Source organism: Microchirus variegatus (genome assembly GCF_963457635.1).
Source record: "Microchirus variegatus genome assembly, chromosome: 19".
Taxonomy (NCBI): domain Eukaryota; kingdom Metazoa; phylum Chordata; class Actinopteri; order Pleuronectiformes; family Soleidae; genus Microchirus; species Microchirus variegatus.
The window spans coordinates 12,116,988-12,261,166 of record NC_139820.1 but is presented as its reverse complement, the minus strand read 5'-3'; the positions used below and the strand labels follow the sequence as shown (position 1 = coordinate 12,261,166).

The window sequence follows — 144,179 nt, the reverse complement described above, 5'->3', positions numbered from 1 at the left end:
ACTGCTGGGACAAGTGCAACAGAAGATTGGAAATGTTGAGGTACATACCAGAACAGTCCACAGGTGGTCTGGTTGATTGGAAACAGGTGTGTCATGACTGTGTTGAAAAAAAAGGACCATCCCTGATTAGCTCAGTTCTCAATACTTCAAGCAAGAAGGAGAAAGAGTTTCAAAAAATTCAACACAGAAAGCTTTATTCCTCAATTCCAAACATTCATTGAATGTTAAAGGAAAAGGTAATGCAAGGCAGTGACCATGTCTAAGCTTTGTTGGAACATGTAGCAGAAAAAATTAGTTAATATTTACAAAAAAACCCACACAATTTGGTTTATATAATAGGTCAATTAATTGGATGTAACTTAAAGAGGATTTTTTTTGTAGTTTATTGTTTCAATGTGTCAAAATGTATCTCAAGTTGCCATTACTTATCTGTAATGGCAGTGTTTTATTCTGTTTTTATTTATGTACTTTTTTCTGGTTGAAAAGGTGTTTTGGTGTATTTTTGATGTGAATAAATAAGCTCTTTATATTGGCATCATTTTTAAAACAATGATTGTGCAGTAGCTGTGTCATTTTTTGGAAAGTGTTTGTAATGTACATTGCAACAATTGTTTTTTTATCATTAAAAAAAAATCTCTCAGGATAATGCCGCGTAGAAAAGGCTACAAACGTTCCCTGGCTGCCAAAGGGAGGATGACTGAGCGAAAGCTGGATTTGCCTCAGCAGATGGCAGTGGCAGTCGTCACCCCAGTGTGTACGTAGTTTTTTTTTAGTATATATATATAAAAACGGTCAGTGTTGTCAATAACAGTGATGACATCATACCATAAATATAAACCCATTGTTGTATCTGTAGTTGATTTTTGAAATATTAATTCAGATTTTATATTTTCACCAATTAGGTCGTGGTACAGGGCGTCGCCAAGTGAAGAATTGGCCTACTTCAAAGGTGACTGGCAAGTGCCATAAAGTGGTCATTCCTCCTGAGTGTCCAGGGAAAAAGGTGTATATATAATGCTTTAATGTAACATGACCTATACTGTAATTTGTTTGAATCATTTGTTGACGGCAATGTATCACTTAAAATGTTTATTATATTTTTGTGTTTATGTTTAATTTTTTTTTTAAGTTTGTACTGGTCATCGGTGACTCCCACCTCAGATCCATCGTAGATGGAATGGTGAAGATGCTTGAGGGGGAGCTTACCTTTGGCTACATTGCAACACCAGGGGCCAGTGCTAAAGATCTGCAGCTGGAGGTGGAACATGTGAATGTTCCACGGACCCCTGATGTTGTTTGTCTGATCGCTCCAAGCAACAACCTGACAGCAAGCAGGACCATTGGTGAAGCAGGGGAGGAATTTGGCAACCTGCTTGCTTTAGTCTGTTGTCGCTGGAGAAATGTAAGTAAATGCGTTTATATAGGCTTGATATGTTAGTGTTTTATTGGTCACACATTCAGTGTACATTTTTTGGTCTTCATAGGTTTTTGTTTTGGACTTTCCTCCACAGCTGAATGTCGATGTGTCCTTGCAAGAATTCCTTCGGCAAGAGTTTCATCGTGTGGCTGTGCAATTTGGTGTGTTTTAGCAATGATATTGGCAATAGTTTTGTTATTTAGGCAATTGTACATATTTGAAAGGTTTGGTTTAATCATGATCAAGTGTGTTAAACTAACTTTAGTATTCTATTTCGTTACATTACTGTAACATTTGGCATTGAATTAAATGAAAACCTTTTTTGTAGGTGTAAGGTATTGCTCCATTGGTCATATATTTTCAAAAAATGAACCTCATCTTTGGGCGCTGGATGGGGTAAGTGGTATTGCTTTATTTTGGTAATAGATGTTGATTTCACATTTAAATTCCTGGATTTGTAATTTTTCCTTTTTTCATTCGTTGTGGTAGACCCACTTAAGTGATCCTCATCCTAAGATGAATAATGAATACGGCATGGACATTTTTCGGCGTGCTTTGTGGAACAAATCCTACAAACAATTGAACATCGTTCCGGCAGCTACCACAGTGGCTGTTCCCAGGACATCTCCTCCTGTGCAACGTCACACCCCAAAGCTGGTCCTTAAGGGCAAAGAGTATGTGTAATTATTTTTATAGAGCTTTGTGTTAAAAACATGTTTTCAGTGATAATCTGAAGTGAAGTGTAACATGTACTTATGTTTATCGTTATATAGAGGAGATTATCAGAAGTTGATGAGTTTGCTGACGAAATTGAACTTCACGAGTCAAGCAGTAGGTCTGTGGAAGACAACTGGCAAGAGGTACACTGTGTGTTGATATAATATACAGAAGCCCATGCATTTATTGCTTTGTATAGCAGATCTATACTGTAAAATTGTTTAACAATTGTTTTACATGTAATCACGGGTGACGCTGAAGGAATGTTTCATTCCATTGACACCAATCAGGTTCAGTCCAGCCATGTTGGAAGCAATGAATCAGATTGTTCCTGCTGATCTTGATACTCCTGTGACCGCTTGTTTATCTGCGGAGCACAGCAAGGTAGCGTTATGCAAAGTGTACTTCATGGGCACTTTTTTCAATAAGAATATATAATGTTAATAATTACAACCAACTGTATTTTATGATTTGTGTTTTTTTGTCATTTCTTAAAATTAGAAGTCAGCAAAGAAACATTATAAACATGCTGTCTGTAAGAGGAGCAGGAGATCACAGCAGGTTTGTACGGTTTGATTGGACTGTGCTTTAGCAGTTTGATTCTTTTTGTACGTGGATGTGGCTATTTGTAATAAAACGAAATAATTGAATGTGGTTTGCATTTTGTTTAGTGTGATTTATTCTATTCTATTCCCTTAGAATGAGGTACCAGTGGTGCAACTGTCTGCTGCAGATGTTCCTCTTGTAGTAAACAAAGGCATGGAGGAGTCATCAAGTGCTGCTACTGTGGAGGTAGTTATTGTTGGGGAAAAAAAGTATGGAAGAAAATGTGTCTCATGTTCCAAATTAAAATGTATTAACAGAAATGCTCTTATCATTTTCAAAATGAAGCTGCATTTTTTGACTCCTAAATAAAAATGAATAATCAATATTCCAAAGTGCATTTTCATTTTCTTATTCAGGACTGCTCATTCTGTGACTTTATCAAGAATTATCAAGAAAATTACATTTAAGATTTAATTTTCAAAACATCCTCCAGCAAAAAGGTACCAAATTCCAATTTGAAATGTCAAATTTCAAAATGAAAATGCATTAACAGAAATGCTTTTTCATTTTTGTCTAAAAAGTGCATTGTCAAATGAAAATGACTTCACTGTTTTGACTAAGAAAAAAATACTCACAACACAATATTACGAAATGGAAGAGTTTATAACAGAAGGAACAAAACTGAACTTGAGCGTGAATAAGAAAAAACCCTAATTGAATAATAAACATTCAATTACTCCCTGAATGACTCATTACTATGGATTTGAAGATGTATATTATTTATATATATTATATATTTATATAGTTTTGCCCTGGGACGACAATACAAGACTTCCATTTATGTGCATTTGAGAGAGGGAAGTTTGATTTGTATTCCAGATGACGTGGCATGAGCCACTTTACATAATATAGATCCATTTCTCAGTGTATTTGTATTCCAAATCATACAGGATTATAGGCTATAAGACAATACATAATACATCCCTGGGTGGATGCGGGCGCCACCTTGTGGCTAAACATCGACACTGAAGTCATCAAAACTTAATCACAAGTTTTAAATTTCAAATGATTATTAACACTTTTATATTGGAATTTGAAGCCGTGTCAGTCTTGACTGTGGGTGATGGCGACCTCTGCTGGTGACATTGGATGCTCGTTATTATTTGCTTTGTCTTAAGTCACAGAATAAGCAGTCTTGAAGTTGAAAATGCAGTTTAGAATATTGATTAAAAATACAGCTACATTTTGAAAATGAAAAAGCATTCCTGTTAATGCATTTTAATCTGGAATATGAGACACATTTGCTTCCATAGAAAATAAAACAAAAGTACTAATCCAGTTCTGTGTGTTTTTATATACAAGCTAATTTTTTTTTTTTTTTTTTTAAAGAAAAAAAATACTACTAAATTCCTTTAAGTTGAAAGAAACGTGTTGAAAGGTACTGCATGCATGAATGTGAATGCAGCATTCTGTTTATGCTGGTCTTGTTAGTGTTGGTTTATGATTTTTATTTTTCTGTTTCCCAGGAAGAAGCAACTACATGTGTAAAGCAGCTTCCTGCAGACGTTCCTGTGGTGGAAGAGAACCATATCCTTTGTGATAATCATGGATCCAATGAATCTACTGGTTCTCTTTTCATGGGTGGTGAACGAAATACAATTTTGCATTGTGTTCAAGGGTCTTTTCATCAGGGGCATGAGTGTTTTGGTGACAATGCAGGGAGTCAGTGTGTTGCGATGGCTTTGAGTGCCATGGCAATGCATGAACACCAACATGTTTTGACATGGACTTCAGACCACCCTGATGATGTTTTGTTGGAAGGGGACAGATTCTATACTTACCTGAACCAACAAAATATGATAACCGATCAAACTAATGCCAGATATCTCCTCATAAATGATTTGCCACAACACTGCCCAATTGGAGGTTCTGACTACCAGTTAAAATGTAGTGATCCAGTATTTGGTAATGTCCTGGTAAATGATCAAGAGTTTGTGAGTGCAGGTTTAGCGTATGACTTACATGGTGGTCTGGAGCACATTTTTACATCGTATGATCAATGCTTCTTCACCTTTGATGGTCGAACCTCTGCTATTTTAAAAACTGATGAGGAGTACATACTGTTTGACTCGCATTCACGTGGCACTGATGGCATGACCTGCATTGCAGGCACAAGTGTTGTGTTGTGGTTTGAATCTGTTGCTGGCTTATGTGAGCTCATCTACAGGTGGGCAGATCGCAAACAAAAAGAACGCTTAATGTTTGAGATTACAGGAGTTGATCTTAATCGAATACGTGATCCCGCTGATGCAAACGTTATTCATGCAAGTAATGAAGCCTTGTCTGACGTTTGTGTTACAATACCAACTGATACTTGTGATGACGTGTTTGAAGTGTCATGTACCACTGAACAGCTTCAGTTTAATGTTTTGTCCAGAGACAATTGTCAAAAGATTTGCACTCAGCTAAATATAGAGCTACAGGGACAAAATGACACAATTTCAGGGTCATTTGGAGCGTTAGGTGAGCCATGTATCTCACATGATATTGCTCCTGATGGGAACTGTTTTTTTAGGGCAATATCATCTGTTGTGTGTGGCAGCCATAAATCCCATGTAAGGTTCAGGAAAGCTGTAGTCAAACACATGCAAAACAATGAGAATGTGTATGCCAGCTTACTAAGGCCAGAGTATCTTTCCTTGGGTCATTACTTGGAAAGTAGTCGCATGTTTTTTGTTGGAATTTGGGCCACTGAGGTGGAGATACAGGCTACAGCAAACTTTCTTGGCATTGACATTTATACGTACAGTCTTGGTAGGTGGATAAAGTATACTTGTACAGACAAAAGACTATCAGATCAAGGTGTTTAGTTACTGCACCATAATGAAAATCATTATAAAGTTGTTATTTGTGTTAAGAATGCCAATAGCTCGAGGTGCTATAACGTATGTCAAGATGTTGCGCGCAGTAAAAGGCAAATACTAACCAGGAATACTTCAAGGGATTGCGGTGATTCTGTATGTCACGATCAAGTCTCACCGGTCTCGAAGACGGAAGAGAAAAGTAGAAAAAAGGTGGAGACGACTTATGTTACTGCAAAGGCAAAAATGGCTAAGAAAATGCTATACAAAACCGATGCAACTATCAGGAAAAATAAAAAAGTAAAATATAGTAATAATAGTAACCCACGAGTGACTGCGAGTAAGCAAAAGTATGCTCAAGATGAACAGCACAGACTAGCTGTACGCGATGCTAGCAAACGCAGGTACGCTGTGGATGAGGACCATAGGCAGGCTGTACGCGATGCCAGCCGAAAAAAATATGCTTCAGATGAACAACTCAGGTTGTCTTTGAAACATCCAAATAAACAGAGGTCAGTAGAGGCTAAACATAATCGTCAGTATTTTAACTATGTATTGACAGAATATAGGGAAGAGGTGAAGAACGGTCCAGATTTTGCGTGTGCTGTTTGTCACAAGTTACATTTTAGACATCAAGTAATGATTTGTGATGAAAAGAAATATTTGCAGTCAAAAAAGAGTAGTGAGGTAGCAAGACGGTGTATTACAAAAGACTGTTTGCACAAATGTGTAGACTGTGAGGCACCTTGTAAGTGGTTAGAGTCTTCAAGGAATCTATTGTGGATATGCAAATGTTGTCATTCTTACTTGCGAAAGGGAGAACTGCCACCTGAGAGCATTGTGAGTAACTTGCATCTGCCTCCTGTACCCTTAGAGTTAAGTCGTCTCAATAGTTTAGAAATGCATTTGATTTCATTGCATATTCCGTTCATGAAAGTGCTTGCATTGCCAAAGGGTGCACAGAACGCAGTTCACGGCCCAGTCACATGCGTTCCATCAAATATATGTGATACGACACACATTTTACCCCGGGCTGATGTGAATGGCTCCCTTTTGCGTGTGAAATTAAAACGTAAATTGACTTACAAAGGGCATTACGAGTATAAATATGTCAATACAGACAACATTAAAGAAGCATTAAACTATTTGAAAAACACTAACCCATATTACGCAGATGTGGAGTTCAACCAGGACTGGTTAAATCATTTTGAAAAGCAGATGCGTGAGGACGATGTTGTTGAAACAGAATCAGATGCAGGTGCTGAACAGGAATCGCTGCATGATCGTCAAACGCATGGTATGTTCATGGACACTTGTCTACAGCCTATCGATGTAGGTCAGGAGATTTTAGATCAATATGATAGCGTTGTAAATCTTGCACCTGCTGAGGGTAACAGTCCAGTGCAACTACTAAACGATAAAACAAATGAAGCCAAGAGCTTTCCTGTTGAATTCCCAACTGGTGGCCCTACGTTTCATGATTATAGAAATAGAAGATTAACATTGTGTCGGTACTTTAATAATCGAATTTTGAATGCAGATGGCCGATTTGCACAAAATGTTGAATATATATTCTATGCTCAGTACATGAGTGAGGTAGAGCAGGTGATATCAAACATCTCCATTGCTCTTCGAAAAGGACAAATCGGAAACACTGCACAGAAGCTATCACTTGATATGTTGATTGATAGCCAGTCTTTGAAAAGACTCATTCAGTGTGATGATGGATATAGATTTTTGAAGCCTATTCGAGGCACCCCTGTATTTTGGTCTGGAGTCCAGAAAGATTTATTTGCCATGATTAGACAGATAGGTATACCTACTTTTTTCTGTTCCTTTTCTGCTGCAGATATGAGGTGGGGCAATTTATTGAGTAGCATGTTGCAACAAGATGGTAGGCTTGAGAATGTTGAGGATCTGGATTGGACCCAAAAATGTGATTTGTTGCGACGTAACCCTGTCACTGCAGCTCGCATGTTTCATCATAGGTGGCAAACTTTTTTGAAAAAAGTTATTTTGTCACCCAGTCAACCGATAGGAAAGGTGGTAGATTTCTTTTATCGTGTTGAATTTCAGCAAAGGGGCAGTCCTCATATACATGCAATTTTCTGGGTAGAGAATGCCCCACAAATAGGTAGCGAGAGTGATGAGGAAGTTGTTAGCTTTGTCGACAAATATATTTTATGCAGTGTTTCAGCGGAGGACAATGAACTTGTGGAGATAGTGTCAAATGTTCAAACCCATACTAAGAAGCATTCAAAGTCATGTAAAAAAAAGAACAATGTGTGTCGTTTCAATTTTCCTCGGCCACCTAGTGAATGTACATTTATTAGCAGGCCCAAAGATGATGACGGTTTTGATAATAGTTGTGATGCAACTGATAAGGCTTCTAAAGAAAATGCAAGTCGGATATTATCCAATCTGAAGTTAGCTGTTTCTGATGTATCTGCCAACTCTAATACTGTTTCTGACTTATTTGAAAGCCTTGGGATAAACCAAGGGACATTTCAGGCAGCCTTTGATCATGTTGGGAAGAAGACGCAAGTAGTGATGAAACGGCAGCCTGGTGATGTGTGGATAAATCCTTTCAACAAAAATTAAGGGCTTGGAATGCTAATATGGACATTCAATTTGTAGCAGATGCGTATGCTTGCATTGTGTATGTGATATCCTATATTTCAAAAGCAGAAAGGCAAATGGGATTATTACTCAGCAATGCTCATTATGAGGCCACAAAACAGGGTAATACAGAAGTTAAGAGTACATTAAAAAAGTTGGGGAGTGTATATCTGCACATCGCGACGTGAGTGCACAAGAAGCGGTGTATAGATTAACTGGTATGCCTTTAAAAAAATGTTCGAGAAAAGTTATCTTCATTCCTACAGGTGATAATTGCATACGGTTGACCCTGCCGTTAAAGGTTTTACAGCATAAAGCACGAGTAGGAGGTCTTCACGAGAACAACATATACATGACTAACCATACCGACAGGTACAGGGCAAGGCCAAAGAATAGCACTTTTGATGAGATGTGTCTAGCTTCATTTGTGTCTGAGTATAGAGTACTTTATAAATCAGAGTTAAAGACTGCAAATGATAAAGTGCAATTGGGGAATGATTTGGGATATGTTCGAAAAAGAACCAGGACACAAGCCACAATTGTTCGGTATGCTCGCTTCTCTGAGGATTCTCATGCTGAAAAGTACTATCGGAGCATATTGGAGTTGTTCCTGCCTCATCGCAGTGCTGATTTAAAACCTGAAGGCTATGAAACTTTTGAGTGTTTCTACAAGGAAGGCAAGTGCAATATAGATGGCAGTGAGAGGATGGTGAAACATATTGTTGATTCCAATCGAGTAAAGTTTGAAAAGATGGGTGAGGAAATAACCAATGCTGAAAAAACTGTTAATGATTTAGGTATAGTGGAAAGAGGGTGGGCTGAGATGTGCCCTGAACAACAGCTGGAGCAGTTGGAATGTGAGGAGGAAATTGCACAGCAACGCCAGGTTAATGAAGGACATGTGGACATGATTCCAGATTTGGCTGTGGGTATCACTGAATCTAATAGGTTTGAAACTCGGGTAAATGTGATGTGCAGAACAAATGCCCTGCATTTACTTCGATCACTTAATGAAAAACAAAGAGAGATTTTTTACACAGTCAGACAGTGGTGCTTAAACAAAATTAGAGGCCAAAATCCAAAACTATTCCATCTATTTATTACAGGTGGTGCTGGGACAGGCAAGTCACATTTAATAAAGGCTATTCAGTACGAAGCAAGTAGATTATTATCACAAGAAGCAAGTGCGCCAGACAAGCTTACAGTAATGATAGTAGCTTCTACTGGAATATCTGCCTTTAATTTAAAAACAACAACAATTCATAGTACATTTTCCATTGGAATACATGTGCAACTCCCATATACACCTTTAGGGGAACAAAAGCTGAACACAATGCGTGCAAGTTTTAGTGATTTACAGATCTTAATCATAGATGAGATATCCATGGTGGATCATAATCTGTTAGCATTTATACATGGGCGGCTCAGACAGATAAAACAAACTGGTGATCATTCTCCCTTTGGTAATGTATGTGTCATTGCTGTGGGGGATTTTTTCCAACTAAGTCCAGTACAAGGAAAACCACTGTATTTGGAAAATACCCCTGTAGATCTGTGGAACAGTAATTTTTGAATTGCTGAGCTTACAGATATAGTTAGACAAAAGGATAGTGTGTTTGCTGAAGTTTTAAACCGGCTGCGTACACGGACAAAGGGCACACTACTATGTGGTAGTGATGTGGACTTTCTAAAACGTCGGGAAACAGGGGAACGCTCCTCTGCACTGCACATTTTCCCAACAAATGCACAAGTACAGGAGCACAACATGGTCCAGTTAAATGCCTGTTGTCCAGACTGTATTTGTATAGAGGCTCGTGACTATGAAAAGATTAAACAAACAGGACGTATGGAACTTAAAAGGGGACACTTTCCAAAAGTGTGTAAGGCATTCTTACCTGAAAGACTGATGTTGGGGAAAGGTGCACGAGTTATGTTAGTCAAAAACATTGATGTGTTAGACGGTCTAGTAAATGGGGTATGTGGAGTTGTTGTTGACTTTACCCACAATGATGGTAACAAAGCAGTGAACACAGTGTACGTGCAATTTGATGATGAGCAGGTAGGCAGAAACAGAAGGAGGAGATTACCACATTGTGCCAACAGTTTAGCCACTCCAATTTGCATGGATGAGGAGAGGGTCAGCAGCAAGGGAGGCTTGCGCAAACAGTTTCCCTTGAAATTAGCATGGGCTTGTACTGTTCACAAAGTACAGGGTCTGACCGTTGATGAAGCTGTAGTTTGCCTGAAGAAGATCTTTGCAGCAGGTCAGGCATATGTAGCTTTGAGCAGGGTTCGAATTGTAAATGGATTGATAATTCAGGACTTTGTAGACAAAGCCATTTACTGTAAGGCTAATATTTCTGACTGCCTTAAACACATGGCATCATTTGTACCACATGCATAAATAGCTCCAGTAAACAGTCAGGCATTTACAGTGTTTTTAATGAATGTGCAAAGTTTACATTGTCATCTCACTGATTTGACCGTTTCTATTCGGCCATTTGAATGTTTGTGCATCGCTGTAACTGAAACCTGGCTTCGTGCCAATACTGCAGAGCAAAATACAAATGTTCCAGGCTACAACTTTCATAGTATGCCACGCTGCTCTGCCTACAGCCACAGCACTGCACTGGAATCATTGAGCAATCAGTATAATGGCGGTGTTGGCATGCACTGCCAAGAACATTTGCAGTACCAAATTTTAGACATACCAAATAGTGAGTTGGAATGTATTTGCTGCCATTTCATTACACCCGATATCACTGTAGCTGTAATCTACCGTCCACAAACATACCCCCTGTCGCTGTTTAAAAACAATGTCAAACGGATAAATGACATCCTGTGTAGTAAATCAAACAACATTGCCATCATGGGAGACTTCAACCACGATGAACTTAGTTCTTCATCTATGTCTACCTTCATGGAAACACTAGGTTACAAGCAGATTGTCTCAGAACCCACCACAGAAAAGGGAACATTGATTGATCATGTTTACATTAAAAACACAACTTACTGTCAAGCAGATGCCAAGGTTGTGCCCATGTACTTTAGCATTCATGAGGCTATTTATTGTACATTTACACCTGTCGAATAAGAGTTGCCAATGATGAAGTGATGTAAGTAATTTCACACTGACTTTCTCTTCTCTTTCTCAGTCTCCCACCTCTCCTCTGTCCCCCTTTTTTCCTCTCACCCAACCGGTCAAGACAGATGGCTGCACCTTTGAGTCTGGGTCTGTCAGAGATTTCTTCCTGTTAAAAGGGAGTTTTTTCTCTCCACTGTTGCCACGTGCTTGCTCATTGTGTGAATTGTTGGGTTTGCTTATTTCTGTAATATTGCCTAATTGTGATTTGGAACCATACAAATAAAATTTAATTAAATCCTGTTTTGAGTGTCCAATATGTATTTGACATCTATCCAAAAGATTATTTCACCATAGTTTCTGTCTCTTCAATGTACTTTTTGAAAACGACCTACTTCCAAAATAAATTAAAAAAAAAGTTTGTGTAAAATGTCTTGAAGTATGACTTTTTTCTTCTCTTTGTAAATGTCATCAGTTTATAAACTGCTAAACTTGGTTCTGTACATGTCCGTCCAGGGAGAGGGATTCCTCCTGTGGTTCTTTATTAGGTTTCAACCATGTTTCCCCTGTTTAAGAGTTTTTGTGGACTTTTTCCTCAATCAATGTGAGGGGAAATTGTCTTTGATATTGGGCTATATAAAAAAATAAATTTTAAATGTTCTCTTACTTACAAATATTTGTGAGAAATACATGTCAAGCTCAGTGGTCACCTACACGTGAATTTATCTTGTAATTTATATAATCTTGGTAACCACTCAAAGCTGCTTTTCACTAAAGTTTTGCCATTCACTCTTACTGTCTTACGCATCTACGTGCAGCCCATTTTTCACAAATTTTTCATACTCATTCACACAAGAATTTAATGAATGCAACTTCAACAACATTGGGGGCACTAGGACTCAAACCCTGGAATTCTGCTTCAAAGGCAAGGGTCAGAACCACTACGCCAAGTGCTTGGCTCCTTATGTAGACATACTAGCATTTCAAGAGTTAAAACACATTTGATATATGTATTTTAGGATGAAGTCATTTTAAAAGATTGGTTCATTTGTTTGCAGTTACAGGGATATTTGTCACAGCCTGGATGAGAACTGCTGGGACAAGTGCAACAGAAGATTGGAAATGTTGAGGTACATACCAGAACAGTCCACAGGTGGTCTGGTTGATTGGAAACAGGTGTGTCATGACTGTGTTGAAAAAAAAGGACCATCCCTGATTAGCTCAGTTCTCAATACTTCAAGCAAGAAGGAGAAAGAGTTTCAAAAAATTCAACACAGAAAGCTTTATTCCTCAATTCCAAACATTCATTGAATGTTAAAGGAAAAGGTAATGCAAGGCAGTGACCATGTCTAAGCTTTGTTGGAACATGTAGCAGAAAAAATTAGTTAATATTTACAAAAAAACCCACACAATTTGGTTTATATAATAGGTCAATTAATTGGATGTAACTTAAAGAGGATTTTTTTTGTAGTTTATTGTTTCAATGTGTCAAAATGTATCTCAAGTTGCCATTACTTATCTGTAATGGCAGTGTTTTATTCTGTTTTTATTTATGTACTTTTTTCTGGTTGAAAAGGTGTTTTGGTGTATTTTTGATGTGAATAAATAAGCTCTTTATATTGGCATCATTTTTAAAACAATGATTGTGCAGTAGCTGTGTCATTTTTTGGAAAGTGTTTGTAATGTACATTGCAACAATTGTTTTTTTATCATTAAAAAAAAATCTCTCAGGATAATGCCGCGTAGAAAAGGCTACAAACGTTCCCTGGCTGCCAAAGGGAGGATGACTGAGCGAAAGCTGGATTTGCCTCAGCAGATGGCAGTGGCAGTCGTCACCCCAGTGTGTACGTAGTTTTTTTTTAGTATATATATATAAAAACGGTCAGTGTTGTCAATAACAGTGATGACATCATACCATAAATATAAACCCATTGTTGTATCTGTAGTTGATTTTTGAAATATTAATTCAGATTTTATATTTTCACCAATTAGGTCGTGGTACAGGGCGTCGCCAAGTGAAGAATTGGCCTACTTCAAAGGTGACTGGCAAGTGCCATAAAGTGGTCATTCCTCCTGAGTGTCCAGGGAAAAAGGTGTATATATAATGCTTTAATGTAACATGACCTATACTGTAATTTGTTTGAATCATTTGTTGACGGCAATGTATCACTTAAAATGTTTATTATATTTTTGTGTTTATGTTTAATTTTTTTTTTAAGTTTGTACTGGTCATCGGTGACTCCCACCTCAGATCCATCGTAGATGGAATGGTGAAGATGCTTGAGGGGGAGCTTACCTTTGGCTACATTGCAACACCAGGGGCCAGTGCTAAAGATCTGCAGCTGGAGGTGGAACATGTGAATGTTCCACGGACCCCTGATGTTGTTTGTCTGATCGCTCCAAGCAACAACCTGACAGCAAGCAGGACCATTGGTGAAGCAGGGGAGGAATTTGGCAACCTGCTTGCTTTAGTCTGTTGTCGCTGGAGAAATGTAAGTAAATGCGTTTATATAGGCTTGATATGTTAGTGTTTTATTGGTCACACATTCAGTGTACATTTTTTGGTCTTCATAGGTTTTTGTTTTGGACTTTCCTCCACAGCTGAATGTCGATGTGTCCTTGCAAGAATTCCTTCGGCAAGAGTTTCATCGTGTGGCTGTGCAATTTGGTGTGTTTTAGCAATGATATTGGCAATAGTTTTGTTATTTAGGCAATTGTACATATTTGAAAGGTTTGGTTTAATCATGATCAAGTGTGTTAAACTAACTTTAGTATTCTATTTCGTTACATTACTGTAACATTTGGCATTGAATTAAATGAAAACCTTTTTTGTAGGTGTAAGGTATTGCTCCATTGGTCATATATTTTCAAAAAATGAACCTCATCTTTGGGCGCTGGATGGGGTAAGTGGTATTGCTTTATTTTGGTAATAGATGTTGATTTCACATTTAAATTCCTGGATTTGTAATTTTTCCTTTTTTCATTCGTTGTGGTAGACCCACTTAAGTGATCCTCATCCTAAGATGAATAATGAATACGGCATGGACATTTTTCGGCGTGCTTTGTGGAACAAATCCTACAAACAATTGAACATCGTTCCGGCAGCTACCACAGTGGCTGTTCCCAGGACATCTCCTCCTGTGCAACGTCACACCCCAAAGCTGGTCCTTAAGGGCAAAGAGTATGTGTAATTATTTTTATAGAGCTTTGTGTTAAAAACATGTTTTCAGTGATAATCTGAAGTGAAGTGTAACATGTACTTATGTTTATCGTTATATAGAGGAGATTATCAGAAGTTGATGAGTTTGCTGACGAAATTGAACTTCACGAGTCAAGCAGTAGGTCTGTGGAAGACAACTGGCAAGAGGTACACTGTGTGTTGATATAATATACAGAAGCCCATGCATTTATTGCTTTGTATAGCAGATCTATACTGTAAAATTGTTTAACAATTGTTTTACATGTAATCACGGGTGACGCTGAAGGAATGTTTCATTCCATTGACACCAATCAGGTTCAGTCCAGCCATGTTGGAAGCAATGAATCAGATTGTTCCTGCTGATCTTGATACTCCTGTGACCGCTTGTTTATCTGCGGAGCACAGCAAGGTAGCGTTATGCAAAGTGTACTTCATGGGCACTTTTTTCAATAAGAATATATAATGTTAATAATTACAACCAACTGTATTTTATGATTTGTGTTTTTTTGTCATTTCTTAAAATTAGAAGTCAGCAAAGAAACATTATAAACATGCTGTCTGTAAGAGGAGCAGGAGATCACAGCAGGTTTGTACGGTTTGATTGGACTGTGCTTTAGCAGTTTGATTCTTTTTGTACGTGGATGTGGCTATTTGTAATAAAACGAAATAATTGAATGTGGTTTGCATTTTGTTTAGTGTGATTTATTCTATTCTATTCCCTTAGAATGAGGTACCAGTGGTGCAACTGTCTGCTGCAGATGTTCCTCTTGTAGTAAACAAAGGCATGGAGGAGTCATCAAGTGCTGCTACTGTGGAGGTAGTTATTGTTGGGGAAAAAAAGTATGGAAGAAAATGTGTCTCATGTTCCAAATTAAAATGTATTAACAGAAATGCTCTTATCATTTTCAAAATGAAGCTGCATTTTTTGACTCCTAAATAAAAATGAATAATCAATATTCCAAAGTGCATTTTCATTTTCTTATTCAGGACTGCTCATTCTGTGACTTTATCAAGAATTATCAAGAAAATTACATTTAAGATTTAATTTTCAAAACATCCTCCAGCAAAAAGGTACCAAATTCCAATTTGAAATGTCAAATTTCAAAATGAAAATGCATTAACAGAAATGCTTTTTCATTTTTGTCTAAAAAGTGCATTGTCAAATGAAAATGACTTCACTGTTTTGACTAAGAAAAAAATACTCACAACACAATATTACGAAATGGAAGAGTTTATAACAGAAGGAACAAAACTGAACTTGAGCGTGAATAAGAAAAAACCCTAATTGAATAATAAACATTCAATTACTCCCTGAATGACTCATTACTATGGATTTGAAGATGTATATTATTTATATATATTATATATTTATATAGTTTTGCCCTGGGACGACAATACAAGACTTCCATTTATGTGCATTTGAGAGAGGGAAGTTTGATTTGTATTCCAGATGACGTGGCATGAGCCACTTTACATAATATAGATCCATTTCTCAGTGTATTTGTATTCCAAATCATACAGGATTATAGGCTATAAGACAATACATAATACATCCCTGGGTGGATGCGGGCGCCACCTTGTGGCTAAACATCGACACTGAAGTCATCAAAACTTAATCACAAGTTTTAAATTTCAAATGATTATTAACACTTTTATATTGGAATTTGAAGCCGTGTCAGTCTTGACTGTGGGTGATGGCGACCTCTGCTGGTGACATTGGATGCTCGTTATTATTTGCTTTGTCTTAAGTCACAGAATAAGCAGTCTTGAAGTTGAAAATGCAGTTTAGAATATTGATTAAAAATACAGCTACATTTTGAAAATGAAAAAGCATTCCTGTTAATGCATTTTAATCTGGAATATGAGACACATTTGCTTCCATAGAAAATAAAACAAAAGTACTAATCCAGTTCTGTGTGTTTTTATATACAAGCTAATTTTTTTTTTTTTTTTTTTAAAGAAAAAAAATACTACTAAATTCCTTTAAGTTGAAAGAAACGTGTTGAAAGGTACTGCATGCATGAATGTGAATGCAGCATTCTGTTTATGCTGGTCTTGTTAGTGTTGGTTTATGATTTTTATTTTTCTGTTTCCCAGGAAGAAGCAACTACATGTGTAAAGCAGCTTCCTGCAGACGTTCCTGTGGTGGAAGAGAACCATATCCTTTGTGATAATCATGGATCCAATGAATCTACTGGTTCTCTTTTCATGGGTGGTGAACGAAATACAATTTTGCATTGTGTTCAAGGGTCTTTTCATCAGGGGCATGAGTGTTTTGGTGACAATGCAGGGAGTCAGTGTGTTGCGATGGCTTTGAGTGCCATGGCAATGCATGAACACCAACATGTTTTGACATGGACTTCAGACCACCCTGATGATGTTTTGTTGGAAGGGGACAGATTCTATACTTACCTGAACCAACAAAATATGATAACCGATCAAACTAATGCCAGATATCTCCTCATAAATGATTTGCCACAACACTGCCCAATTGGAGGTTCTGACTACCAGTTAAAATGTAGTGATCCAGTATTTGGTAATGTCCTGGTAAATGATCAAGAGTTTGTGAGTGCAGGTTTAGCGTATGACTTACATGGTGGTCTGGAGCACATTTTTACATCGTATGATCAATGCTTCTTCACCTTTGATGGTCGAACCTCTGCTATTTTAAAAACTGATGAGGAGTACATACTGTTTGACTCGCATTCACGTGGCACTGATGGCATGACCTGCATTGCAGGCACAAGTGTTGTGTTGTGGTTTGAATCTGTTGCTGGCTTATGTGAGCTCATCTACAGGTGGGCAGATCGCAAACAAAAAGAACGCTTAATGTTTGAGATTACAGGAGTTGATCTTAATCGAATACGTGATCCCGCTGATGCAAACGTTATTCATGCAAGTAATGAAGCCTTGTCTGACGTTTGTGTTACAATACCAACTGATACTTGTGATGACGTGTTTGAAGTGTCATGTACCACTGAACAGCTTCAGTTTAATGTTTTGTCCAGAGACAATTGTCAAAAGATTTGCACTCAGCTAAATATAGAGCTACAGGGACAAAATGACACAATTTCAGGGTCATTTGGAGCGTTAGGTGAGCCATGTATCTCACATGATATTGCTCCTGATGGGAACTGTTTTTTTAGGGCAATATCATCTGTTGTGTGTGGCAGCCATAAATCCCATGTAAGGTTCAGGAAAGCTGTAGTCAAACACATGCAAAACAATGAGAATGTGTATGCCAGCTTACTAAGGCCAGAGTATCTTTCCTTGGGTCATTACTTGGAAAGTAGTCGCATGTTTTTTGTTGGAATTTGGGCCACTGAGGTGGAGATACAGGCTACAGCAAACTTTCTTGGCATTGACATTTATACGTACAGTCTTGGTAGGTGGATAAAGTATACTTGTACAGACAAAAGACTATCAGATCAAGGTGTTTAGTTACTGCACCATAATGAAAATCATTATAAAGTTGTTATTTGTGTTAAGAATGCCAATAGCTCGAGGTGCTATAACGTATGTCAAGATGTTGCGCGCAGTAAAAGGCAAATACTAACCAGGAATACTTCAAGGGATTGCGGTGATTCTGTATGTCACGATCAAGTCTCACCGGTCTCGAAGACGGAAGAGAAAAGTAGAAAAAAGGTGGAGACGACTTATGTTACTGCAAAGGCAAAAATGGCTAAGAAAATGCTATACAAAACCGATGCAACTATCAGGAAAAATAAAAAAGTAAAATATAGTAATAATAGTAACCCACGAGTGACTGCGAGTAAGCAAAAGTATGCTCAAGATGAACAGCACAGACTAGCTGTACGCGATGCTAGCAAACGCAGGTACGCTGTGGATGAGGACCATAGGCAGGCTGTACGCGATGCCAGCCGAAAAAAATATGCTTCAGATGAACAACTCAGGTTGTCTTTGAAACATCCAAATAAACAGAGGTCAGTAGAGGCTAAACATAATCGTCAGTATTTTAACTATGTATTGACAGAATATAGGGAAGAGGTGAAGAACGGTCCAGATTTTGCGTGTGCTGTTTGTCACAAGTTACATTTTAGACATCAAGTAATGATTTGTGATGAAAAGAAATATTTGCAGTCAAAAAAGAGTAGTGAGGTAGCAAGACGGTGTATTACAAAAGACTGTTTGCACAAATGTGTAGACTGTGAGGCACCTTGTAAGTGGTTAGAGTCTTCAAGGAATCTATTGTGGATATGCAAATGTTGTCATTCTTACTTGCGAAAGGGAGAACTGCCACCTGAGAGCATTGTGAGTAACTTGCATCTGCCTCCTGTACCCTTAGAGTTAAGTCGTCTCAATAGTTTAGAAATGCATTTGATTTCATTGCATATTCCGTTCATGAAAGTGCTTGCATTGCCAAAGGGTGCACAGAACGCAGTTCACGGCCCAGTCACATGCGTTCCATCAAATATATGTGATACGACACACATTTTACCCCGGGCTGATGTGAATGGCTCCCTTTTGCGTGTGAAATTAAAACGTAAATTGACTTACAAAGGGCATTACGAGTATAAATATGTCAATACAGACAACATTAAAGAAGCATTAAACTATTTGAAAAACACTAACCCATATTACGCAGATGTGGAGTTCAACCAGGACTGGTTAAATCATTTTGAAAAGCAGATGCGTGAGGACGATGTTGTTGAAACAGAATCAGATGCAGGTGCTGAACAGGAATCGCTGCATGATCGTCAAACGCATGGTATGTTCATGGACACTTGTCTACAGCCTATCGATGTAGGTCAGGAGATTTTAGATCAATATGATAGCGTTGTAAATCTTGCACCTGCTGAGGGTAACAGTCCAGTGCAACTACTAAACGATAAAACAAATGAAGCCAAGAGCTTTCCTGTTGAATTCCCAACTGGTGGCCCTACGTTTCATGATTATAGAAATAGAAGATTAACATTGTGTCGGTACTTTAATAATCGAATTTTGAATGCAGATGGCCGATTTGCACAAAATGTTGAATATATATTCTATGCTCAGTACATGAGTGAGGTAGAGCAGGTGATATCAAACATCTCCATTGCTCTTCGAAAAGGACAAATCGGAAACACTGCACAGAAGCTATCACTTGATATGTTGATTGATAGCCAGTCTTTGAAAAGACTCATTCAGTGTGATGATGGATATAGATTTTTGAAGCCTATTCGAGGCACCCCTGTATTTTGGTCTGGAGTCCAGAAAGATTTATTTGCCATGATTAGACAGATAGGTATACCTACTTTTTTCTGTTCCTTTTCTGCTGCAGATATGAGGTGGGGCAATTTATTGAGTAGCATGTTGCAACAAGATGGTAGGCTTGAGAATGTTGAGGATCTGGATTGGACCCAAAAATGTGATTTGTTGCGACGTAACCCTGTCACTGCAGCTCGCATGTTTCATCATAGGTGGCAAACTTTTTTGAAAAAAGTTATTTTGTCACCCAGTCAACCGATAGGAAAGGTGGTAGATTTCTTTTATCGTGTTGAATTTCAGCAAAGGGGCAGTCCTCATATACATGCAATTTTCTGGGTAGAGAATGCCCCACAAATAGGTAGCGAGAGTGATGAGGAAGTTGTTAGCTTTGTCGACAAATATATTTTATGCAGTGTTTCAGCGGAGGACAATGAACTTGTGGAGATAGTGTCAAATGTTCAAACCCATACTAAGAAGCATTCAAAGTCATGTAAAAAAAAGAACAATGTGTGTCGTTTCAATTTTCCTCGGCCACCTAGTGAATGTACATTTATTAGCAGGCCCAAAGATGATGACGGTTTTGATAATAGTTGTGATGCAACTGATAAGGCTTCTAAAGAAAATGCAAGTCGGATATTATCCAATCTGAAGTTAGCTGTTTCTGATGTATCTGCCAACTCTAATACTGTTTCTGACTTATTTGAAAGCCTTGGGATAAACCAAGGGACATTTCAGGCAGCCTTTGATCATGTTGGGAAGAAGACGCAAGTAGTGATGAAACGGCAGCCTGGTGATGTGTGGATAAATCCTTTCAACAAAAATTAAGGGCTTGGAATGCTAATATGGACATTCAATTTGTAGCAGATGCGTATGCTTGCATTGTGTATGTGATATCCTATATTTCAAAAGCAGAAAGGCAAATGGGATTATTACTCAGCAATGCTCATTATGAGGCCACAAAACAGGGTAATACAGAAGTTAAGAGTACATTAAAAAAGTTGGGGAGTGTATATCTGCACATCGCGACGTGAGTGCACAAGAAGCGGTGTATAGATTAACTGGTATGCCTTTAAAAAAATGTTCGAGAAAAGTTATCTTCATTCCTACAGGTGATAATTGCATACGGTTGACCCTGCCGTTAAAGGTTTTACAGCATAAAGCACGAGTAGGAGGTCTTCACGAGAACAACATATACATGACTAACCATACCGACAGGTACAGGGCAAGGCCAAAGAATAGCACTTTTGATGAGATGTGTCTAGCTTCATTTGTGTCTGAGTATAGAGTACTTTATAAATCAGAGTTAAAGACTGCAAATGATAAAGTGCAATTGGGGAATGATTTGGGATATGTTCGAAAAAGAACCAGGACACAAGCCACAATTGTTCGGTATGCTCGCTTCTCTGAGGATTCTCATGCTGAAAAGTACTATCGGAGCATATTGGAGTTGTTCCTGCCTCATCGCAGTGCTGATTTAAAACCTGAAGGCTATGAAACTTTTGAGTGTTTCTACAAGGAAGGCAAGTGCAATATAGATGGCAGTGAGAGGATGGTGAAACATATTGTTGATTCCAATCGAGTAAAGTTTGAAAAGATGGGTGAGGAAATAACCAATGCTGAAAAAACTGTTAATGATTTAGGTATAGTGGAAAGAGGGTGGGCTGAGATGTGCCCTGAACAACAGCTGGAGCAGTTGGAATGTGAGGAGGAAATTGCACAGCAACGCCAGGTTAATGAAGGACATGTGGACATGATTCCAGATTTGGCTGTGGGTATCACTGAATCTAATAGGTTTGAAACTCGGGTAAATGTGATGTGCAGAACAAATGCCCTGCATTTACTTCGATCACTTAATGAAAAACAAAGAGAGATTTTTTACACAGTCAGACAGTGGTGCTTAAACAAAATTAGAGGCCAAAATCCAAAACTATTCCATCTATTTATTACAGGTGGTGCTGGGACAGGCAAGTCACATTTAATAAAGGCTATTCAGTACGAAGCAAGTAGATTATTATCACAAGAAGCAAGTGCGCCAGACAAGCTTACAGTAATGATAGTAGCTTCTACTGGAATATCTGCCTTTAATTTAAAAACAACAACAATTCATAGTACATTTTCCATTGGAATACATGTGCAACTCCCATATACACCTTTAGGGGAACAAAAGCTGAACACAATGCGTGCAAGTTTTAGTGATTTACAGATCTTAATCATAGATGAGATATCCATGGTGGATCATAATCTGTTAGCATTTATACATGGGCGGCTCAGACAGATAAAACAAACTGGTGATCATTCTCCCTTTGGTAATGTATGTGTCATTGCTGTGGGGGATTTTTTCCAACTAAGTCCAGTACAAGGAAAACCACTGTATTTGGAAAATACCCCTGTAGATCTGTGGAACAGTAATTTTTGAATTGCTGAGCTTACAGATATAGTTAGACAAAAGGATAGTGTGTTTGCTGAAGTTTTAAACCGGCTGCGTACACGGACAAAGGGCACACTACTATGTGGTAGTGATGTGGACTTTCTAAAACGTCGGGAAACAGGGGAACGCTCCTCTGCACTGCACATTTTCCCAACAAATGCACAAGTACAGGAGCACAACATGGTCCAGTTAAATGCCTGTTGTCCAGACTGTATTTGTATAGAGGCTCGTGACTATGAAAAGATTAAACAAACAGGACGTATGGAACTTAAAAGGGGACACTTTCCAAAAGTGTGTAAGGCATTCTTACCTGAAAGACTGATGTTGGGGAAAGGTGCACGAGTTATGTTAGTCAAAAACATTGATGTGTTAGACGGTCTAGTAAATGGGGTATGTGGAGTTGTTGTTGACTTTACCCACAATGATGGTAACAAAGCAGTGAACACAGTGTACGTGCAATTTGATGATGAGCAGGTAGGCAGAAACAGAAGGAGGAGATTACCACATTGTGCCAACAGTTTAGCCACTCCAATTTGCATGGATGAGGAGAGGGTCAGCAGCAAGGGAGGCTTGCGCAAACAGTTTCCCTTGAAATTAGCATGGGCTTGTACTGTTCACAAAGTACAGGGTCTGACCGTTGATGAAGCTGTAGTTTGCCTGAAGAAGATCTTTGCAGCAGGTCAGGCATATGTAGCTTTGAGCAGGGTTCGAATTGTAAATGGATTGATAATTCAGGACTTTGTAGACAAAGCCATTTACTGTAAGGCTAATATTTCTGACTGCCTTAAACACATGGCATCATTTGTACCACATGCATAAATAGCTCCAGTAAACAGTCAGGCATTTACAGTGTTTTTAATGAATGTGCAAAGTTTACATTGTCATCTCACTGATTTGACCGTTTCTATTCGGCCATTTGAATGTTTGTGCATCGCTGTAACTGAAACCTGGCTTCGTGCCAATACTGCAGAGCAAAATACAAATGTTCCAGGCTACAACTTTCATAGTATGCCACGCTGCTCTGCCTACAGCCACAGCACTGCACTGGAATCATTGAGCAATCAGTATAATGGCGGTGTTGGCATGCACTGCCAAGAACATTTGCAGTACCAAATTTTAGACATACCAAATAGTGAGTTGGAATGTATTTGCTGCCATTTCATTACACCCGATATCACTGTAGCTGTAATCTACCGTCCACAAACATACCCCCTGTCGCTGTTTAAAAACAATGTCAAACGGATAAATGACATCCTGTGTAGTAAATCAAACAACATTGCCATCATGGGAGACTTCAACCACGATGAACTTAGTTCTTCATCTATGTCTACCTTCATGGAAACACTAGGTTACAAGCAGATTGTCTCAGAACCCACCACAGAAAAGGGAACATTGATTGATCATGTTTACATTAAAAACACAACTTACTGTCAAGCAGATGCCAAGGTTGTGCCCATGTACTTTAGCATTCATGAGGCTATTTATTGTACATTTACACCTGTCGAATAAGAGTTGCCAATGATGAAGTGATGTAAGTAATTTCACACTGACTTTCTCTTCTCTTTCTCAGTCTCCCACCTCTCCTCTGTCCCCCTTTTTTCCTCTCACCCAACCGGTCAAGACAGATGGCTGCACCTTTGAGTCTGGGTCTGTCAGAGATTTCTTCCTGTTAAAAGGGAGTTTTTTCTCTCCACTGTTGCCACGTGCTTGCTCATTGTGTGAATTGTTGGGTTTGCTTATTTCTGTAATATTGCCTAATTGTGATTTGGAACCATACAAATAAAATTTAATTAAATCCTGTTTTGAGTGTCCAATATGTATTTGACATCTATCCAAAAGATTATTTCACCATAGTTTCTGTCTCTTCAATGTACTTTTTGAAAACGACCTACTTCCAAAATAAATTAAAAAAAAAGTTTGTGTAAAATGTCTTGAAGTATGACTTTTTTCTTCTCTTTGTAAATGTCATCAGTTTATAAACTGCTAAACTTGGTTCTGTACATGTCCGTCCAGGGAGAGGGATTCCTCCTGTGGTTCTTTATTAGGTTTCAACCATGTTTCCCCTGTTTAAGAGTTTTTGTGGACTTTTTCCTCAATCAATGTGAGGGGAAATTGTCTTTGATATTGGGCTATATAAAAAAATAAATTTTAAATGTTCTCTTACTTACAAATATTTGTGAGAAATACATGTCAAGCTCAGTGGTCACCTACACGTGAATTTATCTTGTAATTTATATAATCTTGGTAACCACTCAAAGCTGCTTTTCACTAAAGTTTTGCCATTCACTCTTACTGTCTTACGCATCTACGTGCAGCCCATTTTTCACAAATTTTTCATACTCATTCACACAAGAATTTAATGAATGCAACTTCAACAACATTGGGGGCACTGTAGAGCCAATGTGCAACATCTAATCCAAAGTGGGACATCAAAGTGTTGATTTCTGTGGCCACTTTGAAGGCATTTGTATGTAGGTGTCATTTTGTGTAAATTTCCCTTTCCAGTCCACCACAGTGTCACAAAGAGAGTAAAAAACAAGCGTTCAATGTCACACTCACTTTAGAGTGTCCAAAATTAGTTCAAAATGAGCTAATATTCTCCAACAAGCCTTGTGCACAGAGAACTGGGAAAGCTGCTCCCGCCGGCATTTGAACTTGTTTGTGTTTGAGCGCTCAGGCTTGAAGGGCAGGGAGTTACCCCTTAAGCTATGGTGCCCCGCTCAGTCAAAGCACTGGCGTTACCGAGCCACAATGACTCTGTTCTGCATCAAACCAAAGAAAAGATAAAAAACTCAAATAATTAAAAATGAACAATTAAATATCAACTCACTCATCGTATTTCATGAATGTGAGAAATATCATGTAGTTCTGTTCACTTTAAAGATTAAAAAAACATTGGAATTTAAAGTTTAACTTTGTTGGACCACTGAGGCCACGCCTTTTGAGATAGATAAAATCTTTTGATAACTTTTAATCATTAACTTGTCTAGAACAGGTGTGCTAAGTTTGGCGGGGTTAGCTCAAATGTGCTAGGACTAGTTTGTTCAAAAGTAAAAGTTAGTCATTATTTTGTTATACCAGTAATTAGTATAACATTAACAGCATATGATTATTAATCTGAAACAATCACCAAAAATAAACAAATTAAGTTTGACTCAAACATCCTGGGTTTATGACCAGTTTCACTTTAACAGCATTTCAAGTTCTCAAAACACACAATCCCTGAGTAACTTGACATAACATAAAGTATTTCATAATCAATGTCTAGCAGACAAAATAAATCACTGCAGTACCAGACGGCATTTAACAGTGACACAGAGAGACATAAAAAACTTGTATTCAATGTCACGCACGCTACATAGTGTCCGATATTTGTTCAAAATGAGATAAGATTCTTCAACACCCCTGATGCATACCTTGCACAGAGAACTCGGAAAGCTGCTCCCGCCGGGATTCAAACTCGTTTGTGTTTGAGCTCTCGGGCTTGAATCGCAGGGAGTTACCCCTTAAGCTATGGTGCCCAGCTCGGTCAAAGCACTGGCGTTACCGAGCCACAATGACTCTGTTCTGCATCCAACCAAAAAAAAAGAAAAGCTGCTCTCGCCGGGATTCGAACCTGTTTGGTTGAGCTTTCGGCCTTGAGGGGCATTTAAAGGTCAACTTTGTTGGACCACTGAGGCCACCCCTTTTGAGGTAGAGAAAATCTTTTGATAACTTTTAATCAATAACTTGTCTAGAACGCGTGTGCTAAGTTTGGCGGGGCTAGGTCAAACGTGCTAGGAGGAGTTCGTTCAAATGCATAGATAGGTCATTTTTGGTTTTTCCAAAATGGCCGACTTCTGGGTGGGCGGGGCTAATGGAAGTAAATTAGAAATTTGTTTGGAATCACGAGAGCAACACACTGGACCAAGTTTGATTCAAATTGGAACAACTATGTTTGACTAAGACTTAAAAAACTAAAATTTTAGCTGAAATTTAAGGTAAACTTTGTTGGACCACTGAGGCCACACCTTTCGAGGTAGATAAAATCTTTTGATAACTTTTAATCATTAACTTGTCTAGAACACGTGTGCTAAGTTTGGCGGGGCTAGGTCAAACGTGCTAGGAGGAGTTTGTTCAAATGCATAGACTAGTCATTTTCGTTTTTCAAAAATGGCCGACTTCTGGGTGGGCGGAGCTAATGGAAGTAAATTAGAAAATTGTTTGGAATCATAAGAGCTACATCTGTACCAAGTTTGGTTTGAATTGGACCAACTATGTGTGACTTAGACACAAAAAATTAGCATGTTAGCATTTCAAAAATTCCAAAAAATTCCTCAAGAAAATTCGGACTAAGCCTAACACACTCACCAAATTTCGTCCCGATAGGACTACTTTTGTCTCACCTTAACCCGACTTCTGGGGGCGCTGTCCAGCCCTGGGGATAGGCACGGGTTAGAGCTCTATGCTACTATCTTATTCTTTGTCTACCCCACGTTCATGCCAAATTTCAAGAGTTTTTATGCACGTTAACCCACTCAAAAATGAGAACAAAGTTGTATAAAAGTGCAATTTAAAGGTCAAATTTGTTGGACCACTGAGGCCACCCCTTTTGAGTTAGAGAAACTCTTTTGATAACTTTTGATCATCAACTTGTCTAGAAGATGTGTGCTAAGTTTGGTGGGGCTATCACATACGTGCTAGGAGGAGTTCGTTCAAAAGTAAAGACTAGTCATTTTCGTTTTTCCAAAATGGCCGACTTCTGGGTGGGCGGAGCTAATGGAAGTACATTAGAAATTTGTTTGGAATCATAAGAGCAACAAATGTCCCAAGTTTCGTTCAGATTGGAACAACTATATGTGACTTAGACACAAAAGAAAAAATGAAAAAATGTGAATTTTATGCAAATTTGAGCACTTTATCTCGCGTCAAAAAATCCCAAAATATTCCTCAAGAAAATTTGGACTATGCTTAACACACTCACCAAATTTCGTCCAAATCGGGCTACTTTTGTGTCATCCTAACCCGACTTCTGGGGGCGCTGTCGAGCCCTGGGGCTAGGCACGGGTTAGGGCCCTATGCCACTTTCGCATTTTTTGCATACCCGACCTCCATGCCAAATTTCAAGAGAATTCATGCCGGTTACCCCCTCAAAATTGACCGCAACGTCGGAGAAAATAATGAAAATCAACAGGAACAATAGGTTCCTCGCACTTCGTGCCAGGAGCCGTTGGCCCTGGCACAGTCGTGCTTGGGCCCTAATAAAAGGTCCTATGGACCCGGGGAACAAGGATGTATGCCTCGATCCCAGTTATCAGCTCATCGCAGAACGTCAGCTGTGCTTTCGGTTCAGTGGCTTCAAATTTCATTCTGCGCTTCCGTTGAGTCTGCTCTTTCTCCATGTTGACCACCCTTGACTCGCGCAAAATCCTCATTTAAATAGGGCGGTCTTAACCACTTCTGCGCCTGTAGTCAATTGCGGCTGCAATCTTAGTAGTTCACCTGCAAAACGTAATCCAGTAGCGGGCGCAGTCTTTCTGCTCGCGCAAGCAATTTAGCGCTCGCTATTTGGAATCTTAGTAAATCAGGCCCATAGAGTTTTAAGATAAAATCATTTTTTTCTAGTTTTACATTGGTTGTACCGCACTGACATGGAAAATGTACCAACCGACATATAGTTGAAAGTAGTTATTTTTATCAGTATTTGACAGAGATCTACAAACATTTTTTTGCTTAGTCCCAGGTTCTCTGGAGTTCCTCTGGCTAATGCAACATTTAGTTTACAGCTAATGTCTCTTGACTTCAAAATAAAGTCAAATCTTTATGGTTGCACCAACCTGATATTTAGGAAATGTAAATCTTTGGACAAAAGTTTTGCAGTTATTTTAGCAGCTTTAAAACTATTGATATTAGGGAAAAAACATTATTCAAAAGACTTCAAACATAAAATTATGCCCGAGTATTTTATTTTGAGTTTATCATTATTAAAATAAATTTTTTAATGGTTTTCTTAGTCTGCTCGCTTGCTCGGACAGCTGCATCACCTGATATCTTAGGGGTTTGCGAAGCCAAAACATAAAATAATATAATTATTTGAATTTACTGAAAAATGTATGAAAATTAATAGGTTTTATAGAATAAAGTGATAGATGTCATGAAAAGATTAAATTTTGTTTTTTTTAGATAATGGACTTGGACACAAAAATATGCACGTCATGTCATTGACCCATCTATAAACGAAGCAACGCCCCCTTCCCACACCAATGTTCATACCCCTAGAGGGAATGGCAGAGGTGGAGGGGTCGCAGCCATATTTGACTGTATACTTTCGCTCACCGCTCGACCCACGGGTACTTATGAATCATTTGAGCACCTTACTCTAAGTCTGTTAGACTCAAGTATTAAACAGAATAACAAACTCCAGTTTATTGTTGTATACCGACCACCGAACTCCTACTCTGACCTTTGAAGTGATTTTGCAAATTTTTTATCTGATTTAGTTCTCTGTTCAGATAAAATCATCATAGTAGGTGATTTTAATATTCATGTAGATGTAGCCAATAATAGTCTTGGCTCATCGCTGTTTATCTGACAGTTCAGTTGAAAAATTCACTGAACAGCTCTCGTCTGCCCTAAAGCCATGTTTCATCACAGAGGAAGACTATAGAAACATCTCTCCCACGGAACTTAATGGAATAGTGGACAACACAAATTTAACCTTGAAAACAGTTCTAAAAACTGTTGCTCCTCTTAAGAAAAAGGTTATAACCCGGGACAAGTCTGCCCCGTGGTACACAGCCCAAACTCGAGCGTTAAAGCTCAGTACACGGAAGTTAGAAAGAACGTGGCTGTCACGATCTACATTCATGGCTTCCTACATTTTGTTGTTGTTTGTTGTTCCTGCTCCGTGTTGTCTCTCTCTCTCTGTCACCTGCAGGAGGCGTGGTTGACCCAGTTCCTGAATGACGCCAGAGATGATTTCCACCTGCGCAGCTCCTGCCCAGCTGCTCCTGATCAGTTATCACGCGGACTTATAAGGCGGAGCTTCGCACATCTCTGGTGTCAGTTCCATGTTTTCGCTCGCCTGGTAAACGTCTCACGTACTTCGCTGCTAGAATTCCTGACATACCCGTACTTACCTCACTTCCGTGTTTAGGTCACCACATCTCCTGCCGAGAGAGGATCACGGAGTTTCCTGTGGATTCCAACTACCCCCGGAATCGCTTCCTCCTGCTCCTCTCCACTCCCGTTGTCATCTCCACTCCAGCGTCGCTTCGCCGCTCCTCTTCGATCTTCGTGGCTTCCCGACTCCGATCATCACCATCACGAGTTAGTCCAATCCCTGGAGGAACATTTACGAACTGTGTCGCCACGGAGGAGTCACTGAGGACGCTGACGCTGCTGTCGCTGGACATTCACTCTGTCTCTGTCTCTGTCGCTGTCACGTTAGCTTCCATTAGCACGTGTGTGTTTCGTGTTATCTATACATATATATTTATATCAATATATATATCTATACTTGTTATTATTTGTTATTGTGTGTGTATATATATATATATATATATATATATATATATATATATATATATATATATATATATATATATATTTATTATTATAGTAAAACTCGTTTTATTATACCTGCCTGTGTCCTACTCTGCATTCGGGTCCTCACCTAGTTCTTGGCTTTCCCTTTAACAGTGGCGTTCCACACATAATGACAGTCACTATGTCTTGTGGAGGAACAGTTTTGATATATATAAAAAAGCTTTTAGACATGCAAGAACTTCTTATTACTCAGAGTTAATAGAGAAAACTAAGAGCAACCCCAGGTTCCTTTTCAGCACTGTAGCCAGGCTGACGTAGAGCCACGATGCAACGAATCCATCGATCCCTCGAATGCTGAGTAGTAATGACTTTAACGATAAGATAGAAATAGAAATATTTTACTAGATCAAGTAAATATGTCTTTACTGAGCGGCTGCGTCCCAAAGGCCTTTAAGATGGCAGTAATTAAGCCATTACTTAAAAAGCCTTCTCTCGACACTAGCATTTTGAGTAACTATAGACCGATCTCAAACCTCCCTTTTATTTCAAAGATTTTAGAAAAAGCTGTAGCCACCCAGTTGTGTGATCACCTATGTAGCAATAATGTATTTGAAAAGTTCTAGTCTGGGTTTAGAACCCACCATAGTACAGAGACTGCACTACTTAGAGTAAAAGATGATATTCTTATGGCCTCTGAAAAAGGACTGGCTTCTATACTAGTCCTGCTGGATCTCAGTGCAGCATTTGATACGATAGATCATGAGATCTTGCTACATAGACTAGAACAAGATGTTGGGATTAGAGGATCGGCACTTCTCTGGTTCAATTCCTATTTATCGGACATATTTCAGTTTGTTAGTGTAAACGAGGAATCCTCTATATTCACTAAGGTTAACTACGGAGTTCCTCAGGGTTCCGTGCTCGGACCTATTCTTTTTACCCTGTACATGCTGCCATTAGGCAACATTATCAGGAAACACAACATAGATTTTCATTGTTATGCAGACAACACCCAGGTATATGTATCTGTACGACCGGACGACCCAAACCCATCTATTAAACTCCAGGATTGTCTCATAGACATACAGACGTGGATGACGCTTTCTGATGCTTAACACAGAAAAAACTGAGGTCATGGTCCTCGGTCCAAAAGATATAAGAGCACCACTTTTAAGTGGAGCTCTAGACCTAGGCAGTAACACTTCAGTCCCTAGCACTACATTAAGGAACCTAGGAGTCCTGTTTGACCAGAATTTATCACTGGATGAATACATTAAGCATATATGTAGAACAGCCTTCTTCCACCTTCGCAACATCAAGACAATTAGAAATATTATATCACGACAAGACTCTGAGAAGCTTATCCACGCCTTTATAACCTCTAGGCTGAATTACTGTAACTCCTTTCTGTCTGGATGTCCTAGTTAGTCCTTGAGAAGCCTTCAACTTGTCCAGAATGCAGCATTACGGATACTGACTGGAACCAGACGACGTGATCATATAACTCCTGTCTTGGCTTTTCTTCACTGGCTCCCAGTGAAAAGTAGAATCGATTTTAAAATACTTCTACTTACATACAAGGCCCTGACTAATCAGGCACCTTCTTACATTTGTGACAAAGGGCCAATTCCAATTCCTATCTTAATCCTCAATCTTAACCCTCAAGCTCAACCCTTATCTTAACTGGCCCTCAAAACCAAGTGTTGAGGGTTATTTTGTCACTTAGAAATGGGACACCCCTTAAATGCAGATACGTCTTCAGACTGTGGGGGGCAGAATTAAGCGAAAGCTGCGTCCAGTCTGTCAACTCCAAAAAAGAAGAAGAACACATTTACGTCACGATTATTTATTTATTATTTTATTTCAGTCAAGTTATAAGATGATACTCATACAAATACCACAACCACGGACATATTCAGCTGACAGTTACCACACACCACGGCTTATTGAACGGTAAACGATAGCAAACGATCGCTTGTGCGCACCGGCCGGCTATTGACAAAAGATCGTAAAATAAAAATAAATGTTACGTAACAATGACGTCAGTAATCCATAATATGGGCCTAAACTAAGATAATACAATGGTTTTCATAATTTTTATATCTCTATTAACAAAGAAAATACTTAATTTGTATCACACTCGCTTCGCTGCTTTCGACGCCATCTTTCTTATCTGAAAACACGCAATGCATTCTGGGTAGCCCTTGCTCCCAAGGGTGGCCTCAGAAATCTCAATATTGAGGGCGATACAGCCCTTAAACTTGCCCCTCAACTTAATTTTTCTGAGCATCGGGACAGCACTTGCACTAGAGGGAGTGCACATTTTTGAGATTGAGGGTTAAGATTGAGGGTTAAGCAAGGAATTGGAATTCACCCTTAATCACTTTATATCAACTGAATAGACCGCTGCGCTCCCTGAACTCAGGTCTACTGGTTATTCCTAAAATAACTAGAAGTAGAATCGGTTTTTACATTTAGCTACCAGGCTTCTCTCCTGTAGAATCAACTTCCGCTTTAAGTCAGACAGTCTGACTCGGTCTCTGCCTTTAAGGTGAGACTGAAAACCTACCTCTTTAACATAGCCTATAGTCGAAGCTAGATCAGGTATGTCCTGATTAAAATATTCTATCTTATGCTGCCATAGGCATAGACTGCCCGGGGAATTTCCCATCATGCAGTTAGAATGAGCACACAGACTTTGCACGAGCCGCACTCTCTACCCCGTCCTCGATTTCTCAACCCTCACCACTTACCCAAGGTACACCCATGAGATGTAGCACATAAATCTACATGTAGCACATCTCTAACTGATTTTAATCTCTTTTAGTTACGACATGAGGTCAGGACAGGAAAGAGGACTCCATCATCCCCATTTCTCTGACCACAACAGCCATCGCTACAGGCTTTGACAAACCCAGTGATCCAGATGGATCCTGGGATTTAAAGACTTTTCACTTTTTATTCTTTGTAATTGTGTATTGTATGTTTTGGGTAACATCTTCTGCACGCCAGGGAGTGGATCCCTCACCTGTGGTTCTCCCTAAGGTTTCTACCCTATTCCCTGTTACAAGGGTTTTTTCCCTGGTAGTTTTTCTTACCCTGGTCGAAGGTCTAAGGACAGAGGATGTTGCAAACCCTGTGAAGTCCCGTGAGACAAACTATGTTTTGTAAAATGTGGGCTATACAAATAAAGATTGATTGATTGATTGATTGACCTTATGGCTTTGTTTGTTTACTTCCTGTTTCCCACGCTGTCACCAGCTGCCAAAGTGACAAGCCCCCTTTTCCTTTACACACACAAACGCACATATTTCTGTACTCATATCCATGCCTCCTTTTTATGCACATTCAATGGTTTTATCAGTAGTTACTTTAGATTAAGGGTTGATGTTTGTTTTGTTGTTATTGATCAATTTAATACTTCAATCAATGTTAAACCTTTATCTTAAAAGTACTGTTTCTGTCTTTTGTGCTTGCTTGTTTGTGACAAGGGTAATTGAAAGAAGCCAGTGTACGACCTCACACCTTCCCTTCTTAAATTTGAGCCTAATTAATATTAATATACTTATTATTAATTAGTGATATCTGACAGTCAAGAGACACTTTAAGGTCGTTAAGTGACAGTCCTTTTGTCATTCTCCTCGCCTTGAGAGTACAGGTGCCCCGTTTTTGACAGTCTTAAGAAAATTGATAGCATAATTCATTATTAAAAATAATTAATCATCCATACTCATATTTTCTCACCAATTACAAAGTTGAATCACAACACAAGTAAACTAACTAACGTAAAGTGAAACTTACTGGTAGGATACAGCTACAGCCAGTGGTTAAGGAAGCCGTTCGTGCCAGCTCTTGTAGGTTGAAATCAAGACGAACACATTATTAATTAATTCGTCTGTTAACCTTTCCTGCTTTATCTCCTGATGGCACACACGACAGGCCGTTTTTGCTGAAGAGAATTCGGCTTTATTAGCCGATTGCACAGTAACATTTAACACTCTCACTATCTGCTCCGGTCGCCGTCAGTATTCATTCACCGGCACACATAATATATAAAAGTTAAAATAAATAAAACATTCATACTATACAGACTTTCAAACTGTCAGGTCAAAATGTTTACAATAGAAAAGAAAGTAACGCGTCAACAACAAATCTATAGACTTCCGCTACAAGTAAAGAGACACTTGATTTGTTCTCTCGCGTTTGTCTATACAGGCTCCGGTAGAAACATGGCGTCGTGGCAATGCAACAGCAGCCCACGACCATGTTATTTTACATGACTTTTTGAAACACTACGAAAATGAAACAAATAATATTATACAGCTACTAGACAATTAAGGAGCACATAATATGTATACAAAAGTGGATTTTGGGTCATATAAACCCATAAATAATACACAGTGTCCCTTTAATACACAAACCACATTTCTGAATTCCAAATTACTAATTTCTCGCCTCAAATGATATTAAAACCGCGTTTAGGGACACAGAAAAATATTTATTTCAGGTTTGTATTTGTTTTCTCTTCTGCTGTGTTCTGGCAAAAAACCAAAGTGATTATCCTATATCTGCGCTTGATTGCTCTTCCTTCATACTTGAACTACCCCGATGTCTGTCACAGTAATTTGAATCTGAATTTTGAGAACTGAATTTGAATTGTGAGAACTGAATGCAAAGGTATATGAAGTGTTGAATTTGAAAAAATCTATTTTAAATTTTACTATTCAGATTCAGTTTTTCAATGCAATAATTCAAATTAAACAATACAAATTAAAATTATGTGATTCAAATTCAGTTTTTAATGCAATAATTCAAGTTTAGCAATTCAAATTCAAATATAAATGATACAAATTCAGTTTCTGGTGGCACATATTTCAGCCCATAGTCGAGCTTCACACCGAGGTTGGTGACTGTGGTTGAGAGGGGGATGTCTTGACCGGAGAAGGAGATGGTGGTTATAGGTGATGACTGGACCTGATGAGGGGTGCCAATCTGTATCAGTCTTTGAGCTGTTTAGCTGGAGGAAGTTGTGACACATCCACGCCCTAATCTCCTCCAGGCAGTTGGAGAGGGCTAGAGATGGAGGTGAAGAGGAAGCGGATGATGATGAAGAGGCTGGGATAGAGCATAGGTTGGGGTCGGTACGAAAGTATAATTGAGTGTCATCGGCATAGCAGTGAAAAGAAATGCCGTGTCGGTTGATGACACGATCCAATGGCAGCATTTAAAGGATGAAGAGCAGGGGTCCTAGGATAGATACTTAGGGGACACCACCGATGATGGGGGATGCTTGGCAAATCCCAGACTGACGTACTTTGTCCTGTAAGCAAGGCATGAGGTGAACCAGTCCAGTGTGGAATGACGGAGACCAATGTCGGTATGGAGGCGGCTGAGGAGGATATGACTTAACTTAAAGCCTCTGTAAACCCAAATCCAGAAAAGTATTCTAACTATATAATTTAGGGTCTTATGTACATAATATTTAACATGTTAAAATATGTTTTACATTTCAATTTTTAACTGTTGAAATGTGGGTTTCAATGGGCGGAGTTATCTCTCCGGATTATGATGTGGGAAATCATACCAATTCCACTTCAGTGACGGTTAACAAAACCGTTCAACTCCTGCTCTATCTGCTTCTTTGAGTCTGAGTTAACTGACACGCCCACACTGTCCTGAGCACTGGTCTGATCCAGTCTAAACAGCAAAATGAGCTGTATTCGAACCAGTTTTTTTAATAGTTATGAATAGTTATTTTCACTTAGACTTTTGTGGATGCTTAATGAGACACTCGAGTTTGATATTATATACCCATTTTGGTAACGTTTTCTTTTACAGTCCCCTAAATTCATGATAACTCAAAAGTGTTACTAGGTAATTAGTAATGGTAATAAGAAAGTAAATACAATGAAACTGTTGCCAAAATACTTGGCATTTACCTGGTAACTATATAGTAAATTATAGTGTGTTACTGGGTAATTACTGCTGTTAATAAGAAGGTATGTACAGCGAAACTATGGCCTAAATGTTGGGTATTCACCTTGTATCTAAGGTAAAATTTTGTGTATTATTGGGTTATAAGCCGGTAATAAGCAGTTACCTACAGTCCCCTAATTACTAGCTATTTACCCAGTAAATATATGGTAACAAACATGTGTTACTAGGTATTAGCCTGTAATGAGAAGGTAAGTTCAATGAAACGATGGCCAAAATACTGGGTATTTACCCAGTAAATTATAAAGCGTGAAAATAACTGTTGATAATAAGTGGGTAAATACAGCGAATCTACAGTGGGAATACTATAGATATTTATCTGGTAAATGATATTTTGGTTTGGGTAATTCACACTGTAAAAACTAGGTAAGTAAAGATAAAGTATACCTGAAATATTAGGTATTCATCTGGTAAATTATATTGTTTTATCAGAAAAAAAATGACCACTGGTAATAAGCAGGTTAAGCAATATGGTTAAGAGATACCTTCCCTTTGCTGTTGAATAAGCACAAACTTGTACCATGTAGGTTCTGATAATTACTATGTAATACACGGTAATGTACTCAGTAAGTAAAGTAAAACTGTACTGTAATAGAAAGCCAAGCTTGTTTCCATGTAATTACCATGTTCTTACACACAGTTTGTAAAAGATAACTCACCTCACTGGTAAAGAAGCACAAACGTGTACCATGTAGGTTCTGATATATTACTCTGCAATATATGGTAATTCACTCAGTAAGTAAAGTAAAACTGGAGTGTAAAAGAAAGCCGAGCTTGTTTCCATGCTATTACCATGTTCTTACTAAATCATTTGTAATCGAACATTCCATTGTCTATGCAGTTAAATGAATTTGTATCCACAACATGACTAAGTAAAACATGTCAAATCACCTAGTTAGTAAGATGCAACTGTACCACACAAAAAGGAATCTTTAATCCCAATACATCCAATCCAATTAACATGAACAATTATTGAGTAATATAAACTGCAGATGTGGGGTTGAAAGACAAGACTTAAACCAAAAACAAAATCAGAACTCTTCAAAATGTTCAAAATCTGAATGCTGCCGTACACAAGCAGACTGTAAAATAGGCAGACAAACTCAGGGAAAACAAACAAACAAAAAAAAATACCATGAGGAAAAACAACATTATGGTACAGTGGCTACTACTGAGTAGTGCGAACCCTCACTTCCTAAAATTACATGTTATGGGTAGTAGCTCAGATTTTCTTTTCATTTGTTGAATTTTCTTTTGAAGCTGTTCGTTACCCTCCAGGAAGGTCTTGCAGGTTTTGGTGTAGTTTCCTACAGTGTCCTCCTCAGTGAACTCTGGCAGCAGCCCGAAATCTTCTCCCTCTGCACCAATCCACACCTCTGCAATGATTGCCGTTAAGGCGATTGTGTTCCTGTCCACATTCAGCGATTCACAGCTAAGGCTGATGCTCCTTGTACGCCGAAACTCTTTCAATAGAGCTCTGTATCGGTGTATGACGTCCCCTGGACTCTGAACTACAATACAGATTATAAAATATGATCTATTAACATTATATCAAAATCACACAAACATTAATAATCTTGATATTACATAACATGACATTCTAGAGTTTGAATGGTAAATAAACTTATGTGATCTAGTCTCTGCACTCCTGTTCTTCACTCTACTAAAAGTGATTCAATAAATGGTGATTTATGATAGACCCAGCCTATTGTGTGTGTGTGTGTGCAAGCTGGCACTGAAATTCTGCCCAAAGAAAATCATTAAACACATGAGGTTGCTACATTGAAACTAGAGTAGAAACTACCCTTCAGTCAGGATCACTTTGTCAAAAATAATCTTGCACATGTTGTATTTGGCGGTAAGGTTCTGTTCAGCAATGACAATGAGCAGGCAGAAAGCACACAAAAGTGGTTTGAAGTCAGCTAGTGGAAGACGCAGGTAGAGAAACCAGGCAAGAGCAGTTTCAATACTGAGCTTTGAAAGTGATTAGCCAATAGGAGCATTGGGGAAGTCAGCTGAGTGATCAGCTGATGGGGCTAGGCCTGCTTGTTGCTGACAGCTCATATTATAGAGTGTGACGTTTTGGCCTGTCTGAACTAACCCTATGCTTTATGGATATAAAGGATTGGATACCTGAGATGAAAATGCTCCATAGATTAAACTAGGTCAATGTTTGTCACCTGGACCATGTATAGACTCTGAAGGCTTCATGTGAAAAGCCATTAGCCCCACCCACCGTGACCGTCTCCATACTGGAGCACATATCAATACAGCTGGTCCCGGATCAACACAGGAAATTGGAGAAAGGTAAAACAGAAAAAGGCATTTGAAGTCTTTAAAAAAATATATAATTTGCATTCAAAAAGTGTGGGTTTAAAACATTACCAACTTTAGTTTAAAGATCTCTGTGGGTCTTACAAATTCTAAATTCTGTGTAGGACAATATTGTAAATCAGTTTGCATCATAGTTGTTGACGATACCCTGCCCTTGGCAAAACCCTGAACTATGATAACCTACAAGCCTAATATGACTGTATAACATAAGATGATTGTGAGCCATCCTTTTAATAATGATGAAAGTTACCTCTTCTTCCAAATTTTGCAGGTTTCTCCTTGCTCTTATTCTTTCTCTTTGTCTTTTTTCTCTTTTCTGACTCAGAGGAGTCTGACTCAGAGTCAGATGTTGAAGTGTTTGAGGAATCCATGAGCCTCCTTTTGTCGAACCCTTAAACAGAGTAACACAAACTATGAAATCATTATTTTTCTAATAATTATATATTATTATTTTTAATTTATTATATTATTTTTCTGATTTTTGAACTTGAAAAAAATATATATCTTATTGTTGCTTATTTATATTATTTGTGTGATATGGATACAACATAAGCAACTAATTTAGACGATAGAAATAGCCTTCCATGTTGTTATTGGGAAGAACACTGTTTGGATACCTTTTGAAGATGTTGAGGGTCTGGTCTTCACTGGACCTTTTGCCCTAAGGAAAATCCTGCTCCTCTTTCAGAATTCGGTTTTCCTCTTTCAGAAGGCGGTTCTCCTCTTTTAGTAATCTGTAATCCTCCTTGATCTTAGCCATGGTTGGGGCAGTGGTTGGAGCAGGTGGCTGTGTAATCTCTTCCACTAAGAAAGATGCAAAGGGAAATGATTTCATAGTTATATATAGTAGGGCTGTGTGTGTGTGTGTGTGTGTGGGGGGGGGGGGTTCATCAGTAAAACAGAGGGCACTACCCCGTGTGACAGGGCAGCACCAATTACCCCTTTTGAGTCAGGAAAAACCCTTCCTGCAACCAAAAGCTACACATGAAATGCTTTTGTAGTATTTACATCCTTTGCCATTAAAAATTAGGTTACCTTCATTACCAGACTGCAGCACGTCATAATCTGGTGGGTTGCTGGTTTGTTTCGACTTGGTCTTTCTCCGTGTCAGTGGCATCACTAAATGTAAAAGAAAGAAAGACTGACTTAGTCTGTTTTTGCACTTGGACTACTTACTAACAGGTAGTAAAATTACTCACAGTGTACTTAAGTAGAAGTATAGTATAGATCAACTCCTTTACTTAAGTATAAAGAAAAAAGTACAGATTCTGAAATGTACTTCAAAAGTAAAAATGAATTTTACTGTCAATTATATGCAAAATACCCCTGATAACTTGGCAAAAGAAAAAAAAAACTTCTCTGCACACAAAATAGTTTCCCTCCATTATTAACAGCTGCCATAGCGCTCTACTGAGGAAAAACCCAAATCAAAATAGTTAACTTATCCTGCATTATTATCATTATACCTTGACAAAATGCTTCTTCTTGCCACGATAGTAGGATGACATGTTACCACTCCCCGCCGCCGCCTTCTTCTTCTATCGAGCGACCTGCTGGTGCCTTCTTCTACCAAGCAACGTGTTTGATGGCTTGGCTTCTGGAGCGAGCGCACGTGCGTGCGTGCGAGCCAGCGAGAGAAAGAGAGGAGACACGGAGCGTGTACGGGCAAAAACTGAAAGGTGGGGGCAATGAATTGAATAAGCAAATAAATGGAATTATAAAGTTCTTATGAGCAGTTGCGTAATAACAGCGAACGTGTATCATTTACTTATAACATAAAACATTTTAAATTTGTACTTGGTATGACCGCGATCGAATCTTACTGTTCATTGAATGGAACCACTGGCTTGGAAAGGAGCATAGGAAAGGCATTCTTGGAAGCTTATTTAAAGACATAAGAGAATGTTACAAAGTGTAACCTTCCAATACTGCAGTGTGAGAGAAGCTGATAGTTAATGAGGTAGTGACTGATTTTCTCTTGAAGTTTCTTTCACTCTTTGTTTCTCTTGTTTAAAAATCACGTGTGGACAGGAACACAATCGCCTTAATCATATATTACTTAATAATTGTTCATGTTAACTTTGGAATATCTACTTATTTTCTACTAGTTATGTATTGGGATTAAGGATTCCTTTTTGTGCGGTACAGTTGCATCTTCCTAACTGGTTGATTTGACATGTTTTTAGGCCATACAGTTTCATTGTATTTACTTTCTTATTACCATTGGTAATTACCTAGTAACACTTTTGAGTTACCATGAATTTACCAGGTAAATACCTGGTAATTAGGGGACTGTAAAAGAAAGCGTTACCAGCATTTTTAATACGACAAGCCACGTTGCCAGAGACTTTAAAACTGTACTCTCACTTATATGAGTAAAGTTTGAATTAAATCTATTAGATCACTACACCTACTCCACCAACAGGTCACTTTGGTATAAATATTGACACTCAACCACCAGATTTTTCCTAACTTAATCTGTGTTCATGTTTTGCAGACTTCACTAATCTTATCTACTGGTGTGATTGTTCCATTGGACTGCATTTAGTGTTTTTTTTTTGTTTTTGATTTTTTTTAATTAAACTTGTTTTCCTTCTGTGCAGCAGATCTCCTGCAGGATGGAGCCAAAAGATGAATAGAAGACAAAAAATGCCCTTCTCTTGCTCTCTCTCTAAAAAAAAGAACTGCACTGCAAATATACCTACAAAAGAGTTTTAATGAGAACTGACAGACAATAAAACACATAAATATCAATACAGAGTTTCAGAGATGGATAGACTGCCTCGGCTCATCTGTTGGCTATGAAAAACTGTCTGTTGTATTGTATGCTTAATACTTAATTATATGACAAACGGACCAGAGACCAAGATGTGTTGTTGACTATTACTGAGGCACTGTTCAACCAACACTCGCACATGCACGCTCATTACTTATCTATTCAACTCTGAACCCTCGTGCACGCACGCTCGTTACATATCAAAACCTGCTCATTACATCTGTCTGTGCTCATTTGATGACAGTGGAGCTGTCACGGAATCATTCACGGAAATAATCAATAAGAGAGTTACCATCTAGATATTCTCAGAATGTATTAGAATGTTAATCTATAAACATTTTACGAATTTTATATGATTCCCATCTGACAAAAACAAATTACAATTTTGCCAAAACATATTTATATATTTTATTTGGAGTATATATTCTCTAAGACCCTTTTTTTGTCTTTCGGCTGCTCCCTTTATAGATCTCGCCACAGATTTGATTTGGTAGAGATGTTTTCACCAGATGTGCTTCCTGCGGCAATCCTCCCACATTACATATGGTAATTGGATAGCTTTCTCAGGGGTACCCCAATAATATAATATGATAAATATAATTAATATAACCCTCTGTTTACTGAGTAGCTTCACATTTCTATTGTCTAATATAGTCATCAATAACCAGTAAAACAAATATCATTAGGATCCAGCTGCTTCTCACAAATGGGGATGAGTTGCGTAGGTCACAGCTGCACTTCTTCGGTAATCGAGGGTTGGCGGGAGTGGAGGTTGAAGGTGGAGCAGGACACCTGAGCCAGTCTACAGCGATGGATTTAGGAGTTACAATATCTTGGTTCAGACCCCCATTCTTTAAAACCCAGTAGAGATTTTCCTTGAAGAAGTAGGCATCTCCTGAAGAGAGGCAGAAACGGTGTAAGATTTTCTCCCACTATATGTATGGAAGCCGAGCGTGGCCACTATATTTTTTCAGTCTGTTATCTCGAGATCACAGAATAATCAATAACGAGATTGAAATAATTCATTAACCCGTGATAACAAGACTCGTTTTCTCATGATAACAAGATAGCAACATTAAAAAGTTGTTCCCTCTTTACTGATAGTTTCTTTCAGTGACGAGTACCAGCAGCAGCTGGAGTCAGAAGCTGAAAATGTGCAAAATGTCTTGATTCCGAAATGATTAGTTCCTATTAAAATGTAAAATTTGTTTACATGCACTCAAAATTTAAATGATCAGATTGTGGTGTGTGTACACATGCATCAAGCATTCAGTCAGAATGGACTATTTCGATATGTGGAGTATTGTCTAATTCTCCAGAAGTAGAAGCAGAAGAAGCTTCACTTCTGCTTCTGTAGACAAACACTGCACATCTGCTCGTCCTCTCACTGTCCACTATCTGTCTCATGGTTCTTCTCGTCCACGTGATTTTTGTTCTTGTTTTTGAAAAGGAAATACAGCCATAACAAAACAGAAATATGTCACATTTGCGTGGATCAGACACTTGATAGCACCAAACCAGGAAGTCATGACCAGATCGACTGTTTATATCAACACTGATCTGAATGATGATCCTCAGCAGCCCTCTCAGGCTAGCTTTACACGACAACGATCTGAACACAAACAGTGGCGTTGTATTCCCACTTTTTATTTTGCGTTTAGACGAGCGTCTTTGGGTGGAAATCTGCATGCACACAGTGACGCAAAAGTCTGTGAAATTTGATGTAGTATGCATGCCAGGTGGCTAGGTGGCACTGTGAAGAACTGTCATATAACAACACCAGGAGCGTGTGCATGTGCTGAAACGTCCTTCTACGTCTCTCTAGTAGCGCTGAGTAGCCTACAGTCGAAAACCAAAACATTAATTTGGCGTAATTGCTGAAATGACTCCTGGATAGGTATCAGAGCAGCTAGGGCAACTTGAATGTGCGACTGATGGATTATAATCCACGTTTGTTGTTGTTTGGCTGTACTGCACATGGATCTGACGTCAACGCATACAGGACGAAATCCAGCGTGAGCAGCTCAGAGAACACTTTCGCGTTTTCAACCCTTTAGATGGGAACGCGAAGGCGGAGCGTTTTTAAGATTTCCACTCTTGAGGGTGGGTAAATTTTTTTCCGTTTTTAAGCCCCAAAAAACGCCATCACCGTCTAAACCAGTAGTCTCAGACACGCGGCCCGCGATATTTTGTGGCCCCCCCACTTGATATCAAAGTTTAATGTAAGTGTGGCCCGCAGTGACGATGAAGAACGGCGCAAGAGGGAGAGAAAAAAAGCTGCAGACTGTAGCAGCTGCTCATTCAAAACAGCAGTTACACACACGCGCGCACATACACACACACACACACCTATATCACAGCATCTCAGCTGTTGTCAAGTTACTAAAGCAGCCTATGTGATTCTGTTTTCGCTTATACGTGCGTCCACACATCCTCAGCGGCTGTGCTCGCCCGCCACACCCGTAGAGCTGCAGTCTCTCCACCCACAGGTGCCAGAGAGAAGATGTCAGTCAACACTCACTGCAAACAGGTTATAACCGCGGTGTTCAACAGAGTCAATGGCCCGTTAGTGGGAAGTTCGAGGATAAGACGGTGACTGTGGCACTGCTGTAATGTGACGAAGACAGGAGCCAAGCGGCCCAGCCTCATCCGGACTCTAACTCATGCGGCCCCCAGGCAAATTGAGTTTGAGTCCCCTGGTCTAAACGAAAGGCACATCTGATAAAATATTTTGTCGGTTTCACCCGGGAGCGTTGTCGTGTAAAGCCAGGCTCATTTGAGGGCCCGAATGGGCTGTACTGGATCAGAGTGTTCAGATTAGCATGTTTACATTTTTATCACAATCAGGCTTTTTTTCTCAAAAGACTTACATAATTAAAATGTACACCTCCTTAATTATGTGATAGAATATATTCGCCCCTTCCGATTTCCATTGTACATATCTGTAAACCACAGATAGGTGTAACTCTGTGTTTCTGAACCAAAATGAGACTACATTTAAACATACCAATGTGATATTGCTCTAACCACTAGAACTTTCAGTTGAAATGCAGAAAATAGCGTAATGATTCCCATTTTTTATTAGGAATGTGGTTAAGTTAAGGCACAAAAATCACCATGTAAGGTCTGGGAAAAGGTCATGGATTTTCCTCATAGCGTCCTCTAATCTTCTATAACTATCTGCACTAAATCTTCTACATTTAGTCTCCAATATATTTGTTAACCACATCACTTCAGAAATGATATTACACGTATGTAAACAGCTAAAACATTATATTTGACCATTCTCCCCCCCTTTCTGTCCCCCACCTCTCCTCTGTCTCCCGTTTTTCCTTTCACCCCAACCAGTCGAGACAGATGGCTGCACATTATTGTATCTGGTTCTGTTAGAGATTTATTTCTGTTAAAAGGGAGTCGTTCTCTTCACTGATGTCTACTGTTTGCTTATTGTGTGAATTGTTGGGTTAATCTTCTCTATATATGATTGTATTGTATTTCTGCCTTACTGTGTACAGTGCTTTCATAATTTTGCACTATATACAAATAAATTGAATTGAATTAAATTGAATTGAATGTACTAATATAAAGTTTTCCGCAGAAAAGCAAAATAGCATTTTGTTCTGGGAGACCAGGCTGAGTAATTTCCTTAACTCCTTAACTTAAATCTATCAGAGGCCTCAGTTCAGATTTTTTTGACTATGTTTAGCTGTTACTAAGTCACACAGTTGGTTTGTGTGGTTAACTTCATATCTCATCTCCAACTCTTCATTCCTTCTACCAGATTGTAAATAGCTGATGAAAAATTGCATTGTTTTCCCTAAAGCAGTTATGAAATTCATCATACATTAAATCTCTGCAATACCTTCTCCCCAGCTGATGATGTCATCCATGTTGGAGGGCACTCCTGCCCAGAGGCTGTTATCCCGTGGGTAGCCCGCTTCAGGCGTCGTGGTCACCAGTTCATCTTTACGACTCTCATCAAACCTCCAAAACTCGCCTCTGCTAAACAGGTAGGTCTTGCCATTATGAGCCCAGATAAAGGCTGCGTCCACTCTGTCCACCACAGCCCTGCTCTTACTAATCATGCCCCATTCAGACAGAGGCCGAGGGTAACCGGACATGGCCACTGTGTCCTTGAAGACCCAGTACTGAGATCCTGGTTAGAGAGAGAAAGTATGAGGACACTTGTCAAACTGGGTTTATTTATTCATTGTTTACTAGGGCTGAACAAGTTTAAATAAATATCTAATTGCGACTATTTTGACAGGGATTGTGATATGATTGGGTAATGGTATTTTTTACGTCATTGAATCATTATATCATAAATCGTAAAATGATTACTGTGTGGTATTTGTTCAGATCTGTTTCAAATCAGATTAGAGTGGAACATTGCAGAAAGCCATATTGTGATTTTGATAACATTTTGATTAATTGTTCAGCCCTATTGTCTACCACTTCATCCTCCACATGAGGAGCCAATCCCAGCTGAAAGAGCAAAAGGCGGTGTCACACCCTGGACAAGTCGCCAATCCATTGCAGGACAAGCACACAGAAATGAACAGAGATTAACCTCTGTGGGAGAAAACCCATGCATACACAGGGAGAGCATGCAAGCTCGATAATCAATGGCTCTCAGCCAAATCGGGTTTCAAACAGGCGACCTTCTGGATGTGAGGCAACACTGCTAACCAGTACTCTGCTGTGTTTTTGGGCCACTGTTTTTGTTTTTGTTTTGGAGGGCCCGAGCATGAATGTGCCAGGAACCTATTGTTGTCCTTCAGATGATTATGGCCTGAGCACGAAACATGCCAGGACCAACTCAGTTGGTAATTTTTCTCTGATGTTGCGCTCAATTTTGAGGGGGTTAACACTAACCCATAAAAACAGAAATTTGGCATAGAGGTAGGGCATGCAAAAAATGCGATAGTGGCATAGGGCCCTAACCCTATGGACAGACAAAAGAGGTCCAATCAAGTATTTTTTGGGGAATTTTTGACGCACGATAAAGTGGCCAAATTTGCATACAATTTTAAATAAAATGTTAATTGTTTTCTTTTTTATATAAGTCACACATAGTCGTTCCAATTTGAAACAAACTTGGTTCACTTGTTGCTCTCATGATTCCAAATAAATTTCTAATGTACTCCGCCCACCCAGAAGTCAGCCATTTTTTGTTTCGCATTTGAAGTAACTCCTCCTAGCACGTTTGAGCCAGCCTTGGAAACTTAGGGTGAATTCCAATTCCTTGCTTAACCCTCAATCTTAACCCTCAATCTCAAAAATGTGCGCTCCCTCTAGTGCAAGTGCTGTCCCGATTCTCAGAAAAATTAAGTTGAGGGGCAAGTTTAAGGGCTGTATCGCCCTCAATATTGAGATTTTCCGAGACCACCCTTTGGGAGCAAGGGCTACCCAGAATGCATTGCGTGTTTTCACATAAGAAAGATGACGTCGAAAGCAGCGAAGCGAGTGCGATACAAATGAAATATTTTCTTTGTTAATAGAGATATAAAAATTATGAAAACCATTGTATTATCTTAGTTTAGGCCCATATTATAGATTACTGACGTCATTGTTGCGTAACATTTATTGTTATTTTACGATCTTTTGTCAATAGCCGGCCGGTCCGTGGTTTTGGTATTTGTATGAGTATCATCTTATAACTAACTGACAACCTAATAACTTGACTGAAGAACGGATCGTAATAAATAATCGTGTCGTAAATGTGTTCTTCTTCTTCTTTTTTGGAGTTGACTGGACGCAGCTTTCGCGTTATTCTGCCCCCCGCAGTCTGAAGACGTATCTGCATTTAAAGGGTGTCCCATTTCTAAGTGACAAAATAACCCTCAACACTTGGTTTTGAGGGCCAGTTAAGATTGAGGGTTAAGATTGAGGGTTAAGATTGAGGGTTAAGATAGGAATTGTAATTGGCCCTTAGTACATATGTTCTAGACAATTTAAAGATTAATTTTTTTTTAAAAGGTTTCATATAAATCAAAAGGAGTGGCCTCAGTGGTCCAATAAAGTTGACCTTTAAATTATTTTTTCTTTCTTTTTAATCTTTAACAGAACTACATGATATTTCACACAATTATCTTGATATACAAATATTATGAGCCAATTGATATTTAATTGTTTATTGAATTATTTGTTGTTTTTTTTATCTTTTTTTTGGTTTGATGTGGAAAGGAGTCATTGTGGCTCAGTAATGCCATAATTCTGACCGAGCCGGGCACCGGAGCCCTTCGCGGGGCGAGGGCCCTTTCATGACTGCAAGTCCTACGAGCCGTCCTAGTTTCTCCTTGTTTCTCCTGCAGGTCTGGAGAGTGGCAGAGGCGGGGTTGACCTACTTTCCCTGGAGTGCAATGAGGCTCACCTGGCTGCAAGCCACACACCTGACTCTTATCTACTCCTCACCATAAGCCAACTCAGATGCCAGAGAGTAGAATTATTAGTTAGCATCTGCTGTTTTATTCCCTTTTCAATACATTAAAAGATAAAGATATTATATTTATGGATGCACCAAAAATTTGGTATTAAATGCTGGAAAGTCTCTTTTCCACAAAAGCGAAACTTGACTGAGAATATTCTCTCTCTTTGAGCAGTTAAATAAAGAAATCAGCTCATCTGATGCATCTGTTATTCCCATAATATCAGTGCAAAAGCGTCTTCTACACAAAGGGATCAGAGCATGGAGGGAAAACAATGAAAAGTGCGCTCTTAAGAGTCTGTCAATACGTTTCACTAAGATCTACTCGGATCCCCTGCACTTCATCACGACTCTACTCGATCCTCATCATAATGATCATTATTTGGATGTAAAGATAAAGCTGCGCATAGAGGAATGATCCAGTCTGTGTTGGATATGGAGAGCCCGCTTGGAAACGGAGAAGCCACAGCACAGGGGCGGTGCGCAGAAAAAAAGGGCCGTCTGTGTGCACCAGATGAGGGACACACTCTATAATATAATATACTATTATTGCAATGCGTTGACTTAAGTGAGGGAAGTACACACAGTCCCAGCCATAACAACAAGGTGGTTGTTTGTCTGTGTAATCAGCTGAGATTCGCACAGATCCCCCCCCGTGACCATCATGTGGAGGATAAAACGGCAGAAGATGGATGAAAGGATCGTACACTACAGCAAAAAGTCAAAATCTAGAAAAGGACATGGAAAGTGTTGTCTGAAGTATTCATCCATTTGATACCATTGGATTGATGTGAAAACCCTAATGTTGAATGGTAATAACTGACTTACCTGATAATTGAGAAGTCATTACATAAACATTAAAGGGGGAATATTTTGAAAATCAACTTTTTAAACATTTTAATACTTATATTTGGGACTCTGGAGGCCATATGAGTAGGCAAAGTGTGAAAAAAGATGACTTGTTTGTATTTTTGTGGTCCGCCTCAGTCTAAATACAGGAGATATTTGATATTTGTTTGGTATTTGATCAGACAGGCCTTCAGTATACTGACCTATGAAGAAGACAATGCGGCTGTCGCTTTTCCTCTCGTACACTGCATCGATCTTGTCTGTTTCTGATGGAAGCCCAATCCAGAAGTTTTTGATCTGAGCTGGATTGAGTGACAGTAGAGACCCATCGCGCCTAGTTCTCCAAAAATATGCACCTTTGCCAAAAAAAGAATGTGATCAACAACTCTCAATAATTCACTATGTCACCATGTTTAATGAAATTACATATTTCTAAAGTATCCACAGTTATGTATCTTATTTGAGAGCAGTCTGAGGGCAGGAGGAAAGGAATTGGAGGATTGCTGGTTCAAATCCTAGGACAAATAGGACAGATCACAGTCCATCATAGGTACACATATAGAGACAAACAACCCGGGTCTTCTTGCTGCAAACCAATCGTGTAACCCAAGGTCAAATTCACTATCACTATCACTTGGTATATGTGCAAAAATAACACATTCTTATTCTGTCCAATTGGCTATAGTTATATAGCCAGTTATCATGCTTTTAGAGATTCCAGTTTTGTGTAATGGGTGTTTTTTCTACTTACCTTTAAAGAAGAAGACCTCACCCCTGATATTTGCCACTGCGTCAAATCCTCCCTGACAGCGTTTGGGAAAGGAGGGCTCAGATCTGGGCAGAAAATGTGGAGTTAAATCTTGGTGTAATGTAGTGAACTAGTCACAAGAGGGTGCAGCATGATACTTAGTTGTTAAGTAAGGATCATAGGGCTTTTATGTGCATCACTTGTCATAAATGACTTATTAATATTCAGTTGTTCATGAGTAATGTGTGTAAATGGATAATGGTTGTGGTGTGTAGATTAAATTGGCTAACACTTCATAATAACACAATTCATAATTTATTAAGCATTTGTTACCTATTAGATTTATAGCTTTGTTCACCCTTAGTTATTTATTGTTCATACATCATTTATGATTAGTAAAGCATTTGTTCATTTGTAATAAATGTTTTTTTCATAGTAAATAATCATATCTAAAATATGTAAATACATTAATTATACTTAATAAATGATGAAACAACCATTTATAAATGAAATCATGTTCCCATTGTAAACCAGTTGCAAACTATTACTAAATGCTTTATTCATCATTTGTAAAGCATTGCGCCTATGTTAATTCTCATCAATAAAGCTTTTGTACACACACATAAATGGTTTGTTCATCGTAAATAAGGCTGTCCAAAATTATGTCTATAAATAGAAGTTTGACACATAATAAGCATTGCGAAAACCATTTGCAAATACAATAACTTTCCCTTTAAAAACTATTTACAAACTATTGGCAAATTATTTGTTCATCATTTGTAAAGCATTTGTAAATAGTTAGTAAATTGTATGTCCATAGTAAGCAAGCCCATGTAAAGCGTTAATGAGTGTTTTTTTTTTCATCATTCATAAATGATGCATTAACCATTTGTAAATTAAGTCATTTTACCATTATTAACTAGGTACTTAGGAATGTATAAGACCGGTTAAAACCTGGAAGTTAATGACCAACAGGCTATCTAGACCTTGTTCATACCTTAAATTTTGGAATAGGCCTACACTAATAGCCGGGGTGTTAATACATATTTTACAAATACTTACCAATAATGTAATCCATGATTAATTCAGGAGTTACTACTGATTAGTTGACCACATGGTGTGAGCCCATCTAAAGTGAGGATTTGCTATGCTTTACAAGGCATTTATAAAAGAGTGGCGAAAGCTAGCAGATACCAAAGTAAAAAGAAGTATTATTTTAAGAAAAGGGAAAGAAATGTCAAAGTGTTGAAAACATACAAATATTTAGTTGCGATGCCTTCCTTCTACCTTACTAAAACCAAACAATACTCTGACTAAACATTGTGTTGGGAGACCTGCCTGATGCCAATTGTTCCTTGAGGAAATCTCTGTCCTTGGTCAACTCCTCTATTTTCGCTTTCTGCCACTTCATTTTTTGTTTGCACATCTGCAACTCATGTGCTATATTGTTTACTGCCAGCTGTGCTCTGGGGGCTGCTGCCACACCTAAAAGACCTAAATATATATACATTATGAATAATGTATACATACATTATTGAATGAATGCAGAAAATTAAGTTATCCTTACAGAAGACATGCCAGGACATTGTCCAGAAGCAATGGTTTGCTGAAATCAGGATGTCACGATCTCACAAGCACCTTCAGCACTTTGTATTATTTTGTAGCTGTTTTTGTTTTGTTTTGCCGCTGCTGTGTTCTTCTCCCCTCTCTCTCTCTGCAGGGGGCGTGGCTGACCTACTTTCCTTGAGGACGCTGGTGATAGTCTACACCTGCTGCTGATCACCACGTCTCTTCCGCGGGAGCCGTTCATACCTATTGCGGAACGTTTTTCAGGAGACATTGGTAGATGCCTGAGAAGCCGCTCAGTGGGCAACGGCCACTCTTTGTAACGCTACACTCACTTCAATTACCAATGGTTCGTTTACATAACTTCTGCACTTTTCACATTTTTCATTAAAAACCTTAATGATGAACTGAGGGACGAACTGGTAACTCGCGACAAATCTTTAAATCTCTATTCTCTCATTGAGTTAACGATTCGACTCGACAATAGACTCCGCGCGAGAGCGAGTACGTCATGCAGGTTAGCTAGCGCTACACCGTTAGCTTCGGTCACCCTCATGCAGCTGGGTCGGGCCCAGCTCACGTCATCTGAGAGAAACCGGAGACTAAAGACTGGAGCCTGCAACTATTGTGGGGGGCTAAACCACCAAGTGGCCTCCTGTCCGCTCCGGCCAAAAGACTAAGCCCGTCAGCACATGCAGGAGTGCTGGCGGGCGGAGCCGTTTCCTGTTCTTCTCCACGACGAGTCACGCTCCCATGCAAGATCCGGTGGTCGCAGCAATCCCTACCTCTCTCCTGTCTGGTCAATTCGGGGGCGGACGACTGTTTCATCGACCTGCAAGTCACTACCCAGGCCGGAATCCCCACAGTGCCTCTTCCTGTGGCCAAGGAGACACCTTGCCACCATCACTCATTGCACTCAACCCATCACCCTCATCCTCTCCGGCAACCACCATGAACTCATCCAGCTGTTCCTCATTCCCTCCTCGTCGGCTCCTGTCGTGCTTGGTCTCCCCTGTTGGCTCTCCACAACCCGCATTTTGACTGGGCGATAGGACAACTCTCTGGCTGGAGTGTACCCTGAAATTCCCACTGTCTTCAGTCGGCACTTCCCTCCGCCGTCAAGTCTCCCTGTACCTCGCTGAAACCACCGGACCTGTCTTCCATCCCAAAAGACTATCACGACCTCAGCGAGGTCTTTTCTAAAGAACTGGCACTTTCCCTTCCTCCTCATCGACCTTACGACTGCGAAATGGACCTTCTTCCTGGCTCCTCTCTTCCCTCCAGTCCTATGTACAACCTCTCCCGAACTGAACGAAGCAGCATGGAGGAATTTGTGAACCAGTCGTTGGCCGCCGGACTAATCCGTCCTTCTTCTTCACCAAGCTCGACCTTCGAAACGCCTACCACCTGGTCCGCATCAAGGAGGGCGATGAATGGAAGACTGTTGTTCAAGTCTGTGTCCCCATCAGTTAGACAAAGTAACTGTTAATGTTATGATTATATCATTATCTGCGCCAGTAGCGCCACTTACAACTGTGTGTCTTTCTTTCTTTTTACTTCATCCTCTTTTTTTTCTTCCTCTTCTAATTTCCTGATTGATAACTCCTCTTCATTTTCCTCCAGCTTCATTAACAACTTGCAGAACGATAACTTCACACAGGTTAACGTGAGGAGACGTGGGGCCCCTTTAGGGAGGTTTCCTACTGAGATGTCATTGCAAATCAACCATTGTTGTTTAAGGGGGACAGGGATGCGGCTGCTTGCTGATGCATTTAGGCAACAGCCCTCCAACTCCGAGTGTCGGGTGCCTCCTATCGGCTCGGGGCCCCAAGCAGTTGCCTGCCTTGCCTGTTCATGAACTGCACGTCTACTTGTAGCGCAATGAAAGTGAGAAAGTGCGTTAATTCGTTTAAAAAAATAACACGTTAATTTCACAAATTAATCATCCTGCGTTAACGCATTAATTTTGACAGCCCTAGTTAGGATCTGTCGACGAGCTGCACATTGTAGAAAGCCCATACCAACATCTGTGCAGCACAAGTCAATGTTCAGTCATTCGAATGTCTCTCTGAAAAATTGGATGCAATTTATGTACAGGTAGGTAAGCAACACATTTGGTTTTTTAAGAAATCACCTCGCCATTATCTGTCAATATAATTGATCAGGGAGCCATACATTTGATTGGGTGATGTCACTGCTCTTGATGTTTCAAACAAAACAGAGAGCATATTCAGGGGACAGGCAGCTAGTGGATCATGAGGAGATGATTGCTGTATGTGACAAAATAAATGTTCTAACTGCGTAGCAAGACTTAAGCCAGTCAAGCTGAATTAATTCTTGAAGAAACAATACAGTGTATTGTTTTGCTTTTTGCTGTTCTCCTTGATTGTGTTAAATTTACAGTACAATATTGCTTGTGTTTACCTTTGAAGATTTTCACAGGGTATGAGACTTCGTCAATGTCACGATCCCACCTGCACCATCCTCATATTTTTATTGTAATTTGTGTTTGTGTACTGCTGCTGCCTTTCCTTCCTTCCTTCTCACTCTGCAGGGGGCGTGGCTGACCTACATTCCCTCAGATGCCGGTGATTGCCTACACCTGCGCGGCTCCGCCTCACCTGCTCCTGATCTTCAATCAGGAGGACTTATAGCCAGTTCAGCAACTCTGACAAAAATGACCAAAAAAATAAGGGAGGTATGTGTGTTTGAGATGGAGAGGTTGAGAAGACAGACGCACCAGCAGATTGGTGGGTGAAGGCCTTGATGAGAGCCATTTTCAACACAAGCATTAGGTATTTTAGTTTTTAGTTTACTACATTTTTTACTTAATTTTTAACAGTAGTCAATCAAGTTATTTTTTATAGTAATATGGTTGTATAATAGTAAAATATGTAACTGATTATATCTGTTGTTTTTTCCTGCATCAGTATGTAAGAGGAAGAATGGCTGGTGGGTGGAGCCGGCGAAAGTGGGTCTTTGGGATACTTGGTGTAAATGGAGCGTCAAGGAAGCCAGTTCTGCATCTTGTGGAGAAACGGTTCAGGGGGCACCTCGTACCTATAGTAGTTCAACACGTCAGACCTGGGACATCAATACTCAGTGATGAATGGCGTGCCTATCGTGTACTGTCAGCACTTGGGTACAACCACCATTCTCTGAATCACAGTAGGTGGTATGTTGATCCCCGTACTGGGGATCAAGTCTGCTATCTGACCATGTGTCCTCTGACCATTTGTCCCTCATAGAGTGGAACAAGGGGCTGGCGAAAAAGCACCACCATGGTGCATTTGGTTGGCTAACGCACGACATCTCAAAGAAATATCAGTAGTCATAGATTAATTTCAGTTTTTTTCTTTTTCCTGGGGTGTGTGATCTTTGTCACTGTTTAAAAACACATTTTGTGTTGAAAATAATAATAATAATAATTGATTTAGTTTTAAACAAATATTTGTACGTTTTCAGCACATTTCTTTCTCTTTTCTTAAAATAACACTTCTTTTACTTGTCTCTTTGGTATCTGCTAGCTTTCGCCACTCTTTTATAAATGCCTTGTAAAGCAAGTCCTCACTTTAGATGGGCTCACACCATGTGGTCAACTAATCAGTAGCAACTCATGAGTTAATCATGAATTTGAGTGTTGTTAAGTGTTTGTTAAAGATGCATTCACACTAACTATCCGTAGGCATATTTCTGAAGGCATGTCCAAATAGAACAATACGTTTGTGTCCAGGTTATGTTTGCAACTCATTTATAAATGCTTTGTAAAGCATAGAAAGTGCTCACTTTAGATGGGCTCACAAAATATACTTTACTAACCAGCAGTAACTCCTGAATTAATCATGGATTACATTATTGGTAAGTATTTGTAACATATCTATTAACACCCCAGCTATTAGTTTAGGCCTATTCCTAAATCATACCATTTTATTTAAGGCATGAACAAATGTAGGTCTAGACAGCCTAATCATTAACTTCCAGGTTTTAACCGGTCTTATACATTCCTAAGTACCTAGTTAATAATGGTAAAATGACTTAATTTACAAATGGTTAATGCATCATTTATGAATGATGAAAAAAAACCCACTCATAAATGTTTTACATGGGCTTGCTTACTATGTACAATTTACTAACTATTTAAAAATGCTTTACAAACGATGAACAAATAATTTGCCAATAGTTTGTAAATGGTTTACAATGGGAAGTATAATGGTTGTTTCATCATTTTGGAGGTACCATTATACTTAATAAATGGTTGTTTCATCATTTATTAAGTATAATCATGTATTTACAAGCATATTTTAAAGATAGGCTTATTTACTATGAACAAACCATGTATAACGGTGTGAACAAATGCTTTACTAATGATAATTAATTATGTATGAACAATAAACAATGAAGGGTGAACAAACTGTAACAAATGCTTAATAAATGATGAATTGTGTGAAGTTATTATAAAGTGTTACCGCACATGGTTTTTGTATGAAAGGATGAGCAGAAATGGCTGTAACTTACGGCTGTGTTGGTTTAGGGGGCGCAGGACTGGGCAGGACTGGGAGGTCAGGATCCACACCGCCCGGCAGCGCATCGTTTTTCATACCTACAAAATAAAAATGGAAAAATGGTGACAAAAGCCAACACTGAAAAGGTGGACAGACTGAAAGACCTTTTTGGGGTTTTTTTTTTGGGGGGGGGGGTTGACATGGAGGGAAATGGTTTAGTAAAATACCCTATTTGACCTTTGCACCTTTACATCATATGTATTAATATATTCTGTACCACATACATGACGTTATGTTTACTGTGTATTATAATGAATATAAGAGATCCACAACAGGCACTGACCGTAGAGCTGCTGGATGGCCCGCCTGTCATCCAGGTCCAGCTTGAAGTCTTGAATGCTCTCCACAGGACCCTGATAGTAAGGCCTCATGATGGAGGGGTCAGTAGAGGAATGGGACAGACCCAGCGCATGACCAAACTCATGCACTGCAACTGTGAACAAGTCTGTGGTGCTGCTGTCACCTGAGGATATCAAGCAAAAAGCCTTTCTGGATCACAGGCAGCCATGAATTTTGAGGCTTCATCTCTGAATATATAGATGTAGTCTTTTCCATAAATCACCAAGAATCTGGGAACAAGGACTGGTACAGAAAATCCTTACACCCACTGTAATAAACCTGTACAACAACACTACGAGAACATATGAACGAGTGCTGAATGATTTGGGAAAATATATTTTGATTAGTGCTGTCAGTTAAATGCGTTATTAACAGCGTTAACGCAAACCCATTTTAACGGCGTCAATTTTTTTATTGCGAGCAAACTTGGTAGTTCTTTTTACATGCTGTTGCAGCAACTCTTAACGTTAGAACAACTACAACATCACAGCTGCTCTAGCTAGACCGGAAAAAAAACAATAGACACGCTGTGCTCACTCCAGTCAAAGAGTAGTCGGCTAACTTTACATTTTGAGTGGATGGCGAGCGCTGTGTGTTTCTCTGCCTCCAAACGGTCTCTCCGTAGCCAACACAGCCATTTCTCAACGCACTCCCCACATCTAAGTCATGATGTATGCAGTTAAGTAAGGAGATCTCCGAAGACCGCTAGCTCTCCGATTGCTCGGATTAACTTGTTACGGCAACAACACAATAAACCACAGGACTTTGTCTGCGTTGAAGAACGGCTCTTTATTCACAGCACTGCAGGCTGATACACAGCCTCTCTTATTATTGTGCAGCTCTCACAATAAGAGGAATAAAATAAAAATAAAATATGCAGCGTGACATATATTCAACTGCAGCTCGCTAATGTAAACATATGGAACACATTACTTCCTGCTTCACCTATGCACCTCTCTGACGTCACACGCTTTAGAGTCATCACCGTGTCATCAAACTGGAAGTCAACATTTTGGAGGTACCATGGATGTATAATATGAACTGGATAGAGCACCGCCCCCTCTGCTTTGAAGACAATTTTTACATGGTGGCCACTCTAGGTACTGCAACAGAAAATCTCATGGGGCCCAAAAAGCAATTTTCCCATTGACCACAATAGTAAAAGAGACGCCTGTAAAAGTGTCCACAGGACACCTCGAGACATGGACACGGGCTTTTATATTAGCTTTATATTCTATATTTTTAATTCATGGAGTTTCATATTTGAAAAACATTCCTAAATGCCATAAAAAGCCCAGACAAATCTTATTTCCCAGCGTGACGTCACACGCGGTCATGTGGCGTGTCATCTCCTGATTCAATGTGAGCATGACTTCAACCACAATGACATTGACTATAAAATATGGTCAAATTCTGCTATAACACAAATAATTAGGCTGAAAACGACAGACGGTATTAAGTTACTATTTTTTAAAATGTAAGCTTGTCAATTCCATGCATTTTGTAATCATTATATATCATATTTAATGTATAGTGTATTACACAAATGTCTTGAATAAAACTATGATGATTATCAGTACAACAGCCTTTAAAACTAGGAAAAGTCATCATAGATACTTTATCACAATGTGACGATATTCAAAATCTAAGACCATATCTTGTCTCATGTCACTACATAGATATGATATCCATATATTGCCCAGACCTATTACACAGAAACATAAGTATCAAATGGGATGATTTTGTATCTCTCTATTGATTTTCTTAAATGAGCACTTTTCATACACAAACCACTATTACTAAAAATTAATAGTATAATGAAGTAATCATGCATGTAATCACACATTTGTATGTATATACACGTGGCTTATCGTCTGTTGTTTTTTTAATCTAACTTTTAAGGAGAAACAACAAGAATAAATAAGCTGATGGCAGTTTACACGATCAAATTCACACCATAAAAAAACTGGAACATGTGTTAAGCCTCCCACTTCCGTGATTCAGTGCACTTCCTCAAAAGAGAAGACTTTGAAGGAGAAGATTTTTGCACAACTTCATGAGCATCATAATGTTCTGTTAGAGTTTCACTTCTTTCTTTTTCTATCTATCTATCTATCTATCTATCTATCTATCTATCTATCTATCTATCTATCTATCTATCTATCTATCTATCTATCTATCATGAGGTATTTAAATCCAGTATATGACAAAAAAAATTATGTTTTAATGTTTAGAAGCATAAAGCCACAGAAGGACATAGAGCTGATGGAGCAGGAAACCTTTTTCTTTTGAGGTACAGCTTCAGTAGATGGGTGGAGGTAGTAAAAGAGGAAGGGCAGGTTTCAAAATGTGTCTGTTGTTCACCACAGTGTGTGTGTGATATCATCCTGTTGTGTGTAAACTGTCAGTTGTGCACAGCATATGCCCGACCCAGGAATAACGACTCAATAACGACTGGATCATTAAATATGAATGAGGGCGGGGGATGTACCCAATAGTCATTAATGGAAAGATGCTGTATATATATACATATTATGTATATATGTGTGTGTATATATATATATATATACACACAGATATATATACTGTATCCAGTATATACAGCATGACAGCAACATTGGCCAGTGATATATAAAGTGATAGTTCAGGTTTTTTTTTATTGAGGTTGTATGAGACAAATATTTAGTGCTGACGTGGCCTGTGCACTGAGAACCAGAGGTTCACTGTCACTGACAACAAAGGAAAAACTGATGTAAGTCACTCAATAAGCGGCTCACCTCACCTATGCCTGTGTGGAAGTTTGAGAACTGCTCACTTTCGTGCACCAAAGTCCACAGAGAAAATCAGTGTTTTAGCTCCCAAGGACAGAGAAGCTGCTGTCTACTGCTGCCTCCTTTGTTGGTGCTGTGTCACTGAGATTAATCTTACTGATGTGAGAGCAATCTTTTTCTCTGTGGACTTTGGAAAAGCGAGTAAGGTTTAGAAAGCGACATACATTGCATTTTCCAAACAGAGAAGTCTGAATAATGGTGAAATAAGGTGAACCTTTTATTCAATGGCTAAAATATTATTTTGGTGCATCATGACTGCATCACTGATATTCACATAGGTCTGCGAATAATTATTATTTGATCGTGTGGTCCATAAAATGTCAGAAAATATCGGCTCAACCTCAGGAAGGGCCAAAATCTTTGGTGCCCCTGAGCAAGGCACTCTAATGGGCGCAGATATGTGCCACCAATTACTCCTGTGCAATGCTTGTGTGTGTTAACTGCTGGTGTAATAAGAATGGGTTAAAGGAAGAGTTCAAATTCACTATCGGTATGTGTGCAGTTCAAATGAATCACTAAATGTTACCGCTTTATCCTGCACATGCGAGTCGCAGGTTCCAATATCAGCTGACAGAGGGGGAAAGACGGGGTACACCCTGGACAGGTTCGCCAATCCATCAAGGGAAGTCTAATGTGATTGTACTATCATGAGAAATAAGTTATTTAATCTTCAATTTCAATAAAATTTAAATACTTTCAACAAAATCTTACACACTGGAGCTTTAAATAATCTACTAGAACTCTTCAATATGGAGTTGTAAATCTATCAGTCATGCAAATATTAAAGATTTTTTTGGGGAAAAAATAGATAAACATGTGATGTTGTGACAAAGGATGTGCTGTGATTTTTCTGTGTTTTGTGTGTATTGCTGTAGAGGCACGATATACAGTGGTATGCAAAAGTTTGGGCAGCCCTGTAAATTTTCATGATTTTTCTATCAAATCATTGGTTGTTTGGATAAGAATTTTCAGTTAAATATACCATATAGGAGAAAACACAGTGATATTTGAGAAGTGAAATAACATTTATATGATTTACACAAAGTGTGCAAGAATTATTTAAACAAAATTAGGCATGTGCATAAGTTTTGGCACCACAAAAGAAAAATGTTGTGCATCCTTCTTTTGCAGAAAGTGAATGCTCAGAAGAGACCATCCAAGAGATGTGCACACCTGCCTTTGGATGTACAGAAGGACCAAGTTGCACATGAAGACAGGGAGAGGATGCTGCAATAAAGGATACACCAACACGCAATGCAGCAAGTGTAATGTTCGCCTTTGTTTTTCAGAGGACAAGAACTGTTTTTAGGTCTTTCACTACCAATGAAAGTTTGTCATGAAAAGAAAAAAGGAATGAAGAAGTTGCTAGAAAAAGTAATTATATCCGCAAGAAACGCGCGCGGATAATATGGAATCGGTCTTGCGCGTCCGCGTCCGCGTCGTCGTCCGTGTCCGCAGATTTTAGCCGTTAACGCGATAACTGGAAAGGCATTTGAGATTTTTGAGATTAGTTAATTAATTAATTAATTAATTAATTAATTAATGATATAAAAAACATATTTTCGCCTGTATCTTCCAAAGTATTGCAGGTATTGGCTTCAAATTTTGCATGGGCATCATATACCACATGAGAATTATCCCTATCTTTGTAGCTTTATTATTAATTAGCAAATTAATTAATTTATTATGCTAAAGACATATTTTCGGCTTTATCTTCCAGACTGATCGAGATATTGCTTTCAAATGTTGTACAATAATTCATGTAACAACTATCTACAAGTACAATCATTATTACTTTGGCTATGATTGGTAATAGTTACATAATAAGTTAACTGGTTAACTTATTAGTGAACACAGAAAAAAATAGTTAAGGCATTTTTTCTTTATTATTGAGCTCATTTGGACACATTGAGGATATCATGGGTTTATTTAGCACTTATTCATAATATTTATTACATTATAATATAAATGTATTAATCATCATATAAAAAATAGTTAAGCCTCCATTTCTTTATTAATGCATTGAATGGAAAGTTTGAACATATTGTATGCTTTTTCATGAAATTTAATAAACATAGTGTATGCTTTTTCATGACATTTGGACACTTTGAAGATATGGCAGGTGTGGTTAGCATTTTAATATTCATAATATTTAACAAGGTATAATAGGTTAACTAGTTTTATTAAAAACTAGAGAGAAATTTATGAGTTCAGGTATTCTGTGTTCAATATCGAGTTTATATGGATACTTTGAACATGTATAAAGTGTAGTCAGCATTACATCATAATATTTAACAGTTATTTTGTTGAATTTATTAATAATAAATTAAAACAGTTAGTGGCAGGTGCGAGTGCGTACACTTTGGGTATATTGGAAAGTTGAGGATTGGACAAGTGCGCGGATATACCCCTTGCTGTCGGCCCCTGTCACACCAATCAATAATGTGACCTATATCAAATCTTCCCTTACTTTCTAAAATCTTGCTGTGACAATCCATCCATCCAGCCATCCATCCTCTCATTGACAGTGACGTTCAGTAATTACCTCCATAGCTCCAGATCTCATGATCATCAAAGTGTGTGTCGCCAGCCATTGCATCCCTGCCAGGGAAGAAGGCGTGGGCCAGGGTACCTCCCTTCCCGTCAAACGGGTATCCATCATCATGCAGAAAATGGAAGAAAGACACTCTGATGTCACCTCCGCCGCTGTCACTCTGCAGCCGATGAAAACTCAGGGGAGCAGCGTCACTCCAGGCTTTGAAGGCATGGGTCAGGATCGCCCCCACCAATTCATGAGTTAGGGATGGAGAGCGGGAGGGTGATGGGAGGTTGTGGAGACTGCAGACAAGAACAACATAGATGTGTAATGTCATGTTTATGTGTAGCTTCTAAATCTTCTCCTTCTAAAATTAAAAAAATATATATATATTCTTTGAATCCTATTTATTGTCTTTTTATTCATTTTCTTTTATTCTCATTGGTTTCTTGTTCTCTATTGTTGTTAAGGAAATGTTGTATTTGTATAAGAGGAATTTTCAAAAGTAATGGTTTATCGTGACCTATTTGTGACCTGGGATCATAGAGACCTTTTGTGTTGTTTTACGACAGGTTATGACACAAATGGTGGTGTCGTTCCCTCCTTTGCTGTAGGAGGTTATAAAGTGGTAATTAATATACAGATAACACACCCAGAAAGACAGTTAAATGAAATGCTTTTCTCCTAGATCTTTGAGTCTTCACTGGTAACAGGACCTGTATGTTGCTCTGTGAATTTCTCCTCTTGTACAAGATTAAACCCTTGTTTGATCCCTGAGCTGGCTCCAACTTCCTTCCTCCATTACTAAATTATCACTGGATTATTTTGACAAATGTCATATATGGCTTAGTGGTAGAGTAAGTCAATGTTCAACAGTGGATTGTGGGTTTGAGTCCCATTTCTGCCAGTTTACAAACTGATGTGTCCCTAGGCAACCCACAACCCCACGTTGCTCCTGATGGCTGTGCCGGCAGCGTGCGAATGGGTATGAAAGATGAGTGATAAAAAAATGTGCTCTACTGTATGAACGTGTGAGTGAAGGCTGAATGACAAAACTGTAGTGTATAGCAGATTTGAGCGGTCATCAAGACTAGAAAAGTGCTATATAAATACAGGATACTAACTCAGTGTAAAACACAGATCTGTTATCACTTACAGCTGTGCTTTTCCTCCACAAATATGTAAAATGCCTGCTGTGAAAAAGGAATGTTCATTTCATTCATGACAACATGAATAGAATAGATGAATAGAACACAACAGGATCTGTACATTGTGTAAGTATTTCCCCCTGAACACTTCCCCCAAAAAGAAAGAATTGTTTTTCTTCTATCTCAAATTGTGTTTACCTTTACCATAACAGTCGCTGACGTTAAAATAAATAGACTTTTGGTTAAAGTTAAGATATTAATATTTTTGGCATTAAAGGGACACTGCGTAGTATTTATTGGTTTATATGACCCAAAATCCACTTTTGTATACATATTATGTGCTCCTGCATTGTCTAGTCACTGTATAATATTTTTTGTTTCATTTTCGTAGTGTTTCAAAAAACACCAGTACCTGACCGTACGCCCGCACCACGGAGAAAGACGACGAGAACGACATTTGACCGGCTGAGGATACCATAGCGCTCAGGGAAGGGAGGGGGTGAGCAGAGGAGCAGTTCGTTATTGTAAATTTCAGCCTCTCCTCTAGATCTCACTATAAACTACTTACTTCACCTTCATACAATTATAACTGCATTCACAGAAAGCCTCCTGAATTCCGGTTATGATATTTACATCACTATGATTCATACAGAGAAGTGACTAAACCACAATGAGGCATGACAGGAAACACACCTCCATGTGAGGTCGGTCTTATGCCACTTGAGGCCTGACAGTGCATATCTTTTCCTCCTCTTCCGCTTCTTCAGCATGTCCTCACTCCCAACAATGTCAGGCAGAGAGCAACGTGGTGTGGACATGAGTTTGAGGGTTTCACTGTCTGGAAGAGAAGTTCCAATAATAAGATATTGTTAAAGACTCATGACACTGCAACAGAGGTAGGACTAACTGTTTTGTGAGTCACAGTCTTTCCTAGACTAAAGTCCAACACAAGTCACAATAAGTTTTTGTAAACAGAGAAAGGGCTAATTAATTAAAATTCACATGATAAGGTCCGTCCTCAGTGATCTAATCACATCTGGTTGGAGCTAAATCTGACTTTTCACACCAGGGGTCTGTTACACAAAGCAGGTTTAGTGAAAACTCTGAGTCTGTTAACCCTGAAATGAGGGAAACTGAGTTTTCCATTTCACAAAGGGAGGTAAGTCAAACCAGAGAAAGAGGAGTAACTCTAGCCTGTTCCGCAGAGAGAGGTAACTTAAGCTCTCGGTCAGTTACCATGGTAACTTAAGCTCTCGGTCAGTTACTATGGTAACATGCTCTATGAACCTAACCTGGTCAGGACAAGGTTTTTCTCAACAAACCTTGAGTTTCTCTCTGTCTCCGCCCTCTTTCAGACACACACGGTATTTGATTTCCTCATTCATTCAGTCAGCAGAGTTTTGGCGGAGTATAAAATCTGCCGTCTGTTCTGCGTCTACATTAGAAGTTATATTAGGTGGCGACTATTTTCACTACCATGACATGTCCTTTTGACAATGATCCCGTGGATGAAGGTGCAGCATTACTGCGCAGAGAATTAAATATTCGTCGGGAGATGATTATCAGACTGCGCATAGATTTCCGTACACTTATCTTTTTGAGCAGTACCGTTTCCCGTCACAGTTTATCATTTACATACACAACCTAATCCGTCCTTACATTTCCAATATTAAATGTGCCAGGGCCAACGGCTCCAATTATACAAACATAAATAAAACAACCACCAACTGGACGTCAGGACAACAACACAAACAACACAAACCTTTTCCAAATAAACTACACCATGCACCACCTGATCCTGATCTTATCATGTTGGATGGTTGTTTTTTTTAATGTTAGTGATTAATTAATAATCAAAAGGGAGAATTGTAATGGTAAATTAAATTTCACTGGCTCAGAGCTAGAACTTCCCATCACCCGATACCTTCCCAGTACAGAATACCATGTCCTTTGTGTATAGTGTATTGTATATTATGTATTGTGTCTAGCCTGAACTGACACCTTCCTACAACATCCGCAGGGAGTCGGCTCCCCGATACCTCCAGTAGACAAAGAGTGGCGAAAACACCACCTTCAATGGCAGACTTGGCAGACAAAAGTAAAAACTGCAAATAATTTTGATTTGAGTGTTTGAAATAGACAAAATAGCCTTTTAATAAAATAGGTTCAAATACAAGTTATGTCACAAGTTATTGCAGTAAAATTTAATATTTTTTCAAAGAAGTGAAGATGTTACCAATCACTCCAGTTTCCTGGATTCCTCCAAATATCTGCATGACCCTGATGGCTTTCTCAATGCCCTCCTTGGTCTGCAGTTTACTTGTACGTGGGTCAGGAGGAGGAAGGTAGCCATATCTACCCAACCAGTCCTGCACAGACAAACACACACAGAAAAGACAAACAGTTACACAGTTACTGTCATCTTAGATAATGCACCAGTAAAATGATTGCAGTGGACCAACAATATTATTACAGCCATTTTGTACATGAGTCGACTAAAAGTGATAGGTCCTGTTGTTCACACTGGATGCATGAGAAGTGCATCTGCATTGCATAATGTTTTGCTTCATATTCAGGCACACAGGTTAAAACTGCCGCACTACCAATGTGAGTCATGCATATGCAGTGTATTGCAAAAGTTTGGGCACCCCTGTAAATTTTAAGAAATTTCAGTTAAATATATCATATATGAGACAAACACAGTGATATTTAAGAAGTGAAATAAAGTTTATATAATTTACAGAAAGTGTGGAAGAATTATTTAAACAAAATTAGGCATGTGCATAAATGTAGGCACCCTTGTCATTTTATTGATTTCAATACCTTTAGCACTTATTATTGGTACTAAAAATTGGTTTGGTAACCTCAGTGACCCTTGACCTCCATACACAGGTGAATCCAATCATGAGAAAGGGTATTTAAGGAGGACAATTGAAAATGTTTCTCCTCTTTGTATCTTCTCTGAAGAATGGCAACATGGGAGCCTCAAAACAACTCTCAAATGACCTGAAAACAATGATTGTTCAACATCATGGTTTAGGGGAAGGATACAGAAAGCTATCTCAGAGATTTAAGCTCTCTTCAACTGTGAGGAACATTGTGAGGAATTGGAAAAACACAGGCACAGATCTAGTTAAGGCCTGAAGTGGCAGACCAAGAAAAATCTCAGTCCCCAGACCTGAATATTATTGATGTGTGGTGTGATTTAAAGCGGGCTGTCCATGCTCGGAAACCATCAAACCTGACTGAACTGGAGATGTTTTGTAAAGAAGAATGGTCCAAAATACCTTACGCCAGAATCCAGACTCTAATTAGAAGCTATAGGAAGCGTTTAGAGTCTGTTATTTCTGCAAAAGGAGGATGCACAACATTTTTCTTTTGTGGTGCCTAAACTTATGCACATGCCTAATTTTGTTTAAATAATTCTTGCACAATTTGTGTAAATCATATAAACTTTATTTCACTTCTCAAATATCACTGTGTTTATCTCCTATATGATATATTTAACTGAAAATTCTTATCCAAACAACCAATGATTTGATAGAAAAATCATGAAAATTTACAGGGCTGCCCAAACTTTTGCATACCACTGTATATCATGCCTCTACAGCAATACACACAAAACACAGAAAAATCACAACACATCCTTTGTCACAACATCCACATGTTTATCTCTTTTTTCCCCCAAAAACTCTTTAATATTTGCATGACTGGTAGATTTACAACTCCATATTGAAGAGTTGTAGTAGATTATTTAAAGCTCCAGTGTGTAAGATTTTGTTGAAAGTATTTCAATTTGGTTGAAATTGAAGATTAAATAACTTATTTCTCATGATAGCACAATCACATTAGAAAAAATTGCTCTCACATCATTAAGATTAATCTCAGTGACACAGCACCAACAAAGGAGGCAGCAGTAGACAGCAGCTTCTCTGTCCTTGGGAGCTAAAACATTGATTTTCTCTGTGGACTTTGGTGCACGAAAGTGAGCAGTTCTCAAACTTCAGCTTCCACACAGGCATAGGTGAGGTGAGCCGCTTATTGAGTGACTTACATCAGTTTTTCCATTGTTGTCAGTGACAGTGAACCTCTGGTTCTCAGTGCACAAGTCACGTCAGCACTAAATATTTGTCTCATACAACCTCAATAAAAAAAACCCTGAACTATCACTTTATATATCACTGGCCAATGTTGCTGTCATGCTGTATATACTGGATACAGTATATATATCTGTGTGTATGTATATATATATATATACACACACATATACATAATATGTATATATATACAGCATCTTTCCATTAATGACTATTGGGTACATCCCCCGCCCTCATTCATATTTAATGATCCAGTCGTTATTGAGTCGTTATTCCTGGGTCGGGCATATGCTGTGCACAACTGACAGTTTACACACCACAGGATGATATCACACACACTGTGGTGAACAACAGACATATTTAGAAACCTGCCCTTCCTCTTTTACTACCTCCACCCATCTACTGAAGCTGTACCTCAAAAGAAAAAGGTTTCCTGCTCCATCAGCTCTATGTCTTTCTGTGGCTTTATGCTTCTAAACATTAAAACATAATTGTCATATACTGGGTTTAAATACCTAATGATAGATAGATAGATAGATAGATAGATAGATAGATAGATAGATAGATAGATAGATAGATAGATAGATAGATAGATAGATAGATAGATAGATAGATAGATAGATAGAAAAACAAAGAAGTGAAACTCTAACAGAACATTATGATGCTCATGAAGTTGTGCAAAAATCTTCTCCTTCAAAGTCTTCTTTTTTGAGGAAGTGCACTGAAACACGGACGTGGGAGGCTTAACACATTTTCTAGGTTTTTTGGGGTGTGAATTTGATCGTGTAAACTGCCATCAGCTTATTTATTCTTGTTGTTTTTCCTTAAAAGTTAGATTAAAAAAACAACAGACAATAAGCCACGTGTATATACATACAAACGTGTGATTACATGCAGGATTACTTCATTATACTGTTAATTTTTAGTAATAGTGGTTTGTGTATGAAAAGTGCTCATTTAAGAAAATCAATAGAGAGATACAAAATCATCCCATTTGATACTTATATTTTTGTGTAATATGTCTGGGCAATATATGGATATCATATCTATGTAGTGACATGAGACAAGATATGGTCTTAGATTTTGAATATCGTCACATCGTGATAAAGTATCTATGATGACTTTTCCTAGTTTTAAAGGCTGTTGTATTGATAATCATCATAGTTTTATTCAAGACATTTGTGTAATACACTATACATTAAATATGATATATAATGATTACAAAATGCATGGAATTGACAAGCTTACATTTTAAAAATAGTCACTTAATACCGTCTGTCGTTTTCAGCCTAATTATTTGTGTTATAGCAGAATTTGACCATATTTTATAGTCAATGTCATTATGGTTGAAGTCATGCTCACATTGAATCAGGAGATGACAAAGTAAAATGGAATTAATCCAAACACTTTACACTTATTTTTCTGTATGCTGGATGTTTTTCTTTCCTCTGTAATATTATGAATGTTATACTCACCACTGCTCTGCTGTACTGATCTGGGTTTGATGATGTGCTCTCAAATGTTAAGATCAAAAGCATCCACAGCAGAAGATTCAGCTCCATAGTAGACCCTGCAATAGAAGAGACATAAATCCCGATCCATTATTCTGTAATATATTTCTAGTTGTTGGTTATTGTTATTTTCAGTGACATCCAAAGCAAACAACAGTGAAGAGAAAATGAACAAAGCTTACGAACGGTAAGTGTGTCTCTCTCTGCTCTGATGCTTCACTTTCTCTGTTCTCCTGAGACTAGGCTGGGGCTGGGCTTATTGATCATCAGCTCTCTCTGTCTCTGCCCTCACTCACTCACTCACTCACTAACTCACTCATTTAGTGTCTCAGTTATTTTGTGTTGTGTTTTTTTAGAGTGGTACAAGGACACTGGGTCATTATGCCTCTTGCCCCAACAAAGGATAAGACATAGATGAAGGTTGGCTAAGGATAATATTAATGTTAGCAGTAATGATTAGCTACATAATTATATTATATATCATCCTATAGTAATTATGGTAAGTATATTTGTAATATTTGAGCTGTGGTGTTGAAGCTCTGGAATCAGGGATACCTGTGAAAAAAGAACAGAGAGAGAGACATTGGGGGAGAGCACAAACTAGAGGGAGGGAAAGAAAAGGTTTTGCCTCAAAGGTCTTTACAGTCTGTACAGCAAGTGGTGTCACTCTGTCCTTTATGTTTGTCATGTATTCGGATTAAGCCACAGTTGCTAAAACAGGACGACGGGGCGGTGGCGGTCTGTGCCAGCCATTGTAGCTCAGACCTAACTGGCAACCTATGGTTGCATGGCAGCTGAATAAAAATACATTTGAAATTAAAGGTGCATTATGTAATAAATTTAAAGCAACTGGCCATAAAATCCTGGTAATATGTCACAGAGGACCAGGAATAATGTTCATATAACAAACTGAACTCACCAACAAAACTAGTAAAAAAAAATTTGCATTAAAAAAAATATTTCCTCCACCGCAAAGTTTGTTTATGTTTTGAAATTATGTTTTGGCATGACGCACCATCTACCGCCGTCTACCAATCATAGCAGTCAGTAGAGTCTCAGCGGTTGAGCAGCCATAGGTTGCCAGTTACGTAGCTACAATTGAAATGAAACGAAAGGAAACCTAAAAGACCTCTGTATGAATGTTAAAAACAAAGTGAGGGTCTATATAGGACATGCTTTTGAACGGTGGAGAGAGTTTAAACCTGAGAGGAATTTCAAAACGGATGCAGAATGGGATCTTCTCCTAGACAGGTAAGTTCAGCTTGGCTAACTAAGTTAGCATCATAGCTCGACTGTCGATTTCTGTTTTGAACTGTTGAAACCCTCGGTTTTGGGGCTGCCGCCCGCCGGGAGCTGCTGCCATACCCGCTTCGGTACGGCGGGGGTTGTGGCTCCGGGCAGAGCCTGTCCACGGCGGCGCTGGCAGCTGCATGCCGGGCAACGCCATCCACCATGGGGCGGGGCAACTGGTTCTGCTCGGCGCGGGCTGCAGCGGCAGTTCAGATGACACAGAGATGGTAGCCGAGTGGTTAAATAGGTGGAAGGTTGTAGGATTGATTCCGGACAGTGTCAACTATCTATTATCTTATTATTGTATAAAGCATTAATACGCTTGCGATGCATAAAATATTACCATAATTACATTTATTGGGTGTGTGGTGGTAACTTGCCACGATGTCTCACTCACTCTAAGGTTTTGTCAGAAGTTGGCAGCCCTGCTATATAACATTGTAAAAGGGGAGGGAAAAATGAAGGACAGTTCTGTCAAATAATAATAATAATAATAATGCATTATATTTAAGGCGCCTTTCAAGACGCTCAAGGTCGCCGAGACACTCAAGGTCGCCGATGATATGCAAACATCATGCATAAAGTTCCATCTGATATATCCATCCCTAGTCAACAGCTAATGTTACCATACATTATTATACATCTTGATCTCTACAGAGATAACAGAATTGTGTGTCTTAGAGCCACTCATTTATGATAAAACGCTTGTTCCTCGCTCGTTGCTGACGGAGTTACATGTCAACCGATCTGGCAACCTTGACTCTGGAAGGGAGGGGTGGAGTGGGAGGCAGATACGACTCGCAGGAGTGTTTTGATTTTGAGTGTAGTAATCGTTTTTGGCCACATTGTTACAGATGGTACTGTTAAGTAAATAATAATGTTGACTGAAATTAGAACACCAAACAGGCTTGATCTTTAATATTGAATGCAATACATTCAATAATGCTTTAATTACAACTGAATGTCTTATTTTTTATAAAAATAAAGCAAGCAAATATATTTAGTATATATTCTATCACCTCACTGGCAACTGTGCCTCAGCCACATGGGCCATGTTTTCATTATAATATGATATTAAGTGGTGGTCCTCATGTAATCAATTGGGGGGTGGGGGCGCATGTGGCCCCACGGGCCGTAGGTTTGACACCTCTGGTCTAGACACTAAAACTACAGTAACAGATGTCAGTTTCATGTAATATTACTGGTAGAGTGTTACTATCAATACCAACACATATCTTCTCAGTCTATTTTTGATGGAAACTGCACAGCATTTGTGGAAAAATAAGCTAAACACCAAATGTAGATGCTCCTGTGACACACTGTGTGACTCCTCTAAAGACATGATAGAATGCAGCAATAACGAAACGCATCCATGAATTTTGTGCGTGTGAACCAGGCCATAGTAAGCACTGGCAATACTGTGAGCACCAGCCTGAGACATGAAGACATGAACGCTCTAACTTAAAACACGGCTATCAATAGGGTTACAATAAACCATATGCAGTGTAGATAGAACTGCCACAAGAGCAGATGATCTTTCCCCCTCCCCTGATATTTGATTTGGTTATAGTCTCCCTACACCAAAGTACACAAAGAAAATGAGTGTTTTTAGGTCACAGAGACATGATGTGGAGGTCTACAGCTGTCTCATTGCATAAGTTTGAATCACTGACACAATTCTGAATGAAGGATCTCAAACATCGAAGTCACAAAGTAACACATTTAGACTTACTGATGTCGGCAACAATGGATCAGTTGTGTGCTGTAATGTAAAACCGATTGCTGATTAAATGGTTTACAAAGTGACACTAACATAAATTTCCAGTGGGAAAAGTCTGTGAAAGGTTGAGATAAAGCAGTCATTTACATGTGAATGAGACCCAGGTAAACACACACCCACTGCTTCCAGGGGAGTGTCGATCTAACTTACTATCCACAGCCATACTGTTGCCACTAATCACCTATTGTCATGCAGCGTCGTCACAACCCCCGCTCCTATACCCCATAGTAATGTCCGTTTACCCGTTGTTACTGCGTTTCACCGTAATGCATAAAGTGACTACGATTTTGGCTTCTCGCGATCATAAAAACATTAAAATCGAAGAAAAACGATTAATGCGGTGTGGCGTGTATGTAAATTCCTATGCTAGAAAAACACCTTGAATGCACCTGTGTTACTGCAGCTGCAAGTGACGTGTGTGGATCAATAATGAGGAGAGAACGTGGAAACACGACAGAAAGGTAGCCTTTGGTTGAGAAGAAATGTAGGACAACATCTTTGTGCAGTGCTTTCAAATGCGTGCTCTTCATATTATTGATCCACACATGTCACTCGCTAACTGCAGGCACGTAACTGGTGCATTGAAGGTATTTTTCTAGCATAGGAATTTACATACACGATCAACAACAAAGGGCTTGTGAAGCTTGTGAACATTTTTTTCATAAATAAAATATATCCACTGGAAACACAAATCCTCTGAGGCTGGAAGTTTGTGTAAAACACTGTGCTCCGCTGTGCAGCCACTCTTCCTCCCTCGCCTGCACTCTCGTATTTCACAGGGACAAGGAGGAGCTACGGTGGAGCTGTGAAGTACTCTGCCTGGCGGGGTGCCAACATTCACGGTGAAATGCTTGCTATGTCTCAACTCCGCGGGAGGTTTAAACATTGCATGTTTTATAGCCTATACTTACACTAAGTGGAACCACTAAAACATGACTGAGTCTTCTTTTTTCACATTTTGGGGACTGGTATGGCCCCCTGAGTCCCAAAAATAAGTACTAAAATGATTAAAAAGTTGATTTTGCACAATATGGGCCCTTTAAATATTTTTATTACCTTGTCTCTTTGCTGGCAGCCAGGGTTTCTGTCAGAGGGTTAGGGCTGGAACAGGGTGGCATAATGAAGAAAAGTCCCCATTATGTGTCTGTGTAAACAGATACCTGGAACTCACACACACACAGGTTCGCACATCTATTCTACTTGGGACCCTACGATGACTTCCATTAATTTGCACAGCAGTAACAACCTTAACCATAATCAGTCAATAACTAACACAAACCTTAACCTAACCACAATTAGTTTCCAGCCAGTTCCTCAGAAATTAGTTCATGCCTCATTAGGACCAAGATTTGGTCTCCATGAGGACTACTGGTCCTGACAAGGTTAGTGATTATGCCAAAATGCCAAATGTCTGAATGAGGTAACACACACACACACACACACACACACACACACACACATACACACACACACACACACACTTCACACACACACACACACACACACTTCACACACACACACACACACACACACACACACACACACACACACACACACACACACACACACACACACACTATAGGGAATGTGATGATGCTGCATCAACAAACCATCCCCCCCTCTCTCTTGATCCTACTACTTCCTTCTTTAATTCCATCCTCCAGGGCCCATGAGAGCCATGCCATTAGCACAGAGTTGCCCTGCTAATGCTTGTCCAGTTTCCATCATGTCCATTTCATGTCACTGCACCAATGAAACTCTTAGCAGGGATTACAGGAGACACTTCCTTCATCCTGTTCCTCCAGGATATGTGAGTGATTATTGTCAGGTGTGCTGAAACAGAACAATTGCCTGGGGACCTGAGCTAAGAGGAGGCCCCCAGAGAACCTGCTTTGGAGGTTTGGAGGCTAAATTGTTGGATCAACGAGGTAGCACACAAATTAATTAAGTTTTTTCAACTTAAGTTTAAAAGTTAGCCTAACATAATTGATTTAAAGGGGAAGTTTGTAGCTTCTGGTGACATCTAGAGGATGTCTGCTCACCCCCACTCCTTTCTCTGACCGCTACAAATCCTGTCCTCGGCATTTGTGACCGTATCAACAGATGAGGTTCTCGTACAAAGTCAAGTTTATAAGTTTTACTTGTGTATATTGTTATTGTATAGAGCATAGACGTGAATATTGAAACTTGTTGTTATTTTTTGTTCATATCCTCCCGTTTCAGAGCACTTGCCCTTCCTTCATATGTCATCAGTGTGTCTGCCCTGATTACCAATTGCATCCAGATGTTCCCCATTACCTCCATGTGCTTAAATAGTGTTTCCTTTGTATTGTGCCAGAGTGTCTTCGTCCATTGGTCTGATCACCCGAGCCTTATTCCAAGCCTTGGCCACAGCGTATTTCAAACGTAAGCCTTTGTTCCTCAATTTATTTTGTTTGTAAGTTTGATACCTTAGTTTCGTGCCTTAGCTCTAGATAAAATTCACAGTCGTTTTGTTTCCCCCCTTGGTACTGTTTTGTTGTTTAAGTTTCATAGCTAATCGTAGGTCCTCCATTTTTTAGGAGTGGATTTTATTTTGTGTAGTTTTTATACCTTGCCAGGTTTTCCTCCAGTCAGAGTGACTCTTGTTTCAATTTTTCATAGCCTCTGATCTCCAGTTATTTTTCTCCCTTTGGAGTGAATTTGAGTTGCTTTTGTTTCTAAATAATTTTCATAGTGCTCTTTGCTTTGTTACTCTGATCAGGAACTAAAATCATAATAATCATAATTAATTGAATCGTCTCTACATCGGAGTCCTGCCTTGAGTCCCGGCCTGACAGAGAGATGGAGCGAGTGTGCCCACGGTTTGTAGAGAGAGAAGCAGACGAGGGAGGGGAGCAAACATCACTCAAGAGAAGAGAAGCTCCACACTGAAGATGAGTAACAGAGGTTTTTACTGATAATATTGTATGATTTTCTTAGCTGGGGCCTGTTTCAGAAAGCAGGTTCAACAAACTCTAAAACCTTAACTCTCGGTTGACCAACTCTGAGCTGCCAAACTTTTTAGTTTCAGAACAGGTGATAACACTTAGTTCGGGGGTAGGCAACCCGCGGCTCCGGAGCCGCATGCGGCTCTTAAGCCCCTCTGCATGGCTCCCTGGAGCTTTGAAAAAAAAATTACAGATAAAAGCCCCTTTTATTTTATTATTTTTCATTTATAGCTCAATAGAAAATAATTATTTATATCAAAGCATTTCACTGCTTTCTCTTCCCCATTTTTTGCCGCTCATGTCGGGGGTTGCACACCATGAGGTTCGGACTTTGCGATCATGTGGACAGAATGCAGTTCAGTTGTGAAGCGTACGATGATGACGTTTTTTTTTATATATAAAGAACTGAGGCATTTGTTGCAGCCTGGTCGAGGATATAACAAAACACTGTTACTGGACATCTGCGCGTGGCTGCTGAAGGGAAAGCAGCTTGAATTGTAAACCGTGTCTGGTTGAGCCTTTTCCCCACTCGTGATGGTCACAGCTGTGTGTACAGTGATCCAAATGCAGACGTTTTTTTGTTTTGCCCTGATTGACAGTGAGTGATGCGTTGTCACTTTTCAGCAACTGTGTGGTGAACAGCGGCATTTGCGTCTTTACGCACAGGAGAAGCTCTCGTCTGACTCTACCAACCAGGCTTGTGTTCTTGGTTTGTGAAGTTTTTGCTCAAGTGAAGTAAAAATTTTATGTCCTTTCCTGTGTAAGGCTCCACCATGCAATACCAACGCCACACTGTCTCCGAGCCTCTGTAGATGTGCGTAACCATGTCTTCATGCGGCGCAGAGTGGAAATGTTCTCTCTGATGATTACCGGGAGCGAGTCGCTGAAGACGTCTCCGTGACAATTTACATTTTGGGGTCATCAGCAGGGGGTGCTGCAGCACCCCTACTTCCCGCTGCACTTCCTACTGTACTGGTTATAACAGTTAAAAACGGCAATAAAATGTCAACAGTTTTCTTTTTGTTGTTTTCCATAATTTCATAAAGGCAATAAACTATAGTTTGTTTACAGTGGATGACATAAAAAAAAAACTTAATTAGTATCTTGTATGAACTCTTTTTGCATTAAAAACTTCTTGTCACGATCCACTCTCACCGCACCTTCTGCAATATTATTGATTTCCTCTGCTGCTCTGTGTGCTCTCTCTCTCTCTGCAGGAGGTGTGGTTGACCTACTTTCCAGATGACACTGGTGATAGTTGCCACCTGCGCAGCTCCACCCCTCCTGCTCCTGATGATCAATCAGGAGCGCTCTTAAGACGGAGCCGCCCGCTCACCAGCGTCAGTTCATTGTTTCGCACCAGTAGGTATAGTCACTTTTGCTTCTCTACTCGCTGAAAGAAACTTCGACTCCCTGGAAACTTACCAGGGGTCCGTTTCACAAAGCAGGTTTAGTGAAAACTCTGAGTCTGTTAACCCTGAAATGAGGGAAACTCTGAGTTTTCCGTTTCACAAAGGGAGGTAAGTCAAACCAGAGAAAGAGGAATAACTCTAGCCTGTTTCACAGAGAGAGGTAACTTAACCTCTCGGTCAGTTACCATGGTAACATGCTCTTTGAATCTAACCTGGTCGGGAGCAGGTTTTTCTCCGCAAACCTTGAGTTTCTCTCTGTCTCCGCCCTCTGTCAGTCACACACGGTATTTGATTTCCTCATTCATTCAGTCAGCAGGCGAGTTTTGGCGTAGTATATTTCTGCAGTCTACATTAGAAGTTATATAAGGTGGAGACTCTTTTCACAACCATGTGCTTTTGACAGTTTCACGTCACAGTTCATCATTTACATTCACAACCTAATCCGTCCTTACATTTCAACATTAACAACCGGAGTCACGCTCTCACATCACAGCAGAAATTGTGTGTTGCGCTGCGGTTTAAAAAAAAAAAAATTGTTTTACTTACAAATTTACAAATTTACACATTTTTCTTTTATACAACGTCATAGATGCAGAGCACTTGAACGTGATATAAAGAATGAGAAGTCATTTATGTGTGAAAACATCATTATGTTGGGGATAAAACAACTGTACAATCAAACAGCCACTTCATATTTACTTTATGTAAAACATGATCAAAATGAGGTAATCCCATGAGATTATACCGAGGTCTTACTTGTTTGAACAATGTTTTTATGTTTCATATTAAACTGCTGCCAACTGCGCTTCTCCCCCGCGGGATTACACCTAAATGAAATCAATTAATTTACAACTCAAGCAGTTTCCCGCTGTAATATTATTGTGATTGTGCAAAGGACGATATTTAAACTTCCTCATCAGCAGCAGTGTTCTCTCCGACGCCGTCTCCCTCTCTTTTGCTGATGTTACACTTCCTTCTAAAAACATGCTCAAACTCACGCATTAATATGTTCAACTCCAGTGGGTGAAGAACGTCACCCTCCACTTCCCCGTTGTCATGGTGACTCGTTGAAACGGGGCTCCATTCATGCTGTCTTTTTATACTTGCACACGCTTAACTCGAGGTGAAACTACTCCGAGTTGAACAAACTCAAATCAGCTGTTCTGAAACCGAAAATCTCAGAGTAGATCAACTCAGAGTTCAGGGTTAGACTCAGAGTTTGTTGAACCTGCTTTGTGAAACGGACCCCTGGAAAGAATGAAATCATGTCATCCCTTCACGGTGGGTGTTCAGATTGGAATTACAGGGGATGACATGTCAGAACACAGTATGTTTATTAAACAATGATTCAGGCCGTTTCCACATTGTTTAGTGTCCTGTACCGAGCTTGTACTATTACTTTTATGAACTAACAAACCAAATGTTTTCCCACTTTTTATTACATTCATTTAGACCTGAAATTATTAAGTTATTGAGGGAGTGTGTGGAGTGTGTACGGGCGTTGATGTTGTCGTTTAGTGGGACCCCTTCATCTTCAGCGTCATTATCTTTTGTATACAGTGAAATTGAAATGGTATGTTATAATTGAGGTATGAACATATGTATTAATTTATAATTTATTTATAACAGTTATATATTATATATACATATATATGTATATACAGTTTGTGTGTATGTATATATGTGTGTGTAAAATTGAATTAACATTTTTGAATGTATGATGTTATAATGTTTGTCTGTTCATTCCTCATAAATAGGGAGAGATATCTGTCCAATGTATCCTCTCTTTCTCTCCCATGCAGCACACCTTGGCAGGCAGCACAGTGACTGTTTCAAAGAGGGCCTTCCTGTGGCTGAATAGATCTCGCATGACCATTTTTGCCCAGGAGCTGGCTGTCCTGGTATTCACAAAAAACACAGCTTGATGTTGACAAAGTGCAGGCTATTAGAGGTATGTAATTGTTTTGATACATGTAGTGTATTTTAAAGCTTCTGTGATTTTAATAGCAGCTACATCATACGGAAACTGACCACCAGTAATTACTAAATACATAAATGCGTCCTATTTGCTGGTATTGGTATAACATACTGATAAAAATGTCTCAGAGTTTCCAGAGGGGTATTCCAGAAAGCAGGTCATTTTGTCATTGGTGCTTGCTCTGTTCTAGGGGTCTTGCTCTCCCTGCCCTTCCACTCAACAGAAAAGAGCCATGCCGAAGCATGCAGTTTTGCAAATGTAATTTAGTTTTTGTGAAGCTAAGATATTGAGAAAATGCTTGCATACCACTCAAGTCTTCACAGTTGTATTTTTCTTTTTACTCGTAATGTGGAAAATAATGTACCACAGCTATGTTTTTATGTTCACAGATTGCTCTTACCATGCTCGTCTTGAGACTTTCCTCATAAGGAGAGTAAAGAAACAGAGAGTGAGAAAGGGTAGACAGACACATGTAAATCATCTAACTCTGGTGCAATTAATTGTAATTGTGCACTGTCCCTGCAAAAAGTCTCTCAAAAAAACACAGTTAATACTGAACATATCATTATGGAACAATGTAAATATCAAAATTAATAATGCTGGATGTCTTTCTTTTTTATTGTACTTTATTGTCTCTATAGGGCAAAGCAGAGATATTGGTGGAATGGGAGCCCTGTCCAGTTTGGTATGTATTCTGCAATTTTGCAGAACACTCTTGCTCTATATGCCTCTGGATTAACCTTAACTTGTAGTTTATTACTGCTTCATTATGTATTCAGTTTCTTAGAATTATTTAGTATTTCAAAATAGCAGTGGTCTTTCATAGGTGGAAAAGAAATAGTTATTATTGTCAGGGTGTCCTCGACTAAGGATTTTCATAGTTGAATCTGATTCATCATATTTTTTCATTTTTTTCACCCAAAGAAACAAAAGCTCACAGAAGTGCAAGCTACCAGCTATATTTTCATTCAGAATGGGCATTCACAAATGGCTGAAAAGGCCAGAAACTGTTAGCACGCCTGGAGCTCAGTTTAAATTGATGTTACATTCATTTTTGAGGTTTATATCATGGCAGGAGAAAAAAAATGAAAATCCGAAAATGACCTGATCTCATTTGGATGTGCACATAAACATAGAAAAACAGAAAACACATCCAAACAATGAAATAATTACAAAATTTTACACTGAGTGTCCAGAAGTAAGTTTAAATTGATGTTCCGTTCATTTTTGAGGTTTATATCATGTGGCAGGAGAAAAAAAATGAAAATCTTAAAATGACCTTATCTCATTTGGATGTGCACATAAACATAGAAATAGATCAAACAGATCCAAACAATGAAATAATTGCAAAATTTTACACTGAGTGTCCAGAAGTAACATTGTATAGATGTTATGTTAATTTTTTAAGGTTAATATCATGTGGCAGGAGAAAAAAATGGAAAATCTGAAAATGAGCTTAACCCACTCTAATGCGCACAGAAACATAGAACAACAGAAAACAGATCCAAACAATGAAATCATTTTAAAATCTAACACTGAGTGGCCAAAAGTAAGTTTAAATAGATATTATGTTCATTTTTGAGGTTTATATCATGTGGCAGGAGAAAAAAAGGGAAAATCTGAAAATGAGCTTAACTCACTCTAATGCACACATAAACATAGAAATAGATCAAGCAGATCCAAACAGTGAAATACTTGCATAATTTTACACTGAGTGTCCATAAGTAACATTGTATAGATGTTATGTTCATTTTTAAGGTTTATATCATGTGGCAGGAGAAAAAAAGTGAACATCTGAGCTTAACTCACTCACACAGCACCCCCCACGACCCTCTGGTAGAGGATAAAGCGGTAGATAATGAATGGATGTCCTGAGAGAGATCTCCCCTCCTCTCCTCTGCTTTCATGATTCAAGATTCAAGACGAGTTTATTTTTTTCACATGCACTTTCAACACAGGGTCTACAATGCAATCAAATGCTTGGGATGGAGAGAAACGTTGAATCTCAGCGAGTTTACCTTTAAGGCTGCACTCCTGTGGTATTCACATACTGTTGTTGTTGTTGTGTATTTTTTATGTATAAGAAAAGGTTAGAGAAAGGATGAAGATGTATTCAATTGCACATATGCAACTGTTTCTATGTAAGTTAATTGGTTTGTCTTTGAATTTATTTATCTGTACCTAATCACCTTTCATACCATCCCTCTCCACAACACCAACCCAACCTCCCTCCATCCCTCCCTCTGAATCCCCCCCTCCTTTACTCTTCACAAGCTATTTTCTCCCGGCTGCCAGGCAGCTGCACTCTGAGCTCTGATTGGCTGTGGAGGGAACAGCAAGATGCAGAGCTTGGCCTTAATTGGCTGTGAGAAGTGGGTGGTGGAGAAGCAGAGAGAGAGAGAGAAAGACAAGGAGGATGGGAACAAGGATGGGAATGGTCTACCCTCTCCATCTGCAAGCTGCAAACTGGATACAGGACCGGAGGACTGATGTCATGGGAAAAAGGATAAATAAAGGAAAATGTGATTATTATTGGATGATTTCAATGGAATATTGAGATTTTTTTTCATTCTTTTTTTGTCCTGGAAAAGCACATATATTATGTGTTTTGAAGATTTTTTTTCTTCAGAGGAAGGAACAAGGATTTGCTGCCACAGCATCCACTGTGTTGCGTAGTGTGTCCATTTACTTCTATGTGAGTGTGATGATGAGGTGGACCAGGTGGACTAACAGCTGTTATTTGTAACCCTTTTATGACCTTCTCTAGCATAACCACTGACCTTGGACCAAAACCTGGTCCTAATGAAAAAGAAACTCTTTGCTGAAGAACTGGTTAAATTTGGGTCTAAGATTTGAATTGTGGTTTGGTTAAGGTTAGGGTTCGGCATTAACTGGTCATGGTAAATGTTAAGAATGTGGCTTTGGTTAGGCTGTCCAAATGAATGGATGTCAATGTGAGTCTTAAAGGGGATAGCTGTGCATGTGTTGTGCATCAATCCTCATCATTTTTGCTTGTGTGTTTAGCTGACAGGGTGCATGCCATATCATGGGATTGCTGCATTTTCTCTCCCTCTCTCTCTCTCTCTCACACACTCACGCACACACATTAGCTTAATGAAGCTGCTGCTACATATGGTACTGCCTGTGGAATGAATGACTAGATTTTGACGTGCTCATACAGAGCCAAGGTTGCCATAGTAATCTCAAGGGTCTCTCATTATCATCACTGATGACAAATGATGACTACACCACATTCTCACACACAGACACAGACATATATATAGAGGGAGAGTAAGAGAGAGTGGTTTCCCTAGTGATAACAATGTGTCGCTCTCTTATGCAGTGTTGCAGCATCAGGATTGGGTTTTATCCTCATCGACAAACGACTGGACCGATGGACCTCTCTCAGGGCTACCCTGCTCCGAATCGCAGTAAGAGAAGTACATCTCATACCTCCAACCACCAACATTTTGTTGACTGTAAAAATATGGGTGTATTTGCTGGTGTCATTAGTTTGTGTGTGTGTGTGTCTGCTCGTCTGTTCGTGCTTGTATTATTTGATAAGAATATATCTATATCAATCAATAACTGATTTCTGATTGTTTTATGGGGCAGCCCATGGCAAGTGGAAATGTACAAATCTCAGTAATGCACATTACAATGCATTTTAAACCCAACATTAAGTGGTGTGTTGTTTTTATACAAATTCGCCAACACCGCAAGATTAGCAGAAAAAAATCTGCGCTAGTGACCTCAAGAAGTGAGGAGACTCATGGCAGAGTATGCACCTGGAGAACTTTTTTTTGTGGGTACTTTAATGTGCCACTGTGGGCTCTGGCTACACGCTCAACTGCTTGCTTGGCTGCATACACTTTGGCTGGGCACCTGTCTGGAGCAACGCAGCTGGTTACAGTGTGTGCAGCCGGAGTGAGTGGCAGATGGATGATTTTTTTTTTTATGATTATTGATATTCAAAATTTAAATTCATATAAATTGTGGTTTATTTTCTAGCCCTTAGTGTTCCTCCACTACAGTATTATTAGATGACAAGTGATTTAATTTGGAGAAAAGGGTTGATAAACACTTCAGAATTAGAGCTACTTTTTTTCCTGACAACTGCATCATTTTTATTGTGTAAATCTTGTGCAGTATAGTAATAAAACAAAATTAGTAATAACTATTCAGCCTCCTTCCACGAGTCTACTGTTGAACTGTGGTGTACACATTTATACAGGGTAAGGTGAAAAAAATAACTTTATTATTCGTAAAGGATAATGTTTTACCATCATACTCAAGAGTACAAATTAAAATGAACAAGGAGCCAAATCTAAAAGCATGTCTAACACAATATGCAAACAAAAAATTAATAATGAAACATGTAGAGCGGTGACAGAATCTGATGTGGCTGGAGGACACAGTGGTGAAGAGCAGCAGACACTGGATGGTGTGAAGATTTTCTCCAAGACTTGATTAAACCCAAGGAAGGACAAGGAATACAATTACACACAACATATGAGCAAAGATTTTACTTTTTTCCAGGAAAACAAACCTTTCAGCAAAATATGACAACTGGGTGAGCTGTGCTACTGCTACTTTACTTTTCTAACTGCTGACAACTATATCACACCGTATACTATGAGCAGAAATATAGTGGAGTATTAGCGTCAGGATTACCTCTCAGTGACCTCTCAGTCTTCCTGCTGGAAATGGAGACCGTGAACCCTCTGAGTTTCCAGCTTTTTTCCAAACAAGCTTAGCCGAACTTAGCTTAGCTTTCAGGTTTCAGGCTTGCACCGATCTGAATCTCTGACCGGAAAATAATGGGAACTTACTGCTTGTCCTTGTTTTTACTGCACATCCCGGTACAATTGAGCACCATAAAACAAAATTCTGTGTAATTCGCAGGTCCGTAATGTATTTGTCAACAAATTCATCTTGGGGATTTGTGTCTTTAGACAACTGACGCTGTCTGCTCATGGACGTGTCTGTTTCACTACTCCAGGAATGACAATGGAGACAGCGAGACTCTCACAGCGCTGAGCTGTGGTCATTCATGTACATGAGCTAAAAATACACTTTCCTGCCTTTCTCAAATATTATGTCACATTTCTACTACATAGATGACCTAGTTTTAATAGACATTCATCTTCTCAACGGTACAGGCACAAAGAGGTGTGTCATTTTAATATCTTCAACATCATTATTATTATTATTGGGCTTACAAACACAATATTTGTTTAAAGCACAAATTCCTTTCGCTGGAGAAGATGTATTCTCCATTGTGGGTTTGAAATAAAAAAAATAAATAAAAGTAATTTGATACAACTAGGGATGGGAATTTCACGACATTTTGTGAGTCGATTGTCGAGGTCCACATGTTGTTTCCACCCCCGCAGCAGCAATGCGGGGGTGGAAACTATTCTACAGTGTACTACCTCGTTTTAGGCTCAAACACATGGCTGTTATGTCCAATGTTGACCATCAAAGCAGCAATAATAAAAATGAGGGGCAAAAGAAGAAAAGAAAAGCAGAGCGGAGAGTTTTCTCTTCACTGGCACAGGTGTGCGCCAGGCGGCTCAGGTTTTTGAACCTGCGCTTGTTGTGTCCACCAGAGAGCAGGATTTTGACTGGGTGAGATGCCATCTACATTCGTCTTGTTCTGCTTATTGTTGTGACCCCAGCCCCGCCCTAAACATTAGCGCAAGCTCGTTCGTACTGCACGCACACACACTTGGACACGCACAGCCACTGGAGATAACTGCTTTTGTCACCATGTAGGCTAACGTTACAGGTGACTGGTGGCCACACACTCATCCTACAAACCAGCCTTTGAGCACCACGGACAGCGGCCGAAGCTCCACAGTTACCTTACCGACCCACCCTCACCTATTCCATTCACAAAAACAAGCCGGTGAATCGTCCTCCGCAATGCAAGCACCATCATCTGAGAGCGCAGGGAGCCCCAGGAAGTCCCAACCCTAGATACATATAGGTGGTTTATACGTATTACCTGCTACTTTAGGTCATTATGGACTGTCCTTTATGTCGTGTACCTGCTGAATCTGTCTTTTTCTTTTAAAGAATTGTCATGTCCATCCCCGGTCACTGGCACTATGCTGAACTAAAATGCGTTAACTGCGACGCATACGCCTGCATAAAGACTGAAAAACACGCGTGCAATACGTGTGTGTACAGGCGTGCATATTGCGAGTATACCAAATAATGAATGATGACGGGTGATAAGTGTCATGCCACACGTGTGTGAACGCAGAGGAAGCCTGTGCCCTCTTCTAGGGTTAAGGTTAACCCTAACGGCGTCTAACACCAACCCTAGCTGCGCATGCGTGATTCATTAGCAGCCCGTAGTCCTCTCTGCTCTGACTGTAGGCTGGGACTGCGGAGTAACCTTTGAGAGAAGATCCCGGCAACACACGCTGCTTGTTGAGCTAAGTAATAGGCCGCAAGGTGAACCTTGAAAAGTCCTTTAGAAAAGGAATCCCGCTCCACAGGCGTGGAACTACATAATCTTAAGTTCATAAAAAAGAATGAGTCATGCTTATCCACCAAGAAAAAGTTATTCGCTAAATTTCCAGACGATTCACCTAGTGACGTTGTTTTTTGCTGAACTAGTCCCTTCACGGCTTAATGACATCTTGGGCAAAAGTAGTGCCAAGACTCGTCACATGATCGTTCTACACCAATTGGGTGGCTGCATTTCGTCAATACAACAGAAATATGGTGGCTGCCATGTTTAACGATATCGGACCAAATGGATTCTAAACAGTGCTGTATGCTTGTTTTATCTCATGTTTGTCATAAGTATTTAATACCTCACTACGTCCGATGTATTTGCGTTTTATAGGCAGTGTTAATGAGAGGTTTTACGATCTGTGGCTGTCAGTGTTAACAATCACTATACCGTTGTCAGTTGTCTGATGCTAGTCCTATTTCACGTTAACTTGAGCGTCTCTGAATATGCCATCGAGTTTAATTCATCTTTTTTTTTTTTTTTTTTTTTTTTTTAACCTGTCCTGCCCAGTACCTGGGACACGTAGTATGGTTGACTATGTGCCCTGTGGTGTTAAGCAAATTTGCTGTGCGCAGGGCAAGTCTCTGAAACTTGGCCTGCAGTGTTTTTATTCTTATTTATTTGTTTTATGATCGTGGTAACGGGACCGGACAGGGGGACGGGGAGTGGACAGACGGGGGAAGGGAAAAGGGGGGGGGGGGTGGAGGAAGAGAGAGAGAGAGAGATGCGAGAGATGCGCAGACAACATTAACAGTGACAGTGTAGTACAGTGCAGACAGAACATACTTCACAGAACATAAACAACAATAAACAATTAAGGTTATACAAAACAGACAGAACATACTTCACAGAACATACGCAACACTAAACAATTAAGGTTATACAAAACAGACAGAACATACTTCACAGAACAAAGCATATACAACACTAAACAATTAAGGTACTACAAAATAGACAGAACATGCTTCACAAGACAGAACATGAACAACAACAAATTAATACTGAACATACTTCACAGAACATAACATTCATTTGTATAACAGGTATGGTTTCTAGTAATCGTTAACGACCATATCAAGAGAGGTTATCCAGGTTTGCAACAGCTATATCAGTTCAGTTTCATCTTATAGTGTAGTGGGGTGCGTGTGTGTGTGTGAGAAAGCATAAGCGCGCACGTGTGTAAATGTGTAGGTGTTGTCATTAGATGTGGTTGGAATCTGAGTGGGGGACCGAGCCATTGTCCGACCAACCCCCAGCAGCGAGCCAGTAAGGACCCCGATGCCCAGGACCTCCAGCGGCCGTGCAGGGCAGGAGGAGCCCGCGGCCACCGCCCCCCAGAATGGCCGCGCATCCACCCCACAGGAGACCAGCCGGAGGGGTGCGGGGCGGAAATCCCCCCACGCAGGGTCAGCCCCCGAGGGCAGACGGCGGCAAAGCTACGGACAGAGGCCCAGCCACCCCACACCCAGGTAGATCGAAGAGGTCCAGGCCTCCCGCACCCAGAGCCCACTAGTGTCCCGGGGCGGGGCCGGCCCACCACCGACGGGGGCAGAGCCCCCCCAGGCCGCCCACCGGGAAAGCGGAGCAGAGCCCACCACAACCACCCCCACCACACACCAGAGACCGACCGCACGTCCCCCATCCCCAGGAGGGGCAGGTAGAGGCTCACACAGGACCCCAAGCCAGGGGATCCCCAAAGACGGAAGACGGGAAGGCCCCCAAGCCAGTCCAGGGCCCCCACATCCAGCGACACCCCCAAGCCGCCGCAGCCGCCCCCCAACCAGACAGAGGAGTGAGCAGGGGTCGGGTAACCGGGAGAGCCCCCGTCCTCCAGGGATGACTTGGTGGTGAGTGTGTGAGTGCATGTGTGTGTGATATGGGGTATGGAATATGAGGTATGTTGTAAACTAGTGTGAAATTAAAATGGAGGGGGAAGGCATGGCACGGACGCCCCACTGCTGGCTGACAGTGGACATCAACGTGCTCCCTCCCCCACCAGACCCTGTTGTCTATGGTGCGATAAAATTAGGGGGGAGAGCGGCAGATCGTCTGCCCCGCCATTCCTCCCCCCAGTGCCCTAAATGTATTTGGGGAGGTGTATGCATCCTGGAGGGATATTGAGGTGGGCAAGAGCAACCCTCCCGCTGGATGCCAGCTTCCCGACTGGCAGAGCCATGTGCCCCGACCCCGCCCACGTCCCCGCCCTAGGAGGGGGTCCGTCCAGGTCAGGGACATATCACAGCGCCCCACGAGCATCACCAGAGCGGAGGGGCAGATCCACCCCCCAGCCGACCAGGGGGTAGGCTACCAATGGGCACAGCCCCCCCAGATGAGGCGGGGCCCCCACCCAGACCACCACAATGCCGCCCACGACTGCGCCCCCCAGTCCCCTGACCCCACCCATCGCCCAGGGACAGCCCAGTTCAGGCCCACGCCCCACTCCGCCTCCGAGGACCCCCATAGCAAGCCGGTCACCTGTACGCCCCCCCCACGTCCCCCAAGGGACAGAGGACGCACAAGCCCGCCCCCAGGTGCAGCTGGGGTATCGCAGCGCACACCACCCCACCCCCCCGGCGCGCAGGCCCTAAGGGGAAACCACCTGTTAATAGTGTATATATTTTAGACATAATTTTTGGATATATAAGTTTTAGGAATTGTTTGATCATCGGCGGTAATTCTAGGTCTAATTTACTAGTTTTAAACCTTGTCTGAATTACAGATTTAATTTGTATATATTCAAAAGACGTGTTGCTGTTGATGCCATATATTATGGCATCAACAGCAACAAGTCTTTTATGGAACAATATTATTGTTCCACTAAATTCTGAAATGGTAAGAATTTGTTATCTTGGATAACTTGTTGTAGGTGTCTTATTCCCTTTTCTTGCCATGATTTTAGTTTTAATGTTGTTTTATTCCGCAGGATGTCTGGATTATTCCAGAATGGGGTAAATTTACATGGGACATGTTAGGACCCAGTGAGTTTAATAAATTCCCACCAGGCTGACAGGGAAGTATTTATATTTATGCTTTTAAAGCACTGGTGCCGTTTGATGGTTGTGCCTATAAATGGCAGATCAGAGATTTTAATTTCTTTGCAGAGTGTTACTTCTATGTCGAGCCACAGGCCGTCCAGTGGGTTGGGTTTAATCCATTTTTAGACATACTGAAGCTTATTAGCTAGAAAGTAATTGTGGAAGTTTGGAAGTTCCAGACCCCCATAGGCTTTTGCTTTTTGGAGGGTTTTTAAGCTAATGCGTGCTGGTTTGTTTTTCCAGAGGAATTTAGTTGTGGCAGAGTCTAGTGATTTAAACCAACTCGGTGAAGGTTGGGTGGGGATCATTGAGAAGACGTAATTGATTTTTGGTAAAATCTTCATTTTTATAGTGGCAACTCTCCCCATAAGTGATATAGGTAGTGAATTCCATCGTAGGAGGTCATCCTCTATTGATTTAAGTAGTGGAGTATAGTTTAATTGTGTTAGATCTGGCAGCCTGTAGGAAAAATGTATACCCAGATATCTGATGTTTCCTGACTTCAGAGGGCTGGATGGTGATGGTTTGAAGCTATAATTGATAGGAAGAATAATTGATTTTTCCCAGTTTATTGAGTAATCTGATATGGCTGAAAATGTATTAATAAGTGAAATGGTTTCGGAGAGAGAGCTTTGTGAGTTTTGAAGGAAAAGCAATACATCATCAGCATAGAGGCTTATTTTGTGATGTATTTTTGTTGTTTGAATACCTTTAATGTTTTTGTTTACACGAATTGCTGCTGCAAGTGGTTCTATAAAAATGGCAAACAGTGACGGAGATAGTGGGCAACCTTGTCTGGTGCCCCTCTGGAGGGTGAAACTTCGAGAAGTTTGATTGAGTTTAATTCATCTTAAACCATCTTCCTGAGGCCTGAGCAGACGTGAGGGCCACTGAATGGAGACTACCTGAGATGTGAAACATCTGTTGCTGCTCCGTCAGATATCCACAGGTCTGCCGATAGCTTCCATTCTAACTCCCTTCACGGAGCGTACAGAGTTGACCATCAACATTGGCCAGCAGAGTTTATCAGCTACAACAACATTCTGGACATTCTGTTCACATTGCTATGTTCATTGGCTAAGCTTGTGGATTATTCCATTAGACTGAGGACTTTTTTGTCTGTCTGTCTATCTGTCTACCCTGTACATGTTAAATGCACTTGACTTGATTGCATACATAGCAGTGTTGTTTTCGTCAATGATGACGACGACAAAATATTTTCGTTGACGCCACTTTTTTTCATGGCGATAACGAGACGGTGACGAGATAAACATGACTCTTTGATGACGAAAACATGACGAGACGTGTAAGTTTTCGTTGACGAGACGAGAATCGACGAAAATGTTAGTGGGTGGTCTGTCAGACTTTTGAAACGCAGGACATTTCGTTTTTTCGGCCAATCACCTGACGGTCACGGAGAAAGCACATGGCATTTTAAGCTAGCGATCTTTATGCTAACGTAGCAAACAACAAACAGACGGATTATTTAGCGGCAGAAACAAAGCAGGACATGACAATAACTGGACACAGTAGTTAGTAGTAGTGGCTAAAGTTAGCTTTTGTTACGCTAACGTCAATTCATTATGTGTGTGTTTCTTTAGCAGCATGTTTAGCCATGTTGACATTCAGTGACGCTGTGGTCATCTCTTTGTGTGTAATAATAGCCAATCTGCAAGCTCACAATGTGTTGAACTTATAGGTCTGCTGCTATTTTTACAACTTATGTGCGACACTGCCGAACAACAATCTCCAATAATATATAGTGCGCGGGTCAGTGAGTGAGTGACAGCGCGAACGGGATTCACCTCCTCAGCCCACAGTTCTCCTGTGTCAGTACATCCGCTAAGGAGATTCATATCCTCAGCCACAGTTCTGTGTGTCAGTTCTTTCGCGAATGAGATTCATGTCCTCAGCCACAGTTCTGTGTCAGTACGTCCGTGGGTATAGAGGATAATACTAATATGCACATATACTTTTGTTATTATTTTAAATCTTGCAGCTATTGGTGAGTCTCTCTTCTGTGTCTCCTCTGCTCTCATTACTTTATGTGTACCTATGTCTGTTAATGGGGCGAGTGTGTGTGTGTGTGTGTGTGTGTGTGTGTGTGTGTGTGCTTGTTTTCAAGTGGCGTAGCTTGACTAGCCGTTAGCTTGGAGAAAAGGACGTGAATCCGTGACAGTTCTATGTTCCAGGGGGGGTGGTGTAGGTTTTTAACAAACCAGTGGAGTTTTTTTCTGAGTTTTGGGTTGTTTTGAACACACCATAGAGTAACATGGTGGGCCCAGTTAGGCAAGTTACAGTAAAATGTTAATGTCCTTGAATACATACATTTTTTATATGAAAACATCCCCCCTTCTGGTTTTTTGACAAATCGCACCCTAAATGTGTCGTCATCAACATAGGGATTATTACTATAACACACATCTCAAAACACTAACTGTCTTTTTCTGACCTCTGACACCTCTGTTAGCTTGTTGCCAAAAAAATATACAATATAACACTAATGTACCTAAAAAAGCTAATATATGAGTGTGAAATGGCCGACTATTTCCACAACTGATGACAACCTCTTGTGCTTTTCTCTCAGGGCTCATTTCCAGGGAACTTGTAGCTGGTTCTGGTTTTGCATTCCACCACTTTACTCCAGCGGACTCTGTCAGACTTCTTGTTCAAGTTCAACAAGGATGAGTTCAAAATGAAGGTGTCTGCTGATCAGTTTGCATGTGTCTGTCCTTAATCTGTAGAGCTCCCTGTAGAGCTCCTGCTTAAAACTAAGTAGAATTATCTTTTTATTTCAGTAAAATATATGATTTATATTCTGTATGTAGTAAAAGGCTTTTCCTTTGTTCTCTGCTTGTTGCTCTGTTGCATATACCTTGAAGTGCCCATATTATACCCTATTACCCCAAGTTAAACTAATTCATGATGTCCTAATGAACATGTCTGTGACATGCTTTAGTCAAAATACCATAAGGATGAAGCACCATGCCAAAACAGCCCGTTTCAGAACACTTGGTTTTGTCCCTGGTCCCTTTAATTGCAAATGAGACACAGGTAAACACACACCCACTGCTTCCAGGGGGAGTGTCGACGCCGGCACACTCATGCCGACATGCTCATGCTACCGTGACAACAGTTGAACGCGAACCGTGGGAGGAACATGGCTGGTGGAGGAAACTTTGCGGTTCAACCATGTTGGAACCAGAGTCCGACCCTGAAGAAGAGGAAGCAACAGAAGAAGTTGTAGTATGTAGACTGCAACAGGACGTGTCGGAATGGTTAGTTATTATCTCTATTTGACCTTTTCTTAAAAATGTTTGTGTTTGTACATCGGTTAAAAACGGTCCAGGACTAAATACTGCGGCCGCTGGCCGCTGTTTGTGTAACTCACTGCTTATAAAACTCTAGATTTGTCTGAGTAACGAGCATGCTACTCCCGTGTTCTCCACATCAGCGGGAATGTAATAGCACCCTTTTATTTATTCTCAGCTCCTCCGTAATAACGTTACATAATTGTAATGTTTGACATTTTACTTACTATCCAGAGCCATGCTGTAGCCACTTATCACCCATTGTCATGCAGCGTCGCCCAGCCCCGCTCCGTTTACCCCATTGTAATGTCCGTTCACCTGTTACTGCGTTTCACCGTAATGCACTACTTCCAATTCGTAAAATTATGCCGTGGCATAACCTGACCTGTAGTAGTCGCTAACAACATATTAGATAAAATACATGTAACTGATATGTTTGCCCTATTTTCCCTCTGGTTTAGGTGTACTTGTGGCAATTGCACAGCAATGCCAACAGCCCCTGAAAATCTCTGCTGCAGGGAGATACCAAAGGTATGTGTGCTTGTTACATGGATGCTTGTTGAATGAAAACGTAACTATTCATACAACGTTTACACTAGCGCGGGTATTTTAAAAAACTTTCCCCTTCGTTTGTGCCTTTCGTTAATGTTACGATTGCCTCGGGGAGGCGATAGTAGAATTTAGAGAGGTGGACCCGAAAGCAGACGGAGACGGTAAGTATATATAAAAATAATAACATTTATTTACAAAAAAATACAAACATAAAGCGACTTCGCTAAAGTAGGAAGTAAATGGGGAGAGCGAGGGAGTAATGCCGATGCAGCTGTGTCTGGGTTTGGCGTGGCTAGGAGATCGAGCCACGTTCCTTCATGGAACAAACTCACTGGTAGCAGAGGAGTCAACAGAAGAGGTTCCCAGGAGAAGAGGGAGGACTGACGACGACTAGTGGCTCTCGGAGGTGCAGGAGACGTGTTGACCTGGAGCATAGAAATGCGAGTGAGGATTCCAGGAAGTCAACGAGATTAGTGACAGTAAGCTAGAGTATGACTTTACCAACTGAGGTGGAAAAACGATCTGACGCTGGTGAGCGTATTGATGACCCCTGCCCCAACAACGACTGTCTAGGATGTAGGCCTCCACCCCTATCGATGAGCCTGGGTGGAGGAGGAGGGTTGGCGGGAGGGACCAGCTCGGACACCACCACTGGTTTGAGAAGGGAGACGTGGAATGTGGGATGTATCTTGAGGGACCTGGGGAGCTTGAGACGAACGTAGGTGGGATTGATGATGTGATCGATGGGAAAAGGGCCGATGAATCGAGGAGCCAGTTTCCAAGATTCAACCTGGAGAGGGAGGTCCTTAGAGGAGAGCCAAACCTTCTGACCAGGATGGTAGGTAGGGGCAGGGATCCGGTGACGGTTTGCTTGCTTCTGGGACTGGAGGGATGAACGTTCCAAGGAGGCTCGGACCTGTCTCCACACCGAGTGGCAGCGACGGAGGTTGGCCTGGACCGAGGGAACAGCTATCTCCTCCTCCTGAAACTCGAAGAGGGGGGGCTGGTAACCGAGGGAGGCCATGAATGGGGAGATGCCAGTGGATGCAGAGGTGAGTGAGTTGTGGGCGTATTCGACCCAGGGAAGCATGGAACTCCAGGAGGCAGGGCGCTCCCCATGCTCGGGTTTGCGCATTCCGTCTGGCCGTTTCGACTGAGGATGATATCCAGAGGAGAGGCTGAAGGAGGCGGCCAACGCGGAGCAAAAGGCTTTCCACACATGTGAAGTGAACTGGGGACCTCGATCAGAGACGATGTCCATCGGGAATCTGTGGAGGCGAAAGACGTGGTTGACCAGTAATTCCCCATTCTCAGTGGACGAGGGCAGTTTGGTGAGTGGAATGTAGTGGACGGCTTTGGAGAACCGGTCGACCACGGTTAAGACCGTGGCGTTGTTCAGGGATGGAAGAAGACCACATCGATGTGGGACCAGGGGCGACGAGGGATGGAACGGGGGTTCAGCAGGCCAGCAGGTGGTCGGATGGAGGTTTTCCCACGGGCACAGGTAGGACAGGCGTGGATAAACGTGGTCGTGTCCTGAAGCAAAGAGGGCCACCAAAACCGTTGCCTCAAGAACTGGAGGGTGCGAGCTGTTGACAGGTGAGTTTGGATCTGTGTGCCCACTGCAAAACCTCCGACCATGACGATCACCAACGTCTTCAGGGAAAGTAGGTCAGCCACGCCTCCTGCAGAGAGAGAGAGGGAAGAAGAGCACAGCCGCAGCAAAACAAAACAAAGCAGCTAGAAAATAATAAAGAGTGCTGAAGGTGCTGGTGAGATTGTGACAGTTAACACACAAAAGGCGATTTTGGCTCTTAAAACGATTATTTCTAAAAAAAAAAAAAAAAAAAAAAAATGTCAGATGTGGAGATTTAGGAATGTGTTTGGTTACGATCATGGAAGCATCCCGGGTGTTGGTGCATGAATTTTTACGTGTTTGCATTAACAAATACAGCTCCTATATTACGTAGAGAGGCAGAGACACATTCGTGCTTGGAGGTCAGCACTTTCAGAACTTCTTCTGTTCTTCTTCGCGGGTTTTGTGTTATTGTCAAGGAGTAGTGGCGTGAGAGTTATAGGATGTCGCGATCATCGCTGCTGTCACTCTGTCACTTGAATAGTTACGTCCATATATCGAGGGTGAGAGGTCAGTCGTTGTTGTTGTCGATGAGGATTCTCATTGGCTTGTATAGCTTTCTCCTTCTTCCTACACTGCCGCATACAGGCTTCGCGTAAATATGATGGCTCTCAACAGCATTTTTATGCAGGTTAATATAAACATCTGCTAAATATAAATATGTAAATAGCAAAATATTAGTTTATCAAAATATCCAGCTAGTGTTAACACAGTATCATTATGTGACATCAAAAATTACTTACCCTTTCACATTTACAGCTTCTTAGAAGACTGAACCAGCTGCAGAACCCACCTTCCTGCATGGCTGACCACCCTGGCCTTGAACCAGTTTGTTTGAATATTTTCTCTCTGCAGAATGCATTGAACATTTACAAAGCAGAATATGGGCCTTTACGCATCAGGGGAATCAAACAGTAAGTTCTTTTTGTATTTTCTTTTGTTCTTGTAGTAACAGTACAAGTATATACATTAAGGTTTGTCACTTTGTTCCATTCCTTATTTCCCATTTCTAAACGTAGTTTGAATATTGTTAAAATGTTACATATCAAACACTAGAAAACTATATCAAACAGTAAAACTTTGTGTGCCACTGCCCAGCTGTGTGGTGCTCCCTGACACTGAAGATATCTATGTGGGGTTCAGACCGGCCTGTGACTGAACCTCGTCACATAGCGCTCTATCACCTCCTTCTTGTCCGGCTTCTCAAACTGTGCAGAGCAATCTTCAGGGATGGACATTCTCATAACTGCATCCGTGTATGGACCAGGCTCCAGAAACACCTTCTCCAACACCAGGTCCACTATTTCATCCACGTAGTCTGCAATAACAGAAAATGCAATATTGTATTACATTTGATGTGTGTATTTATTTTACTAGTGTAAATTTGTTTTGTTTACACACATTTTCTAATTAGACGTTCAAATTTCTAGTGTGACTTTCAATAAAAACTAAAAAAAAACTAAAAAAAAACTTACTGAACGTTGGCTGCTCTTTCACTGGCTTTGCTGTGCATTCTCCTTTCTTCCACTTGAACAGCAGCTCACCATCAGACGGTCTGTATTTTCATTAAAGTGCATGCCTGCCAGGTAAAGTGTTGGGAGACAAAATAATAAAATGCTAAATAAGAATAACACATTGAACATATTCCCAAAATATTCAGACAATGGGGATTTATTTTCAAATGTAGGATTTCTTTTTCACCTCTTTGTATTTAACATCTAAACATTAGTCAGTTTCTTTTAAATTAATGATTTACATTACATTATTAATCTGCATAACTGGCTTACTTTGGTGTGGCTGTATGTCCATACGTAATTGTAATAACAAAAAAGATTAAATTGATTGATATTGAAATCATGATTAATAGACATAAGCATTGTAAAGAGTGTCCTTAATAGAGGACTGTGTTGTGGTGGCGCTGACTGACGAGCTTTATCGCCTGGTCATAGAGCACTTTATGATTCAATAAGTTGGTGTGTTGCCTCGGGGAGCAGACACGACAGCGCGAGAAACTTTGCAAACAATTTACTTTTGCTTAACGTCCGTCAAATTGAAGTCAAATTGATGTTTCCAGTTAACTGATATTTTCCTACCTGTGTTACCTTTCTGCCATGCTTTCAATCGCTCGCTGCTCATATTATTGATACACCCGTCACTCTGCATCTGCACGTAACTGGTGTGTTCAAGGTGTTTTTCTAGCATAGGAATTTACATACACGATCAGCTACATAATAAAGTCTCTGCTCGTGCCAGCAGCGAAGCGTACAATATTTGATAAGCATACAAACGTAAAGCCAATTTCCCCGACCACAAAAACACATCACAGTATATTTCACCGAGTCAACCTACTGGACTGACACGGGGAAGACTTTCCGTGAGTCACTAAAAACAACCAAGAAGTCACGTCTCTTGGGCTTCTGCAGCTAACCGCATTTAGCCTTAGCTAGCGCTACACACAGTGTTGGGGAATAACGAATTACATGTAACAACGTTACATAATTTACGTAATTACAAAATGTATGTAATTGTAATCCGAGAGAAAATATGTAATTAAATTACAGTTTCTTTTGGAAATTTCAAAGAATGCAACTTAAGTTACATTTGAAAAAAAAAGACCAGTTTAATCATAAAATCGGCTATAAAAGCGCAGCTGTTTCACTATTTAACTCATTTACAGCTGGCGTCACCAAAGTCCAGTGGAGCTGGATCAGAACGGAGCATTTGTACGGAGGGAGAGATCGCCCTGATCCGCTGCTGTTTACTTTCTCTGTGAGCGTGTCCGCCTACAGATGTTCAGCTGAGGGGATACGCTGCTCAGCGTCAGGGGGTCATTTAATAGGCTTTAGACTATTTACCTTTATATACAGTCACCACTGAAAGAAGTTGTGCGCTCGCAGCAGGACAGATAATTTAACTTAATGTGGCCAAACGCAAATCTTGAGGTCTACTCTTTTTTCTCACATTTAAAAAGGTCTTTGTACAGAGACAACATGATATTTGCTTGTAGCTACAGCACCCAAAAAACACTGTAACCTATTTTCCTCGCTAACAATAAAACATACAATGGCATTTTATAATTGTGATCAGTGAAATATATGAAAACATACACTCAAATAAATAACTTGTAGAATTTACTTAAAAAAAACCTTTGTAACAATTTGCACTCAATTTTTTCAAGTAAATTGTAATTCTGTAATTTTAAGTAAAACTGACTTGTCAGGATCAAGTAAAATGTACATACTACTAACCTTAACCGTCATAAAAATATTAAGTAAATGTTACTTGATTACATTCATATAAGAAAAAAAACAGTCATGAAAATATTAAGTACTGTTATATTCAATGTAATGACATTTTCAAGTAAATTCTACATAATTTTGTTCTGTTTGAAAATTTAAATATTTGGAAATGATTTAAGTTTTTTTTTTTCCATAAATGCTACTTTTTCCACAGATCACACAACAATGCAGTTCATATAGGTTTAACGGTTTATTTTGCCAACCTTTACCTTAGCCAGTCATTAAACAATGCAAAATACAAAACAAAATAGTGTCGAGGGCAGCCCACAAAACAAGACACTCTGATAAAGTGACATACGTCACTATATAGAATACAATATGGACTGCTGTTCTGTAAAATGGCCGAAAACACATAACAGCTGAGACTGAACTGTAATCATCATGGTCATCATATTTAAGAGAGCAATTTTAATTTCAAAGCTTGCACTTCTGGGGACAGCTTAATCCCATCCAGTTCTAGGAAAACTTTCTGAAACATCTCAAAAGTGTAACGTTTGGGGATATGCAAGGTTGAGGGAATAAATCAGTCCCATAAGCAGTGTGCAAGCTCTAGCAGCGCTGCCACATTCTTGTAACATCTCCTTGGCTTCAAGAAGGATGGATACATTCATGGGATCTTCTCCATCAACACCATGGACAATCAGGATCTTCCGAACATGTTTAGTGGCATCACTGCAACGGTCTTGTCCTAACAGCAAGGTCACCTTGTGTATGAGCAGACAATAAACATATTAAAATAATGATCTACATCTACATTTTTATGTTATATTAGAGTGAATATACAAACAACAGCAATGTAATATCATGCGTACAGATATTTTACTTGCCTGAATGAGACTGATGCACCTCTGCTCAGTTTTCTGTTGAGAGAAATTCATGTTGAGAAGACAATAAGAAATTACAGATGAACTTCATGAATATAGCAATTCCATCGAATTACACTTTTTGAATTACAATCACAGAAAATGTCTCATAAACAGACATATTACATTATTTCTGAGGGGCACATACATTTTGTTTCATCACATCATGTTTATTAACTGCACGCACACACACCATAATCATCACCATCCCGTATTGTTTCTATAGGATTATTTCTGCGTCACATGCACTTGCGTGAAACTGTTTCTGATCTGTTCCTGTAAAACTATCTGAAGTTACACTTTGGAAACTCTAATCAAACAGCATCTCCCGTGTGGCTGCCTGTTGCATGCGCGTAAAGACACACACACACACACACACACACAGACAGACCCACACACACCATTATTCCCGTTTTGCGTAGTTTGAAGTGACACATCATAGCAACGTAGTGAATTGTTTTTTTTCTTTCAAATACGGAAAATTAAGTGAAAAATGACCCGCCATCTCGATATAAAATCACTGCAATGCACTACAGTTATTATTTTCGACTAAATGTAGAGCATAAAACTTTGCATATAAAACAACTCATAGTCGTTTTCAGTTGAGAGGTTATTTAGTTAAATGTAGTTAGTTAGTGTTTAGAACAATCAATCAATCAATCAATCTTTATTTATATAGCCCACAGTTTACAAAACATAGTTTGTCTCACGGGACTTCACAGGGTTGGTAACATCCTCTGTCCTTAGACCTTCGACCAGGGTAAGGAAAAACTACCAGGGAAAAAAAAACCCTTGTAAAAGGGAAAAAGGGTAGAAACCTTAGGGAGAACCACAGGTGAGGGATCCACTCCCTGGACGGACAGACGTGCAGTAGATGATTACCCAAAACATACAATACACAATGACAAGAATAAAAAGTGAAAAAAAGAAAAAAGTCTTTAAACGCCAGGATCATCTGGATCACTGGGTTTATCACAGCCTGTAGTGAAGACTGTTGTGGTCAGAGACTTGAGGATGACGGAGTCTTCTTTCCTGTCCTGACCTCATGTCGTTCACTGGTGTCAGCAGAACTGTAAGAGATTAAAATCAGTTAGAGATGTGCTATATGTAGATTTATGTGCTACATCTCATGGGGGTACATCTGGTAAGTGGTGAGGGATAAAAAATCGAGGACGGGGTAGAGAAAGTGCGGCTCGTGCAAAGTCTGTGTGCTCATTCTAAGTGCATGATGGGAAATTCCCCCAGCAGTCTAAGCCTATGGCAGCATAAGATAGACTATTCTAATCAGGACTACCTGATCTAGCTTCGACTATAGGCTATGTTAAAAAGGTAGGTTTTCAGTCTCACCTTAAAGGCAGAGACCGAGTCAGACTGTCTGACTGAAAGCGGAAGTTGGTTCCACAGGAGAGGAGCCTGGTAGCTAAATGTTCTACCACCGATTCTACTTCTAGTTATTTTAGGAATAACCAGTAGACCTGAGTTCAAGGAGCGCAGCGGTCTATTCGGCTGATATAAAGTGATTAAGTCACAAATGTAAGAAGGTGCCTGATTGTTCAGGGCCTTGTATGTAAGTAAAAGTATTTTAAAATCGATTCTACTTTTCACTGGGAGCCAGTGAAGAGAAGCCAGGACAGGAGTTATATGGTCACGTCGTCTGGTTCGAGTCAGTATCCGTGCTGCTGCGTTCTGGACCAGTTGAAGGCTTCTCAGGGACTTACTAGGACATCCAGACAGTAAGGAGTTACAGTAATCCAGCCTAGAGGTTATAAAGGCGTGGATAAGTTTCTCAGAGTCTTGTCTTGATATAATATTTCTAATTGTCTTGATGTTGCGAAGGTGGAAGAAGGCTGTTCTACATATATGCTTAATATGTTCATCCAGCGATAAATCCTGGTCAAACAGGACTCCTAGGTTCCTTACTGTAGCAACAACAGAAACTCAGCTCAAATGTTAAGCTAGTCTGGCCCAAACCAAAATGGCGACGGCGGTAAAACGAATAACCATTACAGTAACTTCTTGCTAACCGTGAACAGCAATGTATACCGTGTCAACCAGACAAGAAATCATACCATCAAAATGCATGTGAAGCCATACAATATCACAAATCTAAAACAGAGGGGGAATACTTACTCTGGAAAGACCCGGCAAAACGAAGACTCCTCAATCCGTTACGACCTGAACTTCTGCCTTCACTTGTCTCGACATGTCTCATGAAACTGCGCATGTGCAAATTCAAATCAAGCGCAGTGATATTTCAGAGTAGCAGTTACTTAGTATTTTCAGGTAATGAGCAATGACAATATAATAAATTAAATAGTATTAGTAAATCTCTAATAAAACTGACTCAACACACTCAGTTAATACATTACATCAGGGATTATAAAAGTTTTGATACCTGAGGGCCAATTTAGGAACCCAACATTGGACTGATGGAAAAAAAGAAATAAATCCCATTTGTAATCATTTTTATGACCAGATTGCAGTTCTACAGTTTAGCGTTAAGTAGTATAAGCGTTAATATAATGTAATTTAAGCATTGATATAATAACGCTTTATAATTTACTGGGTAATTACCCAGTATTTTGACCATTGTTCTTACCTTCTAATTACAGGTTAATATCAAGTAACACATTTCTGTTACCATATATTTACTGGGTAAATAGCTAGTAATTGGGGGCTGTAGCTACCTGCTTATTACCAGATTATAACCCGATAATACACTAAAATTCACCATATAGAAACCAGGTAAATACCCAGTATTTTTGTTAAGACTTATTGATCTGTATTCAGTAATGTCCAATAAACATTTAACAAGCTTAGTATCTCCTGGATTAAAACATTGGCCATTGGCCCCCGGGCCGCACTTTGAGAACCAATGCATTACATGAATACACTGTGTTTTATATAGTTTTCACTGAATCTTAATATTATAATGTAAAAATTACTACTTTTGAATGAGTATCTATTACAATGCCCGAAAGTCATTTCTTTCAGTGTAAAACACAGTTTAAAACAACAGTTGTTGTTGCTCTAAAGGTTCATATTTAAAAGCAGCTCAATGTAGAGCTGTCAGAAATTAAAATCAGCCTCTTGTCATAACATATGGTTAAAAAAAGAGTATTTTATTATGTTGTTTTTATATAGTCTTAAGTACTGCTGAAGGTTTATCACACTATAGGTCTTAAAATGTGAAAATGGTTAACAGTTGAGAGATTTCATTCAAAATTAAGAAAAGTAATCAAAATGTAATGAAATGTAATTAGTTACATTACTTTGAGAAAGTAATTGAAATAGTTACACTACTATTACATTTTCAACAGGGTAACTTGTAATTGTAACCAACTATATTTCCAAAGTAATCTTCCCAACACTGGCTACACGAACATCAAAGTAAAAATACCTTATTAGAAGTTATTACTGTTTGTTTGCTCGGAGGCCAAGTCTCTGCTCGTGCTAGCAGAGAAGCATACAAACATGATACTTGATAAGCATACGAACATTTAACTGTCTCTTTGTGTTTTTTTTTTTATCAGGTTGTGATGCTGAGTTCGGTGACTGAGCTCCATGCTTATATCAACCCAGGACAATTGACCACAGAGCTGGGAGGAACAAGGGAGTTTTGCCATGACAGCTGGATCTCACACCGCACTGTATAGACACAAATCACACACAGACATCAACCTCTCTTTATCTATGTTTGTGTGTTTCTCTGGACAGTGAATTTCCTCTCTTCCACTGTATTTTCCTTCACAGGCAATTGAGGCATTTGCCCTCATGGTGAAGACCACGGCTCACACTCTGCAGATGTTTGGCACCGAGCTCGCTGAAACAGAATTACCCAATGATGCTGAGGCCACTACCAACCTGCTGCACATACATACACTGAAGAAGGACAAAATGAAGGTCAGAGGGGCTTTTCTGTTGCTTCTTATCTTCAAATGTCATGAGCTGTAGTGTTTAAAGTAAAAAATGTTTGACTATTGACTTTGTCACCTCATCAAAAAATGTGTTGATAAAGACCAGATTTAAAAAGTTGATGTGTTAAACATTAGGTTTCAAAACATGTAAAATTCAGCAACATCCTCTGCTCTGATATGCAGAGGGTGTGTCCACTGGAGTGGCTGCTGCACACTCTCATTCTGGTCTACTTGCATTTATGTACAGAATTTACAGAATTTGTAAAAAATATATATGTAAAATCACTGATCATGTATCATGTAAATCATGTAAAATCACTGAATTACACTTCTTGTTCAACAAACATAAAGAAGCAATGTAAACATGCACAGACACACATAGCAAGTATGTGTGTCTTTTCATGCTGGAGTTCTGTTCTCTCCTCCTAATACAATTTCCCACACACATTCTGGTTTACTCCCTTTACTGGGGGCCAGGATCACTGTCACTGTTCATTAGTGTGTGTATAGAATATAAACGGAAATGCTCTGGTATCCTACGGTGGCCCTGAGGTGCAAAACACAAATCACGAATCAAAAACACAAATCACAAACGCAAATCAAAAAAGCATCTCACAACGAAAAACGCAAATCAAAAAACGCAAATCACAAAAGCAGACAACACAACGGAAATGCATGTAAAAACGGAAACGCAGATCAAAAATCACAAAAATAAAAGTTTATTTTCTGCTTTTGTGTTTGCGTTTTTTGATTTGTGTTTGCGTTGTGAGTTAATGTTTTCGTGTTTTCTGCTTTTGTGTTTGCGTTATGAGTTAATGTTTTCTGCTTTTGTGTTTGTGTTTTTTTTATTTGCGTTTGTGTTTTTGATTTGCGTTTGTGTTTTTTGATTTGCGTTTGTGATTTGTGTTGTGTTTTGTGATTTGCGTTTGTGTTTTGCACCTCAGGGCCACCGTAGGTATCAAATCACTTGTTAAACAAACCTGTGACATTTTCACCATTTTACTACTTGCACTTTACCATCATACTGTACACTAACAGAGAGCTTGTTGAGTTACAGTTTTGCTCTCTGTCTCCAGTTTTTTATGGAAACAGAGCAACACTGCTTGCTCGCCCTCTTTCTCTATCAGTGGTACTACAGCCTCACAGCAGGAGCCTGCTCTTCTTTCTATTCTTCTTTTCTACTTCATTTCCTCATCTTTAGAAACTACAATAAAGTGTCTGAGCTTTTATGTGTGATTCTCCTTCAAGGTAAGACACATTTCGAGGACAGAGACATCCCAGCTTGCTAGCAAAGCAAAGGCAGCATTATAAGAGCTGTCTTTATGACTATGATTTGTTTGAATTCCAGGGGGACCTACAGGTGGCATTGTCCCAAGGCAGACGCCTGTTGGACTGTATCAATGAACCACTCCAAACAGACACTGGATACAGTATGACCCATGATGAGCTGGAGAATGTGGCTACAGTACAGAGGTAGATGACGAGAATAAGGGATATGTCAACAATTATATCTCGACTGAATGAATACAGCACTGGATGTCAAGTGATTGATGTCACTCCTGAACCAGTTTCAAACTTTAAGAGTTCAATGTGCACTTTAAATCCACAGAGATCAAGCAATATATCACAGAAACGGACAGGCTGATTATAACTGAGCCGTACAATACTTTTCACAAGTACAGAAACAGCCGCAGCAAACATTATTTCAGTCATGCAGCATTACATCTTCAACTTCATCCTCAACTTCAATATAGAAGTGCAAAATGCAACAATCATTGTAAGTAATGCTTACCTAAGTTTACACACTGAACTGCCAAATCGAAGCTGTGAATCTGGATGCAAACATCACCATTGTAATCAACAACAGTAGGTTACCTGAAACAAGAGGAATTCATTGTCTGTGGGTTCTCATCATTCCAATTGTGGGTGTGTTTAATAGCAGTGATCCAACTCTGCCCTCCTCAGGATGTTTTGATGATTCAGTCAAATCCTCTTGGATTAGCCTGCCAATAACTGCTTCAGCATCCTGGCTTACAGCATCTATCCACCCTCTTCACTTTTTATAAAAACAACTGGTGACGATACAAGTTGCCTGATATTGCCTGGTATATAATCTGCCCATTATACAGTATATGCCTGTGGATGTGAATAGCGTTGCCTGCCAAAATGGCATGACCTTGGTTGTGTGATGTCATCTACCAGAGCTCTATACATCCTCATCTACTCATGTCATAACACTCCATCTTTCCTCCTCTTTTCCTATCAGACTACTTGGTCAGCTGGACGAAACAGAGACAGCATTTGATGATTTCTGGGAGCGTCATAGAAGTAAGCTGGAACAATGTTTGCAGCTGCGCCATTTTGAACAGCACTTCCGTGAAGTGAGTACATGGGCAGTTTTGAGCAGCCACTCAGCCGCACCCACAGCTGAGCTACATGGTTAACAGTAAGTGTGTTTCCAGGTGCACACCGAGCTTGATGCGACATCAGGGAGGTTGTCGGGTTTCTCAGAGGTCAGCGTAAACCCTGCCCATGCTGAACATGTCCTGCGAGAGCTCAGCAGCCATGAGGACAAGGCTTTTGTAAGACACACACAATGCTGATTCATCCTGCAGCTCAAATGGTTCAGGAAACAGACACTTTCATCTTGCACTGTTGAAGTTGAAAAGCTATTGATTTCTAATTGATGTCTTGACCTGGAGCCTCATGTTTAAAAGAGTGCACAGCTTTCATACTGAAAGATGGCATACTCACAAAATTTGAAAAGTTTGTATGCAAAGAAATTCTCAGATTTATAAAACCATGCGTATGCCGAGTCCTGCACACCTTTTCATCAAACGTGAAACTGAGCTGAGGTGAACACACACACATCACACCCTTGTGCCACCCACAAATTAATATACAAATGAAATTTTCTACTGAACATTCAAGTCCCATTTTCTTACAACAAAGTAGTCCATAACTTTATTTTGGTGCATTTAAAACATTGTAGACTACATTCATGTTCACGTCAGCAGCTGTGTGTCTATTTACACACATTTGTAATGTGTGTGTTTGCACACGGGATCAGTTTTGTATTCATTGCCAATGCACATGGTGTATCAGTATTGTTTGTCACAGAATAATTCATGTTTGTAACTGTAGACTCATTAATAATATTATTTTGAAACACTGTGTTAAGCTTCAGAGCTTAATATCGCAGCGTCTCCACCTGAGAGAGTCTGCTCTGCGGTCCGCAAGGTTCCACACCAAGTACATTTTTATACATGCCGTTGTGTGTGTGAAAGCATGTGTACGCTGTCTTTTTGTGTGTACGCACAGTTTATATATGAGGCCCCTGGTCTTCTATCACTCATTGTGGAAAGAGGTTTGAGAGCAAATGTGGAGGGTTGATAGAATTGTGTCATGCAGGTCCAGTAATACACAATGAACCACACTTCATACAGTGGAGGTGGAGTAAAATGAGGACGAAATAAAAAAAAAACAGTTTCACATATAATTTACGAAAATTACGTCTTTGATGTGTTTCATTTAGGACATCCTGGACCATACCCGGTCCCTGGCCTGTGAAGGAGATAGGCTGGTAGAGAACTCTCACTATGCTGAGGACTCCATCAGGCCAAAGTGCAGTCAGCTAAGAGGAGTGTGTGAAGAGATCAGCTCCACACTGAGGAGAAAGAAAAAACTGCTACTCAAAGCAATTGAACTTCACCACACTTTGGAGAAGGTAAGAGTGATAACAGAATATAATGCAGGGAGTTTTACTTTGCCACAATTCATACATGTCATGAGAAATATTCATATGGTTGTGTCAGTATTCAAATGTTTTATTTGTTTTTTTTTAAACATCTGTTTATTGAGTTTAATATAATAAACAGAACAATAGTTCTTGATACAGTAATAAGTACATATAGAAACATACCACGGAACCGGTACACCCCCCCCACCCCCACCCCTCTGACACCTAGCCCCCACAGATGGACACATGTTACAAGGCAAAGAAAAGCAAACAAAAGAGATACTAATAAATTAAATAAATAACACCAAGTGTGATACGAATACAATAAATAAACAGATAGATGAATTCAAAGAATGAAAGTAATAATAATAAATAAAAAAAAAAAAATTATAATAATAATTAAAAACAATAGAAAGTGTTTGCAGGCCAAAATGACGCCTAAATTGAGTCCATATTTTAATACTAGAGGCCACTATCACATTGTAAGTATAACCAGAAATAGAAGAAGACAAGGGTGAGTACAGTAAGGCTTTCAATGATACCGGATGAACAGAATTTGCTCCCAAGATCAACCATGATGGAAGGACCTCAATGTCTCCATAATTCACCGAATAGTTCAAATTTCTAATGTTTGCTGCCCAATAATAGTAAAGGAAGTTTGGCAACACCATACCGCCCAGCGATTTGGGTGTCTGCAAAACTTGTCGATGCAACCTAGGAGTTTTCTTAAATAAAATCAAGAATAAGACTGTCTACTTTACGGAAAAATGAAAGAGGAAGGAAGATCAGAATACATTGGAATAAATATAAAAATTGTGGGAAAATATTTGTCTTAATTGTGTTGATTCTAGCAGATATAGAAAGATTAAGTAGTGACCATCGCTCAAAATCTTGTTTAATTTTGGTGAGCAGAGAGAGAAAATTATTCCTATAGAGATCAACCATGGTTTTGGCAACGTATACTCCAACTCCAAGATAAACAAAGCCAGAATTCACAACCTTAAATGATACATTTTGAAGTTGAAGTGAATCTTCATCTGCCTCTCCATTAACAATAAGCATTTCACTTTTGCCAAGATTAAGTTTGTATCCAGAGAATCTACTGAATGTGTCTAACACTGAGATGGCTGCAGGCACAGAACATGGCAGATTAGACAAAAGCAACAGGAGATCATCCGCATACAGCGCCACCTTCAACTCTACACCACGTCTAGTTATCCGACATATATCAGGATGAGACTGCAGAGCGATTGATAGAGGCTCCATCACAATGGCGAATAAGAGCGGACTCAAAGGGCAACCCTGCCTTGTAGAACTATGTAAACAGAAATACTCAGAATTTGTGCCATTTGTCCTGACCATGGCCTGAGGAGAAGCATATAGCAACCTAACCCGTGAAACAATTTTTTCCCCAAACCAAATTTTCCCAAAATAAAAAAAAAGATAATCCCACTCTACCCTGTCAAACGCCTTCCCGGCATCAAGAGCTATCAAAGCCTCTGGGAGAGCAATTGGAGGAGGATTATAAACCACATTAAACACTTTCCTCAGATTAAAAAAAGAATGTCTATTACGAATAAATCCAGTTTGGTCCAAAGATATAATTAAACAACTTCTAAGCGTCTGGCTAGCAACTTGGACAATAATTTGAAGTCAACATTCAACACACTAATGGGTCTGTATGAACCACATGAAAGTGGGTCTTTACCTTTCTTTAAAAGCAAAGAAACACAAGCCTGGTTTAAGGTGTTGGGAAGTATACGAGAATTATAAGATTCCGTGAACATCTCTAATAGGTAAGGGGCCAGCTATTTCCAAAATATTTTATAAAATTCGGCTGGGAAGCCATCTGGGCCCGGACTCTTACCACTTTGTAAAGATTTAACTGCCGCCTCAAGCTCAGCCACTGTGATAGGACGTTCCAGCTCCTCAGCTGCAACCTGATCTAAAGTGGGAGTTTATACTTAATAAAGAAGGAGATCATATCTGCAGAAGTATGAGGACAATCAGATGAATATAACGATTTATAAAATTCAATTTTTTTTTAATTAATTTCCAGTGGGTCGGATGTTACACCTGAGCCAGTCTCAATTTGAGGAATTAATTGAGATGCAGATACTTGACGTAATCGATGGGCAACAAGTTTACTAGTCTCCCTGTTCATAAAATTTAACTTAAAAGTTAAGAGGTATGTTGTGACATGATAAGATCATATTCAGCTTGTAAAGTAATTCGCTCCTTATAAGTATGTGGCAATTTTGAGACTGCATATAAAGAATCCAAGTGTGCGATATGAAGAGAGAGATTGGCCAATTTTTCTGTTCTAGATTTCCTCTGATGAGCCCTATAGGAAATAATCTCCCCCCTAATAAAAGCTTTCATTGTTTCCCCAACCCAGAGGCTGTTACTTCTGGAGTTTTGTTAACCAGAAAAAAAAAGTCTAATTGCTTAGAAACAAATTTAACAAAGTCTGTATCTAACAGCAAATGTGTATCCAGTCGCCATGGTGGTCTAGTATTAACAAACCTCTGAAAATAAACATTCATCGAAACAGTGGCATGGTCCGACACAACAATCGAATTGTATTTACAGCCAGAAATGAAGGACAACAACTTTTTGTCGACTAAAAAGAAATCAATTTGTGTATAGGTATGGTGAATATGCGAAAAAAAGAGTATTCCGTCTTGTCCGGGTTACAAAAACGCCAAGGGTCAACAACATTGAACTCATTCATGAAGGCTTGAATCACTTTGGTTGACTTGGGTTGAGCAGCCAAGGTTGGGGAAGAGCGATCTAAGGAAGGATTCATCCAACAGTTAAAGGGCCAATTCCAATTCCTATCTTATCCCTCAATCTTAACCCTCAAGCTCAACCCTTAATCTTAACTGGCCCTCAAAACCAAGTGTTGAGGGTTATTTTTTCACTTAGAAATGGGACACCCCTTAAATGCAGATACGTCTTCAGACTGTAGGGGGCAGAATAACGCGAAAGCATTGTCCAGTCTGTCAACTCCAAAAAAGAAGAAGAAGAACACATTTACGTCACGATTATTTATTACGATCCGTTTTTCAGTGAAGTTATTAGGTTGTCAGTTAGTTAAGATGATACTCATACAAATACCACAACCACGGACATATTCAGCTGACAGTTACCACACACCACGGCTTATTGAAAAGTAAACCATAGCAAACGATCGCCAATGACGTCAGTAATCCATAATGTGGGCCTAAACTAAGATAATACAATGTTTTTCATAATTTTTATATCTTTATTAACAAAGAAAATACTTAATTTGTATCGCACTCGCTTCGCCGCTTTCGACGCCATCTTTCTTATGTGAAAACAAGCAATGCATTCTGGGTAGCCCTTGCTCCCAAGGGTGGTCTCGGAAAATCTCAATATCGAGGGCGATACAGCCCTTAAACTCACCCCTCAACTTAATTTTTCTGAGAATTGGGACAGCACTTGCACTAGCGGGAGCGCGCATTTTTGAGATTGAGGTTAAGATTGAGGGTTAAGTAAGGAATTGGAATTAACCCAAAGTCCCCTCCTAAGATTAGACCATACATGGACATATCCGGTAGCATTGAGAAAACCTGTCTAAAAAACGACTCATCGTCCCAGTTGGGGGCATAAACATTAGCAAGAGTCACCTTTACATCAAAAATGTGTCCCATGACAGCTATAAACCTACCAGCAGAATCAGAGATACTGGAGAATGAGGAATTATATATTTTCCCGACCCAGCTCTTCTTCAGTCTAACACTATCTGTCTCTTTTAAATGAGTTTCCTGCAAGTAAATTATATGAGCATTGAGGTTGTGTAAGTAATGCAACACCTTGCTGCGTTTGATTGGATTTTTTAAACCATTACAGTTCAAACTCACACGTCTAACATCCCCACCCACACTGGACAGTGATCTCTTAACCTGGGTCATTAAAAGACAGAAAATTCAGTAAATAAGAAACAAAAACAGCAAGAGAGAAAAAATTATAAATAAATAAATAAAATAAAAAATTACCCTCCCCCCTACATACAACAGAACACCCCTTCCTCCTCACCTAGCAGAAGCATCCAAACAAACAAACATGCGTGCTACCTCACCCCACCTAGAACAAAAACCTGTCGTTACCAGCAGCTTAACCAAACTACTACACAAGCTCAGGGAAAGTGTATATGGGCTGTCCCAAAATAAAAAAAAGATATATTTTTTAAATAAAAATAAGGTAATAAACAAAAAAAGATGCCATCATTTTAAGAGAGAGAAAAAAACCGGGATCAAAGGCACTCCATTCTCCGGAGCCAGAAAGGTCCACATAAGCAGAGAATGACTGAGAAAGAAAATAAATTAATAAATTAATAAATTAATAAATTAATAAATTAATAAATTAATAAATTAATAAATTAATTAAATAAAAAAAAGTTGCTCTAACTGGAGCAATGAAACATAAAGTCAGTACGCAAACAATACTATATTCAGTTTGTAAACAAGACTATGGCGGCATAACCTGGATATTACCTGCTGAATACGCAGCCTGCTGCCGCAGAAATACAAACCGATCCAGCCAGCGCATATGTATTCCAGAATTAGTCCCTCTCTGGTGCCGGATTTTTGAGTCTCTTGTTGATGAACTCCAGGGCCTGGTCTGGGTCTTCAATTCTGTAGGTCTGGCCGCTGGACGTGGTGATGTGTAGGGTAGCTGGATACCGGAGGCCGAATTTAACGTTAGCACAGGCATGAAGCTCCCTATTCACCTGAACGAAAGCTGCCCTCCGCTTGGCCACAGTCGGTGTAAAGTCCATGAAAATATACACCTTCTTCCCGTTGTGCAGCAGAGGAGAGCGCTGACCAGCGCGGTGCAGAATAGCATTCCTTATTTGAAATTGTGTCACCCTGATGACCATCGGGCGTGGTGGTTCTCCCTCTGGCTTTGCACGTAATGTGCGGTGGACCCTGTCGAGCCCGGGCTTGTCGTCAAGTCCCAACAAGTCCATTAAAAGTTTAGCCGTAAACTCTGTAGGTTGGGGACCCTTGGATCCCTCAGGCAGACCCAACAGTCGAATATTATGCCACCTAGAGCGTGCCTCAAATCTTCGCATTTCTTGCCCAGAGATTCCACCGTAGCCGATAGCTTGGCTACAGTCACCTGTATGCTAGTTGGTTTGAGTGTTCATTAGCCGAGCGCTCCAAGTCACTGATAGTTCCACTTTGCAGGGAGACTTTTTCTTGCAGCGGTTTGAGAGAAGTCATCACCTCCTTCTTAACCAACTCTGAAATGATTGACAAATTTCGGAGGAGCAAACGAGAAACACGCCCTACATCCCCGCGTCTCAGGCCACGCCCCAATATTCAATTTCTAACTTTACTTTCAGGCATCACAGTGGTGTGAGGAGGGCATCATCCTGTTGGCCAGCCAGCCTGTAGATCGTTGCCAGTCTCAGGATGGTGCGGAAGCAGCTCTGCAGGAACTGGAAAGATACCTGGACACAGCAGCATTACACACCCTCACTGACCATGGCGCCATCTGCTGCCAGTTCGAGGCAGTGCTCACGACACAGCTCAGGGTCAGTAGCAAGAGGCTTTAACTGTTTCCTCCTGACAAATGTTCTCTTGGAATTCATCTCTGCTCATATTTGGTCTCCATCAGGACCAGGTAGAAAGAGTTTTCCATAAGCAAGCCTCTGTCCAGGAGATGTTTGAGAAGAGACGCATCAGCTTGAAAAAACTTGCCGCCAAACAGACTAGGCCAGTCCAGTCAGTCGCACCAAGACCTGAAGTGAAGTCTCCACATTCCTCTCCCAGTAAACCTCCATTCATGGATAATGATACAATGTCATAATTCTTACTTGGTGATGTAAAGGGATGAAAACCATTATTTTCTGTGGTCCATCAGATCTAGAGAGAAAAGAGAGGAGAAACTCGGCAGATAATGTAATCTGCAAAAAGGTGAATGCATGAACAAAGAATTTGCTCACTTACTCTCTCACTCACACTCACACATTTGATTAGATTCATGTGTGGTGATAAATATGGATAATAAGGATAAATATGTGTGTTCCCAGGTGGAGTCTCCTATACATAACATTGGCACCATACACACCTCTCTATCAGAAGAAGAAGAAAACCTGGCAGTGCTGCGGCGGTAAGGGGCCAAAGGTCATCCTGAGAGTTAATTTTAATGGTAATAAATTGAGCTTAGTTTTATATTTCTGTGTTTACTCAGTCATGTAATGAATGAACTGCTGGAGACAGAGAGAGCATATGTGGAGGAGCTACTGTGTGTGCTGGAGGTGAGTGTCAGTCAACAGCTTATCAATACACACAATAAATGTGCATCTTTTCCACATTAGGCTATATCTGAATGTGACACATCAGGTGTTGAAGTGTTGATACTGTGTGTACAATATGAAATTGCAGGGCTATGCAGCAGAGATGGATAACCCTGTCATGGCTCACCTCATCCCCAGCACCCTGCTCAGCAAGAAAGATGTCCTCTTTGGCAACATGTCTGATATCTACCAATTTCATAAAAGGTTTGTTATATGTAACAAACCAATAAAACTGACATAGACAGGGTTAAAATACATTTAAAAACTGATCTTTACTGCAGCTGTGGATCAAAAGCCTAGTGGTCACTTTGTGAGTTAAGAATACACAATAACGCAATTGGAATTAATGATTTTTTGTTTTACATACTCTATTTAGTTGCCAGAGGAGCTCTATAGCACTATACTCTATAGCACCTTCCAGAGCTCAAAGACTCCAACTGACTTTATACAATGCGGGAGCTATCTGCCAGGATACTCCTCACTTTTTTCCATATTGTTTCAGTCGAAAGATTTCTTCAGATAGAAAGACATTTTGAGGGTTTACCAATATTTTTGTTTGCTCTTGACACCATTTTAGAAATCTTGTTTTTATTCTTGCAGCTGGTGTGGTCATACCAGACAGGAAAGACTTTCAACAAGAGATTTGTACACCAGTACTAAGATTTGTTTTCCTACACCAAGCCCCCTAAGGTTTCTTAGAAGATGTATGCACAGAGAACATTTTCTTCTTAAGGATACGTTCTGTGTTTTCAGTGAAGTTCAACTGGCAATCCAAGACTGTACCAACATTTTTTAAAATGTTCTACGCTTTGGCAATCAAGTGAAACCATACCCATTTCAGCACCTGCTTGGTACATAATATCAGCTCCTCAGTCTTTGATACATGTATTTGTAGCGGACTGGTCTGACACCATGGGGCTTTAATTTGTGCAAAGTAGACTGCATCATCTTGATTATGTAATGGTTTACCTCAAATTTGAATTCATGTTGCAAACATTCACCTTTTCCTGTAGGACTTTCCTAAAGGAACTGGAAGCTTACGCTGACTGCCCAGAACTTGTGGGGCGCTGCTTTTTAGAACGTGTAAGTTCCTCTTCCATATATCTTTTTGTTTTCACAATGTTTAACATGCTTTGCCTTACAAACATTGCAGAAATCAGAATAAAAAGTTTGTTCTGTCTCTGTGTAGATGAAGGAGCTACAGATCTATGAGGCGTACTGCCAGAACAAACCTCGCTCTGAGAGCCTGTGGAGACAGTGCTCTGATTGTGCCTTCTTCCAGGTCAGTCCTAAGTAAATTAAACAGATAAATGACAGTGTTGGCATTCAATTTCTCACTAACAACCTCTGTGTTTAGCGCTTCTGTTTTCAATTATATCAATGACTTCATTAAATCCACACGGCTATGGCACAGATATGGCTACAAATAAACAACCTGACAATACTGATCAGGGTTGATGATTTTAAATCAATCTCAGTGGTCTGACAGTTTATCTTTCATCCAACCAGGAGATAGAACTCCAAAAGGAGGCGGTCCTCTATGATAATAAATAATAAATACACTCACCTTTTGACACTTTATGTGGCTCACAGGAACAATAAACCCATCTCAACTGATTTGTGTGTTGCGAATCAGGAGTGTCAGAAGAAGCTGGAACATAAACTTGGTTTGGACTCCTACCTCCTTAAACCTGTCCAGAGAATCACCAAGTACCAGCTACTACTGAAGGTGAGACCTGTATGAGTGTGAATCTGTGTGAGTGTGAAGACAGGTTTTACTTGTTCTATTTCCCCTCTGTCTTTGCAGGAGCTGTTGAAGTACAGTAAAGGCTGTGACAGCTGTAATGACCTTCAAGAAGCTCTCTCCTCGATTCTGGGGATCCTGAAAGCTGTAAATGACTCCATGCACCTCATCGCCATCACAGGATATGAGGTCGGACTGATAATGCTATTTAACTCATATTGAGAAACTACAATAGGCAGTTTTCTATGGTTTCATTTACACTGCATGGTAGAAAAAAAATTACATTCGACACATGAAAGGAAAAAAAAAAAGTTCAGATATAAAAAGTATGAGAAAAGTACATAAAAAAAAGTACATAAAAGAATGTGAATTCAGATATTGCCAGATCGGCGTCATGTTAAATAAATCGTATATGAATCAGATATGTGAATTTGATGCTTTACCATTAGGGGTGTAACAAAAACTAAATTAATAATTGCTAAGTTAAATATTCAAAAACACTGACATAACTGACCCCTATATTGATTTAAATGCACTATAAACCTATCAATGCCCCATTTAATCTGTATTTTACTGTCGTGTTAACATGATCTGCACATAAACACAAAGACATTACAAAATGTAATACTGGATTTCTCTAAAATGTTATTTTTTGATAATAATGATAAACTGGTGCGTTGGACGGACTTCAGGTTATATACATGTATCTGCCGTGATAAAAATGTTTGTTCATACTTAAAGCCTCAGGTTTTGAGATTATTCATGTTCTCATCTTTGAACCTGCTGTGTGTTCATTTTGTCCTAAAATTAAAAAAAAGATGATTCTCTGGTCTTTTATGAAGTATATTTTTCAAGGTTAGCAGTGATAAAAACAAAACAAAAAATCTCTATAAACAAAGCATTGTAATACATCAACTCATATTAATATCAAATGTTTAATCAAAATGCACACAATTGTCAGAGGGTGGTATGGGTAGCTATGGAGTAAATGGTGTCTTAAAATAATTTTGTTCAGGGTAACCTGTCAGAGCTTGGTCGTCTGCTGATGCAAGGATCATTCAGCGTGTGGACCGAGCACAAAAAGGGTCATGCCAAGGTCAAGGACCTGGCCCGGTTCAAGCCCATGCAGAGACACCTTTTTCTGCATGTAAAGGCCTTGCTCTTCTGTAAAAAGAGAGAGGAGAATGGCGAGGGCTATGAGAAAGCTCCATCTTACAGCTTTAAACATTCCCTCAGTGTAAGCTCAGATAAGATGGCTCAATATTTATCCTAAATCATTTGCAGTTAAGGATATTTGACATGTTTCCTACTTTTCTACTCTCAGATGAGTGCAGTGGGTATAACAGAGAATGCTAAAGGAGACAACAAGAAGTTTGAAATATGGTGTAACTCCAGAGAAGAGGTATTTATAGTCCAGGTGAGGTTTCTGAGTTGCACAGGTCTTCACTATATGAATGGAGATTAAATCAGAACTTTTATTTTTATTCAAAATTAATCCCTGCTGTGTTTGTGGTTTATATATTGTTGTTATTTGTGTAATCTAGGCTTCTACCCCAGAGATGAAAACAACATGGGTCAACGAGATCCGTAAAGTTCTGACACAGCAGCTCAAAGCCTGCAGAGGTACACACATTCTTGCACAGTATTCTTAATCAGTGTTGGGGGGTAAGTGATGGCTATATATATATATATCCTGTTACAGATTAAATGTTGTTGTCATTTTACTTTCCCAACGTAACAAGCAAAAAGACGTGAATTTACAGTAACTGGTGAGTTGTGAGAACCAAGGGCCTCTCTGCATGGAGAATGTTCTCCCCGTGTGCACAAGGGTTTTTAGTCCAAAAACATGCAGAGTTCTAATTCAGTTAGGGTTTCATTTCATGAATGAAGTGCTATATACTGTAAATAAAGTCTAATTGGGTCTGAAGGTGAATCAGCTTTTCTGTTATGTTGGAAACTGCAATAAGCTATTGTGTGTTCCAGATGCGAGTCAACAGAAGAGCTTGGACTCAATTTCCCCGAGTCCCTCCAGCAACATCACCTCCAACTCACTCAGGTTAGTTCAACAAACAGACAGACAGAAAACAAACACACACCCTTATTCATGAATTCATTTTCATTTGTTTCTTTATGTTTCCAGTCCTTTTCGTAGCAGCAGTCAGAAGAACCAGAATAAACAAGACGAGAAGAAGGTGGAGCCAAGCCTAACCTTAGACACAAACACCTCATTATCAACAAAACACAAAGGTGAATGTTTTTATTAACACTGAATTGTCATACAGGGAAAGACAGAATATAAGGCTGAAATGATCACTCTAAACCAGGGGTCTCAAACTCAATTTGCCATGAGTTAGAGTCTGGGTGAGGCTGGGCTGCATCAAACACCCCCCAAATAATAATGGTAAAAACAATTGCTGGGCATGCAGAGCTTTTGAAAATTTGAGGTAACAATGGGGCATTCTGAGGCTTTTTGAAAGACCATCATGGTGACTCATGAAGTGAGGGTAAGTAACTCAAAATGGAAAAAAACTCAATTAATTGTTATGCCAATTCTGTAACATTGTTTTTTAATCTAATGTTGTTGTTATGGCTGGGACTGTGTGTACTGACATCACTAAAGTCAAGGCATTGCAATTATAGAAGGTGCCTCTCATCTGGTGCGGGCCTTTTTTTTTTCTCCACACCGCCCCTGCTGACTCTACTCTTCTCTCTCTCCTGCATTGTGTGCAGCTACAAGGGGGCTCTGCATATGCAACGCAGAATGGATAATTTCTCAATGCGCAGTTATATCCACACATCCATATATGACATGATCTTTATGACGAGGATCGGGTACAGTCGCAATGAAATACAGGAGATCAGAGTAGATCTTAGTAAAACATGTTGACAGATTCTCAAGAGCGCACTTTTCATTGTTTTCACTCCGGTTTCAATCTAGAAGACACTTTAACGCTGTAATTAAGGAATAACAGATGCATCAGATGAGCTGTTCTCTTTAGTTGACAGCTCAAAGAGAGAGAGAAGAGAGTTTTGTCGCTTTTGCGCAAAGAGACTTTCCAGCATTTAATCAGTGCTGGCCGCAGTTGCGTCATCACAACATCGTTTCGGTGGTTACCGGGGGAAAACGTTTATTTTTAATTTTATTTATTTATTTATCCTTTATTTATCCAGGTTAGTCTCATTGAGATTAAACTCTCTTTTACAAGAGAGACCCGGCCAGGATGGGCAGCAGAACACAGAAAACACAATACAAAATACAAGTTCAGTATTTAGTGCAGTAGTAAAACATAAAAATAAAAAATAAGATTGACTAAAAACATTCAAAATTTCCGATGGAGTCCGACTTCAAACTCATGACAACAGCCTTAAATTTGTTAAGAGTTATTAGACCCTGAAGCTTGAGCTGCTTCTGCAACAGTCATAAGCACCATATCCTGAGACCTTAACGCATGGGGGACGCATTTTCGGGACATATACAATGACAAATAACAAGGGAGTTTACCTAAAATCGCCTTGTAGATAAAAACATACCAATCTCTAAGTCGTCGCATAAAATTGAAGGCCAGTTTACTCTTGAGTACAGCATACAGTGATGAGTTAAGAGTCTGCTGTTTGTAATGAACCTCAACGCTCCATGATATACAGTGTCCAACATATGTAGACAGTGAGCTGATGAATTAATGTACAACAGATCACCATAATCAAGAACCGGCAAAAAGGTAGCTTCGACTAGTAGTCGTCTAGCCTCATGCATAATCAGGTGTTCACAGCATTGTCTACTGGTTGAGAACAAAATTACTGCAGTAGATTAAATATGGTCTATTTTACTGTCATGAATACACAGAAAAAACACAGATATTAAAATAATATTATATTTGCATAGTATTTGCATCACGCATCTGGTGTGCGTTTCATCCGCTGCATCTGGGGGCTTTCAATCAGCCAGACTGTCAGGTGATGACAGCATTACGTCAATAACAGGACAAACTAATACAACGAGACATAACTACCTGTATATGTAGTTTATTTAAGTTTAAACATATTTCACAACATATAAGTAAATTAACTAATGACCAAGAGCTCAGACCTCACTCGCTCACTCTCTCTCTCGCCTACCCCTCACGCTCTCTGCTCACACAGATTTAAATGTCCAAACAAACAAATGCTGAGTGCTGATCAAACGTTTTGTGCAAGTGATTTAAGATCCTGAATCTTGTCCCAAATATGACAGACTTCATTCAGTGATTGAAACAAATATATAAACATTAATGAAACGTTTATAAGCAGAGCACGCTCACTTGCAAAGCACACAGCCACAGCGCCGAACGTTGTAATCAAATACACCGGTATGGCGGTATATTAAAAATTCATATCATAACGATAATATAAACCGGTCTTCGGCATGAACCGGTATACCGCTCAGCTCTCCCGGACGTCCCTGCTGGCTAAAAGCCTGCGCTTGGCTCCTGTCTTCGTCACATTAAAGTAGTCCCACAGTCAGTCTTATCCTCGAACTTCCCACTAACGGGCCATTGACTCTGTTGAACACCGCGGTTATAACCTGTTTGCAGTGAGTGTTGACTGACATCTTCTCTCTGGCACCTGTGGGTGGAGAGACTGCAGCTCTACGGGTGTGGCGGGGCATCCTTGGTGAATTTCGCTGAGGATGCGCGGACGCACGTATAAGCAAAACAGAATCACGTATAGGCTGCTATAGTAACTTCACAGCAGCTGAGACACTGTGATGTGTGTATGTGTGTGTTGTGTGGGTCTGCAGCTTTTTTTCTCTCCCTCTTGCGCCGCTCTGCCTCATCGTCACTGCGGGCCCCACTTACATTAAACTTTGATATCAAGTGGGGGGCCACAAAATATCGTCGTGTCTGAGACTACTGCTCTAAACTAATCGGACCCCTTCTTTCCACAAAAACATCTACTGCTGTTTCTTTATCTTTTTCTTCTCTCATTTGTCTCATTACAACACTTTCCTTTCCCTTCTGCCTGCTTCCCTTTTTGAACCATCACTTTCAGAGGAACAAGTGACCAGTCCCACCACTGACAGATCCTCATCGGCTAAAAAGCGTTTTACTTTGCAGGGCTTCAGCAATCTCAAGAGTCCAAAAGGTAAAACAATAGCAACACATATAGATTTTACAACAGCAACACAGTGCCTAGAACAAAACGTTTTTTTATTAGACTTTTTAACTGATCAAACCAGATTACAAAGAAGCGCACTGCATTCACCTGAAAGACGGGGAAAAAGGAGTTTTTCCTGAAATAATAATATAATAATATACATTCCATCTAAAACAAGATACTCCACTGTTGTTGTTTTGTTTTTTTTTTATTAACAAGCAATGTTTTCATTAAAAAAAGATGCATTTCATTTTTGTTTTTCCTAATTGACTAGATTATCGAAACAATACATTGTTTTCTTGAGAGGTCTTTTTAATAAAAGCAAACAAATCCTGCTTGTTTAGTTAAGTCCAGTTTTGCTTTGATGGGATTAAGACATAGGTTTAAGACTTTTGGTCATGTTACAACCCTATTTTTAGGGTAACTATGTTTTTGTCAAATGTTGGTGGGACTGGACTTGGCAGGCTTAAGGTGGCTGACATGAAAGGTGGGGTGGACCCGTATTGACCTTGGTGACTTGAGCTGGAAGGAGGCAATGGGTTATGGGCCGACGAGCCTGGGAGCGAGCTTCTTTGATTCCACCTGGAGAGGCAGGTTCTTGGTGGACAACCACACTCTTTAGCCGATGTGATAGTGCGGAGCAGGGGTCCTCTTGCGATCCGCGGCTGCTTTGTAATACTTGGACTGCCGAAGCAGGTTCTGGCGGGCCCGCTCCCAGGTTCTCTTGCAGTTTCTCACCAAGGCCAATGCGGAGGGCACAGAATCCTATGCGGAGAATCCCCTGCACCTTTTTTAAGAGGAGTCTCTGGAGGGGAAGAGAGTAGGTTGGCAACCGTAGACGATGTGGAAGGGGGACAGACCAGTGGATGAACAAGGGAGCGTGTTGTGGGCAAACTCGACCTAAACCAGCTTTTGGGACCAGGTCTCGGGGTCTTGGGAGGTGGTGATGCGGAGACCAGTCTCCAGCTCCTGGTTAACGGTTCTGTTTGGCCGATGTTTGAGGGTGGAAGCCTGATGAGAGGCTGACTTTGGCCCCCGAGAGAGACAGCAGAACTTCTTCCAGAAATGCAAGATGAATTGAGGTCCTTGGTCTGAAATAATGTCTCTGGGGAAACCGTGAATTCTAAAAATGTTATTTAACATGACCTCCGCCGTTTCCTTGGCGGAGAGAAGCTTGTGCAGGGGAATAAAGTGAAGTATCTTTGAAAATCTGTTCACCACCCTCAAAACCACAGTGTTACCATCTGAAGGGGGAAGTCCAGTGACATGTGCATGGGGAATATGGGACGTTGAGGGACGGGCAAGGGCCTGAGTTCTCCTGATGGCTTCTGGTGAGAACCTTTGTCAGCAGCACAAACAGAGCAGGCATTGACATAGTCTGTTACGTCGGTGACCATTTTAGGCCACTAAAAACGTTGTTGCAGCACAAACAAGGTCGTTTTAATACGTGGGTGACAAACAGTCTTGATGGTATGGGCCCAATGAATCACTTCCCCCCTGAGGGCCTGGACTACAAAAAGCTTGTCAGCAGGACAATCAGGGGGAATAGTGACACTGTCGGCTGTCGCCTAAACCTCACCCTCTATCTCCCATGAGAGAATTGATATAAAAGTTGGGGGTAGGGTTGTCTTGGGTTCAGAGTTTATTTGGTCATGGGCAAATATTTGGGACAGTGAGTCAGGCTTGAGATTCTTTTAGCAGATTTGAGGTACTTAAACCTGAAATGGTTGAGAAGCTCCCTCCAGCCAGTGTCTCCACTCCTCCAGGGCTACTGCCAGCTGTAAATTTAGTTATATAGTTATTTATGTGTTAGATATTTAATACTACAGTACATACAAATGAGGTGTTTTTGGTTTTGACTTACTGAAGGTTGAATCTATGAATATCCAGCGTTACAACTAAGCCAGTAACTTGAAGTGTCTCAAACTTAAAACTAAGTAAAACTGAATAAAATAAAACACGTTCACTTCTACTAAATAAAACTCTTAAGAAGGGAATAAACACTTCTCATTAATTAAATAAATAAAAAAATCTCAAATGTATTTTTATCGAGGAAATAATCTTCTAATAATCAAATTCAGGTTTTCATCTATAGGTGAATAATATGAAACTGCAGCTTCTAAATTTTATTGATTAAAGTGAAGTATTACTTCACCACGACAAAGATAAAGTGCATCAAATTCAATTATTTTATTTAAATCAATTAAGAACAAGTGTTTTCCGTACATCTAGTGTTGCGTGACATTTATGTCAACTAGGGATGAACCAATATGGTACACATACATATCGGTATCGATACTGGTCAAAATCACTGGATTCGCTTTTGGACAGAATCTGTGAATAACTCAAAATGTCCCTCGGTAGACTTGGGACCGATTTTGCCATGGCTGGACACAAATGTGTTGTTAACATTGATATAATATGTCAATGTATATTGTATAGAAATCAATTTATACACATACCAAGAGCCTTAGCCGACCTCATGTATAGACGCCACACTGAGGCCTGCCATGCCAATCCTTATGCCCAGGATTCTGAAAAAAAAAAAAAATACTTGTTTCAGATCATGGTTCATGTTAACAGGCACTTTATCACTGAATCAGTATAGATTGATCAGTAGTATTGCTTGAATTATGTGTGAATGCCACACCTTCATGTGCATGAATCGCACGTGTAATTAACACGTTCATCACACATTGTGTTAATCACATCTGTTAATCACATGTGTGATTCATGCATGCAAAGGTGTGGCATTCACACATCATTCAATGCAATGTTAGGTTTCGAACACGGGAGTTTCGTCTCAAAGCATATGAATTATCAAACTGAACCTGCGGGTGTACAAAATCTCAAAGAGGGCCGTGACATGCTCCCCTTACGGCTTATAATACGCTCATCTGACCGAACACACGTTTCAAAGTGCGTATTATTTTTAACACGCCAATAGTGAGCTAGCCAATCTCTAGTATAGCTAATAACCGTTATGGCAACATAACGTTCTGAAACGCACCAGAAGTGTGTTATCCACACGTTATTCTTGCACAGCAGAGGTCATATGCTCCCGTACATATCGATCAGATGAACGTAGCTTATAATACGACACATAACTTTCGATGTGCGCATCATTCTCATTGTAATAATACAGTGCCGAGCTAGCGAGCTAGGGAGCTAAGCAAGCACAGCTTATAACAATGTAGCCAAACGGCGTTATGAAACGCACAGTGGATTATTAAAAGACAGCGTCCCGATGTGCGTCTTTATGTGACTTTGAATGAACACTAACATGACATAGATTAACAAGGTTAACGAAAACTCACCCCATAAGAAACTGAAAGGTATTCCGGCAGACTTCAGTGCCTCCGATCAGATAAGAGGTCCGGGCGTGCTTCCTTTTCGTCGCAGTTTTACGTCTGTTCGCCTCCAAATTTCCAATTAGATAGGAGATAAAGCGGTGCTGGCGTCATGTCATCATCTCAGACAACTACCGTGTGTGTCCTGCTCTCTTTCAGCCGCGGAATAATCCATCTGTTTGTTGTTTTTGTGACGATGAAGTCTGCTAACACGTTAGCATAAAGATCGCTAGCTTAAAATGCTAAAAGTCCACACACCAGCCGTCTCTGTGCTTTCTCTGTCCTTGTGAAGAAGCTGCTCAGTCACACAGTTCACTTATTGTCATGTTCTCTTTGCCTTCCTTTGTCAAACAAAGCTTTGATGATGACTGCTTTGATGATAATCACGCTTTAATTTCGCGCACACACACACACAGCCATACAGCTGCTGGAACTTTCCAGACTCTCTCTCTCTCTCCACCTCCCCTCGCTCTCTCTGAGTGAGAGCTGCATATTATTTTGCCATGTGTATTCTCCGTGATCGTCAGCTGATTGGCTGAAAAAACAACAAAAGCTCTGGAATGATGAGATCGCCACACCCAAACTAGGAGCGATTCACAGCGATAAAACAACCTTAATTCAAACACAAAGTTTATGGTTTTAAGACCCGCAATACTGTGATTTGAAGCATGTAGTGGCTTCTTCAAAACTTCAACTTGTGTAATTTTGAAAAAAACGGAAATCCCTAATTTTGAAAAAAAAAACGTTTTCCTGTTTTTCTCGTTTTGCGCTCGGCCGACTTGTTCCCGCTTGGTCCGTGGTGGGTCACATATAGTCAAGCTTGTGATATCGGTATCAGACAAAAAAATCCCATATCTTAAAATTCAGGTTCTTTTCATTGTAAAATGATGTTAACATCTCCTCATGTTATTTATGCACTAGTACTGCTCTGGTTTATTTCTCTGAGCTTGCTCTCTTCCTCACCTTTCTCCTCCTCTTCCTCTTCACGTTTCTCTGTCCGTGCGGCCAGGCTCCGCCTTGAGCCCTGGCTCCAAACACCACTTGGTCAAGAGTGATCCCACACCATCAGTCCCATTGTAGATTTCCAGATGTCTACTCATAGAGGACTGTTATTCATCATCCCAACCCTCATCACAGTATCATTGTGAGATTGTTCTCCATCTTGTTTATTTTATTATCCAATATACATTGACGCTGTTCTTTAAAACATTGTCTTGAAGTCACCATCAGAGTATGGAGAGAAAAATCTGCACATCAAATCAGTAGTTTGAAGGATAATCACTCATAAACACATTGTCCCCTGTCATGTCAGTCTGAGCAGAGTCAAATGGATGAGTACCTCTAGTCTGTTACAGAGCAGGTGGCACAGAGACCATCAGAGCCACAATCCAGGAATCCAGCTCATTTAGACTTGTCTTGGGGCTTATTTTCTTACATCAAAATAGAGAGTGATATTATATTTTCAAATGTGATTTAAGCCTCAGATTAAGACTAAATGATCTGTATTATGAGGTCAAATTGACATTTCTCTCTTCTAACCATGGGTGTTGTGAGGTTCAGTTGTGTAGCATTGGGAAGAAAGAGCACCAATCAAATCAGTTTTTTCTGACGTGATTATCTCTGTTGATCTTACAGGTGGAATGGACAATCTGACTCGTATGCATTTGGTTTGAGTGTGTGCATGTTTTGATTGATGATTGTTTGTGTGTGTGTGTGTGTGGGTGGGTGTGGGTGTTTTGTGGGGACCTAAATCACATTATGGGAAGAAAAATAATGTCCCCATAACATAAATTACTACACTTTAAGTGAAGACATGTTGTATGATTAGGATAGGTTTATGGTTAGTTTAAGGTCAGGGTTAGGCTAGTAGTAGTTATGCTTAAGGTTAGAGTAAGTCTCCAGGGGTCCATTTCACAAAGCAGGTTTAGTGAAAACTCTGAGTCTGTTAACCCTGAAATGAGGGAAACTCTGAGTTTTCCGTTTCACAAAGGGAGGTAAGTCAAACCAGAGAAAGAGGAGTAACTCTAGCCTGTTTCACAGAGAGAGGTAACTTAAGCCCTCGGTCAGTTACCATGGTAACATGCTCTTTGAAACTAACCTGGTCGGGAGCAGGTTTTTCTCCGCAAACCTTGAGTTTCTCTCTGTCTCCGCCCTCTTTCAGACACACACGGTATTTGATTTCCTCATTCATTCAGTCAGCAGAGTTTTAGCGTAGTATAGTTCTGCGTCTGTTCTGCGTTTACATTACAAGTTATATTAGGTGGAGACTATTTTCACTACCATGTCCGTGGATGAAGGTGCAGCATTACTGCGCAGAGAATTAAATATTCGTCTGGAGATGATTATCAGACCTCATATATGTTCTTACATTTCCAGACACTTTTCTTTTTGAGCGGAACTGTTTCCTTGGGGTCCCGTGATGCTTTCTGGGGGTCGCCAAATCATTTTGGAAAAATATATATATAAAAAAAAATATATATAATAAAATATATTGTTCCAAAATGATTTGGCGACTCCCAGAAATCATAGAAGGGAAAAAAAAAAAAAAAAAAAATGTTTAAAAAAAAAAAATTAAAAAAACGTTTTTGGTTTTTTTTGGTTTTTTTTCCAAAATGATTTGGCGACCCCCCAGAAGAAGAATTGGGGTCCCCAAGAATTGGGGTCACGAGATGACTTCTGTGGGTCCAATAGGGAATGCTTTCTGGGGGAGATGCTTTCTGGGGGTCCAAATCATCGAAAAAAAAATTATTTTTTAAATCAACATTATACCGAGCGGTTTTCCAAAATGATTTGGCGACCCCCAGGGTTGCATGTGTGTGTGTGTGTGTGTTTGAGTGAATGAGTCCTGGGGAGTGTTGAAGTCTGTTCTGTCGTCTACATTACAAGTTATATTAGGTGGAGACTATTTTCACAACCATGTGCTTTTGACAGTGATCCCGTGGATGAAGGTGCAGCATTACTGCGCTACTTTTCTTTTTGAGCGGTACAGTTTCACGTCACAGTTCATCATTTACATTCACAACCTAATCAGTCCTTACATTTCAACATTAACAACCGGAGTCACGCTCTCACATCACAGCAGATATTGTGTGTTGCGCTGCGGTTTAAAAAAAAAACAAACAAATTTTTCTTTTATAGAACGTCATAGATGCAGAGCACTTGAACGTGATGTAAATAATGAGAAGTCATTTATGTGTGAAAACATCATTATGTTGGGGATAAAACAACTGTACAGTCAAACCACTTCATATTTACTTTATGTAAAACATGATCAAAATGAGGTTAATCTCATGAGATTATACCGAGGTCTTACCTGTTTGAACAATGTTTTTATGTTTCATATTAAACTGCTGCCAAGTGCGCTTCTCCCCCGCGGGATTACACCTAAATAAATACATTAATTGTCTACAACTCAAGCAGTTTCCCCCTGTAATATTATTGTGATTGTGCAAAGGACGACATTTAAACTTCCTCATCAGCAGCAGTGTTCTCAGACGTCGTTCCCCCACACTTTCTTCTAAAAACATGCTCAAACTCACCGTATGAGCGCATTAATATTTCCAACTCCAGTGTAATGAAGAACGTGACCCTCCGCTTCCCCGTTGTCATGGTGACTCGTTGAAACGGGGCTCCATTCATGCTGTCTTTTTATACTTGTGGTGCACGCGCTTAACTCGAGGTGAAACTACTCCGAGTTGAACAAACTAACTCAAATCAGCTGTTTTGAAACCGAAAACTCAGAGTTTCCTTTCTCAGAGTAGATCAACTCAGAGTACAGGGTTAGACTCAGAGTTTGTTGAACCTGCTTTGTGAAACGGACCCCTGGACATGATGTTAAGTCAATGTAATGTCCTCTGAAGTCATGGAAACCAGACTTTTTGTGTATATTTTCTTGTATGTGTATCTTTGTGAGGGTTAGGGTTATATACACCATAGGAAGTGGGGACATTTTGTCTGGTCCTCTCAACTTGAATGGGCTTTTTTGGGGTTAGGACCTGGTTTTAGGGTAAGGTCTGATCTGGTCACTTTTGCGCCTTTTTTTCAACGGCGCTCCCTTACAATTTCGGACTACATAAATAAATTTACTGTGTTGATATTTTATTATCGTGGTACTTGGCTGGGGGTATGCATGTGTGTGGCGTTGGGGAGCAATTCATGTTTCTTGTGAGAACCAAGACTTTGCGAGACCTCGTGATTCTGAGGACTGGTCTTGCAAGACTGGTTTTTCATTAACCCATTAAGGCCTGAAGCGCCTGGAAAAAGTGTCTCTAAAACCGGAGCTTCAATGCCGACTAAATGACTGATTTCTCAGCCTCTGTAGCAGATATAGGAACACAATTCAAAAAGTATTTGAGAGCTCACACCTGTGGCTTTCCTGTGAGATTTAGTTTATTTAGATACAAAAATGTAAAATTAAAGTGAATAACTATTTTCAATTAAAAAACAGTAAGAAAATAAAGTAATATCAACTTGTGTCAGTGCCTTGATTTAGTCCCGATTGAGTGTGAAGAACAAGAACAGCATGTAATGACTGTAACAGTCTGTTTCACATGTGACGGTGATGATGCTTACAGTGCTGTGGCATCTGCAGGTAAATCCACTGTCACCCTTGGTGCGCGGTTGTAAACACTCTGTCGATTACAGTGGTATTTATCTGTCATTATCGCCGTTCTCGTCGTCTTCAAACATAATTATGTCTTAACCATAAATCTCGGTCGATTTGTTCAGCGCGTTCGAAGTTATCAGCGATGACGTCATCGAAGACGAAACTCCTCAAAATCACTGCCTTCAGAAATCTCTCCGCTGTCAAAGTCCTCCATGTTCGCGCGAAGTAATTTCAAAACAATGTCACGAGGAACCCTTATACCCCCCCGAAAATCGACGTATCCGCTTTAACGGGGTCTATGGTAGAAGTGCGGCAATGCTTTCCCGGCGTCAATGGGTAAACAGGTTAAGGGGAATGGAGCCTGCCCCAAAATTTCCTCAAGCCATTCAACCATCACAATGACTCTGAAGCTGTTAAATTAGGGTAAAAGTCCTGCATAGATCTGCTTTAAGGGTTAGGGTCTAGCATTTTATCGTAATGGTTACGGTTAGGGTAAGGGGCTAGGGAATACATGGTCAAAAGGGAAGGAATTGGGCTTGTAAGTGGAAGGTCGCTAGTTCAAATCCCAAGACGGGTCAATTGCCCTATTGCTCCCCAGGTGCAGAGGTCAAATACACTATCACTAATTGCTATGTGTGCAAAAATGTACTAATTATGGTTCATATGTCTATGAGCTTCCTCATTAAGAATGCGACGTGATAATATGGGATTGACATTCTGTTTTCTCCTTACAAATTTTAAAAATTTTCAATTTAGTGTCCGTGAACATCCTGTGATAGTCATTTTAACTTTTTCATTATCTAGAGTTGTGTGCAGATTTACCGTCATGCTTCCTCATGTCACTTACTCTGTTCTTTTGTTTTTTTCCCTGTGACGCTCTCCCACCTCTTTTTAACTCCACCAACCATGACAGGATGGAACAAGGCATCTCTCTCTGTCGATGCCTCAGAGGAGAATGATGGCTACTCCAGCAGTGAGGATCCCATGAACTCTTACTCTGAGGATGAAGGAGGAAAGAAGCTGGTGAACATGAACATGAGGAAATCACTTTATTTTGACAGTCCATTGTTGACTCTCGATTAATCAATGATCAATCAACGAATAATCAACAGGTGTTCAGTATCATGTCAATGTATTCAGTTGAATACTTACAACTGATTATCTGTTGACATGACACTGAAAACCTGTTGGTTACTAACAACTAACAAGGAATGACCAAAATAAAGTGTTACTTAAAAAGGTATAAACAGGACATGGTTTATGATTCAACAACTGACCTGGGTAACCTTTGATTCCTGTTAGGCACTTGGAAAGTACACTGTGGTAGTAGACTGTGAGAAGTTGGGACCTCAGGAGCTGTGTGTCAAGAGTGAAGATGTGGTCCAGCTAATTAGAAAAGGAGAAGATGGGCAGTGGTAAACATTTACTTTTCTTTTTTATTCCAGAAAATAAGTATCATATTAACATATATCATGATAACAGCCTATTTGACCCCAGCTTTCAAAGTGGAGCTACAGTATATAACTAATACTGATAGCTAATATCTTTGTTTGTGTGTTAGGTTTGTGAGGAATCTTCGCAGCAGTAAGGAGGGTTGGGTCGCATCGTCAAACCTCCTCAGCCTCATCTCAAGGTCAAAGTCAACACAGTCACTCAGCAGCTCAGGTAACTTGTTTTTCATATCTTCCTATTGAGTCATTGTCAGCATTAGTCCCGACACTGCCAGTCTGTATTGTTGTTTGTGTGTTTGTCCTTTAGATTGCAGCGTTTCTGGGAATCTTAGCACATCTTCCAGCTGCAGTGAGACCTATACCAGCTTTTCTGACATCAAACCCTGACCTGAGAGCAGCCCTCGCTCTGTCCCTCTACATCAGGGGTTCTCAAAGTTTTGATACCTGAGGGCCAATTTAGGAACCCAACATTGGACTGAGGGCCGCCAAAGGAAAAAAAACAGAAATAAATCCCATTTGTAATCATTTTAATGACCAGATTGCAGTTCTACAGTTTAGCTATAAGTAATATAAGCGTTGATATAATTTAATTTAAGCATTAATACAATAACGCTTTATAATTTACTGGGTAATTACCCAGTATTTTGGCCATTGTTCTTACCTTCTAATTACAGGTTAATACCAAGTAACACATTTCTGTTACCATATATTTACTGGGTAAATAGAAATTGGGGGCTGTAGCTACCTGCTTATTACCAGCTTATAACCCAATAATACACTAAAATTCACCAGATAGAAACCAGGTAAATACCCAGTATTTTTGTTTACACTTATTGGTCTGTATCCAGTAATGTCCAATAAACATTTACCAGGCTTAGTATCTCCTGGATTAAAACTATCAACTGTAATTCACCGCGGGCCGCCAGAAATGTTCCTGCGGGCCGCCATTGGCCCCCGGGCCGCACTTTGAGAACCAATGCTCTACATAGAATCAATTGCAGGTGGAGTCACAGAACCTGAATCTGACAGGACACACATGGCTTATAACCAAAAATCAGAACATCATTGTGTCTGCAGATGTTAACAAGGTTTATGAAAAGCCATATTATAATCTCATTCACATTCAAAAACAAGAATATAATTGATCATTTCAGGGACAGAAGATTCAAATAATAAGTTCCTCTTTATTAGTTCCACCTCCTGTCAAGTTTTTAAATACCACACCCACCTATGTTATTATGTAGCATTGAAACTTATTCAAATATCTGCACTAAAGCAGAAACAGGGTCAGGTAAGATATTGGCCTCCATAGAGCAAGGCCCTTACCTAAAGCACACATAAAAGGTTTATTCTAAGGTTACATATTGTGAGGTGTGTGGAGTTAAAGCAATGTGCTTTTGTTCTTTTTTGTTAATGGTACATTGTGTAAAATATTTCAAAGTTGCATGTTGCAGCTAAATAGCTCCCCATTGAGCTGACCTGCCACCTGATTAGGAGTGTCATGATCACGAAATGCCAAGCAGGTCGCATCTTACTACAAAGGTGTTGCCTTCCATGTATGATAATGTCAAGGAAAATGTTATTGAAGGTCTGAGCAGTGGCAATTTAGTGGCCTTAACAACAGATTGCTGGACCTTCAGAGCAACGCAGAGCTCCATGACTCTCTGTGATTTCTGTTCTTTTTACAGTTAGTTTCCAATTGACATTCATATTTTTAATAACTCATTTAAATTTGACAACAAGGCCTTAGTGTTGTACATTGCCAACACATTATGGACATTATATCAGTCATGGCACCATGTCAGCAATCCATGACATGACATAAACCCAATGATCATAGACTAAACAAGACAAATCTAAAAATGGCAGACCCATCTGTGCTAAAAAAGAGAGAAAAAATCAAATTCAATCGATGATTTGGAGAATCGTGACACCCCTACTTCTGATACACATATATTTATGTAAAAGGCTCATTTTAGAATACTGAAAAACAACAGTTCATACAATCACTTGACTGTACATTTACAAAAAAAAATAAGTTTAATTAGTTTGCCTTCAATCTTTGCCAAATTAAAAAAAAGTTGCCCAAATTTTACACACTGGACCCTTAAATAATGCATCCATACACTTTTTTAATGGGAGCTTCCCTTAACTCTTTTTTGTGGTAATTTAATTCAATTAAAAAAACAGGAACTAACAGCACCACCGGGTGGTAACAATGTTTTGCACTTTTCCTGCTACACTTGCAAATCAGCTCAAAAGTGAGCAGCAGCTTGAAACAACTTCTCTCTCTCTTTCTTTGTGTGACTTGTCTCTGAACTACTTTGGATTTATTTCTCAGGAAGCCCAAGACATTGTGTGGGCAAGCAGGGGTCCGTTTCACAAAGCAGGTTCAACAAACTCTCAGTCTAACCCTGAACTCTGAGTTGATCTACGCTGAGATAGGAAAATCTGAGTTTTCGGTTTCAGAACAGATGATTTGAGTTAGTTTGATCAACTCGAAGTAGTTTCACCTGGAGTTAAGCGCGTGCACCACAAGTATAAAAAGACAGCATGAATGGAGCTCTGTTTCGACGAGTCACCATGGCAACGGGGAAGTGGAGGGCGACGTTATCCACCCCACTGGAGTTGAAAATATTAATGCGCTCATACGGTGAGTTTGAGCATGTTTTTAGAAGGAAGTGTAACACCGCTGCAGCAGCAAAAGAGAGGGAGACAGCGTCGGAGAAAACTGCTGCTGATGCGGAAGTTTAAATGTCGTCCTTTGCACAATCACAATAATATTACAGGGGGAAACTGCTCGAGTGGTAGCCTATTAATTTATTTCATTTCAGCGCAACACAGTTTCTGCTGGGATGTGAGAGCATGACTTTAGTTGGTAATGTTGGAAATGTAAGGACGGATTAGGTTGTGTATTTAAATGATGAACTGTGACGTGAAATGGTACCGCTCAAAAACATAAGTGTCTGGAAATGTAAGAACATTTATGCGTGGTCTGATAATCATCTCCCGACAAATATTTAATTCTCTGCGCAGTAATGCTGCACCTTCATCCACGGGATCACTGTCAAAAGAACAGGACATTGTAGTGAAAATAGTCGCCACCTAATATAACTTCTAATGTAGACGCAGAACATACTTCAAAACTCGCCTGCTGACTGAACGAATGAGGAAAAAAATGAGGTGTGTGGCTGAAAGAGGGCGGAGACAGAGAGAAACTCAAGGTTTGTTGAGAACAACCTGGTCCCGACCAGGTTAGGTTCCAAGAGCATGTTACCATGGTAACTGACCGAGAGCTTAAGTTAAAACCAGGCTAGAGTTACTCCTCTTTCTCTGGTTTTTCTCTTACCTCCCTTTGTGAAACGGAAAACTCAGTTTCCCTCATTTCAGGGTTAACAGACTCAGAGTTTTCACTAAACCTGCTTTGTGAAACGGGCCCCTGTGTGACTGCATACCTGCAGATGTCGACTAAACCTCTGTCCGTGTATGCATTCTTGCATTTTTATGTAGCTTGGTGCAAGGTGTATGTCACAAACAAAATTCTAACTTGTGACGTGTGAATTACACACCAGTGTGGCCCTGATTGACCATGTTGGGCCTTGTTGTGGAAGTGAGAATATTGGCGATAGGTTGATAGCACTCCTTTCATCACATAATTTGTGCTGTTCTGAAAACTTAATTACATCCTTGTTTTTAATCACTGAAGCACGTTCATGTTGCACCAAAAGCAGCTACACCCACCCACCACTAAGGCTGCTGTATTTGTCAAAGCCATGCTAAACACGATTGTGGTTTTGTTGGTGCTCATAATTGTTTTTGTTATTTTGAAATGCATGTCCACTTGAGAAAAAAAAAAGTGTCAAACTGTGAGGTAATACACTGTGGCTGACTTTATGTCTTCATGAAAGTCGTGAATGTTAAATTTGTTGAAGTATCCTTCCTTTACTTCACATTGTTTTCCTCAATCATCGTGAGGTTCATGTCTTTGTAAAGCATTGCTTCTCTTGGCATGAGTTCACATCAAAGCTCTGAATCGGGCAGGTATTTTTTTTACTAGGCACTGTTGTATATTACAAGAGTTTTTCTGCCTTCTTATGAAAGCTGACACAGGCACTAAACTTGTCAGTGTTGTACTTTGTGATCACACAATAAAGTTAATGCATTATTTGTATTTGTGTGTGGACAGCAGTGGAGAGATCAGTGGGGTTATATATATTTTTTCTTTTTTTATGCAGCATATTGCAGCACAACCACTGCCCTTATTTCTGATTGCATATCTACTGAATATGGTGTTGATATGAATACATTATAATGAGACATATCTTTGTATATTTGTAAATATGTAATTCTTAATTATAAAATGAAAAGCAAATTTAATAAAGTCTGACATGGTTTTCTCTATTCGACGTTTCCTCTATTCGAAAGCTGAGAGGAATTTAAAAAACGGATGCAGAATTGTTTACAAACCGTTTACAAAATCAGAGAGCACGGACACAGCATACATCTTCTTTTGCGTCTTTTAATCTCCTTCTAATCTATCGTCATTGTCTTCTTCTGACGTCCATTAGAAGAATAACAGCGGTAGCTGAGTGGTGGACTTGTGTCAGGTACGTTGTAGGATCGATTCTGGACGGTGTCAACTAGTGTTGTGTCTGTCATGAACGATTCGTTTGAATGACGAACTGATTGGGATCACTTCATGAACTGATTCGTTCCTTTCTTAGTTCAGTTGAGCTCAGCAGCGAGCGTGGCAGCCGGGAGTGGAACTACCACGTTCTGTGAATCACTCGTGAAGTCGTACACAAACGCCGTCACTTACTCAGGAATCTTCGGCAAACGACGTCAGCCAATGTGCGCCAAGCGGTGTGAGGGACTAGTAAGAAGAACTGTCTGCTGCTCTCACTCCTGGAGGATGTGATTTGTTTGCGCTGTCATTCACTGACTCATCGTATTTAATTTTGTATTTTTTAATTTCAGATAACTGAATGTGTCCGCATTTGGTGATTTTCAGAGTCTAATAAAAGCGACTCAACAACTGTTTTCTGGTCAGGCAGTGGCTGCACAAGCCTTCTATTACAGAGCAAATGCACAGACCTTCTCTGCCTTTCTGTCTCATCGCCATGAATGGGACTGTTTGCGCATGCGCACTCAGTTTCCCCTGTAGTTAAAGCTCACATAGAGTGGTCCTGTTGCACATAAATGTTAGTTATGAAGGTCTACTTACATATATTAACTTGTTTTTATGGTCAAAAACCTCCTAGTTGCTATAAACGAGCCGATAGAAATCCTCTTTTCTGCCGCTGTTTTTCTGCTGCGAGATTTCAGAGTGAACTTTCACCCGCAGAAGACAGAGTCTTGTGATTGGCCAGTACTATCCAGCACATCCGTTCTCAGAAGCGCAGCGCCCCCCTCTGGAACGCTGGATGCACTGCTCCTCATTATCAAAACATTGTTTTAACAGTGTTTAAAAATAGCTTCGTCACGACTCCCCGCCGCAGTCCCTTTTATGACTTTAAACCGGAGTCAGACCCAGAGTCAGAAGACACTGTCGCTCGTGAAACACCTCCACAACGGACGTTATTCTTCTTCTGTGGTTCAATGTACGCAACCGGATGTGCCTGGACTAGTGCCCGGAGCAGGACGATCGGTTGTTCAGGAGAACCGCTGCTTACGTAACTATTACGGGATTTTCAGTGATCTCATTGAGCTCAGAGATTACAATAAAACACAGCGTTCTCAGCAGTGGCTGAACTGTTTGTTTCGAACCGTCAGGGCTTCATAAACAAGGTAATGACGCAGATACACACCAAAAAAATACCGTTAATAGGAACTTCTGGTCTAGTTCCGCTTTAAAATGTACGTCAAAAAGCACAATGTTGCGCTGCCTATTGACGTAATTGTACTGTTTGTGCTGCATTTACGTCCGCATTGCTTTCGTGAATTGTCAACACACCGTCACGCCCTCTCACTGTTTTGCGTCCTGCTATTTAGCGGGAGGTGTAATGATGGCTCTACAAGAGAGGCTTAAACATTACATAACAACAGAAGACCCACGCCTGAGCTACCGCACCTTCTCCAAAGGAAGGGACTGAAAACGATACGTACTTTTCAAAAGGAGTGGTATAAGAAAAAGGACAGAGCAACTGTAAACTCTGTAGACTCTGTAAACTGAAGGCCAAGTCAGGAGACTTTTATAACTCTGTCATCAACAACTTTGTAAAGAAGGAACGGTGCATGGAATTCGTCTTCAAATGGGCAAGTGCACTCCCTGTCTTTAACACGCAACACACACGCACGCACACACACACACACACTCACACACACACACACACACACACACACACACACACACACCCACACACACACACACACACACACACACAGATTATAAAGAAATGGTCAGATCTCAAGGTGGAGGTGAAGCGGAGGGTCCCTGCTCATGGAATCCATCAGTGGAGTATCTCTTCTCTGTCTCGTGATGCTTCCAGCTGAGAGATTACTATTTATTACTATTTTTTTTTTTAAATCATTCTTCAGGGGCCCGTTTCACAAAAGTAGGATTCAGATATCCAGGATGATTGACTGAACCTGGTTCAACGAATCCAAAACAAGGGTATCCAGGCTCAGTTTGTTACACAAAGACCAAGCCAGGATGATCGGACACGGATTCATTTAACCAGGTGAAACCAATCCTGGATAAGTGTACACAGCTTCCTCAGATAGACCTCGCTGTCGATCGCAGATTCTCAGATTCACCATGACAACTGCGACGTTCTTTTCGTCCTCGGAGGCTGAAATCCTCATGGAGGCGTACGAGGAAGTGAAAGACCGAATCAAAAAGAAATGAAACACAGCTGCGATAATAAACCAACGAGAAAAGCATGAATGCGTAAGTAGTGCGGAAATGCACATTAATTCCTCCACCGAAACCATCACATTTACGATCCAAAAAGTTATTTAACATCTCCAAAAACGTAGTTGTAGCTCTGATAATGAGTTGAAATTGTGAGTGAAAATGTGTAAATGTCACTTCCTTTACATTGCAAGGGATTAAATAAAGGTAAAACAGATGCATTATATACATAAAAAAATAACAAAAATAAAACATATATGTACTAAAAACTTAAATAGCTAAACTACTTTGGATGGTTAATTTACCCATGGTAACCTGAAACCTGAATGAAGGAAAAAATAATCTCTGTGTTACAGTTTCTACTCAAACACAATAGAATTAGCAGGACCAAGTGGCATGTATTAACAATCCCTAACAATCCTTCACGTTTACCATTATCAACAAAGTGACTTCATCTTTCAATTGTTTCAGCCAGAGTTCTTACTGACAAGGAACCTAGGTTTAGTGACTAAATGTCATGTCAGGTAAGGTATGGACAAATATGACTCATGGGAATATAGATATGCAAAATGGAGAAAGGACAATGGGAGATTAGATTTGTAGATTAAGATCTATTAAACATGACACAGAGTGCATGTTCCTTTGACATATCTTTTGAAATATTTAGCAACTCCATCCCAAACAAATAATTCAAACAAATACTAATCATTGTATTACATTAAAACTCAGGCTATTCAAATGTTTCTTATATCTTACTAACACAAGCTCTTGCTAAAAAATAAACCTGAAATATCCAATTATCTATTATTATTGTTATTACTAATAATGTATTTACATATTTCGTGTCAGGTCTCAGATTAGTTAATTCAATAGTGGTATAAGGACAGTAATGATATGAAGTGCTTTTGTCACGACCTCACCTGCACCTTCAGCACTTTTTATTATGTTTAGTTGTTTTTGTTTTGCTGCTGCTGCTGCTGCTGCTGTGCTCTTCCTCCTCTCTCTCTCTGCAGGGGGCGTGGCTGACCTACTTTCTCTGAAGACGCTGGTGATCGTCTACACCTGCACGGCTCCTCCTCACCTGCTGCTGATCTGCAATCAGGAAGACTCATAAGCGGAGCCGTCCCCGTTCACCAGCATCAGATCGTTTTTCCACCTCAGTTGGTAAAGTCGCACTCTAGCTTGCTGTCGCTTTAACTCGTTGTCTTCCTGGATGCTCACGCGCCTTTCTTTGCTCCAGGTCACCACATCTCCTGCACCTCCCAAAATTAAATTATGATAAATCATCTTTCGGCACAAATATTGCAAATTTGGAATATTTTATTCTAAATATACTTTGAAAGGCTTCTGTTCACAACTCAAATAACAATAACAAATAATATGTATGTCTAACATTCTCAGAGACACATTTTGATACTTAAAAGAGCAGTTTATGAAAAACATACGGTCAGGTCCATAGATATTTGTACATTCGTTTATTTGGCCACAACTAATGTTTTTGCTATTTCTCTGATGGTTTTGTATTGATTTTTCAGCCTAACGATGGCTTGCTTCACTGACAGTGACAACTCCTTGGATCTCATATTGAAAGTTAACAGCAACAGATTCCAAATGCAAATGTCACTCGTCGAATCAACTCCAGAACTTTTACCTGCTTAACTGAAGATGACATAATGAGGGAATAGCAAAAACATGTACATTAAATAGCTTTTGGTCCCTTAAAAAGTGGGAGGCACATATTAGGCGTGTCCCAAAAGCGAGGCTGCGGTCGCCATCGACCACGGCCAATGACGGCGCTTGCCGGTTACCCAGTTGAAAAATAAATGTGCTAAGTGTACTAAAATTTTGCATATTTTTGTGTACTTGAAGCCGCACTAATCATTATACTTCAAGTGTGTTCATGATTAGTTAACTTGTCATAACTAGTTAACTAATTTTGTACTAAATATATTTTAATTGTAATTAAATTGTAGAAAAGCTCAACTTGAAGTTTATTTAGTGTACTTTCATGTGCTAAGTGGAAAAAATGTAAATATATTTTGTATACTTTAAGCATGTGGCGTTATATGTACTAATACATGCTTAAGTAGTAAAATAAAAGTGTACTTTGTATTATAAGTAAATTTTAAAATTATGTGTTAGTGTCTTAAAAATATATAAGTTGTATACTTTTAATATATTCTTACTGTGCTAATAATATGCTTAATTATAATGTTGGCTCATTCCAATTACTTTGCAGTTAATAGTCAATACACTTTATCATATACTTTACTATAACTTTCTACCTTGCACATACTTGCAAATGTATTACCAGTATAATAAAGGCTGAAAGACTTGTGGGACTACTTCCTGGTGAAAAAATATACTTTAATATATTTGTAAAATATCCTAATTAAAATAGTACATTGTAAATACAAAAAAAGCTTGTACTATCTCTATTCACAGTCACACAACAAATGTATGAACATTGACATTATGGCTTTTAAACATTTTCAAATATTGGTACTTTAGTACACCTTGTAGAAATAGGTCCATTTAAGGCAGCAGACCTAAACATTATTCAAAATTTGACAGAAAACTGGGAAATAGTGCAGAATGTCAAACAACATTCCTTATTATTGCACGCCTAACCCCTCCCACCATACAGAAACACACACAAAACATTATGTTCTTTTTTTATGGCTGAACTGCTCATTGTTACACTTTCGTCTGATGGCCGCACGCACATCAGAGACACTTGTCTGTGATAACTCCAGAAGAACAGCATATGTTGACCAAATAGACAAGAGACAATATAAGTCACACAGCATATTCATAGTATTTTGAACAGTACATCAGTACACAAGTGATATTCCAGAAAGGAGGGTCGACAAATTTGAATCCTAACCCTGAACTGATATTGATATTCGAAGTGCAGCCAGACTGAGAATATTGTTCAGATAAATTACGGACTGATGAGCAGTACTGTTCGGCTCAGGGAATGAGAGCTTATCTAAACGAATCTAAATAATCCCTCTGTTGTAAAACTATGTGAATTATTTCTGCTTCAACATGATGCTGTTGAGAAAAGGACAGGCCCTGTCAGACAGCTCTGTCAGACTCAGGGTTTCTTCAAGTAAACCTGCCAGTGAGCAGGTTAGGTTCCCAGAGTCAGTTACAATGGTGAAGGACACATGAGTTTTCCGTCATCTCAGGGTTCACTCACGTTTTCACATAACCTGCTTTCTGGAATACCCCTCTGGAAACTCTGAGACATTTTATCAGTATTTTATACCAATACCAGCAAATAGGACGCATTTATGTATTATGTAATTACTGGTGGTCAGTTTCCATATGATGTAGCTGCTATTAAAATCACAGAAGCTTTAAAATACACTACATGTATCAAAACAATTACATACCTCTAATAGCCTGCACTTTGTCAACATCAAGCTGGGTTTTTTGTGAATACCAGGACAGCCAGCTCCTGGGCAAAAATGGTCATGCGATATCTATTCAGCCACAGGAAGGCCCTCTTTGAAACAGTCACTGTGCTGCCTGCCAAGGTGTGCTGCATGGGAGAGAAAGAGAGGATGCATTGGACAGATTATCTCTCCCTAGGAATGAACAGACGAACATTATAACATCATACAAAGATTCAATTTTACACACACATACTGTATATTTACATATATATATATAATATATAACTGTCAAGTAATTAATACATATGTTCCTCAATTAAAACATACCATTTCAATTTCACTGTCCACATTACATATTTACAGAACCTGATGTGAGGAATCGTGGGAGGGAATAGCAGCAGATATAATGTTGCTCATTTTGGATGCTAGAGATTGTGGATATTTTATGCTTGTTTTTCTGGATCCCAACAAACACTGTAGTTTGTCCAGCGATCATGCTGACTGGCTGATCTGTGAATGGCAATCTGACAGCTGTGATCCAATCCTGTTCACACTTTGGAAGTCGATTAAGATTTATGATTGTAATTATCATAAATGTTATTCTAAAGGTACTATATAAATAATGTTTTTCTATTATTATAAGCCCTTATCTGTTATTAGTGACACTATTTTTAGACACACGTGTGCATGCGCATGGTTTTGACTTCTATACTTTATTTCTCAAAGGAAATACAGTATGTTTAATGGACAATCCACACTACTTTGTACTGTTGAATATATTAAATAAAAGTAAATGAGATACAGTGGTATGCAAAAGTTTGGGCACCCCTGTAAATGTTCATGATTTTCCTTTATAAATCATTGGTTGTTTGAATGAGAAATTTCAGTTAAATATATCATATAGGAGACAAACACAGCTCCCCACTGGCACCACCGGCGCGGCAGGGTCAGGTCAGCTCCCGTCCCCCCGGAGGGGGTGGCCACCAGTGGGCGTCGCCGTGGGAAAGAAGTATGACTTACAATGTCATGCCGTTGTAGACTCCCTATACATGTTGCGTCATCAGTACTTGAACTGGATGCCAGGGGTGAAAGCACACGTCTTGCTGCCTTGTTGATCTTTGCTCGCTTTCCCTGAAGAAAAACATTTATATGGTAAGAGCAGGAAAATACATTTAAAAAAAATTAGTTATATCCTGACATTTGAGTTGTACTAGAAACTACAATATTTAATTAGAAAAAATATATAAACAACACAGCAGTTGATGTTGGCATTAACTAAAATTGAAGTAGAGTAAAGCAAAGTAAAATGGGCGAACTCCTAAATAATTAACACAAAGAAACATGCAAAATAGGTGATTCACAGAAGACCTCTTAGTGAAGTCTATGAGGGACACCACTGTTTTTTTTGCTGTTGTAAACTTTGTAGCCCCCTGCTCAAGAAAGAAGTAGGCCTTACCCCATGAATACTGGAGAGGTGATCCTGTAGGTGATCCAGAGCCCTCTTCTGAGACAGGGAAGCCTTAGGGTTTTCTAACACCTGCTCCCTGGCTGCCTCTTTAATCCTGGTCGTTTTAGGCTTCACTACGTCGGTCTCACACAATTTCTTTTTCATGCCTGCTTTCCTCCTCGGCCCAAATATCCTTACCAAGAAGGAATAAATTCTTCTTCGGCACAAGCTCTTTGTATGAATCTGATATAACGAAAGTACAAAAAATAGGTTTAGCCTAGACATTTGTGACCCGCCACGGACCAAGCGGGAACAAGTTGGACGAGCGCAAAACGTGAAAAACAGGAAAACGTTGTTTTTTTTCAAAATTAGGGATTTCCGTTTTTTTCAAAATTACACAAGTTGAAGTTTTGAAGAAGCCACTACCTGCTTCAAATCACAGTATTGTGGGTCTTAAAACCATAAACTTTGTGTTTGAATTAAAGTTGTTTGATCGCTGTGAATCCTCCTAGTTTGGGTGTGGCGATCTCACATTCCACAGCCTTTGTTGCTTTTTCAGCCAATCAGCTGACGATCACGGAGAATACACATGGCTAATTAATATGCAGCTCTCACTCAAAGAGAGCGAGGAGGGGAGGGGAGAGAGATTCTGGAACTTTCCAGCGTATGTGTGCAGTGTGTGTGTGTGTGTGTGTGCGAAATTAAAGCGTGATTATCATCAAAGCAGTCATCATCAAAGCTTTGTTTGGCAAAGGAAGGCAAAGAGAACAGGAGTCATGCAATAAGTCAGCTGTGGCTGAGCAGCTTCTTCACGGACAGGGACAGAGAAGCACAGAGACGGCTGTGTGGACTGTTAGCATTTTAAGCTAGCGATCTTTATGCTAACGTGTTAGCAGACTTCATCGTCACAAAAACAACAAACAGATGGATTATTCCGCGGCTGAAAGAGAGCAGGACACACACGGTAGTTGTCTGAGATGATGACATGACGCCAGCACCGCGCTATCTCCTATCTAATTGAACATTTGGAGGCGAACAGACGTAAAAATGCGACGAAAAGGAAGCACGCCCGGACCTCTTATCTGATCGGAGGCACTGAAGTCTGCCGGAATACCTTTCAGTTTCTTATGGGGTGAGTTTTCCTTAACGTTGTTAATCTATGTTATGTAAGTGTTCATTCAAAGTCACATACAGACGCACATAGGGACGCTGTCTTTTAATAATCCACTGTGCGTTTCATAACGCCGTTTGGCTACATTGTTATTAGCTATGCTTGCTTAGCTCGCTAGCCCGGTACTGAATTATTACAATGAGAATGATGCGCACATCGAAACTTTTGTTCGGTCAGATGAGCGTATTATAAGTCATAAGGGGAGCATGTCACGGCCCTCTTTGAGATTTTGTACACCCGCAGGTTCAGTTTGATAATTCAAATGCTTTGAGACGAAACTCCCGTGTTCGAAACCTAACATTGCATTGAATGATGTGTGAATGCCACACCTTTGCATGCATGAATCACACATGTGATTAACAGACATGTGTGATGAATGTGTTAATTACACGTGCAATTCATGCACATAAAGGTGTGGCATTCACACATAATTCAAGCAATACTACTGATCAATCTATACTGATTCAGTGATAAAGTGCCTGTTAACATGAACCATGATCTGAAATAAGTATTTTTTTTTTTTTCAGAATCCTGGGCATAAGGATTGGCATGGCAGGCCTCAGTGTGGCGTCTATACATGAGGTCGGCTAAGGCTCTTGGTATGTGTATAAATTGATTTCTATACAATAGCCAAATGCTTATATAGACTGCAATATGTAATGTGTAAAATGTCATTTTTTGGGGGGAAAAGTAAAACAATTATTTTCATTGTGGTTCTTGCTGTCAACAGGTAGTGGAACACAGCTCTCCTGAAAGTCGCCTCAATATTCCGCAGCTTGTTGGAACGGCAGATGGCAGAGTGATAGTAAAGACCATCGACTGGCAGACACATCTGAGTCCCTACTTTCGAAAGCTCCCACAGATCAAGAGTTATCAGCACTTTAGGTATATATATTCAAAATTCTGCATTTTATGAATAAAAAAATCATGAATGGACATAATAGTGTTCCATGTTGTGCCATGTTTTAAATGTCCTGTTGTGTGCTTCTATTCTGTCACAGCTTTGATGCCAACAGACCAGGTGTGGTGCTTGCTCAAACTCACAGTGATGCAGAGCCTATCGAGTTTCAGCTACTGCGCAACGCAGGAGTTCTGCCCCCTGTTGACAGTCTTCCCGTCCTGGCCCCACCTGGACTGACCATGGACAGGCAGACGTATCTTTTTGAAAAAATCAGGCCTTTCTGGTCTGATGAGGCAACGGACTTCACATGCCCAGCACCAAAGGTTACAGCACAGAAGAGTAAGCAGAAGAGGGTGCGCTTGTGATGTCACCATTTAGCCCGCATATCAACTGTGATGGACAGAGTGGGTACAGTCACATTGTGGGGGAGGAACTGGTATTGAAGATGATAATATAGTCCATGGTCTGGAAAATATTGAACTCTCCTTCACACACTTAGATATATTTTATTTGATATTTGAAGTATGTATCTATCTTTCACCTTTCTTGTTTCTCATTTTTATTCAAGTGCTTTTTGTAACTGAAGAATTTCCCTCTGGGGATCAATAAAGTTAATTCCGTGGTTGTGACCATGTTAATGTGATGCAAATGAGCAGCTATTGGCCTGGCTCCTCAAGAAGGTCGAAATCTTTCAAGCTGAATTTCTCCCTAAAGCAGTTTGAGGAGTGCCTACATTCAAATGGCCACATCTTCTTCAAAAATGATCAGATGGACATGTGTTTGACATTGTTGGAAAGCTTAGAAATCACTTTCGGAATCTGTAAATAACTCCAAATGTCCCAAAGTAGACATGTGAACCCTTTTGCCATGGCTGGACACAATTGTCCCTCTTTCCCAAGAAGAGGCAAAGAAAGGTTGAGAAAATGAGGTTTGGTCCAAGAGAAAAAAGTAGTGGCACATGTACTTTTTATGTGCCAAAAAATAAAAAACTTGATTATTTTAACTATTGTGCTGAGTTTTTTCGCGGATATTATGGAATCGGTCTTGCGCGTCCGCATCGCCGTCCGCAGATTTTAGCCGTTAACGCGATAACTGGAAAGGCGTTTGAGATTATATTTTCTTATTTTTTTTATGGGTCACATATCCCCTGTAGATGATCCCTATTGATTTTGAGCTGTCTACCATTATTATTAATTAGTTAATTAATTAATTAATTAATTAATTAATTAATGATATAGAAACACATTTTCGGCTTTATCTTCCAGACTGATGGAGATATTGCCTTCAAATTTTGTACAATGATTCATGTAACAACTATCTACAAGTACAATCATTATTACTTTGGCTATGATTGGTAATAGTTACATAATAAGTTAACTGGTTAACTTATTAGTGAACACAGAAAAACTAATTAAGGCATTTTTTCTTTATTATTGAGCTCATTTGGACACATTGAGGATATCATGGGTTTATTTAGCACTTATTCATAATGTTTATTACATTATAATATAAATGTATTAATTATCATATAAAAAATTGTTAAGCCTCCATTTCTTTATTAATGCATTGAATGGAAAGTTTGAACATATTGTATGCTTTTTCATGAAATTTAATAAACATAGTGTATGCTTTTTCATGAAATTTGGACACTTTGAAGATATGGCAGGTGTGGTTAGCATTTTAATATTCATAATATTTAACAAGGTATAATAGGTTAACTAGTTTTATTAAAAACTAGAGAGAAATGTATGAGTTCAGGTATTCTGTGTTCAATATCGAGTTTATATGGACACTTTGAACATGTATAAAGTGTAGTCAGCATTGTATCATAATATTTAACAGTTATTTTGTCGAATTTATTAATAATTAATTAAAACAGTTAGTGGCAGGTGCGAGTGCGTTCCTTCAGACAAGAGTACTTGCATGCAAGTACAGCGAACTACCTTTTCTAATTTAAAAGCCTGAATGATGCTGAATTTCATTTTATATTGCAGATACTTTTCAATAATAAATGTTTTCCAAGATTCCAGTATTGTTTAAGTGTTTATTGCAAAATATATGCTTTTCATGACCAAAAATAGAATATATGTTGTTATAGATTTGTAGTTTAACAGTTTTATAGATATGGGTTGTCGATTGCAATTTATTTTCTTATATGTATATATATGTATATATATGTAATCTGTTTTTATCTGGCATATTGGTTAATTTGACCCAGCATTTGGGTAGGGTACATAACCAATATATGTAGTTGAAACAACCCATAAATGTAGTTAATTTTACCCAGCATTTGGGTAGAATATTTAACCCATCTGTTGGGTTAAAATGGACCAACCCATCTTGCTGGGTCAAATCAACTACTGTTGGGTTGGTGCAATAGTGACTCAGCGCTGGGTTATAAAACAACCCAAGTTGGGGTGTTTTTTAACCCATAATTTTTCTGTGTGGATATCAGTACCCTGCAGACACTGAGCAGACTTCTTCTTTTATCATTTGCTCGTTCCAGTCGTTCCTTCTTATGGCTTGCGTTTTGCCAATATTTTAGTGGCCTTTACACCTACTTCATGATAACCCAGTTTAGCCGAAGTATTATATTTAAGTATTTCTGTTCCAATTCCTGTAACTTCTCAATATGTATTTTATAGGCCTTTGCTTTAACTCTAGCTAGTTTCAGCTATTAGTTTTCCTCTAATGACTGCCTTCATGGCATCCCAGAAAATCGTTGGGTCTACTGTGCCATTGTTATTTTCATCTATGTATCTTTCGATTTCTGTTTTTACCTTCTCCCTTTTTTGGTCATTATTCATAATTCCCAGATTAAGTCTCCATACTGTATGCCTTCTTCTATTCTTTAAATGTATTGTTAAGTAGAGTGGGTTGTGGTCTGACACATCTGAGACAACCTATCTCTCTTACCATATGGCTATCCTCTACAATCATAAAAAAGTAATCTATACTTAAATGGACTTTATGTATTGCTGAGTAATATGTGAAGTGTTTTTCCAGGGGATGTAGACTCCTCCAAACATCAATCATCCTCCAAAGATATGTTTATGAATCTTGTAAAATGCATTTTATTCTTTTTGGAACTATCTATTTAGGTCTCCCCCACAAACCAAAATACCCCCTGTTTCTGCTAAGATGTCATCGAATAGGCATTTAAAAAAGGATTTGTCACTTTCTGGAGGTGCATATATGTTTACTAATGTTACTAGTTCATATCCCTGCATTCCTTCTCAAGATCAAACTTAGTTGTATTTGATATCAGTATCACTACTCCTTTTTCGACATCCTTCTTTAAATGTACTATGGTATAAGTTACTGTAGCCATATTTTTTAAGGTTATTATGTTCTGATTGTGACAGGTGGGTCTGCTGAAGAAAAAAGTTTCGTCATGACCTTTTGTCTTATCGGACTATTTAGACCAGTAGTCTCAGACACGCGGGATGATATTTTGTTGCCCCCCACTTGATATCAAAGTTTAATGTAAGTGCGGCCCGCAGTGACGATGAGTGATATGTGATTCTGTTTTCACTTAAACGTGCGTGCATCCTCCACGGCTGGCCCGCCACACCCGTAGAGCTGCAGTCTCTCCACCCGCAGGTGCCAGGGAGAAGATATCAGTCAACACTCGCTGTAACCAAGATAAAACCGCGGTGTTCAACAGAATCAATGGCCCGTTAGTGGGAAGTTCGAGGATAAGACTGACTGTGGGATTGTGGTAATGTGAGCCAAGCGCAGGACGCCCTAAAACACCCTATTTTTCCTCCTGTTTCCCCCGGTAACCACGGAGACGATGTTGAGATGACACATGCATAAACTGCGGCCAGCACCCGCCTATCTATACCCGCTTAGTCTGTCCAAGATCAGTTTGGAACACCAATAAAACGATTCCAACAAGATGTGAGAACACCACAGTGGATCAGCACCTATTAAATGCTGGAAAGTCTCTTTGCGTAAAAGCGAAACTTGGCTGCAGCGCAGCACGGATTATGAACTCCCGCGACAGAACTCTCTTCTCTCTATCTTTGAGCAGTTAACTAAAGAGATCAGCTCATCTGATGCATCTGTTATTCCCTTAATTACAGCGCTAAAGGTCTTCTACAGAAAGATTGAGACCAAAGAGTGAAAATAATGAAAAGTGCGCTCTTGAGAA

General features: G+C 39.8%; 2 protein-coding genes across 2 annotated transcripts; one reads left to right on the top strand and one right to left on the bottom strand.

Annotated features, from left to right (window-relative positions):
- Window positions 1-41,346: 41,346 nt before the first annotated feature.
- mmp25b (matrix metallopeptidase 25b) lies at window positions 41,347-67,534 on the bottom strand (the record flags this gene model as incomplete). The annotated part of the gene is made up of 11 exons (XM_083906059.1): window positions 67,505-67,534; window positions 67,287-67,381; window positions 63,951-64,083; window positions 62,408-62,552; window positions 60,576-60,868; window positions 55,144-55,323; window positions 54,814-54,898; window positions 48,736-48,818; window positions 48,188-48,340; window positions 44,571-44,864; window positions 41,347-41,603 (listed from the first exon to the last, which is right to left on the bottom strand). The coding sequence occupies exons 2-11, from the start codon at window positions 67,371-67,373 to the stop codon at window positions 41,347-41,349; spliced, it is 1,710 nt and encodes a 569-aa protein (XP_083762185.1). The 5' UTR covers window positions 67,374-67,381; window positions 67,505-67,534.
- Window positions 67,535-68,752: 1,218 nt separating this feature from the next.
- On the top strand, window positions 68,753-126,634 carry LOC310940987 (guanine nucleotide exchange factor DBS-like; the record flags this gene model as incomplete). Its single annotated transcript, XM_083906058.1, is given in 31 exon segments — window positions 68,753-68,850; window positions 80,095-80,182; window positions 88,903-88,923; window positions 88,927-89,016; window positions 99,510-99,626; window positions 99,730-99,879; window positions 101,242-101,366; window positions 102,160-102,274; window positions 102,356-102,475; window positions 103,429-103,620; window positions 109,007-109,198; window positions 109,282-109,435; window positions 109,528-109,580; window positions 109,697-109,776; window positions 109,858-109,924; window positions 110,052-110,167; window positions 110,977-111,046; window positions 111,153-111,245; window positions 111,600-111,692; window positions 111,771-111,896; window positions 112,723-112,944; window positions 113,032-113,124; window positions 113,252-113,330; window positions 113,691-113,763; window positions 113,848-113,954; window positions 116,736-116,828; window positions 121,200-121,266; window positions 125,708-125,819; window positions 126,099-126,211; window positions 126,358-126,461; window positions 126,555-126,634. Coding segments are annotated over 31 exon segments (3,303 nt in total).
- Between the last annotated feature and the right edge of the window lie 17,545 nt (window positions 126,635-144,179).